This window comes from Mytilus edulis, chromosome 9, assembly GCF_963676685.1.
Source record: "Mytilus edulis chromosome 9, xbMytEdul2.2, whole genome shotgun sequence".
Taxonomy (NCBI): domain Eukaryota; kingdom Metazoa; phylum Mollusca; class Bivalvia; order Mytilida; family Mytilidae; genus Mytilus; species Mytilus edulis.
Window position 1 is genome coordinate 39958868 of NC_092352.1, and position 144179 is coordinate 40103046.

General features: G+C 33.0%; 7 protein-coding genes across 7 annotated transcripts; 2 read left to right on the forward strand and 5 right to left on the reverse strand.

The window, feature by feature from the left end:
• Positions 1–751: 751 nt before the first annotated feature.
• On the forward strand, positions 752–56787 carry LOC139489958 (polycystin family receptor for egg jelly-like). Its single transcript, XM_071276808.1, has 24 exons — positions 752–3249; positions 3983–4237; positions 5729–5892; positions 7965–8144; positions 10329–10517; positions 20398–20522; positions 20888–21058; positions 21972–22019; positions 22848–22922; positions 24295–24441; positions 24897–25005; positions 25735–25973; positions 28801–29040; positions 31222–31857; positions 32688–32915; positions 33380–33550; positions 34504–34664; positions 35718–36453; positions 36890–37022; positions 37973–38220; positions 38889–39063; positions 53882–55129; positions 55664–55764; positions 56455–56787. Exons 1-24 carry the CDS (start codon positions 881–883, stop codon positions 56671–56673), a joined length of 8367 nt encoding a protein of 2788 aa, XP_071132909.1. The 5' UTR covers positions 752–880; the 3' UTR covers positions 56674–56787.
• An 18366-nt stretch (positions 56788–75153) lies between these two features.
• LOC139488381 (uncharacterized) lies at positions 75154–76673 on the reverse strand. Its single transcript, XM_071273930.1, has one exon. It carries the CDS (start codon positions 76655–76657, stop codon positions 75188–75190), a length of 1470 nt encoding a protein of 489 aa, XP_071130031.1. The 5' UTR covers positions 76658–76673; the 3' UTR covers positions 75154–75187.
• Positions 76674–89794: 13121 nt separating this feature from the next.
• On the reverse strand, positions 89795–92915 carry LOC139488382 (uncharacterized). Its single transcript, XM_071273932.1, has one exon. It carries the CDS (start codon positions 92852–92854, stop codon positions 91244–91246), a length of 1611 nt encoding a protein of 536 aa, XP_071130033.1. The 5' UTR covers positions 92855–92915; the 3' UTR covers positions 89795–91243.
• Positions 92916–104132: 11217 nt separating this feature from the next.
• On the reverse strand, positions 104133–112736 carry LOC139488303 (hairy/enhancer-of-split related with YRPW motif protein-like). Its single transcript, XM_071273800.1, has 4 exons — positions 112469–112736; positions 111220–111321; positions 110430–110526; positions 104133–105009 (listed from the first exon to the last, which is right to left on the reverse strand). Exons 1-4 carry the CDS (start codon positions 112490–112492, stop codon positions 104546–104548), a joined length of 687 nt encoding a protein of 228 aa, XP_071129901.1. The 5' UTR covers positions 112493–112736; the 3' UTR covers positions 104133–104545.
• A 1975-nt stretch (positions 112737–114711) lies between these two features.
• Positions 114712–117788, forward strand: LOC139488304 (uncharacterized). Its single transcript, XM_071273802.1, has 2 exons — positions 114712–114810; positions 114987–117788. The coding sequence occupies exon 2, from the start codon at positions 114998–115000 to the stop codon at positions 116504–116506; it is 1509 nt and encodes a 502-aa protein (XP_071129903.1). The 5' UTR covers positions 114712–114810; positions 114987–114997; the 3' UTR covers positions 116507–117788.
• A 6715-nt stretch (positions 117789–124503) lies between these two features.
• On the reverse strand, positions 124504–132021 carry LOC139489959 (microfibril-associated glycoprotein 4-like). Its single transcript, XM_071276809.1, has 9 exons — positions 132015–132021; positions 131549–131596; positions 130808–130899; positions 129450–129521; positions 128841–128967; positions 128114–128253; positions 127483–127579; positions 125734–125898; positions 124504–124793 (listed from the first exon to the last, which is right to left on the reverse strand). Exons 1-9 carry the CDS (start codon positions 132019–132021, stop codon positions 124519–124521), a joined length of 1023 nt encoding a protein of 340 aa, XP_071132910.1. The 3' UTR covers positions 124504–124518.
• Positions 132022–136009: 3988 nt separating this feature from the next.
• On the reverse strand, positions 136010–141903 carry LOC139488305 (uncharacterized). Its single transcript, XM_071273803.1, has 6 exons — positions 141836–141903; positions 141146–141272; positions 140328–140467; positions 138938–139035; positions 138070–138234; positions 136010–136293 (listed from the first exon to the last, which is right to left on the reverse strand). The coding sequence occupies exons 1-4, from the start codon at positions 141896–141898 to the stop codon at positions 138976–138978; spliced, it is 390 nt and encodes a 129-aa protein (XP_071129904.1). The 5' UTR covers positions 141899–141903; the 3' UTR covers positions 136010–136293; positions 138070–138234; positions 138938–138975.
• Positions 141904–144179: the final 2276 nt, after the last annotated feature.

A 144179-nucleotide genomic window follows, 5' to 3' on the forward strand; every position in this document is an offset into this window, starting at 1 on the left:
TCTTTCATATTTTGGTTCCGAAATTTTTATCCCTTACTAGTAATATTAAATACTAAATGTTTAAAATATAATGGGATAATTTTTATTACTACTATGAAAAAGAAACTAAAGTTTGTGTCTGAATTTGCAATTAAAATCACCTCTATTTTAAACAGTCCAAACTTCGCAAATTTTATAGATTAGCAGAAAATAAAATACTGAATAGAATATTGTGACATATAAAAGTAGCTTCAGGAAAAACTATTTCAATTAAATGTAAGCAAACATACACAATTTTTTTCATTTTGAAAAAGGGGGGTTGAAACTCTCCAATGTACTACTAGTCATTAAAAGGACTTTTTAGAAAAATGTGACCGTACGAAATTTTGACGACAGGACAAAAACTAAAGAATACATATTTGTCTTTAAGTTAAGACCATTTTTAGCCGTGTGTTTTTTGGGGAGATTAAACTCGCGATCTAGACGACTTTACACTTCTGTCACCGCACTATTAGCCTGTAGTTGTCTTATCTGCCCTCAATCCTTTATCAACATACATGTATATTATAACAAATGGTCGATATGGATTTCTTTCTTCTTAAAATAAGTTTTACAAAACACATTTGAAAAATGACAGCCGACAATATTACAACAATTAAAATAAGGTAAATGATTGGTTATGAGTTATGAGATATTAGTTCAATACAGTATCTTGGAATTCCTCATCAACACTTAATATTTAACAATCGTTCTTCTACGTCTATAGGTAACAGTGGCTCCGATCGTGGCAATCAACGAAGATGTAACATTCACAGCAACATTTACCCAAGCATCAAATGTTGAAATTGAATGGCACTGGAACGTTCTCTCGGGTGATACAGAACTAGATGATCATCTTGGAATGGTATCGGCTATTGCTAAAAACCATACATTCAATACAATTGGGGATTTTAACATAACTGTAGTTGCTGGAAACTCTCTTGGGCGAGTATATAAATTCGTTCAGTTCAAGACACAATACAATGTAAATGGTTTTTCTGTTGTTAGTAATTCTGGACCTCATGAAACCGGGAAAAATACAATATTTAATCTCTTCCTAAGTTCAGCTGCACAAGAACCTATGGGAAGCATCACCATGAGATTAACTTTCGGCGACCAAGGGGTCAATAATAAAGCCATGAATGACGTTCTCAAACCAGACTTGTTGTCTAGTGATGGTCATCAAATTTCACACACATATAATGTGCAGGGCAATTATTCTGCCCTTGTGAGTTTTGAATCTGAAATCAGCACACAACAGTTCTTTATTGATCAATATATTTGGGACAGTTTAGATAATGTTAGTCTAAATGTACCAGACCTTGGCAATTTAAGTGAAATAGTAAGTTTCAAGTTCACAGATGTACCAGCCAGTGGTTTTAACTATAGAGTACTTACTGGTGATGTTGAGGTATTCGAAAATGATCCTTCAATTTTATACAGTCCATACAGTGATCCAATGTTAACGCACACGTACAATAAAATTGGAATATACACCGTCAATGTAGTGATATGGAATCCATTTTACTCCTCTTCTTGTTCAAAAGTTATTTTAATTCAAGCACCAATCAAAGATATGGTTTTGACACCAGCTCTCACTAATCCCAGCATAATGTATCCAATACCAGATGGGATTGTAGAATTTAGCTACAGTATGATTGTAAATCATCCCGACCCTACAAATATTACATGTTATAATTCGTTTCATCCTACTATGCAGGATGACATAGAAGAAACAAATATAACTTACGGTATTGCAATAAACAAAACATTCACTTACACCAATGCCGGAGATTTTACGGTAAATATTACCTGCTTCAACGAAGTGAGTAGGGTTGAACTAATAACTAAAGTTGAAATGATCATTGCGAAGTTAAACATATTCAGCCTATCCTACCCTCCAGTGACAGGTATGAACATGACAATGGTTCCTTCCGATGATGGTTTAAGTGATGCAACTTTTACTTATGATGAAAAGAATGTTACTTTTCAAGTGGAATTACTAAGATGTGTAAAATTTCCACCTGGAATTGATATAGATTTTGATTTTGGGGATTTCACTTTCCGCGAATCTTTGGAAAATGTGACGGTTGGAACTACAATAACACATACGTATAGAAAACGGGGAAATTATATAGTAACAATATATGTCAGTGATCAAAACAAAGGAACAGGATCAAATTCATGTAATGTAAAAATGGGAGCTACAGACATATTAATTCCAGATTATGGAGGAATAATAGCCGTCAGTATGTTCTCGTTTACAGTATCAGGGGTAGGACCTGGAGCTACTTATGAAGTGTCTATTAGCTCAAGTCAAACATTCATTTTGACAGATGAACCATCTGTTAAAACTAATATATACCCAAACTTTGAGAAGTTTAACCCTAAAGTTATCGCATACAACTCAACGTTTTACGAAATAACCTACACCGAACAACCCGTAAGAGCAGAAGAACCCATGACAGGAGTTAATATCAGTTTACCGTTAAAAATAAACCTTCCACCTGGTGATATTCTTGTTAATGTTTCACTTACAGATGGTGCCAGTTCATTACCCTTTATCAATTGCACCTTTTTCATGGGTGATTTAATCGACCGCAAAATGTACTATATTTATAAAAATTTGACTGTTTCAAATCCGTACCTGTTTTATTTTACTTACATTACACTTGGCAATCACTCTGCTACTATAAATTGTTCAAATGCTATAAGTCATGTAGACTATGTTGTTACAGTGAACGTTTGGAATGAATGTTTTCAGCCCACGGGAATGTTTGATCGTGACTACTCCAACGAAACTAATCCTTTAGTGCTATACACATCACAAGATACAGATCTTGGTAGTCGAATGGCCGTATATTGTACAGAGCAACATGTTACTTACGTCTGGGAATTGACTACGGTAGATGCTAATGGAACCTATTCGATCCCGTATGCATACGAGCCAGTTGTACCAGCGACCGGTATTATACGTTTCGCAAAAGGATCCATTGAAGAGAACATATATAAAGTAACACTGAATGTTACACTAGATACAACCTGGGTTTATGAACCAACATACATTAAATTTGTCAAACCACCTCCATTTGCGTATATACTGGGTGGAAATCTTTTTTCGGTAAAACTAAACAAATTGTCAGTAAAATTTGATGCTATGACTGGTTCATATGATGTTATGTACGGAGAAGGTGCAAATCAGAATTTAACTTTCGCCTGGACTTGCAAAAGGTTTGTACAATTTATTAATCTCTAATAGATCAATTCTAATACGAAAAATAAATCTTATCGATGATAATTCATTTTTAAAAAGGGTACTAAATCTTTAAGGTAAAGAGGTAAGGTCGTTTCTATTTTATTGATTTTCACCGATTTGGCTCAAAATTCTTACTTTTGAAAAAATGACATACATGTAATAACGTTTATTCAAATTACAAAAAGTCAAAAAGAAACCATTGACAATTATAAAAGGCCTCGTTGTGATAATGATACTATTCGATTTAAAATTTCATGATAGCATTGTCATGGCTTAGAAATAATCATCGTTTCACCTGTATATAAATATTATTTTTAGGGGCTGAATCTGTGACAGAACTGGTTCATCCTTGTGGCTCCCTTGTTTAACTTTTCAATATTAAAATTGTTATCTTTTAATACGCTTAACACAAACGTAAACAATCTCTATCTAAAGATCAATTAAAAGTAGCATGTATGGCTGAATTATTTGATCTGAAAAGCAATAAAGCATTTTTTGTAGCTTACTTTGCAAATGCAATGTCACCATAAAAAGACTGCAAATATCAACATATTATTTTCAAATTACGATTCTGGAAATGATCGGGGGGAAAAGTAAGATTTTTTTAAAATGTTTTATATCTATCTTTTTTTTTCTGCACACCTGATCTCACTCCGTTTACTCCTTACACGGAATCTGGATGTTTTGGTATATTTTATTTTACTGTAGATTTAGCACGAACCAATTGGATGCTTTAAGTAACCAGTACGAAACAGCAAAACAAAATAATCTACTAAATACTTATCCGGATTGCATGGACAAGTTAGAACAAGAGTCAAATGATACGAACGGTATTTTGAACATGAATCTAACAGTGCAAGAAGGATATGCGGTCTCAGTGGAAGTATTTCTAGATAATCTCACCTCAAATTATACTCAGCTTCTGCAAGCTCGAGAAGGTGGAGCTCCAGATGTTGGTATAATGTAAGTATTTTTCTCGAAACGATAATAATTTTAATTGTCCTCCTGATATATGCTAGAGATAAGGATGCTTCTCCGACGGTGGTGCCTGCTTTTTGTTCTATATTTCACGGATAAAAGATTTGGTCTGACACAACCCAAAGGTTCTTTAGCAAAATGTTGGGTGACATATAACCTTGAAAAATATCAACCGGGAGTAACTTTGAGTGAAGCGGAAGAAAACACTTTTGCAATTTTATTAGAGAAAAGTTCTTAGAAACCATATATAAACCGGCATGCACATCTTTATCATTTGAGACCGATGATGATCTTTTATTAACCAGAAGTAGATAATCATCCCCCTTTTATATGCAAAAGTATAAAGAAAGCATATATTTTTGGAATCAGTGTTTATACAGCTATCACATGAGACCAGAAGTGACAATTTCTAGATCAGAAGTTACAAATTATCTCCAATATTCGGGAAAAGTATATTAAAACCACATATTTTTGGAATATATTTAAATAATGCTATCATACCTTAGCTGTATTTGGCAAAACGTTTAGGAATTTTGGTCCGTACTGCTCTTCAACTTTGTACTTTATTTGACCCTTTTAACTTTTTGGATTCAAGCGTCACTGATGAGTCTTTTGTAGACGAAACGCGCGTCTGCCGTATATACAAAATTTAGTCCTGGTATCTATGGTGAGTTTATTTATGAGACCGTACGTTGCATTTTCTTAACCGGAAGTAGCATATCATCTTCATTTAAGACAAAACTATATAGAAACCATATAAAATTTTTTAGATACGTATGCAGAAACCTTTCATTGGGCGCCAATAGTAACTTCCAGCTGAAGCTTATTCTGTAAGGTGGGAAGACCTTAAAATTGTTCTCTGAAACAATTTGATTTTACTTCATTCCATATAGTTCATCGTAAAGTTCATCTTTATATATCTTTATAAAGAAGAAAAACACACAACAAACCCCAACACGATCCGTTTGAAATCACAGGTGATCCGATAAGATTACCTCCAGTAGTGGCACCAAACGTTTGCACAAATGTCAAATATATCCCTTAGACACTGTGAATGAGTCGAGATTAGAAGAATTTCTAGAAGTATGACTTCCTACACTCCCAGAAAAAAGTTACAAAAAATATTTCTTATTTAGTCAGGTTATTTTTTATCATGAACTCGAGTATGTTATCATTTATTAAACCATTTTCGTGACATCAGCCTATTCAGCCGCCGGGCTCATGGTTTCTTTTTCAAGAATCAACGCTTATCCGCTGTATCTATATAACTTAAAACATACTTGGTACAGGTAAACTATCACCAATAACATCAGATATTTTCATTGTTACTCCAAGCACCTTTCACCCACAAACTATATGTGCGGTTCCGGATCATCTGCTGGTACAATGTAGCTACAGATTCAGCTTCTTTTGTATTTTTTCTGGTTTAAATTGTTCGATGAAAAATATGCTCTAAATTATAATTGATACTTATAGGTGCATACTGAACTGTGATAGAAAATATGCAACAACGCTGAAAAGTATCTACCAAGCCATATGCTACGATTGTGAGCCAGGAGAAATAAATGATTTAAGCTTCCTATGGTCATTACAAGGGATAAATGTTGCACCATTCGATTTTAAGACAATAACTTTGACAGGTAACTCTTCATAATCTTACGTTATCACTGTTATTGACTACAAGTCCCGATTTCCAAATTCAATGAAAAAGATGGCGTTTTAAATCGAAACGAGGTCGGTGACACTATTTGTGTATTCGCTTATTTTAAAGCTTTTAAGTAAAAAGAAGATATTATTGGTAGATCTGGATAGAATAAAATTGAGAATGGAAATAAGGGAATGTGCCAAAGAGACAACAACCCGACCATTGAAACCAAGGTCACCAACAGGTCTTCGATGTAGCGAGAAATTCCCGCACCCAGAGGCGTCCCTCAGCCGGCCCCTAAACAAATATATACCAGTTCAGTGATAATGAACGCCATACTAATTTCCAAATTGTACACAAGAAACTAAAATTAAAATAATACAAAACTAAAAAAGGCCAGAGGCTCCTGACTTGGGACAGGCGCAAAAATGCGGAGGGGTTAAACATGTTTGTGAGATCTAAACCATCCCCTTGTACCTCTAGCCAATGTAGAAAAGTAAACGCATAACAATACGCACATTAAAATTCAGTCCAAGAGAAGTCCGAGTCTGATGTCAGAAGATGTAACCAAAGAAAATAAACAAAATGACAATAATACATAAATAACAAGACTACTAGCAGTTAACTGACATGCCAGCTCCAGACTTCAATTAAACTGACTGAAAGATTATGATTTCATCATATGAACATCAGGCACAATCCTTCCCGTTAGGGGTTTAGTATCATACCATCATAACATATATGAGAAGAACATAACCCGTGTCATGCCAACAACTGGTTTTTGAATAAATGTGTTTAGTTCCGATGCAAAGACCCTATAAGATAATCAATATTAACGCCAAAATATGCAATCTTTAATGACCTGACAACAGTATCGTAACTATATCCCTTCTTAATAAGTCTATTCAAAGGTTTTGTTAGTTTTTGAGGTGAATACTGACACCTTTGTGTTTTATAAAGAATATTTCCATGAAAAAAAAAAAATTTGTCTTTAAAAATACAAATAAACGAGGTTTCATAAAATTTATTTCTTTTATCCTGATTACTTTGTAAATATATGAAAATAGTTTCCAACGAAATATTTCATTGATTGTTTCAAAAACAGAATACAATGCAAGACAGGAAAAAATTCAAAGAAATTATACTTGAAAAAATTGAGACGAACGTTGTACATTTGTATGAAATCATTGCCATCAAACTCGATACTTTACTAATAAGTCAGAACGAAGTTTAAGATAGTGAAATCTGAACAATAATAGCAAGACAAAATAAATCGGAGAGACAATCAATTTAACGAGCGAAATATATTTGTGAAAATTTTTAGATTAAAACTGTTTACTTTAGCGACAGAACGTTTAATCTTTAAATTCTTTGTTTTTGCAATTTTTTTTTTTGCTAATATTTACAGGCATTGGTGCTTGTTCAAAATTAAACGAAATTATTTTGCAAATAATAGTAAAATGAATAAAGAAATATAATCTACCTGTATTTGTTTGTAAAAGAATGATCGTAAAGGTATTCATTTCGCGCAAACATAATGATACTGTAAATTCGGAAATTATTGCGTGCATTTTTATTGCGATTTTGTCATTTAGACTTAAATGCGATTTTAATTTTTAAAGATTTTGAGAAAAATCATGTTATATTCATAGAAAATATTTCAAAATGCGAGTTTAAATTATTGAGGTTTACAACTCGGTCGCATTTTTCGCAATAATAAAAACCTCGCATTAATTTCTGAATTTACAGTAATGCGTGCAAAGGTAATAAAGCCGACGTTAACACGTGACTGCCTTCAATGAATAAAAAATATGGACTTGGGACCACCTGTAATCAGAAAATAAATATCATTGATATTTATTGATGTGTCATTTTACGAATAATTTAAAGTTAAATTTGATAATTCATATACATGTAGCATGAATCTTAGAGGGAAAGAATTGCGTGTTTAAAATAAATATAGATTTTTTTTCTCATATAGTTATTAAAAACGTGAAGGTAAACATGTTTGTGACAATGCGTATTAAAACCGCTTTATACATGACATTTGTTTTCTTATTTCTACAGACATAAATACTGCTACAATATCGATAGCCGCAGATAAGTTGCTACAAGGCAATGAATATAAACTTTGGGTTTCTGCATCTGGTGGATGGGGAAGGACTGCAGATAACACACAAACTGGTCGGACACTGTGGACAAATAGCCCACCATATAATGGCAACTGTATTGCAAGTCCAACTGAGGGTAATGTTAATCATTGTATCTCAACCTCAGAAATGAATGAACATCAAAGTTTATTACCAAGGTGTTGTAAAAATAAACGTAAACAGGATAAAAACAAACTTAACCTTTTTAAAAAGGAATAATTCCTCGGCAGTTTCATAAATTACGTCTACATGAAGAAATATGTCCTGGATATTTCCTCTTATTACGTCAATTAGTCTTTTTTCTTTTATTTTTGACAAGGAACTCCAAATTTACACCGAATTATAACCGATGGGTGATGTATGCATGTACTTTAACATTAACTGATGAAATAAAATAGATCGAAGTGCTGATTGATTTCGGACAAGAAATTGACCACTTCTGTGCACCATTTAACTTGTATGAGTATGGCGTCTTTTAAACAGTAAATCGTGTCTCTTTCACCAGTTGTTTAAGTTTAAACATAATTTTCTGCTAGAAATATTGTAAATGGGTAGACATAAATTAATGTCTATCTTATATCTTCTTCGCCTTATATTAGTAGGTACAATAAAAATCAACAAAACTTCATAGTATGCAGCGTGTAAGTTGTTTTTGTGCTTACTTGAAGGTACTCTCCATTTGTTTAGTCAAGCCTCTCAAATTGTTGTTTGCATTTTTTTACATTTGTGGTGCTGTTACGTATACGTCAGTGTTTCTGGTTAGGGGTATGTAGAATTAAGCTCTCTCACACATGTTATCCCGACCACATTCTGCATATGCCTCCCAAACATAAGGCCTGTAATGCAGTACATTTTTATTCGTTATTTCCTGTTTGACAAATTTCTTTTCGTTTATTAATATTTGTTATTAACAATTACAAATGAGGCCGTTGTTTATCTCTTTTGAATTGGGAGGCCGTTGTTTATATCTTTTTAAATTGTGAGGTCGTTGTTTACCTCTTTTGAATTGTGAGGCAGTTGTTTATATCTTTTGAAATTGTGAGGCCGTTGTTTATCTCTTTTGAATTGTGAGACCGTTGTTTATCTCTTTTGAATTGTTTTACATGTAGTGATCCAGGGTCATGTTATAACTTACTTTCCAGTTTGTAATGGTCATGCAATTGTTCGTTGGCTTGACGACCTTATATTTTTAGTGGTTAATTGGGTCATTATAGCTACATGTATAATACTTATTCTACTTTCATATCTATATATTTTACCTAGGTTTAAGAAACACATTTCTCTAATATTACTATTCAGAATGACTTTTCAATATTTGATTAAATATTTTGTAATTAGATATATCTCTAATTACAATGTGTCCACCTAATTAAGCTGAGTGTATTCTTCTCTTCTTCTTCTTCTTTTTCTTTTTCTTCTTCTTCAGGAAGTCCACCCTATCTGCAGAGTCACCGCATTAAAAAATATTGACTATTATTAAAATTGCGTTATTTGAAATTTTATGCACTAGTTAAAATTCAAAAATAATAGTAACAGAGTTAGAATAGGGTAAAACTAAAAATTAGTTAAAAACAGGAACTTTTATTTACACTATACATTTTAAAATGGATAAAAATACTAACTTATCAGTTGTTTAAATTTCTCTTAGCAAAAGGAAAGAGATATGAATTACTGATCCGTATTAGTGATGGATAAATTTATGCACTAGTGTGGTATCATATCTAGTTTATATGTACTTAAAATCTAAAATGGTAAAAGATAAAAATAAAAATAAAAAACTATAAAAATTAGTTTTAAATAAAACAGTAGAGTTCGTCAACACAATTTTGGGTCTACAAGATTATTTACAGGGGTAATTAATATTCATATACTCTAGTTATGATTTTAACTACTAAGTACTTTACTATATCACTTAGTATTTAATTAAGCATATACACATAAGTAGTATAATGCTTGTTACATGTTACATTCCCACGACTGACAGCCACTTGCAAGTTAAGCACCGAACTTTAACTGATTGTTCATTTGTTTTCCAAAAGTTGGGCTCTTTTAGCATGCAATGCATAGATCAAGTCTTTGCAGATTTGTTCTAAGTCTCTCTGCTGAGACACAGTTATAAGGTTGTTCCTAGAACAGTCAACTAAGAATTATATTAGATTCTAAAATGACATGCTCCTTTCGCTTTGTGAATAAACCCATGCTCTAAATCCAATAAAATTTGTTTGCACATGCGTATATTGTCTACTGCAGAATAATGAATTTTATCTTGCATATTGTTTAGGAAACGCCACAACGACCTCTTTTTCCATCTACTGCAGTGGGTTTTTGGATGAAGGAGACAACTTTGATCAAGATATTGTAAGGGACAAGAATGAAAATAGAGCATTAAAATACAAATACTTTGCTATGGATAAATATATAAACCCTGACGGAACAGAAAGACTAGAAAGATCGGTGCTATTTTCTGGTGGTATGATATTTGTATTCGTTTTAATTTTGTCTGTTCTTCAAACAGATAATCTACAGTAACATTTTCTGAGCAAGTATTTTCTAGTCAAAATAGGCATTTGACCAAAAAAAAAAATTGCAACAGAATTTTTTATTTCGCCATTCTTTAAGGACATGCCATAAATTAAACATACCAAAAGTCTACCAAAATCAACCCATGGGAAAGTTGTTATTTTTATGATATAAGATCGCGCATTTTTTCGCGGATTTTACGTTCCAGATGGGATGCCGTACACAGACGATTTACACTGAAATGCAGTCAACTTTAGCGTTTGATAGTTCATTGATAACATTCTGGCGTATCACAAACAAACAACTTGTAACGTCTCATTTCATTGGCCGAAAGATTCAAATAAAACAACAATTGTAGTTTGCACGTGAATTTACACAGGTGACTGACTATGGAATGTACTATGTTACTACGAACGTAAAAACAAGAATTTGACAATGTATAGTTTAAAAATATTTGGTCAGAAGAATTAAATAAATGTTTTGTGTATTTCAAATTGTTGTGTCGAAATATTATACTGCAGCAACATAATTATCGTGTTCATAATGTACCGCATTATGAAACATATCAGGATAAAATAAAATACATGTGCCGCTTTTATACATGATTAACCACTTTTAATTTCTTTCAATGTCGTAGTTACTTATAATAAGGATCTTATAATGCTGATCCATTATAATAATTACAAAATTTATGATGGGTTGCATATTCCTCTTTTAGTGTTTTCATGCTATAAAACGAAGATAGACATTTACACAGGAGCTAAGTGTTTGGTTTAAGAATTTACGTATCATACACGGAGCAAATTGTCCCCGAAATATAGAAACAAAAAAAAACAATAATCGTATCATTTGTGCACGTGAATGAAGACGTAGTATGCAATGTACTATCATGATCACCACGAAATTCAAATGAATTCAATGAAGGCATTTTGGTGTAAAAAGGATTGAAATGTTACATCGGCGAAGATTTTTTCTTTTGTATGTGTGGAACTAAAAAAAAAATTATCGTAGTTTTTAAGGAACAATATAAATGTACTGTGTTCGATTTAAATTGGCTAAAGACCTCTCCTTTAATTTAATACCGTAAGAAAGTGATATGCATAACATTGTTGACTGACTATTTGCCAAAGTGACGTGAAGTATGCATGCGTATTTAAAATGAAATACAAAATCATATAAGTCACATGTAAGATAAACTGATAAACGAAATATTAAGAAATTATTAATAAGTATGACTGAATGCATGTACTAGAAGGGTCAACCTTTTTATCAATACATTTAAAGAATAAACACGCTTTTAAAAACTGATCGTTTTTCTCTGTAACTATTTAGATATTTACAAATATACAATCTACGTTCGAATTTCAACCGAGAATAGCAAAACAGTTAAGTATAAAATTCATTAAGTATATCGCTGGAGTTTATAAAGTATAATTTTCTCTAAACAAAGTATGGTTGGTTACATGTTCTGAATTTACTTAGAATTTCGGGATTTTTTCTCAAAATTAAGTAAACTGAATTACAAAAAAAATCACATTATTCTTAGTCGAATACCTAAAACTTGCGAAAGATATAAAAATCTTGATTTATTTGCCACAAAGTCCTCTTTTTCTATTAAATGCAATGGAACAGTAAAAAACAATGCTTTGCATCAAGTTTCCCCTTGGAATATGTACAAAATGGCCTATCTCTATTATTCATTATATCTGTAGTTTTGATACAATTGAAGTTTGAAAAGTTCGTACAAAAATGGCTACAGAAGGGTACACAAACCTTAAGATTTTAAAGTTTAAAATTTTACTAGTGCACAAAATTATAAATTCAATGAATTTTACATGCACATACATGTATCATTGAAAAGATAGAATTGCTGAACACAATAATGTACGTGAATACTACGATGGAGGTTATAACAACCTTGATCGGCTACGTGAATACTGATCAGTCCATTCAACTTATAATACGCGTGTTCTATTTTCGCAGGTGTGAGGGCGAAGGTTTGAATTGGCCAATGAAAACGATCGTTCCTTTACGAGTTAATCTAATAAAGTTTGTTTGACTGGTTACGTCGCACTACCTTTCGCTGAGCTTGGCCGTATATAAGTGTATCAAAGGGAGACAATATAAGTTTATTCCCGCTATGCATTCAAATATAAAAACAAACAGATGGTGTTATAATTATAAATTTGGTAAGTATCTATGAATAAAAACTCAAATATAATTATCTATAATTTGTCTATCCTCTGAATATGTATTTACATTACACTTGAAAATAAAACATTTTTAGACTGTTACAGGCAATTAAAAATGATAAAAACGTTTCGTAAAAATAAGGAAAAACTACGTCAGATTTTTTTCTATGGAACGCCTGTTTAACAAAAGAATATCAATATTGAACGTTATTTATTACAATATGCATATTTCAAGGAATAACAAGAGGTACACTATATTGCATTCGAATAGATGAGATGTAAAGAAAATTTTCATCAAATAAAGGAGGCCTTGTGTCTATGGAACACCGTTTTTACCATACTTGTTACATTTTTATTTAATTCAAAATATACGAGGTTTTAATCTTATGAAAACCAGTATACATAATATGTTAACAAACTATTACAGATATAGTTCGGTAACATCTAAAAACAGTTTTATGCTAGCAATCAAACACAAATACCCTAAAATTTGTATGCAATAAATAAAAATAATACGTTAATATTCCTGTAATAATAATTTATTTATATTCATTTCAGGAAACTTGCTTAAAAGAGGAGAATCAGGGGCGTAGCTGCCGCACTTTAGGCACGTGCCTACACATAATTTTTTCACAAATATTTTTTTTGTTAAAAAAAATAATAAACAACGTTATATGTATATGAACTCCAGTGAAGCTTTCACAACTCTAATTATCGAATGTCATGCGTACACTAGTCGCTCGTCCTTAGTGAATGAATCATTGGATAGAATTGAATGGTTTTTTATGTGTGTACCTTATATACAACTATAAACTAGAACTTTGGTTCAGATCATTTCAATTCTATCAACAAAAACTTGAATGAACCTCAACTTAGACACATGAATTTTTAATTAGCTGTTGTTAGTTTTCAAGTAGCTTTCCACTTTGTCTTCACCCGACTTGCCAATGTTGGTCGTCCGTTTGGCTGTGCAGGATGTATAAATACGTAGTCACGTTTGGTCAGAATGGGGACATTTAATCTTATGCCTAGTTGTAGAGAGAATGCCACTCTTTGAGGAGTTCGTGTTGGTCTACTGAAAGGCAAAGTTTCTGCTCCTATCCAATAATCCCTCATTTTCCAATGCATGGCATTTTCAAATTTCCAGACCTTCGTCCTGTACAACACCTATTACAGGACTAAGTTCCCTGTTGTGTTTATTGTAAATAATCAATTTGGTTTGTTTTTGTTCTAAACTTGCATAAATATTTTACACTGGATGTTTAAAAATCAATCTATCAACTAGATTCCAGTAGATCTAAGAGTAATTGCCACAATTATTCAAATTCCTAAGCAGATAAGGATTTTACAGTAGAGCGGGATATAAAAAAATACGAATTTCTTGAATTTTGTTACGTTAGTATGAACAGAACAGAACTTTTGCATTAGGCATCGACTATGTGTGTATGTGTTTGTGTGGCTAGGGTGAAGCTTTTAAGAATCAAAATATTGATGGTTGATGTCTTTCTAGCCAAAAGGATAGTGTTACTATATAGTATAATATCAATGTTTATGTGCACGTGCCTTTTTTTTTTAATGAAGGATCGTCAATATGTACTATCCATTAAGTTAAACGTATATATCGATCATAACAGAATAGATTTGAAAATACCAAACAGGGTGTACTGCTTAATTAAAGGGATACGCGGATCTACGATGAGCATACATATTGCAAATATTTTTTTTAAATATTTGATTTTCCAATTGTACTGCGTTATTTAATTCACCATTCAGATGTTATGGTAAATTATTCATAATTCTTCGAACTTTTCATCATGTATATTTTAATTTTCATGATTAAATGACCAGAAAATTTAATATTTTTGTGCATAAAATTTTGCAGCGAAAACGCTGAAATCCGTTTTCCGTCGGGGGGCTTCGCCTCCCAGAACCCCCTACCAGGGCTCTGCCCTGGACCTGATGAGGGCCTTAAGCGGCCCTCAGGCCCCTTGCCGATTTGTGCCTACAGTTGAATGAATGCGTAGCTACGCCCCTGAGAAGTGTGTGATTTGTCAAAACTCAATTTCACACGAAGACACTGTAGTAGTACTTGGTGAAAAGGGCAGCCAGAGTGTCAATAAAGCAAGTAAAAGCCGTCAAGACAATGTAGTTACCAGCGCAGGACAGAAGTTACATCAAAATTGTAGAAAATCATATACAAATCCCAAATACAATGCTTTAGCCAATAAAGACATTAATCATGAAACCACTAATGTACCAACACTGCGGTCGAAAGTTGAATATGACTTTAAGAAGCATTGTTTGTTCTACGGACAGCTTGCAGATGCGGTCATAGGGAGGAAGAGGAAAAGTGACGTATATCCTGTACGCACATCACAGGTTCGTGGAAGATTAGCATTTGTTCAGGATCTCCACGCTGCAGATGCTTTGTACCATCAGACATGCATTGTAAATTTCCGGATGTTGAAGCAGACTCCATTAGCATTTTATCCACCAGCAAAAAAGGCAAAAACACAAGCAGGAAGAAAATCTTCTCTATCAGAGAGTTTTTTGTTTGCGGCAAAATACCTTCAGCAAAATGAAGATGAACAAATAACAGTTGCAGATCTTGTGAAAAAAATGTCAGAACACTGTGGAATTGATGATGCGTATTGTGTACAACATATGAAGAATGAACTACAAGAACATTTTGGAGATAAAGTAATCATATCTGAAATAAACGGAAAGCCAAATGTTGTTACTTTTCGAAACACAGTTCGGTCAATTTTACAGGAGTTCTATGAACAAATCGTAGGATTGATGAAGAAAAAAGTCCATTATCCAGGCAGCTGCTAAGATACTTAAATCTGAAATCCTTTCATCGGAAACACCCAACAAGGCACTATATTCTTCACCTGGTGAACTATCTGCACAAAACACATGAAGTATGTGCCCGAATCCTTACAGACTCTTCTTCAAACTATATTCAGTGGAAAGGACACACGTTTAAAAATCATGTCAATAGGTCAATCTATAGTCCAAGCCGCAGCACCAAGAATGTTTATGTTACCTCTACAACTAGCACTAGGAGTACAGTTACATCTAACTTTTCGTTTAGATTTCTGATTGATACTTTGAAAAGTCTAGGATTTTGTTCTTCATATACTGAAATTCAAAAATTTGAATGTTGTGCAGCTGCAGAAAAGGGAAATGACATTCCTAATTTTGTTGCCGAGAGCTTTTTGCAGTATGTAGCAGACAATGTAGACCACAACTCAGGAACTCTTGATGGAAATAATACTTTCCATGGAATGGGAATTATGGCAGCAGTTACCCCAGGGTCTTTCGGTACAAAACCTATTCCGAGAATAGACGTGACGTCAGAGCAAATAGCACTGCTGGCCAAAATCAACATTTCTTACTAGAAACTATTAGAATCAAATCAAATTGCATCATGTATTTATAGTAATCTGAGAAAAATGAACAATAAAGATATGGACTGTTCATATATGGTCAATTTGTTGTGGAAAGTGTCATGGCCTTTGCGTTCTCCTATGCCAGGTTGGTCTGGATATATGCAAATGGTTCAGGAAGGAACATATCCTGGTAAATCCTTATTCGTATTTTTACCTATGATCGACTTAAATCCTAGTGATTTATCTTGCATTTATTACACTTTAAAATTCATTTGCAAATAGGCTCACAGATACCAAAAACCACATGTTGTCACGTTTGATCAGCCTCTGTACTGGAAAGCTTTGTGTATAGTCACAAATGAAAAAACCGAGAGTGACCTTAAACAGATTGTCCTTCGTCTAGGAGGATTTCACACTGAAATGAGCTTCCTTGGAAGTATTGGTCGTCTTATGGGTGGTTCTGGTCTGCATGAAGTATTAGAAACTGTATATGCATCAAATGCAGTAAATCATATGCTAAGTGGCAAAGCAGTATCTAGAGCTGTTCGTGAGTTTATGATGGTGGAAAACGCACTTCATATACTTCTCATGAAGGAATCATTCAGGGTCAGTCTGCCTAGTGCACACGAAACTTATACAGAGGCTGATTCCAGTAAATGCGACGACATTGTTGAAAAAGCATGCGAGCTATACGACCGATTTGTTGCTGGCGAAGAAACTACTGAATCTGTCGAACAAAGTTAAATTCTTTCTGAGATAAGTACTAAACTGGAAGCAACAAAAGAGAAATTGTGTAAATTAAGCACATCGTCTTTGTGGTTGAACTTTTGCCGCTTGACAAACATGACGAAACATGACGAACAGGAAACTGGGATCTTCACTTAAGTAGCATACAAGAAATGTTACCGTTCTTTGTAGCAGCTGGTCACAATCAATATGCCAAATCGGTCTACGTTTATTTGTCAATGATGCAAAGACTTGAAATTGAACACCCAGAAGTCTATAGACATTTCAAAGCAGGGCACCATGTACTTAGGAGGACAGACCGTTTTTGGAGTGGTATAGAACAAATATTGATTAGAAGTGTCAAATCTTCTGGAGGTCTAACCAGGGGCAGAGGAAATGGTGAATCACAGCGAGCATAATGGATACTATCTATGACAGCTTGTGCAGACTACAACAGTGCCATGCAAGATCTTACTGGTGTTGGATATTGTACTAGTTATCAGCACAAAGAAGCTACTCGTGCAAGGACAGAACGAGACAGGGTGGACATTCTTGCGATTCTTGAGTACCTTACTGAAAGAAATACTTTTACTAATGATGTTTCACTCCGAAATATTGAAACAGGTGTCGAGGCAGAGCCTGATGTTAACGATGATAAAGCGAAAAGTACTGGAAATAAAACGTTTGAACTGATGAAAGGCCAAAACAATTTAAATTATAGCTTTAAGAAGTCAAACCAATCAATAACATTGGCAGCAAAATCCAAGTCAAAGTCAGATTCAGACTTTCTAAATACTGATATAGATCCACAATTGATGTTCCAATGCCTGACCAAAGCAGCAAATGGTCTTTTTGAAAACACATCTGAGGTATTCCAGTATGAATTGTCTAGCGTTCCTTCTTCTATATTTGATTGCAACCGACTACCTCGAGAGGCATGCAAGTCAAACTTAGCTGATGCTATATGGGCATGTGGAAGTGATTGCATACATGAAATAGATGGTGAAGGTTTTCAGTATGTCCTTGATGGTGGATCACTATTACAAAGACTTCCTTGGACACATGGGGATTCATTTGGAGACATTACGCAAATGTATGTTGATCATGTAATCAGAAAATACAAAGACCCTGTAATTGTTTTTGACAGTTATCCAGAACTTCCTTCAATTAAAGATATAACACATTTGCGTAGAACAAAAGGCATCATTTCGCCGAACATCAATTTCACCTCGTCTATGCCTTGCAAAACTAAAAAGGAACTGTTCATGTCAAACAGTCATAACAAACAAGCTCTTATTAACATGCTTTGTGACAAGCTTAAGGATAATGACATTAGATTTAAGAATGCAACTGATGATGCAGACCTTCTTATTGCGCTAACTGCAGTAGATTGTGCTTTGTCTTCAGAAGTGGTAGTTATTGGTGAAGATACAGATGTACTGGTTTTACTTATTCATCATGTGAATCAGCAGTGCAAAAGGGTTATTTTCAAATCTGATAAAATGGCAATCAACAAAAAAATAAAAAATATGGAATATACAACAGACTAGAGGATTTCTTGGGGAGGATGTCTGTTTTTTATTGCCTTTTTTACATTCTTTAACAGGTTGTGACTCGACATCTAGGCTTTTTGGAATAGGCAAAGGACTTGCATTAAAAAAACTAAACCAAGAATATCTAAAAACGCAAGGCAAATTTTTCATGGATAACAAATCAATTAATTTAAAGCTGATATTATCAAAGCGGGAGAAGAAGCACTCACGTGTTTATATGGAGGACTTCCTCTTGAAGGACTTAACATTCTTCGCTGGAGGAAATTTACATCCAGAGTAATAACTGGAAACACTTCAGTTCAGGTAAAAAGTTTACCACCAACATCCGATTCAGGGAAATTTCACAGTCTAAGAGTTTATCATCAGTGCCCAAAATTGATGGACCTTCCTCCTGCACCAGATAAACTTCATAACATTATAAGATGCAACTGCAAACAAAATTGTGACACCAAACGATGTGTCTGCAGAAAAAAATGTCTTTAGTGTTCAGTAGGATGCGGTGAATGTCGTGGTTTGAATTGTTCTAATTCTGTTCCCATTGCTGAATCTGACTTTACTGATGAATAGATATTTGTTGTATACAAAAAAACTATTGAATAATCTGTAAAAAAATGTTTCCTTGTATTTTGCCATATACTTTTTACTTAACAAACCTTTTTGTGAATTGTACTTTTTACCTCTCATTATGGTCAATACATCTTTGATTTTCGCTTTAAATCTCTTCTAGGTTAATATGGTAAGAATAAAAGCATTGTACTGTTTCAAAAAAAAAAGAAATGTAAATTGCTTTTCTCTAAATTCTTAATTGATTTCTATAAAACTATGAATTCTATCAGAATTTTCCAGTTTTCGACGATATTTGGCAAATTTTATCTTTTTTCACCCAAAATCAGTAATTTTCATAATTGTTTTATAGTGAATTTTGTTTTATCTGAATATTATTATATCAATATTAGCATTTTTCTATTTTGGCGTGATTTAAAAACAGTTAAAACTTGAAACGTGTGTTTTTCCATTTTTTTATGATTTTTGCATGATTTTGGTATATTTTACCCAAAATCATCATTTGTCCAATTAAAAATTGCTGAATAGTTTTGAAGTGATGATAGTAAAGGTGTTTGTCTTTTTTTTTAAATATAAAATGAACTTCTATTACCATTTTTTGTATTTTTCCTGTCTGTTTTTGTAATCAATTCGTGCTTTGTGAATTTCAAATTCCAACAGAAATCTGATGTTTTCACCTAAAATTTCAGGTTGGTAAAAAAAAAACACCCATTTTTTTTAATAATTTCATAAACACTGTACCTACTGTTGTAAAACTTTTGGTTTGCAATGATTATCTCACAGAATAAATGAACGGCTTTTCCCAGTTTTTCGCTATTTTTGACAAATTTTGTCATTTTTCACCCAAAAAATCCATGTTCCCACTCAGATATCTTGGTAGACTATTAGTATGTTATAAAGAAAGCCTATTAGAATTGAAATATACAAAAAAAAAACAATTCTGTTGCAATTGTTTTGAGGTTGGCCACATTTTTCATCTATTTTGACTAGACTATATTCAGGATCGCACATTAATATGCGCACTTAACCTTAGTGGAATCATAACTTTTTAGTTTTACACTTTGCTTTGTGAATAATAATTTATGAAATTTGAGGACTTATTTGATCATTGATGGAATACCAAAAAGATCTGAACTTTTTTTTTATCTTTATTTGAACTCGTATATTTATATTCAATTAAGGATTAAGTTGTTCTCAACCGTCTCAAACAGGGACTTTTGGGTTTTAACGTTCTAAGGTTCTAAGGTTCATCATCCTCTGACGCACCAAAGTCATAAAGTTTTATTATTCTTTACGCATTTTTTTAGGTTGGTATTTACCACGAAATAATACATAAATTATGCTTGTATTTGGAAACTCAAGTTTAATAAAGGATTATCACTAAATTATTAAAATTTTAGGTGAAATGTCTGCTACAGAATTACGTCTGTCACTGGGTAGTCCTGATTTGAATTACACCAGGATATTACAAGTGGAGATATCGGACATTTATGGAGATTACGTCACTAAGGAAATGCCAGTAAAGGTACATCTTGGATTTATTAAGACATTAGAATCATAAATAAAATTAAATTGAAATTTTAAAAACAGATTAACAATTCACAGAGTAGATAATAAATATAGTTCCAAAACGGAAGTTTTTTTTCTTGTTTTTTTTTTTTGGGGGGGGATGGGGGTACATATAAAACTGTAATTTGTATACTGTGATATTATTATCGGATTCATTCAATTATATTTTCATTAGTGTATGGACATTTTCAAGATAGAACCATCAAAATTTAGTTTTACTGTTACATGTACATATGACCTAAATAGATATAATGTCCAATGTTTCACAACTGGTTATAACTTTTGTTCATGAATATTATTTAACTCCTTTGTAATAATTAGGTGAGACCAGATACCAACCTGCAGCCAAAAGACGCCGAAGACATAACTGCCGTCGAAAACCTATTTGAAGCATTCGAAGGAACTTATGCAATAACGAACAAAGGCGGAAACAAAATGAGCGTCGTCAGAATAGCCAGGGCAACGTCTAGTATGTACAGCCACGTGGATGTTGTAAGTGTCGTCTGCTGTTAACAATACCGGGTAGAAGATAAACATGTAATTCAATTTAAAGGGAACAAGTAGTATTTCATTTTCATTGCCCCAGAATGGTGGTTTGTAGACCAAAGGCAGTTGAAGGATGACTTTGGAACGCTGTGAATTTTTGTATTGGTATAATATATGTTTTGCCTATTAATGAATAACTAAAGTGTTTATAAACGTTGAAACAGATGAAAATAGTTTCTTGAGATTTCGAATTTTCATTAATTTGATTCAAAGTTACTATACGGTGGCTATAGATAAATCAAGCTAGCTCCGTTCTGAAATGGTCATGCCACCATCTGACTCCTTTGTCTTAAACTGAAAGCTACAGTTTTAATATCTCGCACAACTGTTTTGCCCTCAGTTTCATTATAGAAAGTGTCTAACTTAGAAAATTTTAGATAGTTATTGTATGGACGGGAAAATACCATCGATTTCTATAAATAACTAACTTCGACATACAAATACACAAATGTGCGAAGTAGCTGAGTTCTTTGATATGGATTTCTTGTTGTAAGGCTAGAAGGTTGCGGATAAAGGACTTGAAACTGTGTGTGCAACTTGAAAATGACAGAGTTCGCGAAAAGTGTCAGTCCTCAGGATTTCACCACCAAAATTTTGCATAGGACTGACACAATTTTAGTATTTTTCAATAGAATAATAGTGAGGACCAGCAGATTTTCTTCAAGGACCACCAGGGGAAAAAAGATTTCGCGAACTCTGAAATGAGGGTATTGTTCTTGAACGTACATAGAACGTGGTATGTTTCAGATACACACATACTTTTAATGGTCTATTGCCTCTTCTGATGAATATTTAATTTCAGCAGGTACCAGTAAACACTTAATGATTTGAATAAAAGTAATTTGTTTTGTCTTTTCAGAAACAGACAAGTTCGCCTGTAGCCTCAAGTACAGCATCGCCTGTTAATGTGAGTTTGACACAAAAGATTAATTTCATAAAGGATAACGAAAATAAGACCATAATATTATTACTTTAAATACTTAATTTACTCACTTTTATGACTTTCATTACGCATCAACACGTACAAATAGTATTCCATTTTTATTTGGAATAGGACAAGTAAGTCTATTATAATTGTTTAAATGCGAATAACCAGGATAAAAAATTCAAAAATTCTGAACGCTTCTATAATAGATAAAATTATCTTATTTTATTTTACATAAATTTGTTTTTTTTACATCAAATATTACCACATGATTTTAGCAATATACGACTTGTAGGTCCTTCATGCTATAATGCGCTCAAACGTTCTATATATATACGGGTTTCCAAAATTTGGTATAGTTTATACCTGATGACACGTGGCGTAAGCCAGGAAATCGGTATCATTAGAATTTACATAACCCGAATAATTCAGTTGTTATACATCGCAGATTTACTATAACTTCTTAGTATGAGAGATCGACTGTGGAGAGGGACTGAATTATTCGGGTCGGTATACATTCTTTATGATTCATAGTATTAAGCTATCTCGTATTTTATAGAACATCTGTTTTTTCATATTATTGAAAATCACATCATCTTTTTTATTATGATATCATCGAAATTCACTACTATTAATATAGTTATTGAAGTTTATTTTAATATATTTCGTTTCCTATTTATATAACTTTTTATCTGTATGAATTCATAACCCTAGAGAAGAGTATTTATCGTCATTGAAAATTAGAAATTTTAGAAATTTGAAGAACACATGTTGATATCTAAAATTAAAGTGTGTATCCTTTATTTACAGATTGACAACAATATGTTCATTGATTCTTCTCTAGATACGTCAGAAGATTCTAAAATTCAAACAATGTTAAAACAGGTAAATACAGTCGTAGATGATTTTATTCTTTCAGTTTTCATCATTCAATGCACGCTTATATGTTAAAGGGTCACTAGCTACGAGATCATTCGTCTCAACTCGGCCGATTCCGTTCCCTCGTCTAAAGATAGAAGGAGAGTAGCGGATTCTACCGAGGATTGCCGAATAGCTACGAGATATATATAAAATTTGTTTTAGACTTTTTACAGTGGATGACCGCCTAGATTTCCATTACCTAACTTTAGTTTTGGGTTTTCAACCGATCTATAAACATGATGAATACGTAGACATCATCAAGTGCAAACTAACATTCCTTATCGCTTGTTATAAATTCATTTCGCATCAAATACCTTTTTAAAGAAGAAAATTGATATTAAAATATTTTGTTTTATGTATATACTTGTTAGTAAGTAAAAAATTATTAATATCTATGAAATCTCAAGGAACGATCATAACTCTGCATGGATAATTTTTTTTAAATGCGGGAAAACACGAATACCAGTCCTACTCAAATACATTCTATTACACAAATAAGGCCGTAAGTTTTCTCGTTAGAATTGTTTTACATTGTCTTATCTGGGCCTATTATAGCTGACTATGCGGTATGGGCTTTGCTCATTTTTGAAGGCCGTACGGTGACCTATAGTTGTTAATGTCTGTGTCATTTTGATCTTTTGTGGATAGTTGTCTCATTGGCAATCATACCACATCTTCTTTTTTATATTAGAAAAATCGAATTATTACAGAAGAGTGTCCACCGTGCACTTGCACTGCACTATTATTAATAAAGTAGAATAGAATGATATCATATCCATGAAAATTATATATACATGTAACTGTAATATACAAGTATTAGTATAATTTATAACAATAAACCAGAGTTTACTGATTTGTATCACTACAATACAATAGTCATTACGGTGAGGTTGAATTCCCTGTCATTAATTATATATCCACGAACCAACTTGTCCCAGAAAAAACGTATATCTGTACATTAACCTCACTTTCATGTATAGAGATGTGATTTTGTTCTGAGACAAGGGCTTGTCGGACCGAACAATTTACAGGACCAATTTCATTGGATATGTAGCAGTTTGACAAACACTAAACAATTATAGGCTTTATTTCTCCTTACTTTTAGTAAAGGATTAAAAAGTTCAGCTGATTTTCAGAGTGTTCTCCCTTAGATGTTCATTACCCTCTTAGACTGATAAATATGTCTCAAATCTGGTCGATATAGAGCGTAGGTATCAAGCCAGGGGACAGCACTCGCCAGTCTATACACCCTCTAAACTTCGTTATCTGTGTACTCTGATTTATCATTGAATCATTATACCTACAGTTAACGTTCATAATATTTATTTGTTTTCAGGAAAATCAAAGATTGATGGATATAATTAGTGGTACCATACCAAATTCAAAATCACCAGCTCCTCTTTTGCCAGACGACTGTCAATTAGTAGCTAAGGCTGTGGAAGAGACACTTTTTAACACCGATGTCGTAACAAGTGATACTTCAGTAAGATCAAATTTGATATTTTTTGGAAAAAAAACCTCTTATAGTTATTTAGTTTGAACCGAAGAATACCTGTGAAGAAAATCGTTGATGCCATCAACTTATTCGAAATACAGACGGTTCTATAAATTACTATTTATAGTGTATATATATATGTTCCAGGCAATATAATGTATTTGGACCGTACGCGTTCAGTCCAAATACTCATATTATGGTCTGGAACATATATATTACAAATGATATTATTTAACATTTCCTCGACAATCTTAAGAAAGTAAAAGAACAGAGTTCCATTGTTCCGCGCGTTGCACATATTGTATCTATCAATAACTTTTTTTTAAATCTTTTATATTAGGTATACTGTTCCCAGATTCGTGTCATTTTTTACGTAGATTGAACATACCAATCTGGACATTTGTCATTTGTTTTATAATTGATTAGTATTGACTACATTACAGATTGCAGGATTTGCTGGATCAAATGAGCTTATGCAAAATGTGTACACTACAACACAGAAACATCCTTTTCAAATGGATCAGCTTAACAGCGTGAATAGATCAACTTCAGGTAATGTTGTCTTTCAAGGTCGTATGAATACGGATTTAAATGAGGTTTGATTGAATATTAAATTTACTGCTCATCGTGAAATATTATTTCAAGATTCCGCCTCTATCTATGTGTAAAAAAGGATATTTTTTATCTCGTTTTAATCGTGACCAGTGCATTTTTGCATTTTAAGTTGGTTTGGAAAGTCTTCCTATACATCATGATTTCGTGTATTTCTAATCGTTTTATACAGAAACATTGAGTTCATCTTAGTGATGTATAAGTCTTCGACAGAACATTTCCAATTTTATATGTTTATTTAATTCAAAGCGAAACTTATCTCTTCTCCATCTCGCTGAAAGTTTTAGCTCTCTGGCATTTCTTTCAATACTTTCAATAAACTGTTAGAAACTAGAGCCCATGCTATAACTTACAAATATAGGCCAGCACATCTGACGTGCGCTTCGTCCACATGAAACTCATCAGCGGCGCTCTAATCAGAAAGGCCAAATTCAACACAAAAGCGAAGAGCATTCGAAGCAACTATTTCAAGACAAAACATATTTGTACCACATGCGGCTTATACAGTATAGTCCTGGGGATAAAACACTTTAGAATAGTTCAACATTTTAAAAACAGTAAGTTTACAGGAAATTAAGTGTCTTTTTCACTTACCATGATTTTGACCCTTCGACACAGTTCATATTAATTGTGTAAACTGTCATCATATTATTTATTATTTGTTAATAGCAATTGTGTCTTCGCTTGACAAGAATCTTAACTACATATTTGTTGACAATCGTGAGAATCTACAAGAACCACTTTCAAGAGTGACAGTAGAGGAGGAACTTCGAACCAAATATGACACTTATTACAAGGATCGGTACGAAACTGATGTTGGGAATGAGGAAGGCTTTCAGCAACTGGTAGATACAGTTTACCAACAAAGGCAATTTAAACGAAAGACACAAGAAGGCAGGATACATGCTGTAAGTTATGCAAAGTGTTCATTCAAACTCATAGATCAAAAATTAACTGACAATTTTTTTAAGTAACCAGATCACATAAACAAATCATGCATTAATATGCATTAACAACACCAACGTGGTATTGTGAAGAAAAAGGTCTTCTCCATTTTACGATATTGATTAATTGATATAATAAGATATCTAATTGGCAGCATTGTTTTTATTTGTAGAAGTATACACATATTAATAAAAATATCATCTTAGGGACTATTTTGGAATGAACATTCTTGATAATTTTAAAGAATGATAATATAATAAAATTGAGAATGGAAATGGGGAATGTGTCACAGAGACAACAACCCGACCATAGAGCAGACAACAGCCGAAGGCCACCAATGGGTCTTCAATGCAGCGAGAAACTCCCACACCGGAGGCGTCCTTCAGCTGGCCCCTATACAAATATGTACTAGTTCAGTGATAATGGACGTCATACTAAACTTCGAATCATACAAACGAAACTAGAATTAAAAACCATACACGACTAATAAAGGCAAGAGGCTCCTGACTTGGGACCGGCGCAAAATTATGGCGGGGTTAAACATGTTTTTTGAAATCTCGACCCTTCCCCTATACCTCTAGCAAATGTAGAAAAAAACAAAAGCACGACAATACGCACTGTAAAACTCAGTTTAAGAAAAGTCCGAGTCCGATGTCAGAATATGAAACCAAAGAAAATAAACAAAATGACAAAAAAACTTAAATAACAACAGACTGCTAGCAGTTACTGACATGCCAGCTCCAGACCTCAATTAAACCGATTAAAAGATTATGTCTTCATCATATGAATATCAGGCACAATCCCTCATTTTTAAGGGGTTTAGTATTATACCATCATGACATATATGAGAAGAACATAACCCGTGTCATGCCAACAACTGGTTTTAGAATATTAAATGTGTTTAATTCCAATGCAAAGACCCTAAAAGTGAATCAATATTAAAGCCAAAATATGCAATATTAATGACCTGACAACAGTATCGTAGCTATATTCCTTCTTAATAAGTCTGTTTAAAGGTTTTGTTAGCTTAAGAGGTGAATACTGACATTTTTGTGCTTTGTAAAGAATATTACCATAAAAGATTTGATGTGAAATAACTGAACAAACAAGATGTTTAAATTTAAAACCCTCAATATTTCGTTTGGATTAAGACATTAGAATGTATACACCTACGCTTCAATCTGTCATGATAACTTTGATTATAAATTGTCTCATAACCTTAATAGAAAAAAAAGGATAATGGGGTATCCATCAATGACACAAAATCAGTAAATGCACAAACAAAAAAATCACACAAAAAGCAAAGAAACAGCGCATTTGTTGCTTTTTTTCGTCTCAAAGTCACAGTGAGGGCAAGTATAGAGGCTCTAGCACTGTTTATATATATTTTTTTTTTTTTTTTTTTTTTTATATTAAACATATTTTATTAACATTTTTTTTTATAATTTAATTTACTTATAAATTCATTTATGGATATCTGCTTTAATGAGACAAGCACATACATTAGAACATATGATATATACGTTTAAATGTATGGAAATGAGAGGATATGGTGTATCAATACAAGACAAACAATTCACTTCCTTCTTTAAAGAATAAGAGGAAAGAAACATGCATGTTATATTTGTTTTTATCTCAATTCAGTGGATTCTACTGTAGTGACAAAAAACTGTAACTTCTCTGTATGTTCAGCCAGATTATAAAGCTTCATTTTAAAGTATAATAAGACTACCTTTACACAAACGACGGAATGTAAACTGATTATTTTCAGGGTTTTAAAGACATTTTGTTATTAAACTATTCAAAGGTGACTCATGAATGTGAATATGTAGATAACTATATTCTAATAAAATCTGCGACGGCATCAATCGGTAGGTTATTTGATGGTTATTGGCGACGCGTTAGCGGATTATCTTGGGTTTTTTTTTAAATCATGTTGCGTGGTTATAGAGAATGTTGATTGTGAATATGAATATAGTCATATTGAACTATTATACAATTTTGGCTCGTTTAAGTAAACGGGGTTTTATAGACATTTTACATGGTAATAGAGAATAATGGTTTGTATATGAATTTATAAATGTGATATTAAACTTTACAATTTTAGTTCATAAACGTACATTGACTACTTTCAGTGTTTAAAGGCATTTTGCGTGGTGGTTCTCTATTACTACGCAAAATGTATTTAAAACCCTGAAGATATACATTTCTTAGTACCTTAATCTAAATTCACAGAAATTGTTTATATAGCAAGTTTAAAAATCATTCGTAACATTGCGGAACTGAATCAGGTCTATTCCTTCAAGCCGATGTTTATCTACTCAGTTTTAACATCAATCAAAACATTATAGTCGAAGAAAAAAATACAGTCCCAAAAAACAAAAATGCCAACAAGACAAATGAAACGCAGCACGAACGCCATCAAAAACTTGGATTTAACTCAGGTGCTTCGCACATATCACCATGTCTTGCTCCTATTATGACACCCACTGTGGTAAATATATTAATTGGTCATATGCATGTTATGTATAATCACAGAAAGGTCAATATCTATACCAAACCATATAGAACATCACCAAATTTATGAACTCTGAATAATGAAAATGCTTTTTCCATTAATTTAACAAACGTCATTATTTGATATTAAAACAAAATTTATGAGAACTATGCAAATCCATTCAGAAGAAAGGTAGAATTGAAATCAACCACGTTTAATAAATTAGATAGAATTTCTTTTTTGTTCTTCTTTACTATTATAGTATTTAGAATTGTAATTTAATTTTTTACCAGGCTAGTAGCAGTACCGGTAATTTTTACAACACATTGGATACAGTAGCAAACGTGTCACTTCATATTAAACAATATGGCGAACAAGTTGCAACTTTAGAAAAAGATAATTTACATATGAGTTTTGAGAAAAACAGTGTTCAGAGTTTTCTGGACCAAGGAAATGTGAGCAGGGATGGAGTGAAAATCTCAACTAAAAATCTCACAATTTCCAACGTTTCTGATGCCTCTATGCAACTTACGGTAAGAATATAACACTTCCTTGTGTGACCGATGGTTCTGTTTAATTGCTATATATTATATTTATATTGTGCCGGAGATCAAACTCAATAGTTCAGTGTATTTATACTGGTTTCTGTTTAACTGTCGTTTTGTTTGGGTTAGGCTATTTCAATTGATATTTTATAGATTGTCTTTTTTTGTGCTAAAATGTTACACTACTGTATCAGGTTAGGGTAAAAGTTGGCGCCTGCTAAAACGTTTAAACCCGTTGTTTTTTTATGCACCTGTCCTAAGTTAGGAGAAATTGTTCGTTGTTTGTCGTATGTTAGTGTGGTTCATAAATGTTTCTCGTTTCTCGTTTGTAATACACATTAGCTGTACATTGACCTATAATGGTTTACTTTTATAAATTGTTATTTGGATGGAGAGTTGTCGCATTGGCACTCATACCACATCTTCTTATATCTATTAGACTGTTTGGTTTTCTTTATTGGCTTGTTTTACGCAAGTCATTTTTGAGCCCTTTGTAAAATTGAGAATGGAAATGGGGAATGTGTCAAAGAGACAACAAACCGACCATAGAGCAAACAAGAGCCGAAGGCCATCAATGGGTGTCCAATGCAGCGAGAAACTCCCGCACCCGGAGGCGTCCTTCAGCTGGCCCCTAAACAAACATGTATACTAGTTCAGTGATAATGGACGTCATACTAAACTCCGAATTATACACAAGAATTTAAAATTAAAAATCATACAAGACTAACAAAGGTCAGAGGCTTTTGACTTTGGAAAGGCGCAAAATTGCGGCGGGGTTAAACATGTTTTTTGATATGTCAACCCTCCCCCTATATCTCTATACAATGTAGAAAACAACAACAATACGCACAGTAAAATTCAGTTTAAGAGAAGTCCGAGTCCGATGTCAGAATAGGAACAAAAAGAAAATAAACAAAATGACATTATAATTCTTATCCATAAATAACATCAGACTACTAGCAGTTACTGACATTCCAGCTCCAGACCTCAATTAAACTGATTGAAAGATTATGTCTTCATCATATGAATTTACTGTTCGGTGTGAGCCAAGGCTCCATGATGAAGGTCGTACTTTGATCTATAATATTTAAACATTGTAACTTGTATGGATAATTGTCTCATTGGCACTCATACCACATCTTTTTATTGATAAAGTATATTACATTAATCGACTGGTGTTTTGGGGAAGGATAGTGTTGGAGACAGTCAGTGGCGGATCCAGAAATTTTCATAAGTGTGGGTCCACTGACTGCCCTAAGAGGGGGCCCGCTCCAGTCACGTTTCAGTGATTCCCTATATAAGCAACTAATTTTTTTCTCAAAAAAGGGGGGCCGGGCCCCCTGTCCCCCCCCCCTAAATCCGCCTCTGGGAGTGACAAAGGCAGTTTAAAACAAATCTACAATATTTAGGATCGTTCATGACTAAGACTCTTAGACACAAAAAACATCGCCTTGATAAATGAAACACCAACCTTACATAAATGCCATTGATTGATTGGTGTACTCTACATTACCTTATATTTATACTAATATACTGCACTCGTTGTATTTGAGCAGTCAAAATGCGTTGACTGTATATTTCTATGCCATATACAGTCACTGACCTGATATCACTTTTCCTCATGAATATTTAAATAGAAATTGTCGAAATTATATTTAATTATTCATACGACCTTTTCAACCTGTTCTTGTTTCCAATGTAAACAACGATGCGTTTAACGACTCAAACTTCTTTCTTTTGCAATTTTTGGAAAAACATATTTCACTTATTAATATTTTTTTGTTTGCAACCTATAAATCATTATGTTTTATGTTTATTGTTGATATTTTAGTCTGCAACGAATTCGTTCACCATTAATTGCGGTAATGATGTACATTTCATCGTGTTTTATATTTCTCAGTCTGTGTGATATGAGGCCTTTTTAAAGGGGGATTTTTCCCAATATTTAAATCAAATAAATAACATTAACACAATAAACAACAATTGAAAATGTTTTTTTTAAAGATTGCAGTATAAAGACAATAATAGTGCATTGACTTGACATGTCAACGATATAAGGATGAGGCTTAGAAACGGGGAAATGCGAGGCTGTACTATTATTGTCTATTTACACTTCAGATATGCAGATATGCATATGTGATATATATTTGTTACAAATTGTTTTAATAGGTAACTGTTGTCAAGAAATCTCCAGTTCCTCATGCTAAAGGCGATCATCGCATATCTAGCAAATGTGTAATAATATCTGCCGTAGATGCAGATGGCAAAGATTTAAAAATGGAGAGAGAAGTAGCCTTACCGAACCCTGAAACTGTACATTTCTTGGACCCTACTAGGCCTGACCCAGATGACCCAGAACCTATGTTGTATATCCGGTTTGAAGTCCTGGATAATCATGACGCATCGATAACTTACATAAAACTGGAAAGAGACGTTCCAGGGGACATGTATATAATTTACACGGCGTACTTCAAGAGTGGAGCGTATCCCACAATCACAGAATATGATTATAAATACGATATAACAACTGATGATATGGAAGACATGGGGTTAAAGGTAATAGCACCTGTAGGAACTCTAAAACAAGGTCAGTGTTTCTTGGCATTGCAACCGAAATCAAACGTTCCAGACGCTGACAATCCGCCACCGACAAGAAGAAAAAGGAGTACTGCAAATAACAACAGTACATCGAGTGGAAACAACACATTAAACTTGTTCACTGATAACGTTAGAATTGTGACTATAACAACTGGATGCAGATCCTTCAATCAAACAACATCCACATGGGAACCTAATGGATGTATTGTAAGATATAATATTTAATATTTTAGTACATTTTTGTTTTATGGGTTTTTTTATAATGAATTTTCTTTATTGTAGCAAATAGAGTAGCACAACACGTATGAACAAAGGTATACAAAATGGCATATTCACACAGAGGAAATATTAAATAGCAATTGAATATATAATAGTGCAGTAATAGGTTGAAGATAAATAATTATCTAATAACAATGGAATCTAATTCGTTTTTGCAATAAATATTTGTGGTGTTTTTAATTATATTCGACATTTATAATTTATTCTATAATAGGGGCCCAGGGACTCCAGTATTTGTTATATTCCTCTAAAGAAAGGTTTTTAAATGAAATGTATTTTTTCTAAGTTCAAGTGTTCCTTTAAATAATTTTTAAAGCATTTAAATTTGGCAATTATACTTCTTGTACTTTGTTTGGTAATATAGTGTTTTGTTAGCAGAATAATCTTATTTTCAACAAAATTCAGTTTGACGTTAATTTTGTTATATTTAATTGGTTATTGATTACATAGCTAGATTCTGATAAGAGTGTCGGCTAGGATGAGAACGGGGTTTACAAAAATTATAACCTGTATTTCGTTTGGTCTCCTTTTATATTGATATTTGCAAAAAATATAGAGTTAATACTACATTCCGTTTACGTATTTTGAAGAAAATAGAATGGAAAATAAATGGAGTCCATATGAAACAAAACAAACAAAAACACTTAATCTAAATCATTCAATACGACCAGTTTTTAATTAAATTCAATATTGGTTTCTTTGTAGTCATTTGTTTTAAAAGACTTTACTCAATGTTATATTTCACATTTTTTTTTCAGGTTTTGCCTTTTTCCACTTTAAATGAGACAGTATGCAGATGTCCAAGTAAAACAAAGACTTTGGCAACAACATTTTTTGTTACTCCTAATACGATAGATTTCAATAATGTCTGGTCAAAGTTTGATATTGCAAATGCTGCAGTGTATGGTACTCTGACAGTATTGTTACTACTATACATATTATTGGCAATATTGCTAAGGAGAAAGGATAGACAAGATAAACTAAATGTAAGTAAAATGCTGTTTTAAACCAGGGATTTTTACGAGTGCATCCGGCGTGTAAACGAATCAATATATATATATATATGTGTAGATATAAAACAAAATGAATGTATATGTAGCAACATTGCCTTTGTTTAATGTTATGTTGAACAAACTTAAAATGCTGTTTTAATCAAGATTCAATGCATTTCTACTAATGCACATGTTTTGTAAACGAATTAATATTTATAAAAAAAGTGAATATGTACATTGTATGTAGCAATATTTTCGTTGAATTTATATCAATTCCTCAAAATTCAAACCATAGCTATAAATCCTACAATTAAGAAAGTCAACTCCTTTTTTTTTTGTCTTTTTTTTCCAATTGTCGACCTTGATCTTTGGATTATCAACTTTAATCTTGGAACTTCCAACTTTAATCTTGGAATTATTATCAACTTTAGTCTTGAAATATGATATTTATATTGCAGTGGTCTATGAGATTTTTATGTGACTGTGAGAGCGAGGATCCATATTTCTATATGATATCTGTACATACTGGCTTACGACCTGGTTCAGGGACAGATTCAAATGTAAACTTTGTTTTGGCGGGAGAAGGTGGAGATAGTGGGGTTAGACTTCTAAGCGATGGAGTGCAACACGTAAGTTACTTAAACTTTCATTTTTCTATTTGGTGTAGCTATTGTCTGACGGACAACAATTTCAGTCATTGGAATTAAGGAGAGACATATTGATAACAAAAATATCAATTATAAAACGAAGAGCAATCATGTATATCACGTAAATAGTTATCAAAGGTACCAGGATTATAATTTAGTACGCCAGACGCGCGTTTCGTATACATAAGACTCATCAGTGACGCTCAGATCAAAATAGTTAAGCCAAACAAGTACAAAGTTGAAGAGCATTGTGAACCCAAAATTCCAAAAAAGTTGAAAATAAAATTGAGAATGGAAATGGGGAATGTGTCAAAGAGACAACAACCCGACCATAGAAAAAACAACAGCAAAAGGTCACCAACAGGTCTTCAATGTAGCGAGAAATTCCCGCACCCGGAGGCATCCCTCAGCTGGCCCCTAAACAAATATATACTAGTTCAGTGATAATGAACGCCATACTAATTTCCAAATTGTACACAAGAAACTAAAATAAAAATAATACAAGACTAACAAATGCCAGAGGCTCCTGACTTGGGACAGGCGCGAAAAGCCTGTTCAGTCAATTCTTGCTGGATTTTTCATTGACAAATATTTTTTTAGTATAAGGGGATGAGGAAAGGGTTGGACTACATCTTGACAAGTATAAATTGAAGACTATTTAATTTGATAACTCTATATAACTGGGATGTAAACCGTACAAGCTGGGATCACCGAATATATTTTTATGAACCCAGCCTACTGTGACATGGAAATGGAGAATGTGTCAAAGAGCCCTACATGTACATGTTTATGGAACTGTATTTTATAATAGCATTTATCGAAGGGTCAATATATTATTTTTCTTTCGTTTTGATGATTATGTCCCACTGCTGTTATAACTAATGTGAAATGTAAATTAGTATCTTGATGAAAGATGTTTTGTTGTAATATTTCAGGGATTCGGCACTTCGTCTGTTAGGAATTTTGTGATGTCAACTAATGTAGTCCTCGGCGAGTTGACATACTTCCGGTTGTGGCATGACAACACTGGTCAAGGAAACAGAAATTCATGGTATCTTCATAAATTAATTGTGGATGATCCACAAACAAACCAAAGGTATTATCCATGCCATCCTTATATATATTTTTTTTTGCTATTTTTAAAACAAGACAATTTGAAAAGTCATTATTGTTTTACTTTTATTAGTGTGAGGGAATCTCGAGCACTCAAAAAGGGGCGAGAATGGTTGTTTCATCATAGTCGGTGTGTCTTGTTCTATATGCATCACCCATCATATGAATTCATACTTAGTCAAAATGTCACAATCTGGATTAAAACATAATCGCTAAAATAAAAGATCGGACGTCATTAGTGTTATCTAAAGATCTATTGGCAAACACAGTTCGCTAGAGAGTTTAGACACCGACACATCTTATCGCTCTCCCAATTTTTGATGGATACTGTAATACATGTCGGTGCTACTATTGATGCCCGAAACCTCAATCTTACTCTGGCAAGAAGTCGCCGTCTTAGTTGGAATTGGCATACTTTTGTTAATTTCATAACATTTGTTGAATTTTACTACTCCCCAATGAAAAATGTTTCTTTTTTCGGGTTTTTGAAGGCTACATTTTAGGTAAGGTAACAGTTTTTTAGCGAGGATAATTGATTAAAAAAAATTTAAAGAAGCCATCTTAGTAACAAACAAAAAACACAGGAAATGCATGAACTCGGCAATAAAAGAAAACGCTCAAATAACTTGATGCGTCCGAAGCTCGTTTCTAGATATACCTTCATAAAGACATCTCAAACATAAATATTTTAGTAAAGGGGCGAATAGATACGGAGAAATGTTAACATCTGCATGAAAAATTTAGACCGAACAAGAATATCCAAAAAAGGTATGCCCTCTTTGTCCAATGGAGTTGGAACGTAAGAAAAACGAAGCTTTGAACGGGAGGATGTAAACATGTTCATGATGATACCATCACCAAGTAACCTGTACTTAGTAGTGGTTTAGATCATTCGTATTCGCTGTAAGTTTCCAATTCATAAAATTCTATATTTGTTCTATAACGTAGGCTTAACATTTTAACACAACATGTTTATAATCAAATTCATTGTTGTTTTTTTATATAAAAGTAACATAATATATGCTCTCTTCTAAAGGTACCTGTTTCAGTGTGATAAATGGTTATCGATTGATTTTGACGATGGTATGATTGAACGCATAATACCAGTTTCCATTACTGACGATATTGGAGTAGAATCACTGTTTTATCAGCAGTCAAGAATGAACTTGACAGAAAATCATCTATGGATGTCTTTATTTGTGCGTCCTACCAGAAGCGTCTTTACGCGTCTGCAGAGACTTGCCTGTGGAATGACACTACTTCTCCTGACCATGATTTCAAATGCAATGTTTTTCAAGTCTGCGGACGAAGAAACAATGCAAGCTGACAGTGTAAAATTAGGATTTTTTCGATTGTCAATGTCAAATTTATTTATATCATTCATTGGTATTATAATTACAACTCCACCTATTTTCTTTGCAACATTTGTATTTAGAAACACCGAACCGAAGGCCCAACCATTACATTTACAGAAAAAAACAAAGCAACGTAAATGTTTTCCATGTTTAAAAAAAAATGAAAGTGATGGAGAAAAACTCAAGGAAATTGAATCTGGCTTATCCGAGGATGATGAATTTCTCATCTATAAGAAGCGTAGATTTTCATACTATGTCGCTTATATTGCCTGGATCGTGTTGGGTTTAGGATCATCAGCGTCTGCGTTCTTTCTTTTACTATATAGCATGGAATGGGGAAAGAACAAATCAGAGGAATGGCTTTCAACGTTCATATTGTCGTTCTTTGAATCTATCCTATTTGTAGATCCGATAAAGGTAATTACTAATTAGAGTAATGACACCAGTGCACAAAAACAAATATCAACACTAACCACATGCGATATGTCTATACAACACGTTTCATTTTATAGGAACATAATTGGTTTATATCAAAAATAAATGTAAAGAACAAGATCGATCCATCAAATGATTGATTGTTATTATGTCAAGTGGCAAGTATTTTATATATAATATGGCCGACCAACAAAAAACGATTGCAGAAGTAAAAGCGAGTTTTTAATTGAGGCGGCATCATATCTGGCATTTGATTTTAAGTATCAAAAGACATAAATATTTACATTTCATATATTTGTAAGTCTTTTTTAATTGTTTGTAGTATGAAAAGAAACATCACCAAGATACCATTATAATTTTGTACGTTGGACAAATTTAGCTCGATTAAAATCATTGAATAAGGTAATTTATTTTTCAGGTGATTCTGATAGCCTTTTTAATTGCCCTGATATTTAAAAAGCATGTTGATGATGAAACGACATTAGTTGATATGAAAAAACTACGGTCTGCAGCAAGTAAACATTCAGCTGGAAACTCTCGGCTTTTCTGTGGTAATGTATTATTTTCTAACAACGACCAGATTCATAATATATAATTAAAGTTTAAGTTCATTTAAAGGGCCATCAGCTGACGAATGTATGTTCACCGATTTGATTTGAGTTATTATGTTGATTTATAGCATACTAAAATCTGTATCCAAGTCACAAAAAGTGTGAATTAAATAATTAACGATTCATGGGTTCGATAATGTGTATCAACAGTTCGTTTGTATTTTTGTCTATACGTTATATAATTTACAATTGCGATGACCTCCGAATACCACCTACGGTAATTTAATTCGATGTAGATATAAAAGAAATATATAAAATGATAGCGACCACGTGCAATCAGATTTATCTAGGTTGGTTTGATTTTTTAATGAAGGTTAACCCGTATGTTTATCATTATTTTTATCTGTATAAGAATGATTTATTTGGTTCGAATCAGTCAAGCAAATGGTTTATCGTTGTTTCACTTTCAATGTTTACATCCATTTGGTTGATGTGGTTTAGATTTTGATTTTGCCATTTGTTCAGGAACTTTCCGTTTAGAATTTTCTTCGGAGTTCGGTATTTTCATTATTTTACTTTTTGTTTCAATAGCTAAACACATGCGTAACTAATATCCAGCTAATGGGTTTAAATAAAGGTTGCATGGATACGGATTCAACAAGATGAATAACTCATCTTTAGTGTTTCTTAGCTCATTTTGATAAAACTGTTCGTAGAGTTTTTCTTGAAGGTTGAATGAGTTAATTATAAACACGATGTTTGATAAATGTTTGTTATTGAAATATTGGAAGTAAGAACATTTGTTAATTTCTTATTTAAAAGAGCAAGTTATGGAGGATGACTTTAACATAAAAAATGTAGACAAAATGTTTGTGCAAGCAAATCACTGAAATAAGAAAACATTCCAAGAACAATATAAAAAGTGACCAAACTTTTTTGTTTTTAAACAGCATTCAGACATGAGGTTTTATCGAAGGCTGAACCACCAGCGGAAGAAAAACTGAATAAGCAAAGGGAAGTAATAAAGCTGCAGACGAGAGCAAAATCAGTGTTCCGTGAAGTTATTTTATACACAGTCTTTGCAATAATTGTGTATTGTATTAGCTATTTGAACCGTGATGACAGAGCGTACATGATGAAGTCAAACATAGACAATCACATATATGAATCCAGCAAAGTACAATTTGGATTTTCTAAGGTAAAGTTGTAAAGAATTTTGTCTTTCGAGCATAATTTTTGTACCCCAAGTACTGAGTAAAGTTTTATGACTGGAATGCCTTTACTTCATTTATAAGGTTTATATAGATATATTTTCATAAAAGTTTTTGAATATTGCACTTTTTATCAATTGGATTAAACACTAAAAATTTCACTTCGTTTGTTTTGTCTTTGGAATATGTATCTTCATTTGTGTTAGCCAACAAATATGCCTATGTACAAAGTAAAATAATAAAACAAAATGTCCCATGTCAGGAGCCTCTGGCCTTTGCAAGTCTTAAGATTGAGAATGAAAATGGGAAATATGTCAAATAGACAACACCCCGACAAAAGAGCAAACAACAGCCGATGTTTGTTTTTTTTTTTTTTTTTTTTTTTCATTTATATGTTTCGGAGTTTATTCTGATGTCCATTTTCACTGAAATAGTACATATGAGGGGCCAACTGAAGCCCGCCTCAGGATGCGGAATTTCTTGCTGTACATTGTACGTGTGTTGAAGACTCATTTTTTGGCTGTTTTTTGCTCTTTGCTCCGCTTGTTTCAACTCTTTAACACATTCCCCGTTTCCAATCTTAATTGTACTTCTGAATGAAATAAAAGGAAGGTTGGTTCTTTTTTTCAAATCAAAAACAAAACTGTCTTTGCAGGTCAATTCTATGGATACGTTAATGCAGTGGATGGATGAGACATTTGTTCCCGCGTTTTACCCAGTACAGGAATACAACGGAGCCAGTCTTAGTTTACAAGATAAATTCTACATCAATGATCTTACAAACATACGTCTTGGTTTGGTTCGACTTCGTCAAGTCAGAATGCCGAAAGGTAATTAACAAAATGGTCTTAATGTCTTAATGAAAAGCGTTCAGCTGTGACTACGCATATAATGATTGTTGTCGTCTTTCGTTGTTGTCGTCCCATTGTCACAATTGCTTAATAGGGAAGGAAAGAACTTATCCGCTAAAACCATTATGAATTTTAAGTTCTCGTGCTTTTTTACTTCGTACTTTAATTGTTCTTTTAAATTATTTTAATTTAAGCGTAACTAATCAGTCTTGTGCAGAAGAAACGCGCTGATGGCTAACAAAAATATAATCCTGGTATCTATAATGAGTTTATTTATCACATTGATTACAAAGGACAAGGTACCTTAAGCATCAGAGAACGGCCCCCTAATTTCGTTCAAATCAAAAGTGACTTGCCATTAATTATAATACATTATTTTTAAAGTTTAAAACCTATATTTTTGTAAACTCCAATAGATTTTTCAACTTCCGCTGATATTATTCATGCTCTGTTGCTGTAAAGACCTCAGGATTCGCGAAAAGGGCAGAAAAATGGCAGTTTCCAAACCTTTTTCTGCATTTTAAACTATGAGCGTACCTACGACCCACGATCATATTTATACCAGACATTCCTTGAACATAAATGTTGATGCAGTTTAAATATTTTAGTGGGTCGTAAGTACGCTCATAGTTAAAAATTCAAAAAAGTGACAAAAATCGTCGTAGTTTTCATTGAATCATCGAAATTTTTAACCGAACTGCGGACCGGAGATGATTTCCGGTATTTACTGGATCCGACAACGGAAATGTATTCATGCTACGCTATAATAATGGCTAGTTTCTTTAGGACGAAAAATAAACATATTTGAGACAGGAAAACAGGATAATCCTGTAATTCATTATTCTTGAATTTAAAGTGACATTTTAGCAGACCGTCGAAATTTGACCCAAAATTAGACGGAACTGTGACAAACTTCAGAGAAACTCTGGGATTAACGTAATTGTGAATGAATATAATAACTGGTTCATACTCAAACAGTGCATATACGTATTTTGTTTCATAATTGACGAAATTGTCGCCCTGGAATGTTTTAATCTCCGTTGACACTTTTGTGAAAAGTGCTTTCTTTCACGTCCGCATTTCTTCCAAGTATGGCATGCCGAGTTAACATTTTAGACAATCATTTAATATAAATACAGATTGCGAAAATAAACGACAGAACTGTGAATAATAACATACATTGTAATTCATATGACATAAGAAGACACCATGTGACAATTTTAATTAGACTAGTAACTGTTAATTGTGTAAGTGTAACAATAATCAAGATTAAACAAAACTATCCAACACTTTAAAATTCATACAAAATTAGAGACAAAACTCATGTGTGTGAAGTTAGCAGCCGGTTCGTTATTCGATATTCGATATTCAATATCCAACCGGCTGCTAGCAGTCGGTTGGATATTCAAAATTAAGTTGAAAATAAAAAAGAATAATACTTAATAACATTAAAAGCATGATTTTTATAGTTAAAAGAACTGATAAGATACGTAGGAGATAGTTTCATGACCTCTTCAAGCTGTCGCAAATTCTCGTTGTTCTCGAATATAAACCCTTTTCTAATTTGCATATTTGTCTAAATGTAATATAGATTAAAGTCAATAAAAAAAAATCAAAGAGGTACAGTACTTTAATACAGGATTTTTCTTAAAAACAAAAACAAAAACCGATTACTCTAGAAAACAATTAGGATTATAAATAGAAATATTTATGGAAAGCCCATAAAAGAAATATATAGTGAAAAGCTACCTGAGACCGCTTAAATGAGGGTGAGACCCCCTAGTCTTTCAATGTTCACAAAATTTAAGTAAATCATAGACTCTGTATATATAAAGGTTGTATCAGAAGGATTGCCCAGAATAATGTCATATTCGATATCTATGGAGGGCTTGTATTGTCACTTTTCAGCTAAAAATTATCAAAATTTTAGGACAAAGGGCACAGGGCAATGGTGAGAGCCCCCTAATTGCTCAATATTTCTAATATTATGCAGACATTTAGTCAATAGGTAGATACACACGTGACTAAAAGGAATTTGGATAGACTTCCTGTCTTTAATGTTTACGGGGCGCCCAAATTGGCTGTTGGATATTCAAAATAGATAGTGAAAAGCGACCTGAGAACGGTTCAATGAGGGTGAGACCCCCCTGGTCTTTCAATGTCCACAAAATTTAAGTAAATCATAGACTCTGTATATATAAAGGTTGTATCAGAAGGATTGTCCAGAATAATGTCATATTCGATATCTATGGAGGGCTTGTATTGTCACTTTTCAGCTAAAAATTATCAACATTTTAGGACAAAGGACACAGGGCAATGGTGAGAGCCCCCTAATTTCTCACTCTTTCTAATATTTTGCAGACATTTAGTCAATAGGTAGGTACACACGTGACTAAAAGGAATTTGGATAGACTTCCTGTCTTTAATGTTTACGGAGCGCCCAAAGTGCCAGTTGGATATTCAAAATAGATAGTGAAAAGCTACCTGAGACCGCTTAATTGAGGGTGAGACCCCCCCTGGTCTTTCAATGTCCACAAAATTTAAGTAAATCATAGACTCTGTAAATATAAAGGTTGTATCAGAATGATTGCCCAGAATAATGTCATATTCGATATCTATGGAGGGCTTGTATTGTCACTTTTCAGCTAAAAATTATCAAAATTTTAGGACAAAGGGCACAGGGCAATGGTGAGAGCCCCCTAACTGCTCAATCTTTCTAATATTATGCAGACATTTAGTCAATTTGTAGATACACACGTGACTAAAAGGAATTTTGGTATACTTCCTGTCTTTAATGTTTACGGAGCGCCCAAATTGGCAGTTGGATATTCAAAATAGATAGTGAAAAGCGACCTGAGACCGGTTAAATGAGGGTGAGACCTCCCTGGTCTTTCAATGTCCACAAAATTTAAATAAATCATAGACTCTATATATATATAAAGGTTGTATCAGAAGGATTGACCAGAATAATGTCATGTTCGATATCTATGGAGGGCTTGTATTGTCACTTTTCAGCTAAAAATTATCAAAATTTTAGGACAAAGGGCACAGGGCAATGGTGAGAGCCCCCTAATTTCTCACTGTTTCTAATATTTTGCAGACATTTAGTTAATAGGTAGATACACACGTGACTAAAAGGAATTTGGATAGACTTCCTGTCTTTAATGTTTACGGAGCGCCCAAAGTGCCAGTTGGATATTCAAAATAGATAGTGAAAAGCTACCTGAGACCGTTAATTGAGGGTGAGACCCCCCCTGGTCTTTTAATGTCCACAAAATTTAAGTAAATCATAGACTCTGTATATATAAAGGTTGTATCAGAAGGATTGACCAGAATAATGTCATATTCGATATCTATGGAGGGCTTGTATTGTCACTTTTCAGCTAAAAATTATCAAAATTATAGGACAAAGGACACAGGGCAATGGTGAGAGCCCCCTAATTGCTCAATCTTTCTTATATTATGCAGACATTTAGTCAATAGGTCGATACACACGTGACTAAAAGGAATTTGGGTAGACTTCCTGTCTTTAATGTTGACGGAGCGCCCAAAGTGCCAGTCGAATATTCAAAATAGATAGTGAAAAGCTACCTGAGACCGCTTAAATGAGGGTGAGACCCCCCGGTCTTTCAATGTCCACAAAATTTAAGTAAATCATAGACTCTGTATATATAAAGGTTGTATCAGAAGGATTGCCCAGAATAATGTCATATTCGATATCTATGGAGGGCTTGTATTGTCACTTTTCAGCTAAAAATTATCAAAATTTTAGGACAAAGGGCACAGGGCAATGGTGGGAGCCCCCTAATTGCTTAATCTTTCTAATATTATGCAGACATTTAGTCAATAGGTAGATACACACGTGATTAAAAGGAATTTGGGTATACTTCCTGTCTTTAAAGTTTACGGAGCACCCAAAGTGCCAGTTGGATATTCAAAATAGATAGTGAAAAGCGACCTGAGACCGCTTAAATGAGGGTGAGACCCCCCTGGTCTTTCAATGTCCTCAAAATTTAAGTAAATCATAGATTCTGTATATATAAAGGTTGCATCAGAAGGATTGTCCAGAATAATGTCATATTCGATATCTATGGAGGGCTTGTATTGTCACTTTTCAGCTAAAAATTATCAAAATTTTAGGACAAAGGGCACAGGGCAATGGTGAGAGCCCCCTAATTGTTCAACCTTTCTAATATTATGCAGACATTTAGTCAATAGGTAGATACACACGTGACTAAAAGGAATTTGGGTAGACTTCCTTTCTCTGTGTTAACGGAGCGCCCAAAGTGCCAGTTGGATATTCAAAATATTTAGTGAAAAGCTACCTGAGACCGCTTAAATGAGGATGAGACCCCCCTGGTCTTTCAATGTCCACAAAATTTAAGTAAATCATAGATTCTGTATATATAAAGGTTGCATCAGAAGGATTGCCCAGAATAATGTCATATTCGATATCTATGGAGGGCTTGTATTGTCACTTTTCAGCTAAAAATTATCAAAATTTTAGGACAAAGGGCACAGGGCTATGGTGAGAGCCCCCTAATTGCTCAATCTTTCTAATATTATGCAGACATTTAGTCAATAGGTAGATACACACGTGAATAAAAGTAATTTGGATAGACTTCCTGTCTTTAAAGTTTACGGAGCACCCAAAGTGCCAGTTGGATATTCAAAATAGATAGTGAAAAGCGACCTGAGACCGCTTAAATGAGGGTGAGACCCCCCTGGTCTTTCAATGTCCAAACATTTAAGTAAATCATAGACTCTGTATATATAAAGGTTGTATCAGAAGGGTTGCCCAGAATAATGTCATATTCGATATCTATGGAGGGCTTGTATTGTCACTTTTCAGCTAAAAATTATCAAAATTGTAGGACAAAGGGCACAGGGCAATGGTGGGAGCCCCCTAATTGCTTAATCTTTCTAATATTATGCAGACATTTAGTCAAAAGGTAGATACACACGTGAAAAAAAAGGAATTTGGGTAGACTTCCTGTCTTTAATGTTTACAGGGCGCCCAAATTGGCTGTTGGATATTCAAAATAGATAGTGAAAAGCGACCTGAGAACGGTTCAATGAGGGTGAGACCCCCCTGGTCTTTCAATGTCCACAAAATTTGAGTAAATCATAGACTCTGTATATATAAAGGTTGTATCAGAAGGATTGTCCAGAATAATGTCATATTCGATATCTATGGAGGGCTTGTATTGTCACTTTTCAGCTAAAAATTATCAACATTTTAGGACAAAGGACACAGGGCAATGGTGAGAGCCCCCTAATTTCTCACTCTTTCTAATATTTTGCAGACATTTAGTCAATAGGTAGATACACACGTGACTAAAAGGAATTTGGATAGACTTCCTGTCTTTAATGTTTACGGAGCGCCCAAAGTGCCAGTTGGATATTCAAAATAGATAGTGAAAAGCTACCTGAGACCGCTTAATTGAGGGTGAGACCCCCCTGGTCTTTCAATGTCCACAAAATTTAAGTAAATCATAAACTCTGTAAATATAAAGGTTGTATCAGAAGGATTGCCCAGAATAATGTCATATTCGATATCTATGGAGGGCTTGTATTGTCACTTTTCAGCTAAAAATTATCAAAATTATAGGACAAAGGGCACAGGGCAATGGTGAGAGCCCCCTAATTGCTCAATCTTTCTTATATTATGCAGACATTTAGTCAATAGGTCGATACACACGTGACTAAAAGGAATTTGGGTAGACTTACTGTCTTTAATGTTTACGGAGCGCCCAAAGTGCCAGTTGAATATTCAAAATAGATAGTGAAAAGCTACCTGAGACCGCTTAAATGAGGGTGAGACCCCCCGGTCTTTCAATGTCCACAAAATTTAAGTAAATCATAGACTCTGTATATATAAAGGTTGTATTAGAAGGATTGCCCAGAACAATATCATATTCGATATATATGGAGGGCTTGTATTGTCACTTTTCAGCTAAAAATTATCAAAATTTTAGGACAAAGGGCACAGGGCAATGGTGGGAGCCCCCTAATTGCTTAATCTTTCTAATATTATGCACACATTTAGTCAATAGGTAGATACACACGTGACTAAAAGGAATTTGGGTATACTTCCTGTCTTTCTGTCTTTAATGTTTTTGGAGCACCCAAAGTGCCAGTTGGATATTCAAAATAGATAGTGAAAAGCTACCTGAGACCGCTTAAATGAGGGTGAGACCCCCCTGGTCTTTCAATGTCCTCAAAATTTAAGTAAATCATAGATTCTGTATATATAAAGGTTGCATCAGAAGGATTGTCCAGAATAATGTCATATTCGATATCTATGGAGGGCTTGTATTGTCACTTTTCAGCTAAAAATTATCAAAATTTTAGGACAAAGGGCACAGGGCAATGGTGAGAGCCCCCTAATTGTTCAACCTTTCTAATATTATGCAGACATTTAGTCAATAGGTAGATACACACGTGAATAAAAGGAATTTGGATAGACTTCCTGTCTTTAATGTTTACGGAGCGCCCAAAGTGCCAGTTGGATATTCAAAATATTTAGTGAAAAGCTACCTGAGCCGGCTTAAATGAGGGTGAGACCCCCCTGGTCTTTCAATGTCCACAAAATTTAAATAAATCATAGATTCTGTATATGTAAAGGTTGCATCAGAAGGATTGCCCAGAATAATGTCATATTCGATATCTATGGAGGGCTTGTATTGTCACTTTTCAGCTAAAAATTATCAAAATTTTAGGACAAAGGGCACAGGGCTATGGTGAGAGCCCCCTAATTGCTCAATCTTTCTAATATTATGCAGACATTTAGTCAATAGGTAGATACACACGTGAATAAAAGGAATTTGGATAGACTTCCTGTCTTTAATGTTTACGGAGCGCCCAAAGTGCCAGTTGGATATTCAAAATAGATAGTGAAAAGCTACCTGAGACCGCTTAAATGAGGGTGAGACCCCTCTGGTCTTTCAATGTCCACAAAATTTAAGTAAATCATAGACTCTGTATATAGAAAGGTTGTATCAGAAGGATTGCCCAGAATAATGTCATATTCGATATCTATGGAGGGCTTGTATTGTCACTTTTCAGCTAAAAAATATCAAAATTTTAGGACAAAGGGCACAGGGCAATGGTGAGAGCCCCCTTATTGCTCAATCTTTCTAATATTATGCAGACATTTAGTCATAGGTAGATGCACACATTACTAAAAGGAACTTGGGTAGACTTCCTGTCTTTTATGTTTACGGAGCGCCCAAAGTGCCAACTGGATATTCAAAATATTTAGTGAAAAGCTACCTGAGACCGCTTAAATGAGGATGAGACCCCCCTGGTCTTTCAATTTCCATTAAATTCAACCAAATCATAGATTTTATATATATAAAGATTGTATCAAAAGTGGAATGTTCTTGAACGGACTGTTTGCTGCAGATCAGATCAGACCAGAACCCTAGGCCTAGTAGAATCGATGACCTAGTTTAAAATACAAACCGTCACTATAGGTTGAAGGGAAAATATACAGACCTTTATCACACACCTTCACACAGCTCACACAACCACCCCTTTTGATGTAAAATCCAGGTCCAAATGCATTGTTGATCGCTATTTCACACAGACAACTTAGGGCTCCAACACCTCATGCTGACATGAATTGTGTTCGCCAACATAGGAAAGGCTCGCATTGCCCTTTCCGCTAACATGGATAGGAATCCACTTTCTTTTTGAATGTTTTTCTTCAATTGGTTAGTGCTTTTTTCCACTAGAACCATTTTGTAGAAGCTTGGTGATCTTTTCAATCTGTCGCGGGGTAAACAACATCTTGTGTTCACCATGCAGGTTTGTGTGGGATAAACGAATGGTGACCGGGAAACCTTTTTTGTCTGCTCTCTGTAATATTTAGATTGACCTTTTATAAAGTTCAAACCGTATTTCAATAGACTATTTATTCATGCCTCGCGAAGATGGAAGCGGATGGTGAGATGTTCTCTGCGGAGATTGTGGAGGATCGCCGTCTGGATTGGTGAGGTATGTTTGCATGCGATTGATGGTTCTCAAGATCACGGGTAAGAACACCATATTTTTGGGGGGTTTGAATGATCTTTACCCCGGAATCGATTGCAGGGGGGGGGAAGCTTCAGATAGTGGACTGTTGGGAGCCGTGTATGTAGCTGCTATTGATGATGCCACTGTTCACCAGGATGCTGTTGATGCTTCTGATGCTAACAATGTCTTCACCCTCTTTGTAACATTTGTTGCCCGATCAAATGTGTAGAGCTGTCGCTTAAATCCCAATGTGGTGTTCGATTCCTTAAATTGTAGTTGGGGGAGGGGGTTGAACAGAGTAAAAATGCGACTGTCGTTTATAGAGACAAGGATGGAAAACCCTTGTTTTAGGTCTGTGTTGTGGACGATTTGCTGCAACAGTGTGGTGTCCATTTATTTATTAAAACACGACGTTCAACTACTGACCGAACGATTCGAACTGGATGCCTAGGACTCCTACGGAGATTGGAAGTGCAAATGCTTCGGTGTTGGCGGGAACATAACGCTCGAATTCCGCTCGAATTTGGATGTCCGCTCGGACTGATGACTTACATCGATGACCAACAGCGGCTATATGTCAATGAAATCAGAGGGGTTGACATCACCGTTACTAAGGAGGGTGTCAATGTTGTAGAATTTCTTTCTGAAGTCTACATCCTCCTTGAACACTATGGCAACCTTGTTTTCTGAAAAAAACCGGCATTAAAGTCGACGGCTGAGTAGCGTTCAGCTTTGAGGGTGACATGGATATTTTGCAATCGACAGCGATTGAACACGGAAGCATTATTGGTTTTGTCATTATCTCTGTCGGTTTGAAAGGCAACGATAATATATCTTGGCTTTTCGCGACCACTATTGGCAGCTAGGCGGCAGTTAAACTGTGAGGCTTGGAGAACGACTATGAAATCTCACTGTCTCATGCGAAATCCACAGAGGATCGTGGATTTCTGGATGGTTTTGTACAGTTGCATCTTGTTTTCGTCTGCAGGAGTGACGCTCCAGAGTTGGTAAGTTGGGCGCCGGCTTAAGGTTCGAATTCGTGAACCTAGTATTAATATTTTTGAAGACTTTCATCGAAGGTTAACCCTTCTGTGATTGTAAGGATGTCAGACATTATGTATTTATTTATAGCATTGGAGGAAGTTGGGATGGTACCGATGCCACGACCAGAGATGAAATTGTTTAACTGGGTTTGGTTGTTGGGCTTTCTGCGTTTAACACTGAGCTGTTGATTGGGCTTGCTGCGTTGGTCAATGGGTTTTCGAGTGCGGGTCACTTTGTCAACGACATGGTTGACGACTACCACCTACCACTCCTATCATGGCTGCATTGGTGGCAGTGCTCATAGGCCTACTTTTCAATGTCTTGGCAGCATGGAAGGTGAACATGCGACCAGCGATACTGGTGATAGTGTCAAAAAAACTTCTACCACCGTATGCATACTTTCAAACAAAACATTTCTTAATTGAGGATATTACGATGGAGTTGCTTATATTCCTTGATGCTGGTGTGTTCACCTTTCTTTATGGCATCGATGATCGCCATAATCGCGTTGCGCACACCATTGTTTCCAGCACGGTATGCAGTGTTGCACAGATCCAAGCAAAAAAGGAGCTGGTCAAAGTCGGAGGGTAGAAACACGGTTTGAAGTCCGCTACAATGCTTATCTTGCTTTAGATGTGAGACACAATCTTCATCCACTTAGATCTTTATCGCCTTAGGGTTCTCGAGAGGGTTAATTGCCTTGATACATGCACCGGAACTGTGCAGGATCTCTGCATAGTCGACAAGGTCTTAAAAACTTCGGACTCGAAAGATTCTGATTTCTTTTTCACCATGAGTTCCCAAAGGTTAAGGGTTCCTTTGTACCTCACACCATCCACGAAAATATCATCGTCGTCAGAAGTAACTGGTTAGCTTCCGATGAAGAGATCGAGATCCAAAGGTGTGGTCGGCGAAGGATCGTTACCGATCTGCAAATACTGCTGTGCTCGAAGTCCGAGGATTGTGTCTATAGGTGGTGCAATGGATAGTGGGTAGTCAAACTTGGGCGGTGGAGGCTGGAGGGCTGTCACTGCTGCAGGAAGTTAAACGATCGTTTAGGTGATCGGTGAAGCTGCCTCTCGCTGAGCCTCAACCACAGGCTTAACACCTTGGAAACGTCAGGGTTGAGTCCAATCTTCTCCAGGCGATGCTGCATGTTACTGGCTTGAATCTTCCGCTTGATCTCTTGCAACTCCTTGGCGAGCGCCTCACACTGTTTCGGGTCTGTAATCTTTATAAACGTTCATTTATTTAAAGCGTTGACGTGAACCTTCCTAAGTGAAGGTTTGAATACCTGTAAGCGTTTGTTTGAACGCCCCTAAGCGTTGGTTTGAACAGTTGTACCTTTCCTGAAACTATAGGCATATATCTATCGAAAGGTTAAAAAAACACACATGCATTTTTGCTCGTTTTTCCATAATTTGAATTGAAAAGGTCGAGCTATAAATATTTGTTGATAAACACTACAATAATTTATGGACCTATGGGTGGTACGGATAGAAAAATACGGACTGTCAAACAGATACATACCATATAAAACATGCTAAAAACAATCTAAATGTTCATATAACCCCACTAAGGAGGCTATATTATTCTTCAATTATCTAAAAATGTATTTCATTGTACAAAAACTTTCATATTTAAAAAATTCACCATGGCCATAATGCGATACTAAACTTCTATTAAACTGTGTATTGCTACAGAACCTTATCGTTTTTGATTTCAACCTTATCGTTTTTGATTTCAACCTTATCGGTAAATCAAAGCACTCAAAGTCCGCGTACACTACGAAAGGGACTCTCATCGGGTGGGTGTGGTTGACAAAAGTCAGCTGGTATGTCCCTTCTTTGGGCAGCTCTGATCTTGGCTGCCTTGTGGTTGACGCAACACTCTTTGTTGGTTTCCAGAACTTCCTTGCTATAAACGTGGTTTAAGCACATGTAGCCTTGGATCAGCAGTAAGTTGAGTTCTCTCTCCCGCTGTTCACCAATGTTTGAAATGTGCAGCGGGTATACTTCACTATCATCTATTCTAAATCAAGGGTTAATCTACCCTTCTCAAGGGTTTCAAGCAAGTCCGTGGTTGAAGGGAAAATCTGGTTTCCCGAGTGAAAGTATCCCACGTTCTCATCATCCATCTTACCTGTTGGGTTAATCTTCACAGTGCAGCATCACATTGACTTGTTATCCTTTCAATGTCCAATCGTCTATAAGTTCCACTCTTGACATCTGAGAGACCTCAAGGAAGGTCTGCACCTCCATGTCAATAATAGTGGTCATCTTTCAGGTAGTAAATACATCTTTAAAGGCTTTCTTCAGTGGATGTACCTCAATTTTATCCCCAATGATTTCCTATCTTCTCTGATCTGTTCCTGTAACTTATCCAGTAGTCGATCTTTCGACATCCTCTTTTAAGCGGTCTCGGGTAGGTTTTCGCTATATATTTTGAATATCCAACTGGCACTTTGGGCGCTCCGTAGACATAGAAGACAGGAAGTGTACCCAAAGTCCTTTTAGTCACGTTTGTATCTACCTATTGACTAAATGTCTGTTAAATATTAGAAAGATTGAGAGATCAGGGGGCTCTCACTATCACCCTGTGCCCTTTGTCTTAAAATTTGGACATTTTTTGACTGAAAAGTGACAATCTTAGCCCTCCGTAGATATTGAAGATGACGTTTTTCTGGAAACTCCATCTAATACAATCTTTATATATACAGAGTCAATGATTTGGTTGAATTTTAGGGACATTGAAAGACCAGGGGGGTCTCAACCTCATTTAAGCGGTCTCGGGTAGGTTTTCGCTATATATTTTGAATATCCAACTGGCACTTTGGGCGCTCCGTAAACATAGAAGACAGGAAGTGTACCCAATGTCCTTTTAGTCACGTTTGTATCTACCTATTGACTAAATGTCTATTAAATATTAGAAAGATTGAGAGATCAGGGGGCTCTCACCATCACCCTGTGCCCTTTGTCCTAAAATTTGGACATTTTTTGACTGAAAAGTGACAATCTTAGCCCTCCGTAGATATTAAAGATGACGTTTTTCTGGAAACTCCATCTAATACAATCTTTATATATACAGAGTCAATGATTTGGTTGAATTTTAGGGACATTGAAAGACCAGGGGGGTCTCAACCTTATTTAAGCGGTCTCGGGTAGGTTTTCGCTATATATTTTGAATATCCAACTGGCACTTTGGGCGCTCCGTAAACATAGAAGACAGGAAGTGTACCCAAAGTCCTTTTAGTCACGTTTGTATCTACCTATTGACTAAATGTCTGTTAAATATTAGAAAGATTGAGAGATCAGGGGGCTCTCACCATCACCCTGTGCCCTTTGTCCTAAAATTTGGACATTTTTTGACTGAAAAGTGACAATCTTAGCCCTCCGTAGATATTAAAGATGACGTTTTTCTGGAAACTCCATCTAATACAATCTTTATATATACAAAGTCAATGATTTGGTTGAATTTTAGGGACATTGAAAGACCAGGGGGGTCTCAACCTCATTTAAGCGGTCTCGGGTAGGTTTTCGCTATATATTTTGAATATCCAACTGGCACTTTGGGCGCTCCGTAAACATAGAAGACAGGAAGTGTACCCAAAGTCCTTTTAGTCACGTTTGTATCTACCTATTGACTAAATGTCTATTAAATATTAGAAAGATTGAGAGATCAGGGGGCTCTCACCATCACCCTGTGCCCTTTGTCCTAAAATTTGGACATTTTTTGACTGAAAAGTGACAATCTTAGCCCTCCGTAGATATTGAAGATGACGTTTTTCTGGAAACTCCATCTAATACAATCTTTATATATACAGAGTCAATGATTTGGTTGAATTTTAGGGACATTGAAAGACCAGGGGGGTCTCAACCTCATTTAAGCGGTCTCGGGTAGGTTTTCGCTATATATTTTGAATATCCAACTGGCACTTTGGGCGCTCCGTAAACATAGAAGACAGGAAGTGTACCCAAAGTCCTTTTAGTCACGTTGGTATCTACCTATTGACTAAATGTCTGTTAAATATTAGAAAGATTGAGAGATCAGGGGGCTCTCACCATCACCCTGTGCCCTTTGTCCTAAAATTTGGACATTTTTTGACTGAAAAGTGACAATCTTAGCCCTCCGTAGATATTGAAGATGACGTTTTTCTGAAAACTCCATCTAATACAATCTTTATATATACAGAGTCAATGATTTGGTTGAATTTTAGGGACATTGAAAGACCAGGGGGGTCTCAACCTTATTTAAGCGGTCTCGGGTAGGTTTTCGCTATATATTTTGAATATCCAACTGGCACTTTGGGCGCTCCGTAAACATAGAAGACAGGAAGTGTACCCAAAGTCCTTTTAGTCACGTTGGTATCTACCTATTGACTAAATGTCTGTTAAATATTAGAAAGATTGAGAGATCAGGGTGCTCTCACCATCACCCTGTGCCCTTTGTCCTAAAATTTGGACATTTTTTGACTGAAAAGTGACAATCTTAGCCCTCCGTAGATATTGAAGATGACGTTTTTCTGGAAACTCCATCTAATACAATCTTTATATATACAAAGTCAATGATTTAGTTGAATTTTAGGGACATTGAAAGACCAGGGGGGTCTCAACCTCATTTAAGCGGTCTCGGGTAGGTTTTCGCTATATATTTTGAATATCCAACTGGCACTTTGGGCGCTCCGTAAACATAGAAGACAGGAAGTGTACCCAAAGTCCTTTTAGTCACGTTTGTATCTACCTATTGACTAAATGTCTGTTAAATATTAGAAAGATTGAGAGATCAGGGGGCTCTCACCATCACCCTGTGCCCTTTGTCCTAAAATTTGGACATTTTTTGATGAAAAGTGACAATCTTAGCCCTCCGTAGATATTGAAGATGACGTTTTTCTGGAAACTCCATCTAATGCAATCTTTATATATACAGAGTCAATGATTTGGTTGAATTTTAGGGACATTGAAAGACAAGGGGGGTCTCAACCTCATTTAAGCGGTCTCGGGTAGGTTTTCGCTATATATTTTGAATATCCAACTGGCACTTTGGGCGCTCCGTAAACATAGAAGACAGGAAGTGTACCCAAAGTCCTTTTAGTCACGTTTGTATCTACCTATTGACTAAATGTCTATTAAATATTAGAAAGATTGAGAGATCAGGGGGCTCTCACCATCACCCTGTGCCCTTTGTCCTAAAATTTGGACATTTTTTGAATGAAATTTTTTTTTTTGGCTTTCCATATATATTTCTATTTATAGTTAAAAATATTTCTAGAGTTATTGGTTTTTCTTTTTGTCGTAAGAAACATTATACACAAAAGTACATCTTTGAAGTCGTTTTTATGACAAAACTCTATATTACATACAGACAAATAAGTAGCACGGAAAAGGGTTTATGGTCATTTAATGATTCCTACGTACAGTATCTTCTCAGTCCTTTTGACTATGAAAATCGTGCTTTTTATAATTTCAAGTATTTAATTTCTTATGATTTTTCACTAAATTTTGAATATCAAACTGGCTGCTAGCAGCCGGTTGGATATTGAATATCGAATAACGAATAACGAACCGGCTGCTAACTTCACATACATACAAAACTCTCGAAATCATGGTCTTGAGCTCATGACTGCAATGCATAAGAATGTTAACATTTCCGACCAAAGCTGAGTTAGATATAGATGCTGGTGTTAAAACTACAAGGTCCATGCAAGTCTTTTTTTATTTATTCATTTTGCTTGTAGAAAAATGTGGTTATTGGAAACTTACACCAAATCATTTCTGCACAACTGATTTTCAATCGAGAAGAGAAGAAAAACGTCATCACTGTGTGTCATGGCTTCCAAGGAACTCAACATGCCCGGGAGCAGAAAACAGTTTCCTAACGAAGGATGCATATAAGTACAAATCAGCAGAAGAACTGCATAGCATGCCATTCGCTGGAGGTTATGATGTGTACGGAGGGGGTGGTTATGTTCAAGATTTTCCAAACAACCGTGATTCTGTCAATACCATCTTAAACGAAATAAAAACACACCGATGGATGGATCGCAGGACCAGAGCTCTTTTGATTGAGTTTTCATTATATAATTCAAATATCAAGCTTATTGCCTTTTCTACCTTTGCTGTTGAGTTCACCGATACGGGAAATGTATTAACGTACACATTTACACAATCTTTCAGACCGACACTCTTAACGGATGCAACGGGTGCGTTCTCCATTCTTTTTTACTTTATCTATATTATAGCTCTTATAATAGCAACTGTCAAAATAATTGGAAAATTTCGTGACCAAGAATGTGATTTCTTTAAAGCTGCATGGAATGTCATCGATCTAATAACTGTTGTATTGAGTTATGCCGCTATTGCTGTCTGGATTGTTAAATATATTCAAACAAGCAGAGCACTGAAACGGTATTACAATGATAAGAGTGGCTTCCTAAGTTTCGTTCAAATTGTCTTCTGGGATAATGTATTCAATAGTATAGTTGGTATTATAGTATTCACGGCCACTCTTAGAATACTTAAAGCCTTAGGATATAATAAAAGATGTGCCGAACTCGTAACAGTCGTCAAACACGCTGCTCCACAACTATTTAGCTTTTTTGTGGTATTCGGATTAGGATTTTTTGGGTTTGTTATTCTGGGCCATTTATTATTTGGCTCTTCGATGTTTGATTATCATAACATGCTCACGGCAAGCGGGAGTCTGGCTAATACTTTGATAGGCAGAAACAGTCTTGATAAGATGGTTGCTGCGGCTCCGTCCTTTGCACAAGTATATTTCTTTGTGTATGTGTTGTTTATCATTTTTATTTTGTTAACGATGTTTGCTGCCATTTTGAACCAGAGCATCACGGAAGTACGTGCAAATTACCAGAATGAGAGTCCAATAGGAATTCTCGATTTAATTAAAGGGGCATTTACGGATTTGTTAGGATTGGTAGGCATCCATTTGAGAAGTAACAAACGACAAAACAGTGTACAGAAAAGTAAGTCATTAATGCATGTTACAAAGCTTTGAATGAGCCATTTGGACGATATCGTTGGAATATCTATTTTGATATTATGTCTTCTTTCCTTCTCTGAAATTAATTTGCCAATAGAGTCTCCGTGCAGGGGAAATTAAAATGTTACATATGTGCACGTCTACTGTCTAACTGATCTGTTGTTTTATGACTTTGATGAAAGGTGCGGATACAGTTTAGACGTCTTGATACATATTGTGCATCTTAAGATGACCTTATCAAATATTTTACTATCTAACCTCAATATCTTCTGTTTAATTTTACAGAAATATATTATAGATATAGGTACTTTTTTTTAAAGAAACTCAAGTTTCATTCATATTTCGTTATAATTTCGAGAAAGGAAGGTACGATAATGATGATTTAAACACATTTTAAATATATAACACCTATACTATCTTATTAATTCTGTATAGATTATCAAATTATTGCATAACATTTTTATAATTTATTTGTGTACATGACCACGAGATCTTTATTTTGAATTTGCACTTTCAGAGTACACGACAGGCGTACCAAAGAAGAATGCTCAAATTGACACACCAAACGTACTACAACTCCTGAGGGATACTTTTGGAGAAGTTGGAGACGAAAATTTAGTCAGTATAGATAAAAGAATTAAAATCACAATTTTGTTTCTGACAGCATTTGCTTCATTTTAATTTTGATAATTTGTTCCCCAATTTTATCATTAATTGCCTCCCTTTTCAAAAACAGCAGTTGCAATAACACATATTTCGATTTCTGTAGCGGCTTATCTAATGAATATAAAATTGAACTATTCTTATTTCTGTTGAATGCACAGGTATGATGTAAAAGTAATCAAAATACTAGTCCACATAGTTTGTATACGAATTTAGTCTCGCATGAATGGGACTTTTACCAGCCATATTGGATGCATGGCGATAGTCAGCCAAGCATTATACTGATCAATAATGAAAAAAGTAAAATCCGAAAATACTGAACTCCGAGAAAAATTCAATCGGAAAGACCCTAATCACATGGCAAAATCAAATGACAAAAGACATAAAAAAAAAACGATTGGACAACAACTGTAATATTCCTGACTTAGTACAGGCATTTTCAAATGTAGAAAATGGTGAATTGATCTTCAAAAACGTACATTGTATATGTTTTTGTTTTTCGTGAAAAATCTGTTAGTTCTCCTTCAAAATTTTGATAATATGTTTAACCAGAAAACGAAAGTAATACCATCACTAACAGTATAAAGGAGTTTTTTTTTGTATTACAAGTTGATAATTAATATACTGATCAAATTTGGTTTTCAGAAAAAAGAAAAAACTGGAGAAAAAAACCAGTCATCTGAAGGAGACAAAATAAGCAAAGAAGACCTTGATTATTTGATCAGCGAAGAAGACAGGAAAAGTTTTAATAAATTGTCCGAAAGGAGTGGTTGTATTTCCAGGGCCAGGACACCTAGAGATATTGACCTTGCATTTTCAAACCCAAAAAGCAATGAAAACAAATCTTACAGCAGTTATTTGTAAGCGTATTTACTCTCTGAAGAAAGGAATGTGACATGAAGTATCAGAGCTTAAAACAAAATATCAATCGTTTCGACGGTAAAACGTTTCATACAATAGATCAAAACTATGATTGTTCGTTAACTTTTCTTATATCTTTTTATATCTGTACACAAGGATGATTGTAAGAGATAAATTACCATACTTATGTGTATTCACTTTAAAATATATTTGCCAATGGAAGGAAAGTACAAAAACCTTGAACATTAGTGGTTGACGTATCGGAAAATTTGGTACATGTATATATAAAAATTCGATAAAAAAAAAATCAAATTGCTATAATTCATTTAGTAAGTGTCAGGTTGATGTAAGAACTGTTTGGTCAATAAGAAAAATATAGAAGCAGGTATTGAAAAAAAGCTATTGATGAAATTCTGAATATATTTTACCCTAGCAATTTCTAAGTTTTTAGTTTTTTTTAAAAACGGTTTGTTACAAGTGTAGACTTACTAGTTTAAAATATTTCTGCAATCATTTTAATGTTTATTAGTTGTCCTTAAATCTCATCGTATTTTCTTTACAACGACTTTATATTAACAGTTCAACTTCGTAGTAGTACCACCATTAATGTTTAAGGTCTAGTTTGTTCACATTTCTTTGTATTCAAAATTGATGCTGAATTGCATAAAACAATGTTACTTTTGGGGTTTTTGATTTACAATTGAGCAATTCTAGTAATCGTTTTGCTATGTGTACTTTTTGGAAATACAAATTTACGTTAGACAATATCTTATAAACATTGTTTATTATATATTTATATATTTATTTCGTATCGATTAAGAATAAGCTTCTCTTATTGGATTACAAGGAGCCACATGACATTCTTTATTCTGAAGTAGAAAAATATACCACTGGTCTTTTACAGACAAAAAGAACCAGAACACCAGTTGTTAACGGACCTTTATATGTCAATGACCAGTGAGGCGTGGTTTCTTTGTATTGAGTGATTTCAATTTTGTTTGAAGTTGTTGAATTGTATACCATATGTTTTCGTTTATTATAAAAGAAAAAGAAAATATTTTTTTGTATTCATAAACAGAAAAATTGCACTTAAATGAATGGCAGTAACTTATAGTTAACACTATAACTGGCCATCACTCTTTCTTATAGAAATCGTACAATAACAGAGTTTACTTTGAACAATTAGAATTTAGACTTTTAAAAACATGGTTCCTTAATGAAATAAAAATAATAGTCATCGAAGAACTGGTCATTTTGCAATAACTATCATATGAATATAATAGTTCCTTTCAATAAATAAAACAGCAATCTTTTCATTATATTATTTAGACACGTGCAATTTGCATTCGATAACCACTCAGTGAGACTGATATTAACCTTTTATAACCTAGTGAAAATATATTAAATAGCATTTACATTTATATGATTATCTGTTACAGTTTATAAATGAGATATCGACAATTTACCCCCTGATCGACGATTATGTTTTTTACGAGCACTAAATCTCATATATATTTTGTTTCGTTTTGCAAAAAAAAAATGAAAATCCACTACCTCTGGAACAAAATGTGCAGGAAACGTGTATTGTGCTTGTTTGACAATTTGTGATGACGTCGTTCACCACACAGCCAGGCAAAATATGTTCATTATAACAAATATGCATTTTATAAATATGTGTATGGTTGTCTTTGTTAACTGCCAATGGCAGGGTAAAGTTTGATGTAATATAGAACAATTTGTAAATGTATGTGTCTACTCAGTCAGCGACTTTGTCAACGAACGTTTTATTACTTGTTAATTTTTTCTGCTGTTATTTTCTACTGTTAATCATTCATTAAGTGTTAGATTTTTGTCAATTAAAACTTATGTCTCTGGACACACAGAGTGCATTGTTTTCATTATTTCAACATAAATATACAACACCAAAACTTAACATACACACATTCAAAGAAGCAGTCAATATATATAAGTATATTTTATTTTATGACCCACAATGATATGACAGAATTTTAATACTAATTTACTATTCTCTTCTGGTACCTCGTTTAATTTCATGAAAAATAATGCATAAAAAAAATCAATGACTGAATGCAATCCTATATTTCTTTGTCATTTTTGCATATAAAATATAAAGTTGTCTTATTTGTAGTCATACCACATATCTATAAATAGTCACAAACTAACGAACTGTCTTCAGCAATGATAAAACAAAATAACAATGAAGATGTGTAATACAAAAAATAAAAGATGATTATTTTATAACATTTTGTGATGAGTTTGATAGCCGTTAGAAATCTTCTGCCTTCTTTTACAAGTCTTAGAGACGGTATGTCCTGGTATTTGATCATCGTAACAATATCTATAATCTATTTTAACTAGTCAATACTAATCTTTTTTTTTTAATTTACTGCCTTCCGAAGCTGCACAAACACCTTTCAAATATACATTTATTTCGTCTTCAAGCCATTGTTCGACTACTAAACTGTCTATTCTACTTACAAGTACACTTAATTGTAGGGTCTTTGCATCGGAAGTAAACACATGTATTCTAAAACCAGTTGTCAACATGATACGGGTTATGTTCTTCACATATATTTTGTGATAGTATGAGTATGATACTAAACATCTAACGGGAGTGTTATGCTTGATATCCATATGATGGAGACATAATCGATCAATCAGTAAAAGTGAGCTAGCAAGTCAGTTACTGCTACATGTAGTTGTCTTTGCTAATTTATGTAATATTGTCATTTTGTTTAGTTTCTTTTGTTACCTATTCTGACTTTGGACTCCCACCTCTTTAACTGTGCGCATTTGTTAGTCTTGTATGATTTGTAATTTTAGTTTCTTTTATGTGTTTCTAGGTTTAGTATGACCCTAATTATCAGTCACTGTGAACTATAATTACACATATTTGTTAAGGGACCAGCTTAAGCACGCCTCAGGGTGTGGGTTTTCCCGCTGTATTTAAGACCCATTGGTGGCCTTCTCCTGTTTTCAGCTCTTTGGTCGGGTTGTTGTCTCTTTGACATATTCCCCATTTCCATTCTCAATTTTGTTTTTAGAATGCCACTTTATTTTATTATAATCAATTTAAATACATCTTTATTCTATAGCAATACACGAATTAATTCATAAGTAAAATTTTATCCAACTCAAAACCTTTAAAAAGGATGCGTACGCGATTTTAGGCGATCGATTAGAAACCGAATTCTGGCACAGTGTTTTAAAACTTGATAACAACATTATAACAAAAACTTTTATGAACACCATATTTTTCATAATTAAAAGTAAATCCAAAAAAAGCCTTCGGATAAATGTAATCCGAAGTGCTTTCCTGGATTTACTTTTAATTATGAAAAATATGGTGTTCATAATAGTTTTTAATTACATATCCCATCTCATATGCTAAGTATGTATATTTCTGAAAAGACAATGTTAGAAGAAGATAACATATGACAATATAGTCTAGCAGATAGGTGAATAATTGTGCACTTTGTGTTAAAAGCATAATATTTGGTAGAAACCTAGTTTGGACCATTCTTTACAAAATTAGATATGGAGGCAAGCTTGATTTTATCCACTTCCGGTTTTATCATCAAATGGCGGACATGCATTTAATAACTGATTAATGGTTTAATTTTCACAACTGGTAGCCAATAATGTATCATTTCATTGAAACCCTCAGGATATTATTTTATTCAGAATTTTGTCACTTCCGGCAAAGAATATCACAAGAAAACGTAGTTTAGAGACAGAATACATATATTTGATAAAAATAACCAATTTTGGCCAAAAAAAAGGTTGAATATCATTGACCTTCTCTAATATATTTGTTCGATCATACATCAGAATAACAAATCGTTCGATTAATTGCATAATAGTGGTTTCGACATTCAGAGTATTCGCCTGGGTTGCGTTCAATATCGTAGCGGCTAATTAGGGTTACGTAGATTTATTTCTATCGAACGTGTAGCTAGCTGCTACATAGATATGGATAGCAACTAGACTAGCTACTCGTTCAGAAGACACACATCTACATAGCACTACCATGTAGCTGATACGATATTGGTCTCTCCTAACAGTGAATGTTCTTCAATGCCATCCATGTATCCCAAGCTGTTTTTTCCTTAACCAGCGATCGATGCAACAGTGCCGAATCCAGTGAATGCATGGACAAAAAAGGCAATGCATATGCTTTTTCTTGCCCTAAAAGTTAGCAAGCTCATGAATTGAAATGTACCCGAAGTGTTTTCTAGTCCTAAAGAAACCCATAAATATCAGCTGCATTTGTCACACGAAAGCAGGACACAACAAGAACTATTACATCGGTATCAACTGTAGCAATAATTCTCTTCCTGAAAATGTATTCATTCATCAGTTTATTGGACAGAAAACGAATGAGCTCTGTTTTGTTTTTATCTACACGTGAGAAGCTCTATCAGTTTAGTGATTAGCATGTTTGCCTTTGACAACGTCTCCTTGTACCGTCAATCTTTATATTGTCTACAATAATTACATCTTGTCAATGGTTCTAAAGACTTCGTATTAAAGTAATTCAGACTGAATGCTGGTGGATTGATGAGATTTTAAATTCCTATTTAGATAACTCGTCCAAGTTTTCTCTTAGATAAACTTTTTATACTGGTACTTTTCAACTATTTCTATTCAACGCAGGACGAATAGCATCAACAGCTGCTGAGGGCGCTATATCTTTAATTGCTACTAGTAAACAGAACAAGCAGTTCGTTGCTGTCTTCAAAATTTGATTTCCTTACTCTTCTTCCACAGAAGCTACGTCATGGATTAACGACATTTGATAACTTAGTTTCTGCTCATGGTCAGTTGTGTCCTCTTCATAAAAAAATCGATACATGACTGTCCCTCTTGTATCTTTTGCCCCTCTTCTCCAACTCTTAAGCAAGAATTGCCAGTTCTTGTCAAGCTATCATCTATCTTCTAATGAGTTTTTTTGTTAACAGTGCCTTCATCTTACTTAACAACATGTTTATTTCATGTTTTCTGTCTGACAGTTAACCATTATTCTTAGGGGCATATGTAAAAAGTTTCTTTAAATGCATGATGACGGATCTTTGGCGAGTTAACGTTAATGATTCGTTTGTAGCTGTTAAGTTTTAACATCTAAGCAATCGTTAGTTTTTCCTGCTAACAAGAGTCTGTTGTTGAATCTTGTCCATACAGCAACATACTAACAAGAGTAACGAGAGATCTTGGAACAAATTCTCCTCGCAGTGCACTGTAAAAACTACCGCCAAACCAAAATGTAAAAATAAACATGTCGCTTCGAATTATTGCTACTGCTTTATAAATCTGCATTTAGTTTGAGTCAAAGTCATCATCACCTGATTTCTGAAACGAGGGTCCTATATCACCTTTGAAAGCAAGTTAATTCTCTCTCACTTGTTTTTATTCCTGAATATCACGAAATTAAGCAAGCATTAGATATAAGAAGTTGTTGTATGAGTGCAATTGAGACAACTCTCCAACCAAGTCAAACATATGAAAGCTCTATCACAAGCAAACAACCTTTTATCGTGTACTATGAACTCTGTCTTAAATGTCAACACATAGATTCTTTATTCGTCTAGAAAAAAAACTGACATCTTAAATACTGGTGCTAAATCTTCTTCGGTTATGGAATCTTCAATGTAGCTGACGAAATTAGTTAATTCGATTCTATGGCTTATTCGTCTGTATCTTCCTTATTCAGTCTCATATTTACTAGTGACTATTGATGTCTGCCGATAAGATTAGCAAGCCATTATATATGATATTTCGTTTCTTTTACAATAATTTCCCAGCACTGATCTCTGATAAAGTTGTGTACTGAAGCTTTAGTACACATTGACGAAAAGGGATATCACATTACTTGTTGTTTCTTCGTGGAGGTTTTCATCTGGTTTCTATGAACAACAAAAGTAACATACACATTCTTTTATAGTATTTTTCATGGTAAGCTGGTGCGGGTGACTTTCAAGCTCCGATTGACTGGTTTTTTTTACATATTATCTTGTATCCTTTTGATGTCTTATTTTATCTCTCTTTCGTTCTGTGTTAGATGGCAGGTATTATGCCATGTTGCATAGTTTTCTGTGCATAGTACAAGGAAGACCACTAGATCATATTGTGTATACAGATTGGTCGTAGACGGCAAACATGGAAGTTCTTTGTATTCAACGAAATTTTCCGCCAGTGTAACATATCCGGCACCAATATTGATAGACTTTGCGGGTATATCGCATTGCAGCTATTCGTCTGTCATATTTTGACAAATTATACATTTAACATTGAGAATGGAAATGGGGAATATGTCAAAGAGAAAAACAAACTGACCAAAGAGCAGACAACAGCCGAATGCCGCAAATGGGCGTTCCATGCAGCGAGAAATTCCCACACCCGGAGGTGATCCTCAGCTGGTCCCTATACAAAAATATATACTAGTTCAGTGAAAATGAACGTCACACTAAACTCCAAAAGATATAAATCAACTAAAATCAATCCCAGTCAATGTCTTCATCATTTGAGGAAGAACTGCCTAGTTTTTGATCATCTGATGACTCAATAAGTTTGATCTTTAAGAGCTCATCTTTGAATTGTTATTTAGACTCTTGATTTATAAATTGTATGTATATCTTCATTAGTATATAGTAATAAAACAATATTGTTCATCATATGATTTGAATGTCAATGCTCTCTTAAGAAATAAATACATGATTCTATTACATAATTTTTTGCAAATTAAAATGCGATATTTTTCTTGAATTTTAACATGAAATTTCGACCGGAAGTTGACTTAACGTCACCAAATTGCTGCTTCTAAACACTGAAGACCATCTAAGGTAGCACTCCACAGTTAGAAAATAAAATTAAAAATGAGCCACAAAATGTTTTATCATCTCCTATTCCTGGATTTCTAATACATTAACCTAACTGTTTGTGTTGTACATGTGCATATGTATGTAATCAGTATATTCCATAGATTTGATTTTCAAAAGTTAAAAGAGTGAAAATAAATTCCTTTTATGTGTATCCATGGCAACATTCTGCATTTATTTACCATAAAATATTGCAAAAAAGGGGGTGGACATGTCACATATCCCCCCAAAATTTGGATCAAACTAGAATTTCAATGCCTTTGAGTAATACCTTTTTAGAAACTGTTTTCATAAATCTTCCTAATGATCAAATAAAAAATGGGTGTCTTTCGCCTCATTTTTTCGTAAAATCCAATCACAAAGTTCGTGCGATAAAAAGTTGGAAAAAAACATTACAATAATTGCCGGACCAATGTATGGTAGGGACATGCAAATACGGACTGTCATACAGAAAACAGCCTATATTACATACATTACATACTCTTGATGTTCATATAAACCCAATACAAAGGCTATTTTAATACTCAGCTATCCAAAAATGAATTTTATTGCACACTAGCTCTCATATTTGAAAAATCCACAGGGGCCAAAATGCGAAACTACACACCTAACTGTGGAGTGCTACCTTAAGGTGAAATTTTTCCCCTCCTTCCTCAATTTTTATTATATTTTCTATGTTCTACTAGCTGTTACGATGAAAATGGTACCTTAGTTTTTAGAATTGGTTCAGTAATAAAGATTTTATGAAGGTTAGCAGTTGATGTTGAAACGCGACAAAAAGTGATTTAAAAATAAATGCTGAATCATAGTGAAAAACTTCAAGTCTGTCTCATTTTTGGGTAAATTTCTAAAACTTTTCCCATTATCTTAATTTAAAATCATAAAATTACCTTAAAAGAGGACAAATTGTACAATTTTTAGGTATTAGAAAGCACTTATAGGTCAATTTTGCTGTAAATAGCATACCTAACCATGGTTTAGAAGCTCTCAAGCAGGGTATAAATTTCTAGCAGTACTGGCATCATTAAATTTAATTAATGCCAAATTATAATACAAAATCCTGCTAAAAATGTTTATTTGACTTATTCGCATTCAAAAATATAAAGCGATACATTCTGAGGATATCATATAAAGCGCAATCTTTGGTTACAATGGCGAAGCTAATGGAGTACAAATTTAAGACCGCAACATGTCTAAGTGTCAAAATGTGTATATTTGGTTGCTAAGGACAGTAAACAATAAAATAAACATAAATTGCATTTCTAGCAGATTTTTTACCTTCAGAACTAAAACAAGAACATAAAAGACTAAAGATTTGTGGTCAATTTTATCTTAAAAAGTGCATTTCTGTGCTTTCTGATGTGCCATAAGGTAGCACTCCACAGTTAGAAAATAAAATTAAAAATGAGCCACAAAATGTTTTATCATCTCCTATTCCTGGATTTCTAATACATTAACCTAACTGTTTGTGTTGTACATGTGCATATGTATGTAATCAGTATATTCCATAGATTTGATTTTCAAAAGTTAAAAGAGTGAAAATAAATTCCTTTTATGTGTATCCATGGCAACATTCTGCATTTATTTACCATAAAATATTGCAAAAAAGGGGGTGGACATGTCACATATCCCCCCAAAATTTGGATCAAACTAGAATTTCAATGCCTTTGAGTAATACCTTTTTAGAAACTGTTTTCATAAATCTTCCTAATGATCAAATAAAAAATGGGTGTCTTTCGCCTCATTTTTTCGTAAAATCCAATCACAAAGTTCGTGCGATAAAAAGTTGGAAAAAAACATTACAATAATTGCCGGACCAATGTATGGTAGGGACATGCAAATACGGACTGTCATACAGAAAACAGCCTATATTACATACATTACATACTCTTGATGTTCATATAAACCCAATACAAAGGCTATTTTAATACTCAGCTATCCAAAAATGAATTTTATTGCACACTAGCTCTCATATTTGAAAAATCCACAGGGGCCAAAATGCGAAACTACACACCTAACTGTGGAGTGCTACCTTAAGGTGAAATTTTTCCCCTCCTTCCTCAATTTTTATTATATTTTCTATGTTCTACTAGCTGTTACGATGAAAATGGTACCTTAGTTTTTAGAATTGGTTCAGTAATAAAGATTTTATGAAGGTTAGCAGTTGATGTTGAAACGCGACAAAAAGTGATTTAAAAATAAATGCTGAATCATAGTGAAAAACTTCAAGTCTGTCTCATTTTTGGGTAAATTTCTAAAACTTTTCCCATTATCTTAATTTAAAATCATAAAATTACCTTAAAAGAGGACAAATTGTACAATTTTTAGGTATTAGAAAGCACTTATAGGTCAATTTTGCTGTAAATAGCATACCTAACCATGGTTTAGAAGCTCTCAAGCAGGGTATAAATTTCTAGCAGTACTGGCATCATTAAATTTAATTAATGCCAAATTATAATACAAAATCCTGCTAAAAATGTTTATTTGACTTATTCGCATTCAAAAATATAAAGCGATACATTCTGAGGATATCATATAAAGCGCAATCTTTGGTTACAATGGCGAAGCTAATGGAGTACAAATTTAAGACCGCAACATGTCTAAGTGTCAAAATGTGTATATTTGGTTGCTAAGGACAGTAAACAATAAAATAAACATAAATTGCATTTCTAGCAGATTTTTTACCTTCAGAACTAAAACAAGAACATAAAAGACTAAAGATTTGTGGTCAATTTTATCTTAAAAAGTGCATTTCTGTGCTTTCTGATGTGCCTCAAGGTGAAATTTTTCCCCTCCTTCCTCAATTTTTATTATATTTTCTATGTTCTACTAGCTGTTACGATGAAAATGGTACCTTAGTTTTTAGAATTGGTTCAGTAATAAAGATTTTATGAAGGTTAGCAGTTGATGTTGAAACGCGACAAAAAGTGATTTAAAAATAAATGCTGAATCATAGTGAAAAACTTCAAGTCTGTCTCATTTTTGGGTAAATTTCTAAAACTTTTCCCATTATCTTAATTTAAAATCATAAAATTACCTTAAAAGAGGACAAATTGTACAATTTTTAGGTATTAGAAAGCACTTATAGGTCAATTTTGCTGTAAATAGCATACCTAACCATGGTTTAGAAGCTCTCAAGCAGGGTATAAATTTCTAGCAGTACTGGCATCATTAAATTTAATTAATGCCAAATTATAATACAAAATCCTGCTAAAAATGTTTATTTGACTTATTCGCATTCAAAAATATAAAGCGATACATTCTGAGGATATCATATAAAGCGCAATCTTTGGTTACAATGGCGAAGCTAATGGAGTACAAATTTAAGACCGCAACATGTCTAAGTGTCAAAATGTGTATATTTGGTTGCTAAGGACAGTAAACAATAAAATAAACATAAATTGCATTTCTAGCAGATTTTTTACCTTCAGAACTAAAACAAGAACATAAAAGACTAAAGATTTGTGGTCAATTTTATCTTAAAAAGTGCATTTCTGTGCTTTCTGATGTGCCATAAGGTAGCACTCCACAGTTAGAAAATAAAATTAAAAATGAGCCACAAAATGTTTTATCATCTCCTATTCCTGGATTTCTAATACATTAACCTAACTGTTTGTGTTGTACATGTGCATATGTATGTAATCAGTATATTCCATAGATTTGATTTTCAAAAGTTAAAAGAGTGAAAATAAATTCCTTTTATGTGTATCCATGGCAACATTCTGCATTTATTTACCATAAAATATTGCAAAAAAGGGGGTGGACATGTCACATATCCCCCCAAAATTTGGATCAAACTAGAATTTCAATGCCTTTGAGTAATACCTTTTTAGAAACTGTTTTCATAAATCTTCCTAATGATCAAATAAAAAATGGGTGTCTTTCGCCTCATTTTTTCGTAAAATCCAATCACAAAGTTCGTGCGATAAAAAGTTGGAAAAAAACATTACAATAATTGCCGGACCAATGTATGGTAGGTACATGCAAATACGGACTGTCATACAGAAAACAGCCTATATTACATACATTACATACTCTTGATGTTCATATAAACCCAATACAAAGGCTATTTTAATACTCAGCTATCCAAAAATGAATTTTATTGCACACTAGCTCTCATATTTGAAAAATCCACAGGGGCCAAAATGCGAAACTACACACCTAACTGTGGAGTGCTACCTAATGCAGATCAATAAAAACATCAGTTCTTGCAGTTTAAATTTAAAAAATTGAAAGAGAATTAAGAAAAGTTGAAATTTAAACATGCATCCGCCATTTTGGATTTTACCGGAAGTTAACTATATTTCCAGCTTGCCTTCATATCTAAAATTAAAGAGTATAGATAGAAGTAAATTTGAGCAAAATTTGGAGCTTTTAACACGAAGTTCACAATTCCTTCATATATTGCACCTAGCTGCTGTGCAAATAGAACAGTACATAGGGTAGGTGGGTGACATTAAAGCTACAACAGACACGGCTTTCTCCGCCTCATTTTTAGAATTATATCTCGAATTTGACTTACACAGTCATCTCAGTACCAGAATCTATGACAAACAGACGATTTTAATTTTGAAATTATAATTTTCCCCCACCTTAGTAGCATTATACCAACTTCACCTGCATATGGGATATATATTTCCCAACTTTTCGATATTCAAGAACTTGCAGCTCCTACTCAGACTTTGTAAAACGTCATCAGTGTGTGAGTAGAAAGTTGATGAACCAGTCGTATGTCAAAGAACGTCTCGTCCTTTTTCTTAAAAAGTTCATCGGAAGGTACCAAGACCTTGTTGATAAATATTCCGTATCAACTTCACAAATAATACATGATGGTCTTGATGTAAAAAATGTATAGATTCTGCGTACTGATGTTGTTTATCATCTTAACAGCGTGTTGTTTTGTTCTTTCATTTGTCTTTGTTCTATTATTAATATTACTTCTACTGTTGGATTGTTTTATGTGATATCCAGTTAACGTGGCTCGGTACTTAAACATCCCGTCAATGTGTTTGTATTATCTTTCATTTTTTGCTGGTGTGTTTTGTATATGCGACTTTTTGTGTTTCTTTATTTCTTATAACGTAACTTTACTTTAACAGATCCCGTCAGTATGATATTGTTCTATTATAGGTCATTATGATATATCTATTGTGAATTAGAAAATACGTTGAACCACAAACGTCAAAATTATTCAATCGCGTAGTGGAATGAACTATAATACTGGATTCTTATAAATTCTATATAACTTTTAGACTATTTTAAATCTCGGTCTATTTCTGAAATTGATTCTTACATACTTTGATTTTTAAACCCTGTATGCTAACATTGCCCATGTGAAATTTTAAAATTGTTTGTATATACATTAAACGACAAATATATGTGACGTATAAAATTTTCTAACGTCAGACACGCGAATCAATGAATGTGTTTTCAGATAGATATTTTTGTGTTCTCTCAAATTTTTTGTCAATTACAACTTATTTTTACTGTTTGTTCTTATGTTGTGCTTGTACAGCATCTTTCCAGGTTAGGGGGAGTTGAGCGCTCATGAACATGTTTTATCCCGCCACATTGTGCCTGTCCCAATACAGGAGCCTGTTGGTCCATGGTTGTCGTTGGTTCATGTCTGTCATATTTGTTCTTCGTACTGTTTTCTTATAAATTAAGCCGTTAGTTTTCTCAATTAACTTTCATTTCGAAGACGACTATATTTTTTTTTAAATTATATCGGTAATGATATGGTTGGATTTTTACAAATAAGGTGTTGATTGACACAGAATCGTCTAAAGAATTATTGTATCACGGACTAACGTCAAGTCTACATGGTATAGTCCCCCATTACGCGTTGCGGGGGGACATGGTCGTGTTCTGAGGTCCTGTTAGGGCTGTAACAGTCAGGCCTGCACAATCCTACTCACATTTATATAATTTATAAATACTATATGTTAATATCAACAATATATCGGACAAGTTCTATAATAGTGGGCGATCATCTTTTTTAAAGAGTTATTCCACTTGGAAATATTAAATTTATGGAAACTGGCCTCGCTAGCACTCTCACAGACCTGTACAATTCTTCCCAGATTTTTTATAAAACTTATACTTTAAGTAAATATCAGCAAAATCTTGAACAAGTACTAATACTGTGTCCTGTATGTTGGCCAACCGACAGCTTTTATAAAAGAGTAATGCTTCTTGCCAATCTTGGATATATATTAAATTTAAGGACTCGCTAGCACTCACAAGTACAATTCTTGGCAGGTTTTTATAACACTTAAACCATAGGTTAATATCAGCAATATCTTGGACAAGGTCCATAAAGATGTCCAATCATCTTTTTTCAAAGAGTTATGCCCCTTGGAAATATAAAACTTATGGAAAATGGCCACGTAACAGCTCTCACAATTACAATTCTTGGCATATTTTTACCAAACTTAACCATAATAGGATAATATCAGCAATATCTTGAACATGTTCTATAATGGTGGTCCATCAACTATTTTTCAAAAGTTATGCCCTTTGGAAATATTAGATTTATGGAAAATTGCCCTGCTAGCTATTTCACCGGTACAATTCTTGTCAGATTTGATAAATTTTATACTATAGGTTATAAACAACAATATGTCAGAATAGTTCTATAATGGTGGCTGTTCCACTTGTTATGCCTCTGATGTAGCGGGGGCATTAAGTTTTACCTATACCTGTTTGTACATCCATCCGTCCTTTTGTTCCAAAATTGGTTTCCATTCACCAACTTTAGTTTGACTCAACCAAATTTAATGAAATTTATACACAATAGTAATTACTCAAAACACTGATCAAGTTTGAATTTTAGTGGCATCACTTTAACCGTCGTGCTGCCGTAGGGACACACATGTCCATACCGATGGATTAAAACTAGGCAACGTTTTTTTTCTGTTTTTGTTTTCAACTTTAAAATTTTATGAAACTTATACACAATACTTATTACAACAAAGCACAGATCATGTTTAAAATTGGATGGCTTCACTTTAACCTTTCAGGAGTTATGCCCCTTTTTTAACATAAATTACTGATCTTTTAGTTTCTGCTTTCTAACTATAGTTTGCCTCTTCCAAATGTCATGAAACTCCATACACTATGCTGAGTATATAACCAGAAACCACAGATCAAGCAAGTTTTGACATTAGGTGGTGTCACTTTAACTGTTTTTCAGTTATGTCCCTTTATAAATTTATATGGAAAAAAATGAACAGGTCTCGTTTAAGTTCTTTAACTTCAGTTCGACTTAAATGTTAAAATAAACTTCTACACAATGCTCATAATCACAAAGCAGTTTTAATAAATATATGAATCCTGCATCTGTATGTGGAAGCACAGGGGCATGTATCATTGATGTTTTAATCTAGGGGCGGAAATATGTGGCAGTTGACTGGTACAATGTATGAGTTTACATTGTGAATTTGTGTTGAAAGTAGAATACATACCAGTCGACTGGCATATATTTCTACATTTATGATCCATTGCCGTGCCCCTATAAAAGAACTTGATAAAAGGCTCCACAACATGTAGTGTACTGTACTGAGAAATGATTAACTTAAAAGAAAAGAAAATGTCAATAATTACATAATAAGTACATAATTTGACTTATGCATATCACGGTATGAATGTCCCTATAGTAGTCCAAATAATTGACGTCCCAAAAAAAAAAGCCTTGCCAGACGTCATAACTATTTGGACCAGTATGGCCCTAGTCCAAATAATTATGACGTCTCAGTCAGGCAAGGCTATTTTATTTATTTTCTGGGACGCCTTCCCGTAGTCCAAAAAAAATATGACGTCTTGGAAGGCTATTTTTTATTTTTGCTTTGACGCCTTCCTGCGATGTAAGGCGTCAAAGAAAAAAATATAATAGCCTTTCCAGATGTCATTTTATAATTATTTGGACTAGCCTTCCCATAGACACATTTTCCATTTTTATTATAGGACTGTCTACGAGTGCAGCTAAAACAATAAAAAAAAAATATCATTTACCCCCATTACTCTTTGGCCTTCTTCCATCTTCATCGTCATTACCAGTCTGTCCGATTTATTGATCATCTACTCTTGAATCTTGCTGGTCCGACATGCTGCAATGGCTGTAGAAGTTATTTATTTTGTAGAGATATTCGAATCATCTCAGGAAAGGGATGCTGGCTGTGTTCCGGAACAAATCACCTGTTTACTTAGGCCGTGTTCACACCAAACATCGTGTACAGTAAACACGTTTACAATTAGTTTAATGTAATGTACACTAGTTTCACATTAAATTTGTTCGCATCTATACACCTTGTTTAATTACCTGTACAAAAGATTTGCTCACACTTGTAAACTATATGTCATTTAAATGTTCATTACGTTGAACCGAATGCATATTTTCGCACAACTTTTTTAGCAGCTAGGTAACGACCATTTGACCTAAAAAAAAAAAAAAAAGGGGGGGGGGGGTGGATTTTCCCAATTTGTTTGCTATTATTCAATAAAAATGAATAAAAACGTTCGCGCGAAAAAATTCTGACTCAGACTCGCCCTCCCCCTTTTTTTGTTTTTGCTCCTTTATATAAGCAATTTTGATGATTTGCAGTAGCTTAAAGATGTCTCGATTACACATTAAAAACGTAGGCTGTATCAGCGTGCTTACAGGAAGAAAAAGAATTGAGATGTTAAGGATCACTACATTTCTATCTTTTGTATTTGTGTCAAATGATATTTTTTTCTCTCCAAGGAGTATTTGGCAAAGGAGGGGGTAATATTGTTTTATTATTATTTCTAAGTGTATTTTAACGGATCTGAGATATTAGACAGACAAAACAATTTACCTTACTTTTTATAGTAATGCATATATGAGTGAATCGTTGTTTGAGTAAAGACCAGTGGCAAATATATCTGTCCTCCTTCCAGTCGATTCGGGAAGACCTTTTCAAATGAATAATGTGTTCGGCAATGATGATGTTTATGTCTTGATAAGGGGTTAATAAAGCTACGTACATGTAAAGTGTTCTTATAACAAATAAATATCTCAAGTTTAGCCAAATATTTCTGTCAAGAACTTTATCAATATTTGTTATAAATATCAATTTTAATCAAAAATCGTTTCTTTTATAAATATACATGGTGAAATTAGTATTTGTAATGCCTTGTTTTGTGTACACTTAACCCACACAAGGCCTACATTGAGTATCCACTGCATGTAGACAAAACATGACTTTAATACACTACATGTAAACATTGAGTTTTATCAATGGGAACTTATTTTTTTTTTTTTTACGTGTGAGTTACACTAACACAACACCGAGTTTAGGTCAATGTGAACACGGCCTTAGTCTGTTGTAATAAGCTACAAATGTAATAGCATACTGTACTATACTGTACCGTACATACAGTATACGTTGTTACTATTTCAAAAAGACTAATAGCACTAATAACTGTCTTATTGATAAAGCAAATAGTTTTTGGATGGGGTGGATATGGGGTTTACTCCTTGTTGAAGACGGTACGGTTACCTATAATTTCGCTAGCATACACTTCATTTCAACTTTGGTTGATAGTTGTACAATCATACCACATCTCGTTATGTACTTCATATCGAAGCTTAAAGCCTTTCATAAAACAATCTACCCTTTACTATAACACCCTGTTTCTGTTCATGATATTTACTACAAGTTCTACTTAGTAACAGACCCAACGAATATCTTTCAGACCACAACACACATACGTTAAGTTCAATTTTTGATAATTGCCTATGCAACATCAACTGATTATATATATAGTCTTTCGCACAAGTTTTACATACTTGAGAGATATCACATGTTTAATGATAAAGTCCGTCAATTGTTCAGATTGTAGTTTTGTTATTTGAAATACGTCGTCGGTCATTTCTACTTTAATAGTCACAACCACCAGCTAGATTGCTAAACGACATTTATTGTTGATTAAACGTGTGATCAATTGAATAACTCTGGGTGGATTTGCCCAATGAAATTCAATTCCCAAATTACCTCGGTTTTGATCGAGGACAACATACTAGTAGCATAATTTGGAAATTGAATTACATTGGGTAAATCCGTACAGGGCAGAGGAAATTGTTAACAAAATCCAAGTTTTACATATTCGCGACAATTTGTATTCGCGATATTTTTCTACTCGCCAAAATTAGTTGGTTTACAGTATTTCCTCTGCCCTAAACGGATTGGTTATGTTACTTGTTTGCTGAGTCTATTATTCCATACCAAAGGGACTATTTAATGATTAGTGTAAAGAATCGCAATGCATGCAGATTGATAGAGAGCTTTGATATATTCTTAGTTAAACACTCCATATGGTGTTAATAGACATAAGACCATGTGGAATGAGACCACTCTTCATCCATGTTTGTTTGCACTAAATGAGGAATCATGTTCTACTTTTGTTGATGTCTTCGTATTATGTTGTTTATTGAGGAATGTGTATGTTAAATTTAAAATTGCGAATAAAAATTGGGAATCTGTCAAAGAGACAACAACCCGGACAAAGACCGAAGGCCAACAATAAGTTTTCAACACAGCGAGAACGTTTAACTTTTGTTGTGTGCCGATTGTTTAAGCAGGATGTCGACCTATAGGTTTCTATTTAAATCATTGACGTTCATATCACACTTCCTTTTATCTATATTTGTTGAAGCATTTTTTAAAAATTATAAGAGTCATGAGGATCTTGTTGGGTTTAATAGAATAGAGGATAATGACCAAAACATCAACGAAAAGAGAAAAAAAAGGAAACAATAAAAAGAAGAGGATCATTGGGTGCAAAAGTATAAAGAATAACTTTGGAAGATAACATGTACAGAATTGGATAATTCAGTGCTGATTACAGAAATTAATAATGTACATAATAAAGAATTCATCGAATTGTAAAATTATTCTCATTGGAATGTTCTCCCAATTGATACGATATTCCCGTGCTTGCATTTCCTATCATGATTTTCTTAATAGAGGGTTGCTGCTCACAATATATGAAGCTATTAAATCAAGAGTTCCAAATGGTTAAATTGAAATCATCTCTTCGTAAATTTTGCGACCGCCATCGCGAGTTGGTTGACCGTTATGGAATAACCGTTTCACAAATGATATCGGATATGTTCCTTACGTCGTAACAACAATCCCCTTCCCTTTCATAAAAATGACCTACCGAATTAGACTATTTACCAGATTTGTTATAACATAAGCAACACGACGGGTGTCACATGTGGAGCAGGATCTGCTTACCCTTCTGGAGCACCTGAGATCACCCCCAGTTTTTGGTGGGGTTCGTGTTGTTTATTCTTTAGTTTTCTATATTGTTTCATGTGTACTATTGTTTGTCTGTTTTTCCTTTCATTTTTAGCCATGGTGTTGTCAGTTATTTTCGATTTATGAGTTTAACTGTCCCTCTGTTATCTTTCGTCCCTCTTTTACAGAATAAGTCTAATTTTCAAAGAAAAGTGCCCGAATATTTCAGAAATTTAGGAAACCTATCAGGACCCTAATTCAAGACAGAAGGTCTTCCATTTCAGTTAATATTTGTAAACTGAACCCTTTTTCATACATGTCTGTATATCTACGGCACTATTTATTAATATTCATACATTATTCTGAAAAGTGACAATAAAATAAAATAAAACATTCAAAATGATAAAACATAACAAACGGAACCCAGAAATGATTATACTTAATCCATGTAACAACGTCAAAGGTGCTTGGTGTATATAACAAGTTGATATACTTGTGACCGTACGCAAACGTATAGAAGATCCATATTGCCAAATTCTTGATTGACAAGATTAGAAACACATTTTGAATTGAAAAAAATCTGTTCGTAATATTAACTTTTCGATAATGTTTCATCTGCAATATGAATATTGTCTGAAGCACAGTTGCAACTGTCCGCAAAGTAGAAAAAACAACGGTTCGTTGTACGGCATAGTAGGCACATGTCGCAACAGAAGATGTTAAAATAATAAAATGATGCATGTTCATAAGTTTTCGATTCTTTGCTCTTGGTTTCAATTGCCCAGATAGAGAATAAAAACATAAAAAAATAAGAATAATGCGAAGAACTGCTACGCCTGTGAAAACATAGTGAATTCCCATCGGCAGTTTTTTCCCAATTTCTGAAAACATGTAAAAGGAAATAACAACGCATGAAATAAGTGTGCATAGCGATCCTATTATCACTATAGTTACGGATTGTAGATTCCAAAGTGTCCTACCATTTGAAGTCTCATCAGATAGCAACAATTCGCGTTCTCCAACTTCTTCAGCAAATACTACGCATTCCTTTATGCTAATGTCGGTGTGGTGTGGCATTTGTTTTGGCCACAATTCTGATAAAGATATTAGGCTTAGCAAACAAAATTCCAACAGAACAGGATCAAGAAAGGAGTTAAAAATATGTCTTGCTTCATTAGAAATGAAAACAGTACTGTTGCCACAAAAAAGATCGGTTTCGTTTCTCAGTTTTTTTACATCTTCGTAAAACATGTCAATATTTCTACTCATCCATAATGAAATATTTGTCAAGAAAATCATTAGTATTCCATAGTATAAAACAATTTTATTTGCAAATCGGTATTTTGAAAAACACTGTATAAAAATTGTTTGTCCAATAGTGAAAATCCATGTTAGAATGTAATACACAGATAATAGCAATAACTCAGATGAAACGCCGCATTGAAATTCCGTTACCAGATCAACCACCTGATAAATAATATTCCCACAACAAAACATCCACAAGAAGAACAGTTTCAGTCGGTTACTAACTTTTACTTCTTTTTCTATACGCCATGTTCCACATAATGATAATATAAATGAGCATAATATCAAAGTTAATATTCCAATGCATAACAGTGCAATAATCAAGATACGCAGTGGGAAATCATGATGTATGTAATTATTCATCAATTCTATAATTATTGCAATAGTCGTTGTTAAAATGACACATACAGAAATGCTACCGTCATGTGATGAAAATCCTACAGTCTGTCTTTTCTTCACAAGACCAGCAGTAAAAGGCAAAATAAAAATTGCCTTTAGAACATTGAGACCATTGCTAGCCATTTCCTTTGCAATTGTGTGTCTTTCAATAAACAATGACCAATATATGATATCATAATATAGGATATCTATTTCCGTATTACTTGAAGTTGCCTTTAATGGCGAGGTTATATAACCTCATTCACAATTTTCTGAAAGGAAATAACTATAGAAACAATTGACATATTTTTTTATGTATATAAATTGAGGAAATTATCATATAGTTCAAAAGGCAAAAAGTACGGAGCATAAAAACAACTAACAAACTAATTAACACAAAGCACCGACATTACGGTACTCAAAACTGAATGGTAGTTCAGAGCCAATTTTGATTAATTTATAAATCGCGTATCCCAATCCTTTTTTGTTTGTTTAAGAGCTATTTTATTAATTCGGGAAACTCGAATCCGCTCATTTCGACAAAAAAACACGGAAACTTCTTCAAAGTCTTTATTTCACTGCAATAGCTAATTAGGAATAATCTGATTTGTATGGTGAAACTTTGAACTACAAATGTATGCCATTTTATTGTCAGATTTTCTTTATCTCATGAATGAATGTTACCTTGTGCTCTATTTTTAGCCATGATGGCCATGTATTTGCCTCACTTGGAAAACACAAACCTTTTACAAGAGGAAACTCTAAGGATCGTTCACCTAAAAGTTACCTTGAAATTCTATTGGAAGATATGAATAGTTTTAAACGAGAAAATATTAGTCCTTGTTACCTAGAATCAAGAGAGTAAAATATTTGTACTGAAGCATAACTCCATACCTACATAGTGTAAATATACATAGTGGTAACAAATCAAATGTACTGGAAAGCCAGTTTAGACTGAAGGGGTCACTTAATAGACCTATTTCGAGTTTGTCCGTCACCGGAAAAAACTCGTCAATTATGCGTGCCTTTATGACATCTTTTACCAGATGGAGGGAGCGCCTGTATCCCTGTACTATTAACGTTCATCAAGTGCCTTAGTGATCGTCATTTTGGAGGATTAACTAGAAATAATGTTTGTTCTGTAGGTACTTAATCACAATTCCCTTATGACAGAAGTGCTGATTGTCAATTGTGAGAATTCAATTTGCCGAATCAATCGTGTAATGTAGCAGCATAGTTTTTCAACCACATGCTTACCATTGGAACGTTAGTGAAGATGCCCCTAAACGCACGAGGTCGAACGCACGAATGATGTTCACTAAAACCAAAGTTTTTGACGGAAATGCATCGAACTCGAAAGTTTTCAATTGTTTCGGTTTTATAACATTCTTTGTAGATCTAGTTTTGTGTTTCTGATTATTTTTTGCAAATTATAGTCTCTATTTATCAGCTTTTGAGATAATAAACAAATACTAAAATAAGTGAAAATCGTTGACGTTGAAATTAAAACTAACAATAAATCTTCATAGCTGTGTTATAGTTTTGTTCGCGAGACTACACTTGTCTACATATTATTTTTATACACCTAACCTTTTTGATATACGCTTTATTTTGACCGAACACATCTCCAAACACACAAAATGCTTTGAAACTAGCAGTCTTTGTCAGAATGTTGAAATATGGTAAAATAATGAAGTGCATAACAACGCAAAGTGCAATTAAATATCGCTGAAGTACATTTGTTTACTCGATGATTAAAATTATGCACTCAGGTTGGTTGATTAACAATGAAAAAAATTAGATTACTTATACCCCGTTCACACTATGCCGTTTTAAACCGGGTTCGACCAGAATTAGTAACAGTGGACATATGCAGGTTACAATTTTGGCGCCGTTATTTTCTATTTTTGTCGAGATTGAAAATCCCAAACCGGGTTAAGTTTTATCAAGTGTGAACTGAGGTAATTAATTCCGGTTATTTCACCCGTGTTCGACTTGGTGCATATTTTATAGTGTGAACACGGTATAAGTCTTTACCTTGAACTCTTATAAAATGATAATAATCTTTATTCGCATAAAGTTTCAACGGTACAGAGATATACAAACATATAGCGATGAAAAAAACTTATGTATATTAACACCATACAATCAAACATACACGTAAGGAAAAAATATACCAATTATAAGTAAGTACCCACATACACAGTTATCATTTTGTACAATATATAGAAAATTTGGGTTTGTATATAGTTATCAAAGGTACCAGGATGTAATTGACTATAGAACAAATTAATTTATTTTTTTTGCGTATAAATCTACATAGTTTTTCTTATTTAAACTTGTTTGTACATCTCAAAATTTCTTTGAATTTCAAAATATTTCGTTTTTGCCACATATTTTCATGAAATTTATCATCTTGTATTATACATTGATGCCATATTGTAAAACATTAACTGATGTTAGTTCAACAGCTTCACTCGCCGATTGATTGATTTTTACTTGCTTTACGTCCTGTTACAAATATTTCATGCATATTCAACTGGGAAATGAATAACCATGAAACTTTTTTTTATCAATACGTTTTATTGGTGCATAAACAAAAGATATTTTTACAAACACTTCTCGATTATCGTAAATCTTTAAACCTTCGGTACATTTCGTAATAGAAAATAAAACATTTAAAATGAAAGAAAACTTTAAAAGGAAAAAAAATATTATAAAGTAATGCATACGTTCTCTTGCTATAGAAAACAATTTCGTTACCTCCGGGCATGCTGTGTGATTCTGAAAGAAATGAACCGTCAATCCAGCTTCCTAAATGTATAAAGCCTAGCATTAAACATAAATTTTCTACAGAGATGAAAAATAATTTGTCTGTTCTATAAAACTTAACACATTTATCTGCCTGTAAAATGAGAATACACTGTAAAAAGCAACACAAAATGAACGACAACTCCATATAAATGAATAAAATTCGTGTTGATGATTCCACGTTATCATTTCTATGAATGTCATTAAACAGGGATAAAGTCACAAAGAACATATATCCACTTGATCCAAATAACAGAAAGAAATGTCCAGATGAATGAGAAATGTTATTGTTACCATGACGACATTCAATCGATAATAAATGCAAACACTTAATTGTCAAACAAATTAGAACTGTATTTGAAAAAGAATAACCAGCAAGGACTCCAAAAGATCTTTCAAATACCTCGTATATTTGAAGGATTCTAAACACTATGACGGGACACAAAACAATGATTCCAATTAAGGCATAAATAACCGAAAACTTTATTCCTGATCTTGTAGACCTGTATTGAAATAAAAGCGGTAACGTTTCCATTGTTTCGTATTCGGTATGTGAATCCTCGAGACTAATTTGAGTATATTCGTCATTCTGTTGCTTTGGCCACATGCCAAGTAATAAAAGGTTTGCAAGTAATGAGTACTCTAGGACCATTGGTTCCATTATAAGTCTTGATCTTCTATACAAACTTGAAACAAGGCACGAAATGTTTGACGAGTTACTACTAGCATCATGCAAGTTAAAAATGCTGTAATGTGTCCAGACTGATATGTTTGTTATAAATAGCACAGACAAAGTAAAATAAAGCAAGGACCATCGGTAGTATCTCTGATGTGATATTAGTCGAATAAAAAGTGTTTGCGTGATAAAATACACAATTAAAACTATCCTGTATAAAACTCTATGTCTTATATATTTATGACAAACCGACTCATAAATATATAGAATAATTTGATTGGCAATACTTCCAACACCAAACAAGTATATGAATTTTAATTTCATGCCATGGGTGTGGTCCGTTATATTTCTGTAAATAACATGGTGTCCGCGCACAGACAAAACTATAACAGCGAAAGATGACAGTATTGATATAATGCACAACACAATTAAAGATATCAAACCAATTAAAGTATATTTGTTCTTCCCGTTATACTCTACTGATGTCACAAACATAATACAACACAAGCATGATGCTGAAATAACTCCAAACACGAGAAAAAGTAAGTTTTTCTCACAAAAACGCATTTTACTCTTGTCTAGTCCTATATTACAAATTACTTAAATACAGTATTCTGTCGACGGAGAAAACTATAGTAGTCCAATCCGTACAATAAAAGTGTTCTCTAATTTTACTTAAGACTTTAAAACACTGCTATTATGTATATCAACCATATTCCGATTTAAATACATTTACTGACATACAAATTGTAGGACTTCCTAGTTAAATTCAATGGATCATTGATATATTATGCAATGGATAACACTATTTCACCTGAAAAAAATAAAATTTAAAATTGTTGTGTTGTAACATTTATCAACGGAAATCCCACCTCAAAACATGATACATATACGTTGACCTGAATTAAATTTTGAAAACGATTTGAAAACCTTTAATTTACAAAAGTACTTAAATACAGTATAACTAATATTATATGTATGTCAATCTTTATCGATGGAGTAAACTATAGTTCTATTCGTACAAAATATACATTCTCTTTTTATTTAAGACTTTAAAAACCCTTTTATAATGTATTTCATTTGTTTTATATATCCATTTAAAATGGGTACTTCTTATCAAATTAACAGTCGAACAAGACTGTAAGAAAAGAAGTGACTTCCAGAGCGCATCATTGTCTTGTACAACACCATTTAAAATAAATTGGCTTTTATAAAACATGTAAAATTATTATACCTAATAAAAACGATCAAAAAGTAAAATCACAAAAATAATGGATCAAGTAAACGAAACCATTGAAAGGAACGGATATTGGATACCTATCTATGACACAAAGCCGAAGATGCGCAGCAAACAAACACAGAAAACATATGAAAAAGTAAAATACAAAAATACTGAACTCCGAGGTAAAATCAAAAAGGAAAGTCCCTAATCAAATGACAAAATTAAAAGCTCAAACACATCAAACATCAACTGTTATATTCCTGACTTGGTACAGGCATTTTCTTATGTAGCTAGCTAGACCTCTCACTTGTATGACAGTTGCATCAATTTCAATATATTTAAAACAATGACTGAACAAAACAAACAGACATAACATGTAAAACGTCAAAATTGAGGACACAACAGTCAACATTGTTTTGTAACCTTAATCACTATAAAACAATCAAATATGTAACAAAGAAGCACAAAACGGCATATAGACAATGCACAATATCACTTTAATCACTATTTTATGCATATTTTTAAATTAAAAGTCATGGTTGTATCTATAATTGAGACAATACTATTATAAAGTGAATGGTTTGTCATAATTAACGTTCTCAGAAAAGTCCCATAGTGTCCTTTTAATGAAAAGAAATAATCCGATTTTTAACTTTATTTACTTATTCATTTACATTATCATTCTTCAGTATAATACAAAAGAGGGACGAAAGATACCAGAGAGACATCCAAACTTTAAAATAGAAAATAAACTGACAACGCCATGAGTTCATCTACCTTAATTTCTATTGCAATGATAGGATATTACTTCAAGGGCGATGTGTATCGGTTTGTTTGGTACTTGCCCTGAACACATATTGTGAAAGGCAGATTTTTGTACAAGACCATATGTCAAACGCTAAATTGCTGCTATTCTAGACAAGTGAACAAAAACTATCAAACTTCTGCTCTCAATCCTCTGTTTTAACAAAACAATACACATGATGTCATTGCAATATGTTTTTAACTGTTGTTGAGCGTAGGACAGACTCACATAAATAGACGTAATCCCATGAAATTCAAATTCAACAATCTAATGTATATTAAGTTCACACTGCAACGACAATGGACGTGAGGTGGAGAACGCTGTAAACCCAGGTTCAATCCACCATTTTGTACATTTGAAAAGAAAATGCCTGTACCAAGTCAGGAATATGACAGTTCTTGTCCATTCGTTTTTGATGTGTTTTGTCATTTGATTTTGCCATGTGATTATGGACTTTCCGATTTGATTTTCCTCTGAGTTCAGTATTTTTGTGATTTTACTTTTTCTGTATATATCCGCTTTTATCTAGAATGCATTTGATTCCACTAGCTCCGAGAAGGTAAAGGAATTTTAGTTTCAACTGTGCTGTCTTGTTCCGTCTGTACAACTTATCACTACCATTCTAATTGCTGTATTTTATCTACGCAAAATGCATTACCGTTGTATCATAATATCCCTTATAATTCTTTATATAAAATAAGCAAATTTAAATAAATATCGATACATTCAGTTTTTAGATTTTTTTTTAAATGGAAATTATGTCAAACTAGGGAATATATTCTTTCGCGCATAGCTCTGGTCCCTTACAAAATTTTGTCTTATACCTTTTGTCCTATTTGATTTTACCAGCTATAGTTCTTAGTTTCGATCATTTTGCCATTTCTGTAGATAATATATTGCCGATATTTTGGCTTTTAAAATGTTCTACGTATCTGATATATTTGTTTGAGATAAAACCTATATAGACAACAGCTCTTGAGGGATCATCTGATAGTTTAGTGCAAATAGAAGTATGTCGAATTTGACATTGTATGGGTGCCACACGAGGAGCAGGATCTGCTTACCCTTCCGGAGCACCCAAGATCACCCCAGTCTGTGTTGGGGTTCTTTTTGCTCAGTCTTTTGATTTCTGTGTTGTTATTTTCTCTTTTTGCATTTGTTTTCGTTTTTGCAATGGCTTAGTCACTTTGATTTCGACTTATGAGTTTATATGTCCCTATATATGGTATCTTTCACCTCTTGTATAGTTAACTGTATGAGTAAAACACAAACTTTATACTAAATACCTTATAGGGATCATTAATTCAAAGTTTGATTGAAACTGGTTCTGAATTTTCAATTATAAAGAGTGTTGTAAAGTTTACAATGCATTACACACGCCTGATGCTTGCAAAAGCTCGCATTACCCTTTATGTAGTTCAAGGTAAACATAACTCAAAACTAATGATTTAAGAGCAATAGCTTCATAAGGAGTCGTCAAATAGTTTTCTACTTTGATAGTTCTCATGATAATTTGTAAAATCATTAAGCATGTTAAGCATTAAACAACTACAATTATGACTTATCCAATGGTATTGGTCATGTTGGCTTTCGTGTATGGTCTTTATTACTAAAATTTGTGCAGTTTACCGTTTTCATATGAGAAAGAACACGATAATTTCGTCTTAATTGTCTTTTAACGTGTATAACTCCTAAGGGAATCTACCAATGATTTTGATAATATTATATATTCAAATGGTGACGTTGAAATCATCTCTTCGTAAATTTTACGGACGCCATTACGAGTTGGTTGACCGTTATGGAATAACTGTTTCACAGATAATATCGGATATGTTCCTTATGTCGTAATGTCAATCCACTTCCCTTTTCACCCCGCATGTGACCTACTGAATTAGACTATTTACCGGGGACTGTAAAACAACGACGGGTGCAAAATGTGGAGCAGGATCTGCTTACTGTCCCGTAGCACATGAGATAACCCCCAGTTTTCGGTGGGGTTCGTGTTGCTCAGTCTTTAGTTTTCTATGTTGTGTTTTGTACTTTTATTTGTCTGTTAGTCTTTTTTTAGCCATAGCGTTGTCAGTTTATTTTCGATCTATGAGTTTGACTGTCCTCTGGTATCTTTCGGCCCTCTTTTATAAATTTTGTGAGTTTGAACATAAAGACGTGACAGGGTTATACATGTTTGTTAGCGCCAATTCCTCCCATAACCTGGGATAGTGGTGTTTAACACAACATAAAGAACACACTGTAAATATCAGACGCAGATTGCTTAGTTCAAAAAAAATTATGATTTACATATTTTATATTAATATTATTGTATTCTATTATTTGAAAATCAAACTAACTTTATTCGTTCAGAACAAGTCACATGTTCATCTGTAAAGTTTAAAATGTAGACTAAAAACGGAAGATAGAAAAGTGATTTTACACAGATAAAAAAATATCTTATCATGTAGTTAAAACATCAATACTTCTTGTTGTGATACAATCATAACAACCAATCAAATAAGCTTCTCCTTTATTTCAGGCGAACTTAAAATAGTATTATAACAATGAAAGCCTTTGTCAGTACGAGGATAATCAACTTAAACGTCTTCTGTTTGTAGTCAATATACCTTTTTAAAGTTTATATGTATAGTTATCAAAGGTACCAGGATTATAACTTAATGCGCCAGACGTGCGTTTCGTCTACATAAAATACACCAATGACGCTTAGATCAAATTAGTTATAAAGCCAAACAAATACAAAGTTGAAAAGCATTGAGGACCCAAAATTCCAAAACAGTTGTGTCAAATACAGCTAAGGTCATCTATTCCTGGGATAAGAAAATCCTTAGTTTTCGAAATATTCAAAGTTTTGTCAACAGGAAATTTATTTAAATTACCATATAATTGATATTCATGTCAACACCGAAGTTCTGACTACTCGGCTGGTGATACCCTCGGGGACAAAACGTGCAGTGGCATCGACGCAGTGGTGTAAATAGATATATCCTCGTTTATCATTGAATATCATCAATTCAAAATGAATTTCTACTCATGGTAGTTTGATTGGGTTAACACATCACAGCTGATACCGTATAATAAATTAAGATTTTCTGGTTATTTGCGATAATAGTATTCTAATATCCAAAACGGATTTTTTGCACGAATTAGACAAAAAATATTATATCCTATCAGTTTGCGTGTACCCTTACAAATTCTTTTATGAGTGTGCAGTTCATAAAATTTGGGCGTTTAAAATAATATGTTATTTTATTCCTATTTTTAATTTCCGTAGTAGAAATGCATCTCCGCATATATTTCTGAATTATTGTAATTCTTTAAACTTTCTGTACATGCCATACAAGAAAATAAAACATTTGAAATGAAAGAAAACTCGAAACGGAAAGAAAAAGTTAAAAAGCATTGAATACATTCTCTTACTATAGAATACAGCTTCGTTACCTCCAGGCATACTGTAAGATTCTGAAAGAAATGTACTGTCAAGCCAGCTTCCTAAATGTATAAAACCTAACATTAAACATAAATTTTCTACTGAGAGGAAAACTAATTTGTCTGTTCTATAAAACTTCACACATTTATCTGCCTCTAAAATTAGAATACACTGCAAAAAACAAGATACTATGAATGTCAACTCCATATAAATAGCTAAAACTGGTGTTAATGGTTCCGCGTTGTCATTTCTATGGATGTCATTAAAGAGGGATAAAGTCACAAAGAACATATATCCACTTGATCCGAATAACAAAACGGTATGTCCAGATGAATGAGAAATATAATTGTTGACATGACGACATTCAATCGATAATAAATGTAAGCACTTAATTGTCAAACATATCATAGCTGTATTTGAAAAGGAATAACTGGCAAGGACTTCTATCGATTTGCCGTTCTCCCTATGGATGTGAAGAATCCTAAACACTATGACGGGACACAGTACTAAGATTCCAATTAAGGCATAAAGAACTGAAAACTTTATCCCAGATCTTTTAGACCTGTATTGAAGTAAAAGTGGTGACATTTCAATTGTTTCGTATTCCAAATGTGAATCGTTCATACTTTGTTCATGAGTTTGCTCTTTTGGCCACATGCCAAGTATTAAAAGGTTTGCAAGTAATGAGTACTCTAGGACCATCGGTTCCATCATAAGTCTTGATCTCTTAAACAGATTCGAAGCAAAGCAAGACATGTTTGATAAGTTACTATTAGCATCATGGAAGACACTATTACAAATGCTGTAATGTGTCCAGACTGAAATATTTGATATGAATAACACCGACAAAGTAAAATAGAGCAATGACCATCGGTAATATTTCTGATGTGATATAAGTTTAAAAAATAGTGTTTGCATTACAAAATATACAATTAGAACCATCCTGTATAAAACCATATATCTTGTATGTTTACGACAAGCCGACTCATAAATATATAGAATGATTTGATTGGCAACACTCCCAGCACCAAAAAAGTATATGAATCTTAATTTCATGTTGTGTGTTTGGTCTGATATATTTCTTGAAATAACATGCTGTCCTCGCGCAGACAACACTACAACAGCAATAGTTGTAAGTATCGATACAGTGCACAATACAATTAATGAAATCCAACCATTTAAATTGTATTTGTTCTTCCCGTTATATTCTGCTGATGTAACAAACATAACACAACACAAGCATGATGCTGAAATAACTCCAAATACAAGAAAAAGTATATTTTTTGCACAAAAACGCATGTTACACTTGTGTTGTCTTAATCAACTATACTTTCACTGACATAAACACTGTTGGACTTCCTAGTATATATTAACAGTATCTTTACTATCTTGACCAGTTTAGAACTTCCTAGTAAGATTCAATGATTTATTGTATTTTTATGCATTTGAGGACACGATTTCAAGTGAAAAATTATATAATTTTTATGTGTCGTAACATTTAAAAATGGAAATCCCATCTTTTAAAATGATATACTAAAAAAATATTTATATTCTAGTTAAAATTTTGGAAATAGTACTCTGCATATCTTTTATATACAAAGTATCAAAATACAGTGTCATTGAGTTTAATTTGTGTCGTCTGAGTGAATACGACTTTAATAAGGTGATATATGTGCAAAAAAAATGCATTCTTTATTTTAAAAATATCAATTTTAGTAATGTAAGTCTGTTAACGTTAAACATCATATGACACATTAGTTAAGGGAAGTCTTGATAATAAGTATAATGTATTTTATTTGTTTTATATGAACTCATATACTGATAGAAATGAATAAATGTATGTACATGTATACATCTTATTAAAATAACAGCCTTATAACACAGTTACACACGGAGACGTCCAGAGGGCAGTATATAGTATTCTACAAATACACTTCCAAAACAAGCAAGCTTTTACAAAATTAGTATACCTAATGAAAAAGGATCACGTAAACAATGAAAACAAGGCATACGTTATATCCATCGACGACACAAACTCACTCTATAAACAGCAAAAAAAGCAAAAAACATGTTTAGAGCCTTAATTGCTATTGTATGCCCATTTCTAAATTCAAAGTCACAGTTGAACCTATTACAATTGAGGCAACAATATTAAAAGTCAATAGTTTGTCAAGATAAACTTTTCCAGAAAAGTATTCATATTCGAATTAACATCTTATACAAATATAATATTTAATAACACTTTTAGATATTTGGATGATACATGTATGTTTGCTTTCAGTAATAACGATTTCAGTATTTAAATTAAAGATATTTATCCTTCTGAACTGGTTTTGAATAAAGCTGATCCTAACAATCAACACTTCCCTTTCCTGGATCTTGATATCTATATCTTGAACGGGAAGCTTTTATTAAAATACCAAAACTTATGAGAAAAGAGGTGATTTTTTATTTCCTATTGTTGTTTTTTTTTTTGCGTTTTGTAGAAAGTGACCTTCCATGTCACCATCTTATGGTGTTTATATGTATATGTCTCAACTTCTTCGATACGCTGGTGTTTTAACGACGTATAATGAAAAGTTATTACACCTTGGTTTTTATACTAGTATCCCAATTTTTATCATCGGTACAAGAACAGATTTTGTAGTTATAAATCAACATACAGACATCATACGTTTAGGTATTTCACATCCAATCTTAAACAGACGTATTCAGACGGGATATAATTACGAAACTGTTGTCAGGTATTTAAATATGGCATATTTTAGATTTAATAATGATTGAGGGTCTTTGCATCGGAAACAAACACATTTATTCCAAAACTAGTTGTTGGCATTCTTCTCGTACAATTTATGACGGCATGAAACTAAACCCCAAACGTGATGGATTGTACTTGATTTTGATAAAATCGGTATCCGGTCGTTCCGGTCCCAAACCGATCCGGCCCCAAACCGATCCGGCCCCAAATCAATCCGGCCCAAAGTCGATCCGGCCCAAGTCGATCCGGCCCACGACGATCTGGCCCCATAATAAAATATGAAATAACTATATTGATTTTGGAGGAATTTGTGACACATTTTAACAGTTTAAATGGAATTTGCGAAAAGTGTCCGATGATGGATGACAACAGGTAAGTGAAGTATTGGAGTACCAGTTAAAGAACTATTTTTAATCGATACGAAAATGAGTGTAATTGCAGGTTCAACATATTTTTAAAGATGAAGTTATTTTCCGTGATAACTTTAACTTTGAATGTCATGGCGATTTTATTTTTTGTTAGTTCATACACAGAATATCTAAATAAATATTTACAGTCCACTGAAACCTATAAAATTTAACTCATCATAATGACTTGATTAATCAAATCATTAGTCTATAATTGGTTTGTTTATTCAACAATTGTCTGATGATATTTCTTCTACTTCTTTAATAGCCAGTGAAATATTGAAGGACTGGTCTGGTATAACCTATAGAATTAACACAAATGAACCCAAGACCATTGTTTTATTAAAAAAAAACTTATATACAAAATTACAGTTTGATTATATTAAAGCAAAAAGAGAAATTAGAAACTTAACGGTATTACAGAGACGGTGTTGCCACTTTGAACATTCCTCACACTGAAGTGCATGCTGTCGAGATCTAACATACCACACAAGGAAAAGCCATTGTGATATTAAAAACAAACGCATTCTGTCTTCTCTTTTTTAGATAGGATTCGGCAAATCAAACAACATTTCTCAATTTGAGAAATTCTAAGAACTTAAAAGAAAACAAAGTTTGTATGTATCAGCTTGGGGATCGGCTTGTACCGTTGTATATGTAACTATTTGTTATTACACAAGATGAAAGACTTGTTAGCATCACAGTCAATTGAAAGAAAATGCTAATTACTGCTGATTAATGTTGATGTCTGAATTGTTTTAATATAATTATACCCAACACTCTTGAAAACTTGTAATAAAAACTTAATCAACCTAGTTTGTTCATTTTGTTTTATACTCATCTGAAATTTGTTTTTTACCGTATACCTTTTACATTATAATAAAAAACATTTATGAATTACATTAATATATATCTTTATTTTCATTCCTTATGAAAATATTTTTTATTGGGGCCGCATCGACTTTACATATGGACCGGATCGACGTGGGCCCGGATCGACGTGGGACGGATCGACTTGGGCCGGATCGACCCGAAAGCCTTGATTTTCATATGATGAAGACATAATATTTCAATCAGTTTGGATCTGATACTAGTCCTTTGTGGATTTATGTATCCTTTGAATTTCAATTAGTTTCTTCTGTTACCTATTTTGACATCGGACTCGGACTTCTTTCAACTAAATTTCTGTTTGTTTGTTTATTCTGCATTTGCTAAGGATATAAGGGGAGAGTTTAGATCTTGTTTAAACACGCCGCATTTTTGCGCCTGTCCGAAGTCATGAGCCTCTGCGCATTGTTCGTCTAGTATTCTTTTCTTATCTAATTTCATTTATATGTTCCGAAATTAGTTTGACGTCCATTTTCATTGATCTAGTACACATTATTTTTAGAGGCCAACAGAAGCCCGCCGTCGGGTGCGGGCCTTTTTTGATGTGTTGAAGACCTGTTGTTGGCCTTCGACTGTGTTCTGCTCTTCGGTTGATTTGTTGTCTCTCTGGTTTATGTTCCATATCCATTGTCAAATTTAAAGTGTTATTGAGTATGACTAGATTAAATTCTTTCATATCAACAGTACTATATCAAAGGGCTGATTTTTCAATGTTTATTCTATTGATTTTTTATCTATGATATTTTTTTTACGAATGTCCTTTGGATGAAAAATCCCTTTTTAACTGTATGGTTAATTCATTGAAATTATTAGTCTCCAGTAAAATATAAAGTCCCCCCATGTTCTTTAATTTGCATTGTAATAAAAGACTACTCTTTCAAGGTCGATGTGTATCTTTTCGTTTGGTATTTTGACCGAAACATCATTTGTGTGTACTACTATATGCCATACGCTATATTGCTCTTAATCTTAAATGAAATACTTTGATATCATGTCTTTGTAATGTTTTGTGAAATGTTGTTCGGGCTAACACAGACTAACAGGCAAACGTATATTTTTTTTTAAGAAATAGTCTATCTTAATCCCGTGAGATACAAAATCTCCAAACCCATGTGGCAGAATTGCTTAAAAGATAGCTGACAATAGTTCTTATACTTTGATTTAACTGTTGCTCAAGTCTATAAATCTACGGAATCGGTTTATGAACATGCCTTTAATCAAGATTATTGCCTACAAGGATCAATAACTGTGACGATACAAACTAGGGCGAAGTATTTGAGAAAAAGGAGCACTAGGGACGTCTGCTATTCACCGGGGAAGATTGACAATTGATAGGAACCTGGGCGCATATTAGGAGTTATGCTCTTCTGTTTTTTTACTTCGCGCGTCGAAACCACAACCTAATATTATATAAAGGAATGAGCGTTGTTTACGGTGACAAGGAGTTTGTTGTGAAATTTTCATTCTGTTTGAGAATAATATTTTCTATTGACCCATGGTTTTGAAATTTTCCATTCTCATTTTTTCGATTAAAATTGAAAAGGAAATGGGTTATGTGTCAGAGATACAACAACTCCACCAAAGAGCAGAAAAAAGTCCAAGGCCAACAACTGGGCTTGAACACAATAACTGGTAATGAATATTGATATAGTTACTTTATTGTAAATACAGTGTAGCTAATCAACATCAACAACACACATAAACACATTAAAAGGTTCGTATGGCTAGAAAGCAAATCTCTTAAAGATTCCATAGAATAATATAAAACATTTGAAATGAAAGAAAACTCCAAAAGGAAAAAAGACGTGGAATAAGATATCATAGGTTTTGTGTCCAAAATATTGAGATTCAAAACCCTTCTGCCACCTGAAGGATGCTGAAATGAAGGAATTTTTTGCCCAATACCCAAGATGCATCACAGCAAGGGTTAAACATATATTGTGTAAACGCAGGAAGGCGTGTGACCCCGCTCGTGTATACGACCTACAAAAGGACATCTGTAATATAAATATAGTATGCAGGTATGATGCAATAATAATGCTTATTTCGTGATATATCGCGAAACCTCTAAAACTTGGAGAAACGTCATCATCTCGAAAAATATTAGCAAACAGAGATAAAGTTATGAAAAATGTAAATCCAAACAAAGACAATATAAGTAAACAATGGCTAACAGTTCTAAAATTATTTGATGTAGTAGGACAGCAATCTCTATACAGTAAAAAGAAACATCTTAGAATAAGTCCTATCATAACCGAAGTAGAGAAACAGAAACTTACTAACAGTGGAAAAGTGTATGTTCCTTTCGAAACAAAAATATCTAGAATATCTAGCAAAGCTGGTGGGAAAACTACTATTATTCCAACGAAAACATTGCAATGCATTTTCATTCGTGTCAATATGCTGACGAGTACGCCTTTTACCTTAATACAACATTGGGTTTCCTCGCTTTTGTTTTGAATGAGCGGAGACGTCTCAGTAATTTGATCACAAACATTGATATTGCAAATCTCTAATCTGTCTTCAGGTTCTTCGATTGACCTTCTAGTATTTTGTTCGTCAAACTGATGCTTTTGCAAGTTCAGTGGCCACATTTCAAACACGAATATACTGGCAAGCAGTGCATACTCCATTATCATCGGATCAACAATTACTCTGGATCTCCAATAAACTTTAGAGATTAGTGTTGTATTATAATTACAGTCACTTACATTTGACACAGAGTAGTAGTCCTTTGTTATGTAATATCCGGTTACAGTATAATAAGTCCAGACAGCAACGTTGGTTACCAAGATGAAGCTCACGGTGTAGAATATAATAATACTGTTTTTAAGTACATACTTATACATTATCCGTATAAAAGCCGTTTGTGTTAGAAAAAATAAAATCAATGTTATGTGTACTGCTAAAATATTATCAAGATGGGCGTGTGGTGCAGAACACTCTCTTCTGTAAATATACGCTATTATTTGGTATGCTATTCCACCAGCTCCGAAAAGGTAAAGAAATTTTAGTTTTAACCAGGTTGTGTTGTCCCGTCTATACAAGGTGTCACTTCCATTTCTTGTTATTCTTTTTGCATTTATATAAATGATCACCATGCTAGATAAAAATGCCAAAGCACACAAGACTATGAGGTATGCATTACCAGGTGGTGTCATCGAAGCCGTGATATTTCGCCCCCGATATGATGATACGAACACGGCACAACATGAAAATGATATAAAAGCAACCAGAAAAATAAGACCGGAAATACTACCATCATTCCTATGGAACCTGTTAGTTGATGGAACACCGGATGAAAACAGCAATAAGATCCCTTTTAAATCGGACATTGTTAGCGAAAACAGTTTGATTTTTTAAGCTCAACTTTGACGTTAAACATTGGTAGGCTTTTTTATATACCATTAAATTCAAATGTTTCCTTATTTAATAATAACTTTATTCGATTGTATCTGTTCTGTGAAGGTTTAAATGTAAAGCTTCGTTTAAACAAATCTTTTATTCTTCTTTTTAACGGTGATGCGTGTTGATAAAAATATTGAGGAAGTTAGATTTAATTTTTTGAATTTTCTCAAGGAAGTGCATTATTGTTGTACAAATAATATTCTTAATTTAAATTTTAAAAAAAGGTTAATTTAAATATTCGTCGTTACATTTATGATTTTTTTTTCGATTTCTCGAGTACGTTTGATTTGGTATTAACATTGTCATGGATATATATAGCGCATCCAATAACACGATAATCTTTAAAAGATAATTCTTATATATGACGTGCTTATTTCGCTTTGTAAACAAACCCAAATAAATGCGTTGGCACATGCGTATATTGACTACTGCAGAAAAATGAATTTTATCAAATTTGCATGCTTTTAATTTATTTCATTAACTTAAAACTTTTTCAAACTCTTAAATGATACACATCTTGTTACTAATACAATAACATGTACAATGATTCCCATGTGTTACAATTCGCAATTTACATATTTGTCCTAGATACGTCAACGTCATGCTGGCCGTTCAAAACCCCTCCCTCTGAAAAAAAATTGCATGTTCTCTGCTGTTTATGTTCCTGACCATATGGGAATTTGGACCATACGCGTATGGTCATGACCACATGGGTATATACTCATATGGTCCGATCATACGCGTATGGTCCGACCGTACCCGTATGGTCAGGGTAATTAACACTCTGTTACAGTTTACTTTTAATACTTCTAAACTCTCCATATGGTATGACCGTTCATTAAACAGACGTTATCATATAGGTAATTTTATTATTATATTATAATAAACGATTAGCTAAAAAAAAATTAGAAGTTAAACACAGTTAATTTTACTTACTTGTCAAAACTATAATCAACACATTTTATTCCGATGGTCATTACCGATGAATATTTTCGATGAGTGAATAGCAATATTTCGACTTAAAAACATAAATGTCTTAATGATCTGTTACACAAGATTTCACTGGAAAGTAACATAGTTTATTTACGTTATCTTGTAAGTATGATGTATTGCAGTCATGTTACGATATTTGAGATCTAAAGCTTCTTAAAAACACCGTAGACATATCGGAATGGCCCAAGACCTCGGTATCACTGTACGCAGCTAGCAGGGGCGTAGCTGCCGTTAGGCACTTTAGGTACGTGCCTACCCATAATTTGTTCACAAATATTTTTTTTTAATTAAAAAAATAATAAACAACGTGATCTGAAGATGAAAGTCGGTGAAGTTGTCAAAACTCTGTAATTATCGAATGGCATGTATAGACTGGTCTCTCGTCCTTATTGAATGGAGTATTGGATAGAATTGGATGTTTTTACGATTTTACGTGATGTAGAAACTATAAACTAGAACTTTGGTTCAGATCATTTCACTTCTATCAGCAAAAACATGAATGAACCTCAACTTAGACACATGAGGTTTTTAATTAGTTGTTAGTTTTTAACTAGCTTTCCACTTTGTCTTCACCTGACTTGCCAATGTTGGTCGTCCGTTTGGCTGTGCAGGATGTATAAATACGCAGTCACGTCTGGTCAGAATGGGGACATGAAATCCGATGCTTAGTTGTAGGGAGAATGCAACTCTTTGAGTAGTTCGTAGTTGGTCTACTGAAAGGCAAAATTTCTGCTCCTATCCAATAATCCCTCATTTTCCAATGCATGTCATTTTTAAATTTCGATACCTTCGTTCTGGACGACACCTACTTCAGGACATAGCTCCAAGTTGTATTTATTGTAAAATAAAAATTCAACGGTCCTAAACTTGCATAAATATTTGAAAATAAAACAATCAATCAACTGGCTTCCAGTAATTTTGAGTACTCTCAAATCTGCGTGTAATGGACACAATAATTCAAAATTCCTAAGCAGGTAGGGATTGTACAGTAGGGGACATAAAGAAATACAAATTTCTTGAATTGTGTTAGGCATCGACTATGTCTGTATGTGTTTGTGTGGCTAGTGTGAAGGTTTAAGATTCAAAAGATTGATGGTTGATGTCTAGCCAAAAGGATAGTTCTATTATGTAGTATCAGTGTTTACGTGCCTATTTTTTTAATGAAGGATCGTCAATGTTTACTATTATTTAAGTTCAACGTATATATCAATTAGAACGGAATAGATATGATAATACCAAACAGTGTGTTCTGCTTAATTAAAGGAATACGCTGATCTTCGCTGGGCGATGCATATTGTAAATATATTTTTTTTTATATTACGGATTGTACTGCGTTATTTAATTCACCCGTCAGTTGTTATGGTACATTTTTCATAATTTTTCTACCTTTTCATCATGTATATTATAATTATCATGATTTAATAACCAGTAAATTTAATATTTTTGTACATGAAATTTTGCAGCTAAAACGCTGAAAACTGTTTTCCGCCCTGCCCTGAACCTGGTGGGGGCCTTGAGCGGCCCAAGACCCCCTGCCGATTGGTGCCTCCAGTTGACCGAATACCTAGCTATGCCCCTGGCTAGCTAGGCTAGCTTTTCACTTGCAAACAAAAGGTGTAAATGAAAAGGATCGTTCACAACCAAGACTTGCAAATGCTAAAAAGGCTATGATACTGTGTTGAAGTAAAACTACTGTAAAATATAGCTTGCATCAATTATTTCTGAAACGTTTTTAGATAAGGAAGTTAATAAAGGATTTATAATGCAAGTTTGAAACGTAAGAACACGGGATTAATATATATCATCTACGCACACAATGTTTGTTGTTCCAAATATCGGATACAGGCCATCGGGGTATGACGTACATCCTTTGATTTCAATTTTCCCATTTAAGTATATCAAAATTTATATTTTTCTATTATTTCACCTTATTTAAAGTGCTCTTTGTAGTTTATCCGTTTTGTCACCTTCTTACATCTAAAAGAAAAGCAGCTTCGTTTAAACTACAGTAATCGTGATACAATAGACAGTAGGACAACCGGATGTGCCTTTTCGGTCAAAATGTGATTCGGCGGCGCTCAGTAGTCCTACGCCGAAAATTGGACTATTTTGCGTCGGCCGACGTCAACTGAAAAATAGCGCGCTTTTGTATTTTTTTTTTAAATTCGTTTGCGGCAAAGTGCGGACGATAAATACTGTCGATTTTAAGCATATCTACATGAGAAAAATATATGAGTTTACATATTATTTTCATTTTTGATCATTGAAACATAAGGAAATCTTATTTTTTAACATCTGAACATAGAATTTCGGATTTTGATTTTCTGCACTATAGGATTAAATGGCTATATCAAAAATGGGAACAAAAAAATACCTATCCTTCGATTTGCTAAAAAATTTTACAACCTATTCTCGCGAGTTTTTGGCATCGAAATTCGTAAAGAACAGAGGTGTCCAAGCCAGGGCAAAAATTTGTTCCCATTTTAAAGTAGGGGTCTCAATCTTTTATCGGTTTTTCCTTGCATGGTCGGTAGATTTGAAAATTGGAAGAGTTTCTGTTTTTAAAGTAAATATTTATTCAAATATCATGAAAAGGTGAATCATGAATCATTAGGTATAAAACCACTTTAAATATAGCAGTTTGTGTCACTGAATTGTAAAATTATAGATTTTTTTCGAAATTGAAGAAGGCGCCATTTTTGGCTATTTTTCCATTACGTCTATTGATATGCTAAAATTATGAGGTGTTTCTAAAAAATCTCCGACTCAATTTTTTTAAAACTTTCATATGCTAATCTTTGGTACAAAATGTATGTGTTTTGAAAAAATTAGGCACTTCTATCGAGTAGAAATGGAGAATGGTCATCTTTACTTTGTATGTCCCCACTATGGGGGCCCTGTTCCTCCCTTTACCTTGTTTCTGAAGAACACGATAGTAATTCATCTCTCGAAAAAATTATCCACTAAAAATAGTTTAAACATATCAAATATATGTTAATACATCAATAAATTTTACTGGATATGATTTTTTAAGCAGAATTGCCGGAATCGACCTCAACCGAAGTTGTGTCAGTATATAGATAAACGTTGTCAATTTCCGGCGCCGAAAATGCCAACGTAAAATGTCATTAAAAGTTGGATTCTTTTCTTCTTTGTAGCAATTTTGTTAATCTTAATGCCAAGGAAGGCATGCAATATGTTGAATCCATACCAACGTTATACCATACTTGGTACCCTAGAGTGTTAGGCTTACACATCATGGGACCCCGACTGATTTGTTGAAATCATGATCGTACTTTAACTAAAAGTTTTCAAAGTAACTTATAAAAAACAAGATTCATTCCGTGAATATTGTTACCTGCCGCTGAGTTTTTAATGAACATTTAATCTGATTAGGTGATAGAAAAGCTGTTGATATTCCTTTCGTTAATATAATTATCGTTGTGTGTTTTGTTTGGTTTCTTATTTTTAAAAGGGGGCGTTGGCAGGGGCATGCACTTTTTATTTTGTCAGAGGCATGTATCATTTTTAGGGCTCATGGTTCTCAATCTGAGATAGAGTAATAAAAACAAATCAATACAAAAAAGGGCGTGACTCAAACGCCTGTGATATTAGATTGATGTTGATGTAATTTTATTTGAAATATTCTCTTTTTTTACATCGTAATCGTATCAATGACATTATCCTTTTTAAACCCCTGAAGAATTTAATAGATACATGCACATGTACTTAATAACCATGAATAAATTTATTGTTCTTAATATATGAGAAGGTTTAAAACCAAATATTAAAAGTAACCATTTTTAATTTCATCTTTTCTACAGTCAGAATAAAATCTTAGTACATAGCAAGAAATTTAGTATTAGCGAAATGATCTTTAAATATATAAAACGAATACACATCACACATCCTAATATTTATTTCTAGAAACGTTTCACATATTGCATTATAAGATCTATATATCCTCGCACATATTTGTATTTCGGACACGCATAACCAAACATCAACATTACACCAAAACACAGACACTTTCTTAATGCCTACATTATATTCCGTCAATTAGAGTTCTTGATTTTTTTCACTTTTTAGTCCTTACAAAATCTGCTGGTCCTCACAATTATTTGTATTGCAGAATAGCACAATTGTGTCGGTGCGTGCTGTGCAAAATTTTGGTTACAGTATCTTTTCTCTGTTGAACATTGTAGGACTTCCAAGTAAGATTCAATGTTTTATTGTTATATTATGTATTTGAGGATATTATTTTACTCGAAAAATGATATTTGAATTTGTGTGTGTCATAACGTTTAAAAATAGAAATGTAATCTCTTAACATAATATGAAAAGATATAGGAACCTGTAGAAATTTTGAAAAATCTTCAAGAACTTTTAACATACATTATACAAAGTATCAAAATAAAGTACTATTGAGTTAAATATATGTCGTCTGAGTGCAAACTGCTGTAAAGAAGTTGCTTTTTGAGGATAAAATACATACTTTATTTTAAAGATTTTAGTAATTTCAGCCTGTTGACGTTAAATGCCCTATGACTAATTAGAATGAGTGAGTATATTGTATTTTATATGTTTGGAACTTTAGATAAAGCTAATACGTATATATACTAGCAAAGAACACTTTCTTGGATCTTAATATTTGTATATTTTATGGGAAGCTTAATATCAAAATTTACAATAAAAGAAATAATTTTTCATTTTCTTATATGAATTATCCTTTTTAAATGGTGAATATTTTCTTGTCACCAACTTATGGTGTTTATTTGTCAAAACGTTTTCGATTCAACACATTTACTAAATGTTATCATCGGTACAAGGACAGCATTCGTAAATATCGATAAACATACAAACATCTAATACGTTTAGGTGTTTTACCTCCAATCTTTAATGGTAATATTCTATAAATATAAAGCATAAAAATGTCGTCATTCATTTCAAAAGATAAGCAAACCTTAAAACAGACTTATTCAGAAGGAATATAGTTACGATACTGCTGTCAGGTCATTAAAAATGGCATATATTAGAATAAATATTGATTATCGCATTGTTTCTTTGCGTCGGAAACAAACACAATTATTCAAAAACCAATTGTTGGCATAATACGGTTTATGTTCTTCTCATATATTCTATGATGGTATGATACTAAAAGAGGGACGAAAGATACCAGATGGACAGTCAACCTCATAAATCGAAAATAAACTGACAACGTCATGGCTAAAAATTAAAAAGACAAACAGACAAACAATAGTACACATGACACAACATAGAAAACTAATGATCTAACGGGAGGGCTTGTACTTGATTTTCATATGATGAAGACATAATCTTTCAATCGAATGAATATGGGGTCCGGAGTTGACATGCCAGTTACTGCTACAAGTCCTTTGTGAATGTATATATTATTCAATTTTGCTTAGCTTCTTCGGTTACCTGTTCTGACTTCTTTTAAACTGAGTTTAACTGTGCGTATAACTGTTTGTTTGTTTAATATACGTTGGCTATTGGTATGACTATAGGGTACGGTTGAGCTATCACAAAACCTTTTAACCCCGCCGCATTTTTGTGCCTGTTCCAAGTCAGGAGCCCTGGCCTATGTTCGTGTTGTATTTTTTTTTTTTTTTTTTTTTTTTTTTGGTTTATTTAAATGTTTCGGAGTTTAGCGTGACGTCAATTTTCACTGAACTGATACACATAGTTGTTAAGAGGCCAACTGAAGCCCGCCTTCGTTGCGGGTCTTTCTTGTTGTGTGAAAGACCCATTGCAGACCTTTCTCCTCTTTTGTCGGGTTGTTGTTTCTTTGACCCATTCCCCATTTCTGTTCTCAAATGTATAGTGTTACTATTGAGAATGAATCAGTTAAATTCTTCTACCATATCATATGAACAGTCCTATATCAAAGGTAAGATTCTTCAATATTTGTATTCTGTTGATTATCTATCGATGATGGGTTTTTTTTAACAAATGTCCTTTTTGGATGAAATAAAATCATTTTAAACTGCATATGGTTAATTTATTTAAATCATTAGTCTTCAGTATAATATAAACTTCGCTCATTTACTTTACATTATGATGATAGAATTCTCCTTCAAGGGCGACGCATCTATTCGTGTGTGTACTGGACCAAAACACCTTCTTTGTAATGTTTTGTAATGTTAAGACATACTTTACAGGCAGTAGTAAGTTATTTAAAGAAATAGTCTATCTTGATCCCATGGGATACGAAATCTCCAACCCAATGCGGCACATTACAATTAGTAAAAACTGTCAATTAGAATTACTTAAAAGGAAGCTGACGGTAGTTCTCATACTTTGAATTTACTGTTGCTCATGTTTATAAAAAAAAAAGCTACGGAATCGGGTCCATAAATATGACTATAATGTAGATAATTGCCTACAAATATCAATAACTGTGACGATACAAACTAGGGCAAAGTATTTCAGAAAAATAGCACTAGGGACGTCTTCTATTCACCAGGGAAGATTGGTAATTGATAGAAACCTGATTTTATGATCATTATTTATTTCCTTCATGATCGTTTTCGTTTTCTTCGCTTCGAATCCACAACCTCATGACATACAAAGCCATGAGGTGTTCTTCATGGTCAAAATTGGGTAATTGTAAAATCTTAATTCTGTTAGAATTTCTTTTTTTTTTTTATTTACCCATGTTTTTTAATTCTCCATACTGATTAATTCGAGTAAAATTGAGAATGGAATGGGGAATGAGTCAAAGAGACAACAACCAGTCCAAAGTACAGAAAGCAGCCCTAGACCACGAATGGGTCTTGAACACAACGGGAAAAATCCGCACCCAGAGGGGAGTGTTAACATACTGAAAAAAGATAAATACTGGTAATGAATATTGATACAGTCACTTTATTGTAAATAGCTCATCAATAAACAACAACATATTCAACCGGTGTGTTTGGTATGGCGCAAATCTCTTAAAGATGCTATAGAATAATATAAAACATTTGAAATGGAAGAAAATTCCAAAAGGAAAAAAGACGTGGAATAAGATATCATAGGTTTTATTTCCAAAATATTGAGATTCAAAACCCTTATGCCACCTGAAAGATGCTGAAATGAAGGAATTTTTTGCCCAATACCCAAGATGCATTACAGCAAGGGTCAAACATATATTGTGTAATTGCAGACATGTGTGTGGTCCCGATTGTGTATATGACCTACAGTATGACATCTGTAGTATAAATATAGTATGCAGGTATGATGCAATAATAATGCTTATTTCGTGATATATCGCGAAACCTCTAAAACTTGGAGAAACGTCATCATCTCGAAAAATATTAGCAAACAGAGATAAAGTCATGAAAAATGTAAATCCAAACAAAGACAATATAAGTAAACAATGGCTAACAGTTCTAAAATTATTTGATGTAGAAGTACAACAATCTCTATATAGTAAAAAGAAACATCTAAAAATAAGTCCTATCATTAACGAGTTACAGAAACAGAAACTTATAATCAAGGGAAACGTGTATGTGCCTTTCGAAACGAAAATATCTAGAATATCTAGCAATGCTGTTGGAACAACTACTAAAATTCCAACGAAAACATTGAACTGCATTTTCAACCGTGTCAATAGGCTGACGAGTACGCCTTTTACCTTAAAGCAATATTTGGTTTTCTCGCTTTTGCTTTGAATGAGCGGAGAAGTCTCGGTTATTTGATCACAAACATTGATATTGCAAATCTCCGATCTGTCATTAAGTTCTTCAATATTCCTTTCAGTATTTTGTCCGTCACACTGCTCCTTCTGTAAGTTCAGTGGCCACATTCCTAACACGAATATACTGGCAAGGAGTGCATACTCCATTATCATCGGATCAACAATTACTCTCGATCTCCAATACACTTTAGAGATTAATGTTGAATTACAATTACAGTCACTTATATTTGGCTCGGAGTAATATTCCCTCGTGATGTAATATCCGGTAACCGTATAATAAGTCCAGACAGCAACGTTGGTTACCAAGATGAAGCTTACGGTGTAGAATATAACAATACTGTTTGTAAGTACAAACTTATGCATTATCTGTATAAAAGCTGTCTGAGTTAGAAAAAATAAGATAAGTGCAATGTGCGCTGCTAAAATATTATCTAGATCAACGTGAGGTGGAGAACACTCTCTCCTGTAAATATACGCAATAATTTGATATGCTATTCCACCAACACCGAAAAGGTAAAGAAATTTCAGTTTTAGCCAGGCTGTGTTGTCCCGCTTATACAATGTATCGCTTCCATTTCTTGTTATTCTTTTTGCGTTTATATAAACGATCACCATGGACGCTAAAAATGCCAAAGCACACAAGATTATGAGGTATGCACTACCAGGTGGTGTCATCGAAGCCGTGACATTTCGCCCCCGATATGATGATACGAACACGGCACAACATGAAAATGATAGAAAAGCAACAAGAAAAATAAGACCGGAAATACTACCATCATTCCTATGGAACCTGTTAGTTGATGGAACACCGGAGGAAAACAGCAATAAGATCCCTTTTAAATCGGACATTGTTAGCAAAAACAGTTTGCTTTTTTATGCTCAACTTTGACGATAAACAAAGGTAGGCTTCTTTATATACCATTAAATTAAAATGTTTCCTTATATGATAATAACTTCAAACGGTATTCGATTGTATCTGTTCTGTGAAGTTTTAAATGTAAAAGCTACGTTTTAACAAATAACTTTTATTTTCACTTGAACAGTGATGCGTGTTGGTAAAAATATTGAGGAAGTTAAATTTAAATTTTGAATTTTCTTAAGGAAGTGCATTATTGTTGTACAAATAATATTCTTAATTTAAATTTTTTTTAAATTTTAATTTAAATAATCGTCGTTACATTTATGATGATTTTTTTTTCGATTTGTCGAGTCCGTTTGATTTGGTATTAACATTGTCATGGATATAGCGCATCCAATAGCAAGCTAATCTTTAAAAAATAAGTCTTATATGACGTGCTTCTTTTGCTTTGTATTAAAACAAACCCATGATCGAAATCCAAATAAAATGTGTTATATGCGTGTATTGACTACTGCAGAAAAATGAATTTTATCAAATTGGCATGCATTTAATTTATTTCATTAACTTAAAACACTTTCTAACTCTTAAATGATGCACATCTTGTTATTAATACAATAACATGTACACTGATTACAATGTGTCACAATTCGCAATTTACTTATTTGACCTGGATACGGAAATGTCATGCTGGCCGTTCAAAACCCCTCCCTCTGAAAAGCAAATTGCATGTCAACTGCTGTTTACAATAAAAGAGGGATGTACAAGGAAATGCTTCCAAAAACGCTCTTCACACATCGGACATAGAAATTACCGTAATTGTCTTAATCAGAATCGAAATATTTGATGTAAGCTATACTTAGTTAAATGTATGTTTAACATGGGTAGGCATTATATTCGTGGTATGTCATCCCTCGCCATCGTGTGGGCAAAACTAATCACGAATGATTATGTAATTCCTACCCTTGTTCAAACTACAATAAAGCATAACTTGCATCAATTATTTCTGAAACGTTTTTTGATAAATTAAGAAGTTGATAATGGATTTATAATGCAAGTTTGAAACGTAAGAACACGGGATTAATATATATAATCTACGCACACAAGGCTTGCTGTTCCAAATATCGGATACAGGCCATCGGGGTTTGACACCCTTCGATTTTCAATTCCCCCATTTTAGTATATCAAAATTTAAATTTCTTTATTATTTCACCTTATTTCAAGTGCTCTTTGTAGTTTATCCGTCTTGTCACCTACTTTCATTTAAAAGAGAAGCAGTTACGTTTAAACTACAGTAATTGTGATAGAATGGATAGAGTAATAAAAAAAAATCAATACAAAAAGGGGCGTGACTCAAACGCCTGTGATATTAGATTGATGTTGATGTAATTTTATTTGAAATATTCTCTTTTTTTACATCGTAATCACATGAATGACATTATCCTTTTTAAACCACTTAAGAGGTTAATAGATACATGTACTTAATTACAATGAATAAATTAAATGGTCTTAATATATGAGAAGGTTTAAAACCAAATATTAAAAGTAACAATTTTTAATTTCATTTTTCTACAGTCAAAATAAAATCTTAGTATATAGCAAGAAATTTAGTATTAGCGAAATGATCGTTAAATATATAAAACGAATACACATCATATCTTAATATTTATTTCTAGAAACGTTTGACATATTGCATTATAAGATCTATATATTCTCGCACATATGTGTGTTTTGGACACTCATAACCAAACATCAACATTACACCAACACACAGACACTTTCTTAATGCTAACATTATATTCCGTCGCAATTAGAGTTCTTGAACTTTTTTCCCCTTTGTAGTCCTTAGAAAATCTGCTGGTCCTCACAATCATTTGGTCACAAAATCTTCGGACACCCACTTTTCGAGAACTCTGCTTAATTCTTCAACGTATTTATTTTCTTAAGCTTTGATAGTATATATAAAAAGAATTAAATAGGTGCACTATTTAGGATGCATCAGGAAATTAACACAATTCTCCGCCTTTTTTATAGTTACATTGTTTTAATAAGAAAGTCTAGAACATTTCAGTCTCTTTTTAATAATGGATTTCGATCTGCAAAACAAAGTAGCCCAGTGAATGATGGCATTAATTGAAATGGTGATGTAAAGTTTGTTGCCTTCGCCATAGAGCTGTCCCTTGATCCTCCATTTAAACGAAAGTCATATGAACTGAGACGTTGATTTACAGCATAAGGATTGAATCGGGAACTTGTGGGAGGAGAAGCGCCACATTTGTAAGATGATGATAGACTTTTGAAGGATGCGTTATTTCTAGATATACTTTGTCTGTGTGCTATTCCACTTGCAATGGACGTGTCAGGCTTAAATCTTGTTTGTAAGTACGACATCATTCTTGTGCATCTGTGGTCATGGACATTCAGGCCTTCGACATCCATCATATAATGCATGATTTCACGAATACAATCGTTGTAGCCTGTTTGGTAGTGTTGCATAAAATCTGTCCAAATTTCAGAGTTATACCAGTCACCTTGAAAATTTTAAATTATTTTATTAGTATACTTCACCTTGAAACATCATTAAAATATATTAAGGAAGTAAATAAAGTAAACTTCAAATTGAATTACTTCCCTGATACTCCTGTTAAATACCTAACAATGTAAAGTTGCTTTAATTATTTATTTTTTTAATTTATTAACAAACGTTTGTGCCAGATAGCATAATAGTTTTTGTAAACAGTTTAGCTTTTAGATTGAGCGTATCCTATCGGCTTACATTATTATAATTTAACTGCTACATTGACAATGTGATACTATAAGTCGATGTTATAGAAAGTTTTATTTCAAAAGACACATTTTTGAAAGGACACCTGCCTATAGACATGTGTAAATGTACAAAAGACACGAACAGATGAATGTATAATCATCTCGTTACGTTTCATTGGTTCGATAATTTCGAGTACGCTCTACTTCAAACTGTCAAACATGTTACACTGTTGACGAAATATTAGATGAAGCGTTTTACAATTTATCGATCTTTCACATTCATATGCAACATTTATACGGGTATTAATAAACGAGCAATGCACGCGTAACATTGATAAAACACGTTTGAACACGTAACCACTGTAGCATACATTAGTCATAGCCGTTGGTTAAGTTTGAAAGTTAACTATTCTCTCAAAGTAAATGGTTTTGATCCGGATATGCTGTCACAGACACGTTCCTGGAACGCGACTGGCACGTGTAGATTGAGCGAGACAAATTATGTGCTGGCATGAAGTACGACACAGTGATTACTACATCTGTCATTCATCCCGGTTTTTTTGTTTTGTTTTTTTTTTGTTGTCTTTTGGGAGGAGGCGGATTCTACATAACTGTAATTAATATTTACAGAATACAAAATTCTCCAGTCTTAAAATACACTGCGTATCATCGCCACCGGAAATTGGGTACTAACGAAGCGGAGAGAAATAGAAAAAAGAGTAAACAAGTTAAGAATTCATTCAATTTAAAGCATTTCCACTCATTGGATGAGGGTGCCGCTTAAGAAATGATTTTCTTATATATAATTCTTTAAATTATTAGGCAGATAAGTACAAAATTAATACAAGAGTGTGTGTAATACTCCAAAACTTGCCACTTAGTACCGGAAAATTTCGAGGTCGATCGTCCTCTGTCGTCCCATTCTCAAGATATTGAACTGTTTTTCATTATTTTTCCAGACACGTTTTTAGATTATTATAGTGTGGCATCATACCCTTTTATGTTAAACTGTTTTTGTCTTTTTCAAGGTTTTAATTTGTTTAAAACTGTTATTTGACTGATGAATTTAAAAACCCTTAACTGTTTTCGACCCACTGTCTGTAATCTATTTTGTTAAAATTTGCAATGTTGTTAACTGTTTATTTGAAATTGAGATTCCAGTTATATGTTACTTAATACTTAAAGTGTTCACTGTTTTTGACATTATTTTCTCTGTTAACTGATCTTATCTGTAATTTACAAGAATCACATGAAAATTTGCTGTCCATTCCTTTTTTTACGTTGCTTCCTCAAAGTAAAAAATCTTTGAGTATAGTAAATCCTTGATAAAATTGAGAATGGAAATGAGGAAAACGTCGAAGAAACAGAAGCCCGACCAAATAGAGGAAACTACTCAACGCAACGAGAAGATTATGCACTAGGATGGGGTTGTCAATTCACAGATAGGAAAAAACTTAGAATTGACACTCATAATTTTTAAACACCCTCTTTCCCTTCCTTCCTAATAAATAAGGCTTACTATTTGAGTTATGCATGTGTATATTTATGGAAAGGGAATCGTCTATAGATTTGATTTCCAATAGTAATAATGGTGAAATATAATCTTTTTTTTGTGTAACCATGGCAACAATCAGCATTTATTTGATACCAAATATTGCAAGATAGGGGGTTAAACATGTCACAAAGATCTCAAAAATTTGGTCCAAGGAAAATGTCAATCAATAAGAGTGAAATCTTTCCTGAAACCATAGACATATATCTATCAAAAGGTAAAAAAAAAATATATGCGTTTCTGCTGTTTTTTTCCATAAAATTGAATTGAAAAGATCGAGCGTCAAATCTTTGTTGAAAAAACAATACAAATTTTTTAAATCTATGGCGGTACGGATAGGAACGTTTCGACGTTCAAACTGAAAAATGGCTTTTAAAACATGTTAAAAACAATCTAAATGTTCATATAAACTCACTAGGAAGGCTATATTATTATACAACTACATGTATCTAAAAATCAATTCAATTGTACAAAAACTTTCATATTTAGAAAATTCACCATGACTATAATGCGAAACTAAACTTGTAACTGTGTATTGATATACCCGAAGCTGTCTCCTAAGTGATCAATCATTTAACTACAAAAAGGGGGTAGAAGTTCAATGTTTGTTTCTTGAAACATATAAATGAACCAAAATTTCAAAAAATGAAATAAATACAAGACTATATACAAATGTAGCAAAGGTTACAGACTCAAGTTGGGTCATGCAGGTGCAACAAATGCGGCAGTGTTAAACATGTTTAGGGATATCTCATACCCCTCTTTATACGTCTAACCAATGTAGTTATATCTGCCTTCTATTTGTTATGTATCAAAAACGTTAAAAGGAAAGGCCACTTCTTATCCAGCTAAAACCCTGGTCAGTCCTATGATGAAAATAATTCAGAAGTATGTGGAATGTTTGATAAGTTATATTGACCCTGAGTACCTGGACGGAATCGTGAAAAATAAAATACCTTTTCATTTTGCAATTCGTAAAATAACTTAACAGTGTGGCCTGGTAGAAGAGGCCGAAAAATGAGGACTTGGTTCTCAAATTGATGTCAAATTTGCTAGTCTAAGACTTCAGAAATGTAAAGATGGACCAAGGCTTTTTTTTATATCAGCTCAGAGTTCTTAATTGGGACTTTTTTGGGATGAAAGAGCGCTTCAACTTGTGACACCTTACATGTTACTTTCTGATTTATACACTGGTTTTGATGATTTAAAATAAAAATGAGTAAACCTTCGCAATTCCTTTTAATAAAATCATGTAAGCAATGAGTCGTATGAATACCCTGACTGAGATGTAACCATAATTTAAAAGAGCTCCCGCCATAAAAAAAAAATAATGTTCACGCCCTATAGTATTCACTCATTATAACTGTTTGTTACACTTTCCTACGTCATGACGATAACCCAAGTTTACTACGACTGATTGACATAAAACATTTACTCAACAATGTACATAACCAGAAAAAGCCTCCCTTTTGCTGTTTGAAGCATTTTCGATTATTCATGACATAGTCCTTTTTTTTTGGAGTCGATCACTCCGTCTGCTTTTCCATCCGTTCAATTGTCTGTCCATGTGTCAATAAAAAAATATGGTACTTGCGTGTGTCTTCTGAAAATTAGTCAGCTTTATAAAAGATTCCTTATGGAGCTTGGCATTTCTGCGACTTTGTACAGTGGTTTTCAAACTTTTGAATACATTGAAGATAATTATGCACTTCCCCTTTTCATTGCTTTTGGGTTCGTTTGGAAAAAATGGTAATTAAAGTTGCTGTTAACTCTCATCAATATTTAAAATTTGTTGTTAACTGTTTTTGCCAAAATTGAGTTTTTGTTAACTTATTAACGGACCCCCTTTCCCCCCATCTAATTATGCTTTAGATAAAATGGTTAATGCATTTGATAAAAATACCTTTTGCTTGACAGCATTTAAGATGTATATAAATTATATATTTTAAAACGAAACTGACAAGAAAATTAATTCGAAATGCAATTCACGATTTGTTTTTCCTTACTTTCGATGAAAACAAAGTATTTTTCTTAATTTTGTCTGTCCGAATTCTCGATCCTGTGGTTCGGTGGTTGTCGTTGCTTCATCTCTATCTTATTTGTTGTTTTCATAAATTGTTTTGTTACACTGTATATAAGTTAGGCCGTTAGTTTTCTTGTTGAGTCCTTCCATATTTTTCTGTCGGTGCTTTTTATAGCCGACTATAGTACGAGTTTTCGTTGTTGAAGGCCGTACGATAGCATATAATTTCTTGCATACACTTTATTTTATCCTGATGGATAGTTATCTTATTTGCTATCATACCACATCTCCACTGTTTTTATATATAAAAAAAAGCTAGCACCAACAAAAGATGAATGGACGGTTTATTTTATTGAACTTACACAATTCAACCTAACAACAAATAAGACAACAGTCGTTAGTAGTATAACGATATATAAATGTATTTAGGATAATATGGTTGAAAAAAACCTTTTTGTACAAAATCGAAAAACGGTACGCAACGAGGCCTTCTGAACTGAATTAACAGCATATATTTAATAATATTTGATAAGTAAGACATTTTGTATATTTGTAAGCCTGTAAAGCTTTGATATCAACAAAATATCGTCACTTGATATTATTTAAACACTGATTAATTTCCTCTTAAAATTATAATATATTGCAAGAAGCCGTACAGACAAAAGTTGTTATTTTGCAATTCGCCGTACAACGTCCTGCAATTCGCCGTACAACAAACAAACAATGTTTTTGTCCATATTCTTTAAAAAACATGTTTTTGACAAAAAATTTCAGTAAATATGATGCCACACTATTATAATCTAAAAACGTGTCTGGAAAAATAATGAAAAACAGTTCAATATCTTGAGAATGGGGCGACAGAGGACGATCGACCTCGAAATTTTCCGGTACTAAGTGGCAAGTTTTGGAGTATTACACACAATCTTGTATTAATTTTGTACTTACCTGCCTAATAATTTAAAGAATTATATATCAGAAAATCATTTCTTAAGCGGCACCCTCATCCAATGAGTGGAAATGCTTTAAATTGAATGAATTCTTAACTTGTTTACTTTTTTTCTATTTTTCTCCGCTTCGTTAATACCCAATTTCCGGTGGCGATGATACACCGTGATATAGGTAGTCTTGTTTTTATGGAAAATTTGGTGAGTATTTAAATTAATGCAAATTCTAAGTAGGTGTCGCTGCTTGCAAGATGATGGTTATGATCATGATCATGATCATGATAATGAAATTGTGTTTAATGTCTGATAGTTAATGGTGAGAACAAAACATGATATTTAATAAGAACCCTGCATTTTACTGCAGCTTAATATCATGCAATGTATTTAATCTTCGGTGAATAATTCATATTTTGAATATAATCTAGGTATTTAAATGGTGGTGGTTTTTTTTTTTATAATTATACTTTTTTTTGCCAATAACTGATTTTAATTAAAACTCGTTTTGATTTAAAACGGCCCCCAGTGTCCACTACAAACGCAAGTCATAGTTGATTGTGGGGACCGGATTTAATCAGACTGTGAAAGACTCAATTTTTTTTTTGTATTTGTTCATGGTTTTAACTCTTTTATATAGATCATACTTATTTTAGCTTTTTAAATATTTACCGTTTTCAACTCTGATTCCTAATTCTGTTGCTTGAATAGCTCTTAGATATTCAACCGTCATTTCTAATATTTCTGCTTTTTCTAGCTTTCCAGATGTCTGAAACATATTTAATAAATAAACAACATCACTGTACAAAAAATGTCTTATGCCATATAACTTGTCTCCGCAAATTTTTAGTAAATTTTCGTTATTGTACAAATTGTCCTAGCAATATATATTCTATTTGACTGTTTGATATAATTTTTCAAAGAATTTTGCATTTCTTGATATTTACTAAACTATGCTTCTATTCTTATGGAATAGTGAATTATACTTTAAATATTCAAAGAAGATTGAAGAATGTATATATGTGGCGAAAAGGGGCGATCCGACGGTGTTCTTACTTTTGTTATACATTCAAGAAAATCTAAGTGAATTCATTAAACATTTTTAGTAATGGATTAAATTGAATATGTATTAATCTGAATTTTTCGAGATGATTGAACATTATCCCTTATTTTCTCTTTTATATTCCTAGATGTTAATATTATTTACCATTTATACTTTGTACACTATTTCATTTTGATAAAAAAAAAATGAGGAATGAGATTTTTAGATTCCTTCCGTAAAATAACGTGACAAAGTCACACGTGCATATAACGTAACACTTGATTTCTGTTACTTCAAATAACGCCTAGATAAGAAGAAAAAAAAGAAAAGGAAAAAAGGGAGATGTGTTATGACTTTCAACTCTTCATAAGAGACCCAATGAAATAGAGTATTTATTAATCATGTTAGTATCATCCTTACCTGCTTAGAGAATGCCGCAGGAACAGTCTGACTAAGTTCAGACAGACACGAGTTTATTCTGTCCCGTCTTTTCTTTTCTATTACTTTGTGAGAAGTTTGATCCTGTTCAAAAATAAAATTTGTTTTCTATTGCATTACTATCATTTATATTGAAGATGAGTAGAACATATATAAACTCAAATTTGTTTTATGATTCGTGAATTATTTTAATAAAAGTTTCTAAAGATTAAAAAGCGTATGTTAAACACTTTAGTGTTTACTTCAGTCGATTCAATTAGTCTATGTGAATGATTTAAACTGATTTAGTCATTGAAGACGCTCAAATTCAAGCTTAAATATGACTGAAAATCTATCAAATATGCCATTATATTTTCAGATGGTTTTTGTCAATTGAAAAATGAAAGTGCCGTATCCGTGTTTATTCTCAACATTTATACATGTTATGTATTATCAAATACAACTTACATTCAAATATTAAGAACGAACACAAATGCGGCCACTTTCATTTTAGATGGAAACCGTCTAAAATTTAACCAAAAAGCTAAATTTCTACGATTTCAGTAATTAAGTATCACTTAATGATGCTAGTACCCGATACATTGTATTGTCAAAAGCAGCCCATATTTTTGTAACAGAAGTATTCTACTTTCCAATAGATAAAATTAATTTTGTAAAACTGCTATATTTTGTGGTAAACTGAAAGGGTTCGTACTGGGCCTACTCCTTTAAAAAAAACCATGCTGTTTCGAACAGAACTTGAACATTCACTTTAGACGATGGAAATTCCCATTTGACTTATACAATTCAACATCATAATTAACAGATAACGGGAGAACCATTATATGCATTTTATGTTTTAAAAATTATTCAAAGCGAGGCTTCGGGGATGCCAGAAAACAAGATATTCCTTTAATCTTGCAGTTTTACAACCTGAAACCTAAAAGTGACAATATTGGTTAACAATAACATTTTTTTTGTTATTTCTATGTTCCTAAAACATTAGATAAGAAGAATTCTCGGAGTATGTTTCTATATACTTTTCCATCTTATTTCCTTATAAACAATTTTTCTAATGTAATTTTTGAAATCAAAAAGTAAGAATTTCATTTTTAAGAAGGGCTTTTGTTATACTTATATTTCTGTTTTTTTCCCATTATATTAATATGCAATCTTTAAACAGATACTCTCACGTATTTGTGTTCTAAAATATTTAATTTCAGAAATGAATAAACAAATAAATTTTACTAACCGCATCTGAATTATTCGCTTCCATGTTATTTCAACTTCTGAGAATGAATTTTAATAATGTCCCTGCAGTGAATACTCTTCCAGAATGCAAAAAAAAATATTGATGTCCAGGATTTAAATGTTACGAGAACTATTTAATTAATGCAGTATAGCAAGATTATCCCACATGCAATTAATTCATTTTACACGTGCATTGACGGATATTAAAATGGTTAAATCACAGAAGCCTCTTAATGTTATAAACTATATGATTTGGGAATAACCTATACCACGGAGGAGAGTGTGCCGATATATTTTACGCACGCGAGATTTCGCAACAGCCGACAGTTCTGTCACGTGCTGGACACAGCTAACCAACAGTATCGGCACGCGAATTACCTAATGGGTTCACGTGCCCGGATGATCCGGAACACTTGGTCACAAGGTTTATAATGCGACTGGTGGATACTTTAATTAGAGAGATGGGTTGATTGATCGAAGAACCACGTAACAGCTGATTTTTTTAATTATTGGAATATGTCAAGTTTAGCTTGTGAAAAACAAGAAGATAATATTGAATTATGCACACATGTTTCCATTTCGGTCTTTACTTGTGTTGTCATGTTGCAAAATATGAATCTGCATTTTATCCGACAACCTACAATCAGTTTACAAAATTAATATCGTCTTCTTGGATACTGTTACTATCATGAACAAATATTATATATATAAAAAAAAAGGTACTGATTTTATTTTAGTATATTTCTGTGTCATTCATTTTGTTTTGCGTCTACAAAAAGCAAATTTGTTTTTTTGTAAACAATGTCAGATGTGGTGGTCTTTTTTTGGAAAAAATATAAGGGGGCCTATGAATATAAAAACTTTATGCATGGATTGTCAAAAAATGTATTGTGTAATTGTACTCGCCTAGAAAAAGAAGATCACATTATACTTTATTTTTAAATTTTCTCATCATTTTATCTAACTTAATGAAATTTGTCCTGTACATTAGATAAAAAAAACAATACAGTCGATTAAAACTATATTATATGTTAATTTAAAACAATACTTTTTATTTCAAAATGTCAGTTTATTTAAGCTGTAAACTCTTTTAAAAATAAGAAGATGTGGCATGATTGCCAATAAAACAACTATCCATCAGGAACCTAATGACAAAGAAATTAACAACTAAAGGTTACCTTAATGCCTTAAACAATAAGCAAAGTCCATACCACATAGTCAGCTAGCTGTAAAAGACTCCGAAAAGACAAATGTAAAACAATTCAAACTTGTCTAGTTTCAAATAAGAAAGGCAGTTCTACTATCGTTATTGCTTGATGTCCTACTTTAGCAGAAGAAGTATTGATCTTTTGATATAATTTTTAAACTGGGGGAGAACATTTTGTCAAAGGAGGGGGGGGGGGGGGGTACTGATAAAACATTTTAAGAACAATAAGAGCATATTTGTTATACGTAAGATATGACTGTTGAACCTGTTCAAGCTGACTTTCTTACTGTTTAAACTGAAGTTAACATGCTTTCTCGGACAGTGTCTTTCATACAAGGATAGTAGGGATTACCATAAAGACAAAATAGTACACCAGCCCCTTCCATTCAACAACAGTTAGTATCTCCTAGAAAATATAGTCAAGCACCATCGAACTGCATAGGGTACATATAGCTAAAACTTATGCCATTAGTGGCAACGCCAATTTTGGACCCTGTTATTAACGTATTAAAGGTACCAAATTTATAAACAATAAATTGACTCATGTTGAATTGTGTGTCATTCTAGAGCAGCTATATAATGTAATTTAAAATAAAAAAATTTATTCGCTCATCTCCTTGTTAAAATTTCAATATGTACTATCAATATTTTTAACCTTTTGATTAACGATACTGATCATTATTAGCTGAGACTGATTTTCTACGGATTTTGTAAAATTGAAACGGTGAGGCAGCCGAATATTTTTTTCTTTTTAAGATATGTATTTGATAAATAAGCTTACCAATGATAGACAAATTCATTACGATAGGAAATTTAATTTGTCGTTCATTGATATAACACTTTTTCATTTCAATTAACTGTTATCACATTGTATTATTTCCTCTATTCTGATTAAACTGATTTAGTAATAGTTTCGAGTCGTCTAATTCACCTTTTATGGAAATATTTAATATCATAACCATCAACAAACTGTGTTTAGGGAAGACTTTCGTTATATTTAGAATACACATGCACCGAATGTATAATTGTTTTGCACTGGAATCTAGGCCTAGCTGATCCAACCTTGTAAGATTAGACATCGTTGAGGAGAGAACACATATTCCATAATTTGATGACATTGGTGAATTAATATCAAGGTTTGTTTCTTTTCTTATTATCAGTACGAATTCAAAAGACTATGTTCATTAATGTTAATTCTCTTTAATTTAGTAAAATTTCAAATTGTAAACAAGAATCAAATCCGTATAAATATTTGCTTTTGAAAGTTTCATATTTAGAAATAATCATGTAATTTTTTTTTTTATTTTTGTAGAAAAAAATACCATGACCAGGTGTCTCCACAAAATTTTGAGAGCAACATTTGTACTTCCGTTTACTGCGGGACTTGTTAAGGACCGGAGAAATGGCAATTATACAGTACATGATGGCAGTATATCCGGAGTTGTTTTGTTGACAACTATTGTTATAATTGTAGTTGTCACAAGTATAGCTCTTCCACTTAACGATTCCAGATATTTAATGATTGGATTGTTATTTCTTGCCATCTTTAGTTTAATTTTCTGCCGTGTGTTGGTATACTTTCGTAGCCATTGGAAATATTCAAGGAAACCAAGAGCAACCGACAACTTAAAAATAATATTTCTTTGGGGTTTTTGCATTGGAAATATTGTATACCTAGCAACAAAATTAGCAGTAAATATCCAGTGTGACCAATACCCGTCGCTTGTTGAACCAATACTATACTACATTTTCATTTGGGTATTTGATATCAGCCAAACCGCATTTATTCATTATTTTTCCAGATTTAGATTCGCTAGTATGACTTATTTTTACTACATACTTATGTTTATGTTTGTTGCTAATATATCTGCATGGACACACCGAACTATTGACATGTATAATGATGATCAAATGCTGACTATACTAGAACACAATCAAACAGATGATACATGTAACAATAAAACAACACTTCATCAGACATTTACCATCCTTAAGCCGTTCTTAGAACCATTGTTGCTAGAATATTGTTTACTGTGTATGATTTTCATCTCCGAGATGTGGCCTAGACATATAACAGAAACAAAAGATCAGCAAGATTTACATATATATGATTCAGCATCATACCAGCAAAGCTGTGAAAATCAGCCGCTTCTGTCCAGTAGACCGTTAACAGTATCAACACAGCACCACCCCACAAATAAAAAATCGATGTGTTGCGTAGTTTTTGCTATTCTGTATACACTTTCGTATAGTATAATTCAATGCGTGTTTCTTTATGTAGATAAACTTAAACCATATCAACTGGTAAACAGTGTTTACGCTCTTTTTGGAAATCTCGTAGCAATTTCTTTGCTAATCAAATGTTTTTATGAATTGTCCGGTCAGTTACAGCCAAAGAAGACACCAAGAGCCACTATGAATATGAAACATTTTATTATATTGACCACATCTCTAGCCACATGCGGCTTCTTCATCGTTCAGTTAATTGGTGCAAAATACCGCGATACCTGGGAAGATTTGAATTATGCTATACGATTAGCTGCAACAATACTTCAAACTACATTCATATTACAGATGAAGCAATATCGGAAATGCGGGAATGTGAATTCGTATTTTACAATACGTAATGTGTTTTCGCTGGTGTGTATCTTAAATTTTGGGATTTGGTTTTACTACACATTTATATCTGCACAACACGAGTTTTTCCACAGACAAAGACATCAAATGTTTGACAGACAAACAATATTAGGAGTTAAACATTTTTGGTTTCCTTTTGTAATTTTCTACCATTTTGAATGCTTTTTGACATTCTATCGTTTATTTAAGGAATGATGTATTATTTATATATCCTCCGAGGTTTTTATTATATACTGTGGTTCTTGACCATCAAAGTTCTGCATTTCTAACAGCAGGTTTAATTGAAAATTGTTGACGAATATCTTTAGTTGAGTTCAGTTTTCTTATTGTTCAAGCTTTCTTTTTACATTTGTAATAAAATTCTAGGCGTGTTCTCTTTGTTTCAAGTTAATACGTCGTCTTTTAAGAGATTTCTCAAATTTTTGGTGAAAGTAAATTAAAATAATATCAAAGCATAGCAAAAAAACTAAGGCCAAACATACGGGACACTCGTTAATGGGGAGTCAAGGTCACGAAACACCCAGTAGTAATGTGTTTTGTATGAAGAAGTACAGAATAATTATAGTTGTTTGTTTTTCATTTATTGTTTTAACATAAACCATAAACTGTTGGTCTTATTTTAAATTGATTTCAATTTTGTCACACCAGATGAATTCCTTAAGGTGACTTCTATTCTTACATTCCAGTGTCTCATTGGCAATCGTACTACCTCTATTTATGTTTATAATTGTTATTCGGATAACAGAATATGCAATCAAATTAAAATATTGATCTCTGATTTCGAAATCAGAGATCAATATTTTAATTAAATTGACAGAATAATTATTTTGAAAGCTAACTATGCTAAAATCTACCCAGGAAAATGTTGAAGATAAGGAAACTTACGCCCTTTTTTCTTAAGTGATATACTTAAATCATCTTTAACTGTTTCCTTATTGGAACAACGATTTGAGAGTGAAAGCAAACCGCTGATATGCGTATGACACATTTTAAATTGAGAAAATACCTGCGGATTTTCTTAAATATGAGGTGAACCTATGAGGGTTCTCTATATTTTTGATTATGAAATCAATAGAAATTTTTTAACGGTATTGTGGGCATATTATGCTGTTATATATCTAAAATATTTCCCATATCATATTATCTTGATATTTCTAACACATCACACATGAACACCGATATAGAAGGATCACAGGGATAGTCATTTTTTGTCACCCCACCTTTCCTCTCAATTTTCAACTGAACATGTGACCAGCCATGTAATTTTGGGTCCAAATGAGGTCTACGGTCCATAATAAAAAATGTATATGCTATATGTACCTATATATACACAACAATACTTAAAAGTATTAGAGAGATGTGGACTGTAGTTTTTAAGAAACGGCATTTCGTAATGTTTCACCTCAATAGAGAAAATTGACAATTGTTTCCCTTATTTCTGGTATGAGGTGATAATTTTTAAAAAAATAGAATACATGAACTGTGTTTGCTTGTTCTTTTTCCAGTTGAACTTAACCACAGGCTTCTTTTCAATGTCAATTTATGTATATTAATAATCTATATATCTAGGTTAAACGATTTGGTATGATTCCATAGTAACTATATACTTCATAGTTATTACATAAACCATGTATGGCATATTTAATTTTGCGTTTCAACTTTTTGCTAGACAAACTATAAAAAATGAGATTTTGTTAACATATGTCTTTTATAAGTAATGATGTAGAGTATTTGAAATACATTTAAAGTGTTCACTATGTTGCGTGTATACAATTTGGTTTTTTTATCATGTGAATACCTATGTGAATATACTAAAATTCTTTATTTTTCAAATAGTAAAAATACGTCGGACAAAAGAGTGTTGCTTATCCAAGAATTATTTTTTCTTGCACAACATAACTATTCTTAACTATTGCTCATTGTATCACAGATCAAATTTATTCGTTCATTGTGTGTTAATTTGTGTTACTACGTTTTTTAATTGAGTTAAGCCTTCCAATTGATATTTCATAGTGTGTCTTTCTTATGTTGTGATGTTATACTATTGTTTCAGAAAAGGGGGAAGGTTTGGTACCATTAAAATGTTTAATCCCGCTGCAATTGTTTAACCTGTCCTTAGTCAGGAATTTAATGTTCAGTGGTTGTCGTCTGTTTATGTGGTTCATAAGTATTTCTCGTTTCTCGTTTTTATATAGATTAGACCGTTGGTTTTCTCTTTTGAATGGTTTTACACTAGTATTTTTTGGGGTCCATTATAGCTTGCTGTTCGGTGTTAGCAAAGGCTCCGTGTTAAGGCCGTACTTTGACCTATGATGGTTTACTTTTATAAATTGTTTCTTGGATAGAGAGTTGTTACATAGGCACTCATACCAAAATGTTCAAGTCTTTTGTAGTCCCCAACCCCTTGCACTCGAGACGAGCACGCAACTCAAAAGACCACATATACGGTATTTGATATAAATGTACTAAACAAGGTTCTCCTGATTTGATACCCTAACCTCACATTCGAGTCGAGTACGCTAGGTAAAAGACCCCAAACTGTAAACCAACTTATGTTCGCGAGATATTTTTTTTCGCGACCTTCGCGAGTAGAAAATACCGCGAATATAAATCGTCGCGAATACTAGTATGTAAACTTCGATCTTTCTTTATTAAACTACATTACTAGTAATCGCAAAATTAAGTAGCCGCAATGTGGTCAAGAACGGGTAAAAGGCAAAAATAAGTTGGGTTTACAGTAGACGGTGTTTGATATAAATGAACTAGACAAGTACAAAAATAGTTTGATCATGTTCAGGAACGATCGATTAGATGTCTTGTTTTTATCCCCTGTGGTTCGGTTGCTCAATTACTAAGATTATTTTAAATAGCAGGGTTATTGTGGAAAAAGAAAGAGTTTGTACAGTATAATTAACAGAACGGAAAGGAAGCAAGTGTTTCCACAATTTTTTTTAAGGAATCAATTTAAGGAGGCTATCATGAGGAATACAACTACTAGTTATATTCTTAAATGAAATAAAATTATTTATTCTATATACCTGCATCGCTAGAATAATTCCCGACAAAAAGTGTACAGCCATTCGTTTCGTTTGATATGCTTTAAGTCTTGTAGTCGGCATATTTTGTATCGCCTTCAAAGTCAAGTCAAGATAAATCGTAAGTTATGGTCTTCATTTGATGAATCAAGTCATTTGCTTAAAATAAAAACCAAATTATAAGCAAAAAGAAAACATAAACAGATTGGGCAGGACAGTTTTGATATGACAAAAATACTTTTTCTTATTCTTTTTAAAATATAGATCTACAAGACCATAAACACCAAAAAAGAACGACAATGAACTTACCTTAAATAAATCAAATTTAAATAGACAATAACTATTTAGTGTCTTTAAATATCAGCTGTATTTGTACGAGGCTAGGAAACAAGGTGTATGCGAGCTTTTAGCGAGCTATTACACCTGTTTCAAGCCTCGTACAAATACAGCTGATATTTAAATATCAGCTGTATTTGTACGAGGCTAGGAAACAAGGTGTATGCGAGCTTTTAGCGAGCTATTACACCTGTTTCAAGCCTCGTACAAATACAGCTGATATTTAAAGACACTAAACAGTTATTGTCTTTATCCTGCAATTAATTCTGTATATTATTTGTGTTTTGAAAGACACAAAAACACACGTTTTTTATTTATTTTCGATTTGAAATCCCTTGAGGCCCGTGTAGTTATATACAATACAGTAATCACACATTCAGCTGAAGACGGGTTCGCAAAAAAGAATCTCAAATGGTCAACAATAATACATCTCTCAAGGTGAATAATTATCTATTTTAACGTAACAACTAATTTCAACAGTAAAAACAAGTAATAAAACATTGTCCAATTTGAAACAGGAGAGTACGAGTTGTCCTACGCTTCAGACTCGACATTCACTAAACATGCATGCTGAAATTGACATGGTTATTTTTGTTACACAATCATACACATTCAATTTTTGAAATCGATAGTTGTCATCGTAAAAAAGACTGCATTTCATGTGTGTATGTTATCAAAAAATTGTGATTCTTATTGCTCTAAAGAAATGTTTGAAAACAAACCGAACATATAAAAGTAATCGTTAATTCGCAATTAATACGTCAATGGAATGCGACTGCAATACACATTCTGAGGTCATGCAGGTTCATACAATACTCAGTCCGACAGTGGGCGGAGCTTTAAAGCGATATCTGTATAGTATACAGATACAGCATATATCAAGCGATATCTATAGGGCTGTATCTGTATAGTAGAACACTTAATTGCAGGATAAACGGTAATAACTGTCTTTCCTAGATTCAGATATTTCGGTTTTGAACGGTGAACTTCACACTTAAAGGAGTAGGTCCAGTAAGACCCCTTTTTGGCCCCAAAATATAGCAGTTTTACAAAATTGTTAAAATGTAAACTTTTAGTTATTTATTGTACAGTAGAATGCTTCTGCTACATAAATATGGGCTGTTTTTGACAATACAATGCACATATATCAGGTACTAGCACTATTAAGTCATGCTTAATTACTGAAATCTTCACAATTCTAGCATTTTGGTTAAATTTTAGACGGTTTTCGTGTGAAACGAAAGTGGCCGCATTCGTGTTCATCCTTAATATTAAAATGTTAGTTGTATTTTATGATAATACATAATATATATAAAGATTGAGGATGAACACAGATGCGGCCACTTTCATGTTTGACGAAAACCATCTGAAAAGTGACATTTTTTGGCATATTTGGTAGATTTTTCATATTTGAGCTTGAATCGGGTCGTTTTTAATGACAAAATCAGTTAAAATCTTTCACATAAACTAATTGATTCAAATGAAATAGACACTTAAGTGTTTAAAAAGTGGTCAAAATCTTTCGTCAGATGAACCTGAAATTTGAGGCCAAAATCGGTCCTTACCGGACCTACTCCTTTCGACAAAAGGGACGATTTTTCGTTCCCTATGGTTAATTTTCAATTTTTAGATGGTGATGTTCCCTTGGCATCATCTTACGGTGTTTATATCTCAACGCTCGTTCGCCACGCCCGTGTCTATTGTGACGTTTTTGATTTTAACGGACGGAATCAATGTATTACTGGTAAATTATTATACCAGGGATATCGTTATCATAAATTATTTAAAACCTTTACTAAATTTGTCCATAGATATAAAGATTTGGTTTTGAATATAAAAAAGAAGATGTGGTATGATTGCCAATGAGACACCTATCCACAAAAGACCAAAATGACACAGGCATTAACAACTATAGGTCACTGTACGGCCTTCAACAATGAGCAAATCCCATACCGCATAGTCAGCTATAATAGGCCCCGATAAGACAATGTAAAACAATTCAAACGAGAAAACTAACGGCCTTATTTATATAAAATAAATGAACGAAAAACAAATATGTAACACATAAACAAACAAAGTCTGGTTGTACCTGTAGAAAACTTAATTCAAACGGGATAGCACATCCGCAAAGTGGAAAGGGATTAATTTAAGTTGCAAAACTTGTTTCCCAATCCACTATAAATATAGTTTAAACTAACATCCTCTTTTTATCGGAAATGTTGTTAACTGTGCCCGGAAATTTAGAAATTATCCTGGTTAACTTATCGCTCCTTTAAATAAACTTATTCTAATGGGTAACCAATTCAACACTGTAATAAGATCATTGAATATTCTTTTTTATTGGTATAAATATTGATTTTCTTATCAGTAAATTAAAAGCACACTAAATATTACTAGTATGTTATATACATATAAATATTCATGGATCTACAATCCATGATACCTGTATCTTAGCATTGCACAAGGTCATGTTTTTCTCTTGACAGTTTATGACGTCTTTACACTAAAGCCATTGGATGTTGTATGTGAACGGATTGATAATTTTGTCTTAGGTGCATGATTTTTTTATTAGTTGTTAGTGGCTTTGAACTAGCTGTCAGTTAACTGCAAGTACTCTCAGATCTGTTCCTAGTGTCTTTTTGTTGTTGGGATGTACAAGTACCCGGCTACGTCCACTTGTAATTTTGTCCATCTGATGAGATAAGCCTGATTTTCATAGTTCGTTCTTATGTTGTTCTGTTATACCGCTGTCCCAGGTTAGGGGAAGGGTTAGGATCCCGCTAACATGTTTAACCCCGCCACATTATATATGTATGTGCCTGTCCAAAGTCGTGAGCCTGTAATTCAGAGTATATTGAAAAAACTATAAGCATTAAGAAAATATTACTAATCCCTTTTAAACTTTTACAAAGAATCTCAGAACGGTAATCAGTTTCTTGTTGCACTTGTGGCACCTGTTGTATTATTCGTGGAAAGTAGAAATATGTTGCATACGTTAATTTCCTAAATGTTGAAACTAGACTTATGCTACGACAAATAACGAATATATCTTTTGTCATCTTTGACACAAATGTTCAATAACAGTCAACAAAACGTGATGGCGACACCAAAACGAGGAAGTGGCTTCAACTTTATTATTGAGAACCCTTGTTTTAATATAGGTCCTTTGTAGTATATCTGTGATGTATTGCACCAATTAGTGAGTCATATACACCAAATGCAAATGCTTTTGATATATTACTGACTAAATAATAGACCGCTGTTAATGCCATTTGTCATAAAGTTCAGTTCTCAATCGACCTTTACTGTCCATTTCTTCATTAAGGAAAAGATATGAAGCAGACGTATTGTTATATTAGATTAGAAATAAATCGGCGTTTTTTCTCTCATAAAACTCTGAGTAAACTGTTAATTTGTAGTTGTTAAACAACTGGTAATAAACTCTTCATGGATACCAGGATTGAAAAGTTTCTGCACAAAGATTTCGTTATACGACTTCATCATGTTAGGTATCTTTGTATTGTTATCAATAACTATGCTTCAACCAGTGATACACTAATGTTTTATTTCAGTGTAGTAATTCGGTTCCTCAAAAGTTAAAAATCTATAACATTGGAATTTGTCAACGAACTTTTCAGATCAAGTTGTATTGACACCTTTTTATTGCAAATAAGGCATAACCAATCATCATAAACAACGTCATCTTGAGGTTCTACATCAAGCCAAGAGGGTTAAGCCCTATTCATAAACGGCTATTTTTCTTTATTATGAATTTATTCCCACCCGTTGTCGACTATTTCAATAAACTGTAGATTTCTGTATTTTATTCAGTGTTTAAGTTTTTGTGGCCATCCACCGATTAGCCTGTACTTGACGGCGGTCAAACGTTAATTTGTATAGTCTCTCCTTTTCTCGGAAACTTCAGCAGGTAAACATGTTAAGTTTTTCTTTTCTTCTGTATGAAAAAAAAAATATATTTGACTTGTTGCTCTATGCGTACGCAACTAGATACTTTTTTACCCGGTTTCTCTTCGGATTTTAACAATAACAGTAGCATGCAGCACTACACGAACCTCAAAATTTGAAGAAAAATTACGTGACCTATTTATCACAGCATTTAGTAGTTAAAGACAATAATGAATGGATCTAGTTGCAGTGAACAGAGCATTTAATGAAATACAGACATAGAAAGAATTGTTTCATGATGATGAATTAGTGAGAAAAAGTAAAGTGCATGTTAGCTTTGGGTCTTTATACTGTCCTTTCGTTTTTTAAACTTTTTTTTCTTCGCATGTGCTATTTAATTGTGTAAATCTGTGTGTAGACGAATGAAGTGTTGAGCTAAGATTATTCCTTGTTTAATTGTTTTATTAAAATAAATATCTATTTTGTATTCTTTCTGATCATCATAGTTGTTGATTTGAGGGAGTAGTAATGACCGTGCCATGTAAAGGAAGTACACCACTAATTCATGGTCCCATTACTTTCTATGTTAAATTCCTCCATTTCAACCAGGCACACCTCTTTCATTTTAAGTTCAAATAAAGTGGCAATCATTGCACGTCAAAGCAACACTTTATGGCGTCTTCTACTGAAAAAATCAACATACCTTACATGGCATATAAGAAAGAACTGGTTCCCAGAACTTCGGATGTACCAAAACAGGTACTTCAGATCTGACAAACAGACCAAATGTACCCTCTTTTCAAAATTTGCTGCAGTTTTTTAAATATTTAAAATTAAAAGTCCAAAAGTGTTCTACAATGATCACCAGTCCTTCAGCTTTCATTTGATGTCAAAACTACCTAAATATCCTATATATTTTGAAAGTTACACTCATGCGTAGGAACTATTTTGCGTTAAATATGTACTACTTTCTGGTATGTGCTTTCTGGCCGGGCCAGAATTAGTGGTGTTACACCTAAACCAATTGATCCCTGTTGCATACGGGCTCTTTGACACGTGATAATATTTCCCGTTGAGATTCGACGAATGACATGCGCCGTACCACCATGCCCCGATGTAAATAGTTGCACAGTTGCCACTATGCGGATCATTATCTCTGTCTTTTGTGGTAAATTTTTGTCCATTTTGCGTCGCGAAGGAATCTCCTAAATGCAGTAAATTATTACGATTTAGCTATTAGCAAACTTTTTCATTATAGGAATTTGAAAATAAAACCCAGTCTTGAATCTTCTAGCTTATATATTTTATTTGTATCGTTAAATAACTTAATATTAAGTATACGTAATATGAAGCTGTATATATGCATCTACTTTTATTAATAGTGACTTGGATTGATAGTTGTCTCATTGGCACTGATACCATATCTTATATCTGTTTGCATATTTTGCACTACATCCTATCCAAAAAGTTATAATTGACAAATGACAAAGAGAACAGAGTTTTATTACTGCGATTGACGGTACATTGCAAATCCCTAAAAGCTGTCTTAATATTTTCCAATAGTTTGTTCTCAAATATTTACATAATCCATAGGAACCAATGCGCAGGAGTGTTGTATGTTTATACCGTCTAATAACAAGAAGTTTTAAACAAAATTTACCTAAAATGAGAAAATAAATCTCATCGTAACAATAAGATATTAATTACGGCAAATATTACGCAAATATATGGGAGCCAGGTCCAGGGTTCATGATATCACCCCCGTTTTTTTGTGGGGTTCGTGTTGCTTAGTTTTTAGTCTTCTATGTACAGTACTGTTGTTTGTCCTTTTTTTGCCATGGTTTTGTCACATTGTTTGCCATTTATTTCTATGACTATCCTTTTTTTCTCTCTTTAAGTCAATTGAATACTTTAATCTTTCTCTGATCCACCATGTCATTTGCTTTATACAACACCCGAAAACAGCGTACTAAGATCTGGAAACCATCACAAATCAATTTCAAGTTTTCTGGTTTGACCCAGCTGGATTTGATACGCGCTTAATATCAAATAGGAACTTGTGTAATCAAGAAGTGGCTTCGTGAACATTCTTTATCATGATTCCAATTGATTTTTTGTTATCTTCATAGTTGTTTTATAATATACCTGTATCGCCAGAGTAATTACCAACAGATAGTTTATAGCCACTGGTCTCATTTGATATGATGAATCTTTTGTAGTTGGCATACTTTGTTACGCCTTCATAGTCAGTCATGATAAATTGTAAACTATGGTCTCCATTTGATGTTATCTGGTGTATTAAATCGTTTCCTTAAATTGAAACATATTTTTAAAGCATACTATCACAGTGGAGAATACAAACTTGGTTGCTTCGGACGAGCTAGCAAGTCTTATTCTTTGCTCTTGTGATACCCATCATGCTATACAATCTGCTTATAAAACATTTCTAATGATAATGATTCACACATGAGCTTGGCTTTAAGTTAAATCCCGAGTAGTAAAGTTACTCAGGAAAATGACGTACCATTCAAAATGTGAATCTCTGATTTCAATTATGAAATTAGCATGTGCATGTAATTCTCACTCTTATACATCGCTAAATATAGAAGTTCGAAATAAAAAAAAAAACTTTTGTCTTGTAAAGGAATAAACAAAATAGTAATTACTACAAACTGCATTCTCTATTTTATATTTTGTCATTATATATCATTAAGAATTAATAATAATCATTGTAATAAATTGTTTATAATTATACTGCTCTCTTAGGGCGTCCTTGATTGACAATAAAAAAATATTGTTGTTGTTATTGATATTAACAATTAGGAAGCATAAATTAAAAAACAAAAAATTAAAGAGAAAAGAAAAATAAATTCCTTTCAATCAGATGCATTGGAATAATTATTATTTCCTGCCTCACTGGTGGCACTCGTTATGTTGCTCAAGTCAAGTAAAAAAATTATTTAAGCTCATTACTAATTCGAACAGATTCAGGGGAAATGCACATTAATTTCTAACATAAGGTCTGCTTCATATCCTGACTTCCATATTTAACAGATATTACACAATATTCAAACACTCCTTTGTCCTGAACATGCATGAAATATTTGCCACTGGATGTTAAGCAACCAACAATCAATCAAACAAACACTCATTGACGATGGCTACAAAAAGAGAGAATGACGTCAATAATATCATTGAGAATCCTTACTACAATAGCTTCCTTGTAAGCATAGCATCTCTGTTATGAAAAGTATAAAGTAAGAAGATATGCCATGCATATCTAGGTTCGTCTGGGATATTGCTCAATAAAGAATTTAAAAAGCTTAACTTACGAGAATCGTGATTTTTGTCACCATTAATAGCTTTCTCCCTACCAATATAAAAAAGAAAATGTGGTATGATTGCGAATGAGACAATTCTCCACAAGAGATAACAACGATAGGTCACCGTACGGTCTTCAACAATGAGCAAAGCCCATACCGCATAGTCAGCTATAAAAGGCCCCGATATGACAATGTAAAACAATTCAAACAAGAAAACTAACGACCTTATTTATATAAAAAAGTGAACGAAAAACAAATATGTAACACATAAACAAACGGCAACCACTGAGTTACAGGCTCCTGACTTGGGACAAGCACATACATAATTAATGTGGCGGGGTTAAACATGTTAGCGGGATCCCAATCCTCCCCCTAACCTGAAACAGGGGTATAACAGTACAACATACGAACGAATCAGTTGAAAAAGGCTTAACTCATCCGATGACAAAAATAACAAGTCTGTTAATCTATAAATAAAAATCAGGTTATGAAGCAAACCTGAAAATTGTAAGAAATCGAAATGAAAAAATTATTTGAACAAGTTTTAAATCCTAAACATTCTAATACAAACCCATCCAATATTCGCCAGCTGGACTTCCGAAACCATTTTTATAGTCTGTCCAGTTTCTATAAAAATCAATCGAACCATTGTATCTCCTTTGTATAACCTGCGTTACGGAGAAATAATGTTCTTCATTTAACTGATTTAAATAATTAATTTTGTAAATTGAAACTTATTTTAAACGAATTCATCATCGGTACAAGCACGTTATTTTATCTGTATTGTGCTTTGTCAGATATCTCAAAACTAGCAGCCACTATCATACTATCTGGAAATGCCTACAGTTTGGTGTAAAGTTATAACATAGATGTCTTATTAATAGATTGTCCCTAAGAAACTAGTATTAAAATCTTAAGAATCATTAAAGACACACATTTTACTTAAGTACAAATGTCCCCTTGAAAATAATATATTTCCAAGTAAAAATAGAGTTTCAGATTTGTCAATCGTGTTCATATTTTACCTCGAACTTTCAAACTTCTAGCTTCAAACTGACTCAAAGAGAAAAAAAATATATCAGATACCTACTACAATATTTATACTCGTTTATATAATTCATATTCTTTAGTTCGTTTTTACCTAACAGGAAAGCTTGAGTTTGGTAAAAGAGAAATGCTTATGCAATGTAATGTGTACTTACCGTCCACAAACTCCCATAACTGTCAGCTTCACAGTATACATACATCGTCGGTGTTGGTTTACTGGTTGGGTAGATGGTGTAGATACCACTTTTCAAATAATTACCTTTAATTTCTGAACATTCGGTCGGAAATAACAGAGCTGTAATAAATTTAATAAATAAGGGACTTTCCGATTTGATTTTCCTCTGAGTTCAGTATTTTTGTGATTTTACTTTATACATTTCTTGTTATAAATAAAGACAAGACAAAAAATTTAAGCATAACTGTACTGCCACATCATTTTGCTTATTCCTTATTTGTGATGATTGTGTTTATTAAAAAAAAACTCAATAAAATCAGACTACTAGAATAAGCGTAATGCCAAAAATTGTTCTTCAAATGTTTATGATATTTTATTTTACTGGTGCCATGGCCTTTCATCCGTACTCTTCATATTGCTAATGAATCAAATATTGGGCTAAAATCGTTTTCATAAAAAAAAAAAAAAGTAAAAAAAAAGGAGAATAGTCTACTGATACAGTATTTGAACTACTTACACCATTCAGCCACCGTGTCCCCATTGAAACAAAAAGATTCGTGGGTACCGTAGGGAAATGCATTTGTCTTACGTTACATAACATTGGGTTTTTTTACATTATAGACATGAACTTATAATTGCGATTCTCCATTTGTTTTAGACAATCGTGTTATATTACAAACAACAATGCGAATATATAAATTACTTACTGTGTGGATATGTTTGACAAGTCAAATTCTCGTTACAAACTTTTGTTTCATTACAGCACACGGTGCACTTAACATGATGACCCTCTGTCCTTCTTCCAAAAATAGGTCCCAAAGACTGGAGACATGCCTGAAAAGTTTTTAAAAAATACCTTTTTGATATTGTGAAAAAAATGAATAATGGGTCACACGGTAAAGGTACAGTAAATATGCTATGTCAATGATTTTAGTTAGATTTATAATATGGGTTGGATATCTTGCATTTCAAACTGAAAATTGATAAAAATTAATTTTTGCTATAAATATATACTTGCTACAGCATTATTGAGTAGACATCGATCAATATATGGAAAACAAATTCCTAGCTATCATTCAACAAAACTTTTATCTAACAACCTAGTCATTTTGGATACACAAAAGTCAAAATGATGTTCTTCTTTTTTTTAATGTGTTGTAACAAATGAGAAGATAGGTTAATGTATGAAAACCATATGCTTATGCGGAAACTTTTGTAGCAACAGCATTTTAAAAATATCATTACAAAGGAAAGACTTAGTGTTTTTGGATTTGGAAACAATATTTACTATATTAATAACACAAAAATGATATTACCTGTGGATATGCACAGCCATAATCATAGAGAGAGGCACCTGATTCTGTTATATAATGATGCATAGAACAAACCTGTGTTTTAAACAAATATATATCATATATGTATTAGTAATACAATATCGAACTTTCCATTTTGCATTACTGAAATACATGAATATGCACCTTATAGAGACATCAGTTGCGACTTAACTTTATTTGACTAAATTAAATACGCATTCCTGATTGTGGCATTTTGACTGTTGAGTGTAGTTTTGCATGTTGACGTTCCAAGTCTCAATGTTTTTAGAGATATCTCAGTTTTAATTTGCCAACTTGAATGGTGTCTGATTAATGAAAATATTTTAATGTCGGTAAATACGTGTGGCCTTTATCTAGCTCACAAACATATAATGCAGTTGTTATTTTGATCTTATTCTGATAAACGGGAGATAATCAAATATGAATTTGAACCATATTTTTTTTCTTACTCGATTTATGAATTTCGAACAGCGATATACTACTGTTGCCTTTATTTTTTCATCACCTACTGGCTATTACAAATGTATTATATGACTGTATTTTATAACACTTGGCCGGAACTGCGGCTGGTAAAATAGCAGATCCTGACGGAACCATCATCCCAGTACCTATAACTTTGGTATTAATCATGTAACTTGGATGAGAGTAAAGCTGCAACTCTACCTATGGAAATGGACATATTTGACAATGTTTGATTAACAAAATTGCAATGCTTTTTGTTGTAACAAAAATTATAGGATCGATCATTATTTTGCACAAATATTCGAGTTATATTTGAGTAGCATCGTCATTTCAAAGCCTGATATATTTGCGTAGTTTTTCACCGAGCGATTGTGATTTTTTAGACTCTTATATGTATATACAAAAAATGTAATAAGCCAATTTCAATTCAGCCAAGGAAAACGAACAACAGAAGCTACTGAATAAATGATTATAATGTGATGACTATATTTCAGCGATTTTAGTTGCAAAAATAATAACTAATGAGACATAATGTCACTGAACAGCTAGTGTTGCATCTAAAGATATATTTGATTATTATTAATTATCAATTCATTGATATAAAAATGCTTTGGGCTTTTTCAGCTGTCAAGAAATTCACTGGATTAAATGATTTAGATTTTTTTTCTTATTCATTTCTTTTAACGGCTTTCTCTTATGAGTGTCCCCCTAACACACTATATTGAAGTAAACAGTATCGACATATCTTTTTACATGATACGTAAACGGTATATAATCTCTACGTTAGTATATGAGGGTTGTCTCTCTTCCTATAACGATTATATTGTCATTATGAACTTTATAGATATAAAAAAAATATGTATTGTCGTAAGATTTACCTCATTGGAATCACATTTGATATGATGTTGACATTCATCTGCTATCTCAACGCCTGTACATGATGTGCATGTCTGTCCATATCCTTCAGTTTCTAAGTAGAGAAATATGCGAAATATTTGTAATGCTGTTTGAAAAAAAGGCAATTTGATTGTTCATCTTATAGTTTCAAAATGAAAAATGTATCCAAGAAAACATTGCTTTAATAGCGAGGTAAAATACACAAAAAAAACACCAGAAAACAAACCTAAATTAACTATTTACTATCGTATTAGGATCAAGCCTAATTATTTGTTGCGAGTTGAATTTATTGCAGTGTTTACAATTTTTCACAGGGGTATAGTAGCATCTTTTAAATAATTCGTCCTGAAAATTCATAATTAATTTGACACTACTTTTATCGAAGAACACGCAATGTACTGATGCACCTGAATATAGTATTTGTTTACACATAATGGTTGGTGTAGTCACTAAATTAGTACCTCAGAAGTTTCACTCAGCCTGGAAGGATTAAAAATGCTTTCCTGATGTCTACAGACAAAAGTTGATAACTACTCATTGTGACTATACAAGCTAACGTTACGCTAGGAAAATGACAATAAGCATAATGGTTACAGGGGAGATGTGTAAATTCCTTTAAATGTGTAAATTCCGAAACAAATTCAAAGATAGTTTTTCACAATTATTACATTTTACTTTTATTTGAATCAACTAATGTCGACATTAACAAGAATCATACTTACGGGTAATACGTGTATTTAGAAGGCATAATGCTACGAATACAACCAATCCTAAATAAAGATGGTAAAAAGTATTAATAAAATTATCGAACACTAAGGTAAATTCAAACAGGGGAAGTCAATAAATATGACAAAACAGATGTTAGAATGTATCAAACAACGGAACGTATGAAAAACGAATGGCATATTACTGACTTGGAAGACTATTATTTTTTGAAGAGCTGTGTATGTTAAATCTGCTGCCAAAGCTAGCTTAACCTCCCACCTGTATGCCAGATTTTAATAGAAACGATATTCATTCGAACAACATTACATATATCAGTAAACACGTTTCGCTCATGCATGATCACACTTTACGGACTTTATAAACAGGTATGTGCTCCTTATACAAATAACAGCAACAGCGTTATGAGGAAAAACGAATGAAAGCGACATTACATAAGTTTTACGTGACATTTTCATGACTTACCACACATTCTTTGTTCTATTGATAAACAGTGGTATGACAATGCTGGTCTTGTTAATGATAAGAACGCTTGTTCAAGAAAACGTGTATCAGTCTATGGAAGAAGCGAATCGATATAAACTTTTCTTATATCAACGAGCGATATTGTCTTATATAAACGAGTTGCATTGTGGGAAATTTCAGACGAATGTTAGCATTTGTACGAAGAAAGGCAGATTTCTCGGTATAAAGTAATGACTCTTTTCTTAAAACAGGGTGACATTTAACACGACATACGTCTACTGTATAATTTCCATGAATTATTTTTTGTAATGACAAGCAAGGTGTATTTAAACGAGAAAATTGAATTGTTGAATTAATGAAACATAAATGCAAGATTTATCATTTGTAGATGTACACATTCAATAAATATCATGTAGCAAATTCAGTGGAATGCAATTGAGATGAATGCAATTCTTTGCTAAACCAAAATCACCTATAAGTCAACGATATTACTATATTTCATTATATCAATGCGATGTTTGTCTTATATCATAGCGATGTGTTTTTAATATCAAAAATTTACGAATGCGATACTTTTCTAATATAACTGCTATAGTTTTCTAATATAAAATGAATACGATGACACGTCACAATGCATGTCAAGAAAACCGCAAACATAATTCGCAAACTTAGTTCATGTAAATTGAACAACTTCAGATACAACGAAAATCAAAAATCTTGTCAAACAGAAAGTGTATTTATTATTAACATAGAAAAAAAAATTGAGAAGGAAAACCCTTCTTTTTGGATATCAAAGACTTTTCCCGTTGGTAAACCGAAATCTCTATGAACATAATCAGCTCGACTCGTGGACGCCCTTTTACATCGCGAGTGCATTCCGATGTAGTGTTGCTACATAGATTTGACTTTCGTTTTTGACTAGCAACCGATCGTATAAATACGCGAACATTTCTTAGTGCAAAATAACAATCCGTATCGCTTGTTATAAATTAATTTCTTCAATGAATACTAAAAAAAAATGATTAGTAAACAAACAAATAAGATGATATAGGAACCAAAAAAATACTAGTGTCAAACCATTCAAACAGGAAAACCAACGGTCTTATTTGTTTAAAAAATGGAGATTCAAAAGTACAGGTCAGATTTTGTCGAATAAATCTGAATGAGAACAGTATGATTCATCTTTGTCACAAGCTAGTTTCATTGTTATCAATAAAGAAAGTCTTCCATGCGTGCGTTTCGAGCATACCAGTTATATATTATTTCGGTGCATTCATTATAAAATATGCTAAATGTTATATAGGTTTACAATAATTTTGATACTTAGCTATGTGATTACGACATTGTTTATTAAACCCCATCGGTACTGGGATTTTCAAATTTTGAAAATGGTGGATTAAACCTGGCCTTGTAGCGCTAAATCTCTCACGTGTATGACAGTCTTAGCAAGTTCTGTCATATTTAAACGATGCATGAACAAATTAGACATAATAGGTAATATTGTCAAAATATGGGTACAGCAGTCACATATTAATACTAATAAGTACTAATATTGATATAACAAAAACACCGCTATGATATTTTAAAAGTATCGCATTGATATTAGAACTAATAACATTTGTATATTTATGTATATAAGAAAAACACACCACTTCAAATTTTACATGGAAATAAACGTTTGCTACTAACTAACTTCTGAATGTATATTTAGACTCAATTGTTGTTTGTATTTTAACAACAAGTTTTAAAGTTAGTATTTTCTTAATTTGCGTTGCCGAAAACAACATTTTCCGCATGGAATGTCTGTATATTTACAATTGATATTAGACAATATCGCTATGTGATATAAGAAAAGTTTTTATCGATTCGCTTCTTCCATAGACTGTGTAATATTAGTAAAGTTTTAAAGTCTAGCATAAAGATGGATTCAAAAGATTTTAAAAAAACCAAATGTGTTCATAATTTTTTACATTATCATTGAAATAAACAAATATTCAATGAAAGATGCTCATTTAATTATATTTTTAAAAAACATTGTTGTGACGTCATTCTATTGTTGTACCTGTTCTTTATTTCAGTGATTGGATCATTTACCTGTAAGAAACCATTATGTTACCTTTAGCTGTCCAATATTTTTTAAGAATATCCCTCTTCTTTCTTAAATAAATTGGACGGCTGAAGGTAGTATAACTGATCCTTACAGGTAAATGATAGTCCAATCACTGAAAAAAACTATCAATTCCGCCAACTGTTTTTATCATGTGAAAAGAAAAAATACAACCAAATAACAAATGAAAATTACAAAAAAAAACATTTTATTAAAGTGACCTTCCAAAACAATTTTTTTTTCACTCGTCGAAACAGTTCCTTTAGAAAAAAATCTCTTTCAAATTGATTTTAACACTACCAAAAGATTTATTCTCGTCCGTCTCTGGTTATCAAAATTGATCTCTGGTGTTGCTCTTATTCTTCCTTACATCATTTTCATCTACAATTGAAAAAAACCATTAAAGTATTGCTTCTTACGTTTGATAGATCACGCCGCTATACATGGACCATAAACAACATAAACCTTACCCTGTGTAAAAGTGCAAATCTAGAACTTACTTCATGAACTACGGGACTACACTAGTTTTCAAGTGTCTGTGTTGATTTACAAGTTGATGTTTTTAAGTCTGATATTATTGCTTGAATATGAATATAATGCGACATTTCGCTTATGAACGACGATGAATATGGGAACTTAATCAGAGTTAAGGAAACGTTACTGCATGTTATCTATTACAGCCGATTTCATTGAGTGTGTAGGCAAAAGTAATATCTTTAGTTAGTGTGCTTGTAAGCTGAACCGTGAAGTCATTATTAGGTCAGGTATATTACCCTCCTTTCGAAGTAGCCTAGTACAACAGGCAGATAAATTTGTTCTGTGTCAGACTTTGTCTACTTTTAAAGGAGGGTAGTTTACCAAACCTAATAATGACATCACGGTTCAGCTGACAAGCAAGCTTACCAAAGATATTATAACCTTTGCCTACACACTCAATGAAATCGGCTATAAACAAATCAACCGTGTGTTCGATTCGCACTTTCTTCGTATTGATCGTTGTGTGTAAGAAAGAGCAAAGAAAATCGAGAGACAAAATTAAGGATATATATAAAATCAATGTCAATTAAACAAAATTTGCTGCAATTTTTACCCCCATCCCCAAAATATTTGAATTAGGTTTTTTTATCCTTCATTGATTTTTTAATGTCGTCCCTAACATTCTCATGAAAATCCCGATGAACAACAAAAGAATGTAAAAGTTATCAAAGGTACCAGGATTATAACTTAGTACGCCAGACGCGCGTTTCGTCTACATAAGACTCATCAGTGACGCTCTTCTCAAAATATTTAAAAAGCCAAACAAGTAAACAGTTGAATAATAATTGTTTGGACTAGTATTGTGAAAATAATTGTCAGAATTTCAAGATTATATATATATTCGTTACAAAAATACGTCATTGTTTATCACAACCTATATCAATTGTACACTGTCTTGGCACTTGGAAACAGTGTAAATAGTATTTGGCACAATTTTTTGGAATTTTGGATCCTCAATGCTCTTCAACTTTGTACTTGTTTGGCTTTATAAATATTTTTGATATGAGGGTATCACCAGCCCAGTAGTCCATACTTCGGTGTTGACATGAATATCAATAATGCGGTCATTTTTATAATATAGTATAATAACAAAACTAATGAACTCCAAGGAAAATTCAAAGCGGAATGTCCCTTATCAAATGGCAAATCAAAAGCTTAAATACATCAAACGAATGGAAAACAACTGCCATATTATGACTTGATACGGATATGTAGAAAGTGACGGAGTAAACCTTTTTCACGGCTAGCTACACGTGTCACTTGGATAACAGACGCATAGATTAATTGCGTTAAACATTTCTCATTCAATTTTATTGAGATAGGACACATATAATAGAATATTGAGCCTACATTTTTAACTATATATTTTATTAAATAATTATCTATTTTGTATTCTTTTTATCATCATAGTTGTTGATTTTAGTGAGTAGTAAATCCCATGCCATGTATACCAAATTAATCCTTTTCCATATGGACTCTTGGAAATGTGATAATACTCTCCGTTCAGATTTGATGCATGACATGCACTGTACCACCATGCCCCGGTGTAGAGAGTTGCACAGTTGCCACTATAGTGATCATTGTCGCGGTCTTTTGTGGTAAATTTTTGTCCATTTTGCCTCGTAAATGAATCTCCTGAAATGCAGTTAGAAGGGTATAAGTATTTCGCTTTTTCACATGCTATTTGGTTGTGGGGATTTCAAGACACCACCCGATCTGGAATCATCTCTAGTTTATAAATGTTATATTGTATAGTTTAATAGTTTTACAGCTCATCAGTGAATTTACATACAGTGTATGCATATGGCATACTGCATACAATATTAATAATATGCATAAATGAACTAGGTGACGACATGGTGGGGCTCGTGATGTTTATTCTTTAGTTTTCTATGTTGTGTCATGTGTACTATTGTTTGTCTGTTTGTATTTTTCATTTTTAGCCATGGCGTTGTCAGTTAATTTTCAATTCATGAGTTTGACTGTCCCTATGGTATCTTTCGTCCCTCTTTTAGTATATATTTATGTAGTCATATATTAATAGGTTTCAAATCAAGCTCGCTAAATGCCAGATAATAAATTTCATCGTAAATGATAATCATTATTGGGATAGATATATAATATTGCAATTATTAATCAACAGTGAATTTCAAATTATGGTAAAGTTAGATTGGTTACGTTTTAATCCATTTACCCATAATTGTAAAACCTCGTTCTGAAGATCTAACAAACGCCTGTGATGGATTTTAATTGGCTGCCTTTGCATTCTTCGAAAGGTCAATATTTGTTTACGAGAAAGTCATATATCAGTGATAATCAAAAGTACATTTTTGTATGTACATATATCAATTGAATAAAATCTTTAACTTAACATGTCTGGTATAAAGTACATTTGTACTTGTATGCATGGATATATGAACTTGTGTTAAAACGTATTGTGGTAAATATCACATGATTATCAAGACAACAACATGTTGGTGTAATATTATGGCCAGACCGGCTTTAAAAATCGTCAACACTCATCCGTATTTGTAGCTTGACCACGGACCGAAAGACAATACACCACAATCGAACACACTTAATTTCACTACCTATAGCCGATCATGTTTTTATTTTGCCTTACCAACTCCTTATAAAACACTGTTATTTAAGAAAGTAGAAAATACAAATGTTAAAGTCTTTTAAGTTGACTCAGTCAGCTTTGATCCCCAACACCTAGCACTCAAGGTGAACAAGCTAGCTAAAACCACATAGAAGGTGTTTGATAAATATGTACTAAACAGGGGGTTGACCCTGCAGTTTTTTTTACCCCAAGCCTAGCCCTTACAATCGACTGGAGTAAGCTAGCCAAAGGTAAACTCACAAAAATACAAAACTCCGAGGACAATTCAAAACGGAAAGTCCCTGATAAAATGGCAAAATCAAAGCTCAAACGCATCAAACGAATAACAACTGTTACATTCCTGACTTTGTACATGCATTTCCTTATGTAGAAAATGGTGGATCCCAAAAGACAATCTGGAAGTCTACAGTGGTTGATACAAATGTACTAGACAAACAGTAAAGATTTATACTGAAAAGGGACGATCCAAAATAAAAAGCACTTTTTTTAAAGATCTTGTTTTATCCTCTCTAGTGTGGTTGCTTATTATGTAAGATCATCTTTAATATGATATGCATAGTCAGTGTTATGGTAGAAATATTTTTTAAAGGAAGTAAGGCAATAATATCAAATTATAAAGAGTTCAAAAACAACATTTTTAAGGGAATAGACATTATAATTGCCAAAAAAGAGAGATAAATTAAGCAATGACCATTAACAACAAACTGGAACTAAAGTTATGAAGTAGCATTGTGCCAATACACTTTCACGGACCAACAATTTATTTTTCAAATATAATTCTATAGTACCTGCATCGCCAGAATAATTCCCGACTGACAGTGTATAGCCACACGTCTCATTTGATACGGTGAAAGTTTTGTAGTTGTCAGATTTTGTAACGCCTTCAAAGTCAGTCATGATAAATCGTAAGCTATGGTCTCCATTTGATGTTATTTGATGAATTAAGTCATTTCCTTTAAAGAAAAACAAATTTTTAAGAAAAACAACAAAGATTGAGGGGGACGAGTTTGAAATTGGGACAGTTTTGGTCATTTTTTTCATTTTTTAAGAAATATGCAAGACCTTAAACAAAATCAAACGACACAGTCATGAACAAATGAATAGTTAAGAAATGAACATAGAAAACTATGTGAAAATAATATAAGAGCTATTTTTTTAGTGCTTGTAGTTTAAGGGTTTGGTTTTGGATATCTGCAATCAAAAGATAGACAGGGCTTGAGCTTGTATTCATTATACTTCAAAGTTATTGGCTGTTAAATATAATGCAGAGTATATTGAAATAAGCTGAATCCCTGTCTGTCTATTGATTACAGATGTCAATCTTACTTACAATGCTTAAGCAAACATTTATACAAACAAAACAAGCCAGCCAAACCTTTTATGTACAAGCATTCGAAGAATAGCTCTAATCACTTTTACAATGAGTAGTGAACTCAGTTGCATTGGAATTATAACCAGTTCCTTGCTCTGGCACTAGTTGCATTATTCATGGAAAGTAGGAATCCAAAATTATGTTGCATACGATTGTTTCGTTATAATGGCGAAACGGTGACATGTTTTCATAAATCCCTGAGTTTATAGGTTCTGCTCAACTGATATATTCGAGAAAGGATTGAAAAGTATTTGAGAATTCATTCAAAGAAATCAAATACAAACCCATCCAGTACTCGCCATCTGGACTTCCGAAACCATTTTTATAGTGTATCCAGTTTTTTGTAGAAATCGATGTAACCATTGTGTCTTCTTTGTATAACCTGCGTTACGGACAAATCATGTTCAACATTTAAGTGATTCAAATTAATTGTAACTTATTTAAAGTGATTCAATCAGTACAGCCATTGTTTAGCAACACAATTGTACCAAAATAATTTACCACTTTAACATTACATTGATCGACAATACGCTTAACTGTAAGTTAAAGTGTGTCTTTTTTTTAAATTATATTGGGTCATCAAAGACCAACAGTGCCTTGAATATCGCTTTAAGGATGGACTAATTACAGTTCAATAAATCATTTTCAACCAGTTCCAAATTAATATGACATTTCATAGACATCGTAAAAGAGGGACGAAAGATACCAGAGGAACAGTCAAACTCATAAATTGAAAATAAACTGACAACGTCATGGCTAAAAATGAAACAGACAAACAGACAAACACCAGTACACACGACACAACATAGAAAACTAAAGTAAGTTGAATAATATTTCAGCTTGTTTTGTAATTTCGTAAAGAGGGATACTGTCCTCGAATTTTAAAAGACATATTTATCGGAGTTTATAAAAAAAAATCCTCAAATATTTGTGTAAAATCAATACTTTAAGTATCTCAATAGATGAGAGAAAAAGCCGTGTTTTGGGGGTTATTTTTTAAGGTATGTATTGTAAAGTCAGTCAGTCTGTAATAAAGTCTCAACATGCCAACAGTTTGTTGGAAAGGTTTTGCGTAGAATTATTATTATTCAAACGTGTTCCCAAAAAGTTATACATCATTTTAAAAGTTCATAGTTTTTTTTTAACTAAATACTGATTTAAGACACACATATGAATTAAGATCAAATGTCCTTTGGAAAACCACAATGTTTTATCAAAAAAAGAGTTTTTGGTGTATAATCATGGTTTATCTCCGGGTTTTCAAACGTTAAGCTAACGGAGGCAAAACAAAAAAACCGAGTGTGCGTTCTTAAGGATAAAAAGTTACATATATGTATTTGACAGGCTTATAAAAAGAATTTTAAAATATATAAAAAAAAAATTAAAGATCTAATTACAGTTGAATTGGTAACCTTTTAGAATATTTTGTTTACCGTGTATTTTTGTTTACCCTATCACAAATATTGAAGATAGGCCTACCCCGGATATTTACTACAATATGCATATATACAATAGACCAAATTTATTTGTTTCTTTTACTTGAAATATGTAATAAAAATTTACAAACTTATAAACATAATTCCTCATATGCGTAACATGCTCAAGTTAGTTTTTAATAAACAAAAAAAAACCTTGGGTTTGGTAGAACAAAATTATTATGTAGTAGATACTTACCGTCCATAAAGACCCGTCATCATCAGCTTCACAAAACACAGATACAGCCAGTGTTGGTTTACTGGATGGATAGATGGTGTAAATACCACTTTTCAAATAATGACCTTTAATTTCGGAACATTCAGTCGGAAATAACAAAGCTATAATACAATTATCATTATTCAAATAAATATATAAAAACAATAATAATAATTTCTAAGCATGACTTGCAAATCATTCTGCCATTTCCTTGTTTCTAAAGTTGTTTTACTATATAAAAAAAAAATTAAAAAAAATCATAAAATAATTCAGACCAAAACAGAGATTGGAAAAGGCATATTACATAGATACATATAGATATGGACATATATTACTTTATAAAAAGTTCCGTTTATAATTGTTTGTATTATGAAGAAACTAAGATTTCAACTACCTCAGACAAAGTTTGTTTGAGATCGAATTGTCCTTTTTTTTTATTAGATCCTTTTTTGGTTATATAGTTTTTCAACTGTTTCGGTTCTTATAGAAACCTGGAGAAAGGTTATTTTAGAAAAGCGCCTCGGATGCAAGAAATTTATAACGCATTTTTTTTATATATTTTTTTCATTGTAATGGTATTAGACTACTGCATTAAAAAGTTCATATAGAATTTAAAACTTTAATATTGAAACAAAAAGATTGGGATACATGAAAAGATAGCCTGTATGAAAGAACCGAAGGAAATTAGCTTATAGCTAATAATACTTTTTTTTGTTATATGTTAGGCATGTAATTATAAGCGAAGTTCCCGTTTCTATAATACAATCATCACTGAAATACCGATATATGGGGTTTCTTACTATGTGGATATTTTTGACAGGTTAAATCCTCGTTACAAACTTTGGTTGCATTACAACATACTGTACACTTTACATGATGACCATCTGATCTTCGTCCAAAAACAGGCCCAAAAGACTGGAGACAAGCCTGAAAACGGAAACAATCTGTTCTATAGACCAATAACAATAAGAAAGAGAAAAGATAGTTCACTCAGTCAAGAAACAGTAAATGAGCTATGGTGAATAATATTGTAAGATTTTACATCTTGGACTGTCAAACCGAAAATTGAAAGAATAATTCACTTAACTTTTAAACTTGGTCAATATTAGTGAATTGACATCCAGCAAATGCAAGAATCTGTGTAGAAAACAAATAAAATGTGTGGAGAATATGTTCGAAATTATTTTAAATAACTTTTTTCGCAAAACAGTAATGTGATATAAAAGTCAGAGTGAAGTTATTTGTAAGTTATCACAAAACGTAAAAAGCAATCAAACTTCGTAACGATACGAAGCCATAAAACATTATTTTTTAATTCTTTACAATATGTAAAATATATTGGTAAATGCATAAAAAAATGGTTATTCAGAAATTGATGTAGCAATAACGTATTATCATTTTGAGAAAATCAAAGGACTATAAGATTTTAAGACACATTTTAGGGCATTTTTCATCCATTTTAGATGCATAGAACAAGAACATGACCATACCTGTGGAAATGCACAGCCATAGTCATAGAGAGAGGAACCGGATTCTGTTATATAATGATGCATGGAACATACCTGTATTTAATCAATAGATCATACATGTATATTTTAAGTAAAAAAGTAAATAAGCTTATTTCAATTAAACCCAAAGTGCCGAACACACTGAAGCTCTGGAAAAATGAATTCAATTAGTTGAACTATAATTCATCAACCGATTTCAGAAACAAACACTATTGTTAAAATGAATAGACTAGCGTACAAGTCATTTAGTAGCAAGTATTGCTTATAAAAAATTATCTTTCCATTGGCATAAAAATATTTTGTTTTTTTTTCAACTTTCAAGAAGTTCATTTGCTAATATACCCTACAAGGTGTTTCTTATTATTGCTTTAAAACGTCAATTCTACTGACTGCACCCATTTCTGTGTAGTGAGAAAAAACATCAGCGATATGATGATTTACATACATAAAAAGGGATACAATATAAAATGAGAATGGAAATGGGGAGTGTGTCAAAGAGCCAACAACCCGACTATAGAACAGACAATGTTTTCATAAGTAAATAAAAGTTGTCTTTCTTCCTACAGGAAATACTATATACTATCATGAATCATATTTCTAATGTATGCATAACGACTACTAGGGTATTGCACGATATCACTTTGTAATATTGAGGATTTACCTGATTGACATCACATCTAATATGGTGTTGGCATTCATCTGCCACCTCGACTCCTGTACACGACGCGCATGTCTGTCCGTATCCATCAGTTTCTACGTTTAAACAAATTCAAAATAAGTATAATGTGTATTGCAAACAATAAACAAGGAAAAATTAACGTTCTTCTAAAACTGTCAAAAGAAGAATGCGTTGCAGAAAACTTTACAAAAATTGTAAAGTAAAATTCTTAATTACGTCAGTATTGTTTTTTTATAACACATAAAATAAACTTAAAATAATAGTTATAGTATTGCGCATCGTGATAATTTTTCTGAAAATTAAATTTAGCGCTTTCATTAGCGTGAAATGAATACTTTATTTAAACTGAGGAGTATAGGTTCAGGTCCATACATGTTTGAAGTGATAAAGTAATCATGTATTAACTTTTGGGGGATTTTCTTTTAAACTGGCACACCTTGAAAATTCTGAATGACTTACTGTACTCATGAACAATTGTTTGAAAAATCGTTATTAAAGTCACTTAGTTTGAACTTATGCAATTCCATTTCTGTCTTTTTCTGTATGTTTTGTGTTGTGATTTGTTTTGTTTTGTGGTTTGTTTTGGTTTTATTGTTTGCTTTGTGGTTTGTTTTGGGTTTTTTTCAAACTGCAATATTATACAAACACAACTTTTAAAGTAAAATTTTTATTTTTGTTTATGCAAATGTCTCTATACTTTGAATTACTCAACGTATCTATCAATTATTTTGGCTTATCAAGCGATCAGCGGACTGTGGTCTCCGTGTTAATTCTGAACAAAATATGAGTTTTATGACAAACATTAGCTTTAAACTTGGTCTGATGAGATATTTCAATTTTACTATATGTATAAATGCCAATACAAAACTAAAATATATTTTAAATACTTATAGATTATCGTTGATCATCTCACGCAATCGAGTTGAGATGACCAATGATAATCTGTTTATCGCTATTTTACCTATGACGAAGTTGTCAATTTCATGTCAATTTCATTAGCAACGCCACGTGCCTCCTTAGTTTCCAGCAATAATTTTCCATCTCAAGCGAGTAGCATGATATGAAAAATTATCACAAAGAAAGATCAAAGGAAAAATGCACAAAATAGCGATAATAGCGATAATTATAGATTATCGTTGATCATCTCAACGAGATTGATTTTCTCGCTTGAGCCGGGACGGCGAAAGCGAGAACGGCAATCGAGTTGAGATGACCAATGATAATCTGTTTATCGTTATTTTACCTATGACGACGTTGTCAATTTCATGTCAATATCGTTAGCAACACCACGTATCTGCTTAGTTTCTAGCGATAATTTTTCCATCTCATGCGATTAGCAGGATATGAAAATTATCACAAAAAAAGATCAAACGAAAAATGCACAAAATAGCGATAATAGTTATATATTACTTGTATTTGAATCAAATAATGGCAAAATTAACAAGACTCATACTTATTGTATTGAAAAATGTTACTGCTATGAATACAGCCAATCCTAAAATGACAAACACGATATACATTCATATGGAGCCAAAGAAAACAATTCCGCGAAATTTAACAATCATAATGCTAGCTCTTTGAGTCCTCCAATTGTATGAAAGACAACAAATGTCAAGACATCTTTTTAAGAGCAAAAATATCTATATA

Excerpts from the sequence above, each read along its gene's own strand:
- LOC139488305 (XM_071273803.1), bottom strand. The coding sequence starts at position 141,898 with ATGCATCATTATATAACAGAATCCGGTTCCTCTCTCTATGACTATGGC. Across the intron at positions 141,273-141,835 it reads ATGGCTGTGCATTTCCACAG|GCTTGTCTCCAGTCTTTTGG; the intron begins GTATGGTCATGT and ends TTCCGTTTTCAG. Across the intron at positions 139,036-140,327 it reads ATGACGGGTCTTTATGGACG|GTTATACAAAGAAGACACAA; the intron begins GTAAGTATCTAC and ends TCCGTAACGCAG.
- LOC139488303 (XM_071273800.1), bottom strand. The coding sequence starts at position 112,492 with ATGGAAGCGAATAATTCAGATGCG. Across the intron at positions 110,527-111,219 it reads CTGCGGCATTCTCTAAGCAG|ACATCTGGAAAGCTAGAAAA; the intron begins GTAAGGATGATA and ends AATATGTTTCAG. Across the intron at positions 105,010-110,429 it reads AGGAATCAGAGTTGAAAACG|GTGACTGGTATAACTCTGAA; the intron begins GTAAATATTTAA and ends AAAATTTTCAAG.
- LOC139489958 (XM_071276808.1), top strand. The coding sequence starts at position 881 with ATGGTATCGGCTATTGCTAAAAACCATACATTCAATACAATTGGGGAT. Across the intron at positions 3,250-3,982 it reads TTCGCCTGGACTTGCAAAAG|ATTTAGCACGAACCAATTGG; the intron begins GTTTGTACAATT and ends ATTTTACTGTAG. Across the intron at positions 8,145-10,328 it reads TATTGCAAGTCCAACTGAGG|GAAACGCCACAACGACCTCT; the intron begins GTAATGTTAATC and ends CATATTGTTTAG.
- LOC139489959 (XM_071276809.1), bottom strand. Across the intron at positions 125,899-127,482 it reads AGCTGGCGAATATTGGATGG|GAAACGATTTAATACACCAG; the intron begins GTTTGTATTAGA and ends TTTCAATTTAAG. Across the intron at positions 124,794-125,733 it reads TAATTACTCTGGCGATACAG|GAGATTCCTTCGCGACGCAA; the intron begins GTATATTATAAA and ends TACTGCATTTAG.
- LOC139488381 (XM_071273930.1), bottom strand. The coding sequence starts at position 76,657 with ATGGCTAGCAATGGTCTCAATGTTCTAAAGGCAATTTTTATTTTGCCT.
- LOC139488382 (XM_071273932.1), bottom strand. The coding sequence starts at position 92,854 with ATGTCCGATTTAAAAGGGATCTTATTGCTGTTTTCATCCGGTGTTCCA.
- LOC139488304 (XM_071273802.1), top strand. The coding sequence starts at position 114,998 with ATGACCAGGTGTCTCCACAAAATTTTGAGAGCAACATTTGTACTTCCG.